Source organism: Amblyraja radiata, chromosome 31 (assembly GCF_010909765.2).
Source record: "Amblyraja radiata isolate CabotCenter1 chromosome 31, sAmbRad1.1.pri, whole genome shotgun sequence".
NCBI lineage: Eukaryota > Metazoa > Chordata > Chondrichthyes > Rajiformes > Rajidae > Amblyraja > Amblyraja radiata.
In genome coordinates, this window is record NC_045986.1 from 29587303 (window position 1) to 29731481 (window position 144179).

The following is a 144179-nucleotide window of genomic DNA, read 5'->3' on the forward strand; positions in this document are numbered from 1 at the left end:
CCTGTACTACGAAAGAAACAGTCCAAATCCAATTGCTTAGTTTGCAAATGTTACCTTTGCTTTTTTTTGTCAATCACATTAATTTTTTTCTCTCTGGTTGTCACCCTTTAACCATGGCAGCTTATCTTATTTACTCTAGATAAACTCTTAGCATTGAACACACACAAATCTTGTTAATCTCCAAAGAGAACCACCCTGGTTTCTCCAGTCTATGCATTCAACCATAAAACCTTGTCCAATATCGTAAATCTCTTCTGTAACCTTTTCAAAGTATTTGCAAGTTTCCTGGAGGATAATGCTCAGTATTCAATGCAATTAGATCGCAGCATTTTGTAAAATGTTGTGAAATGTAGCCCAATTATTTGGATTTTTGAACATTATAACCGATATTTATATTGCAGAGGTGTGGCATGTAATAGGGTCTGACTAAATAGGTAAAAAGTAACAGTTGCCAATGAAAGGTAGACAAAAGTGCTGGAGAAATTCAGCGGGTGAGGCAGCATCTATGGAGAGCGAAGGAAATAGGCAACGTTTCGGGCCAAAACCCTTCTTCAGACTCATGTGGGGGGGGGGGGGGGGGCAATGACAGACCACTTAGTCATCAGGACAGTGCAAGTGGGAAAATATTTGCATACTGGGTTATGATCCAGAATGAATTGCCTCAGAGGATGGTGGAAGCAGATTCAACTGCACTTTTGAAATGGAATTCCATAAAAACTTTATAAAATTATCTGTCATAGCAAGATTTTACTACCTCAGGATGTTCCAAAGCACCTGACAGCCAATGAAATATTGGATAAATGGGGGAATAAAAAGGAAAAAAAAAAAAAAATAGGAGTCGCTTTATGGTCCCACCAAAAATCCAGCACAGCATCCTGTGTAACTGTGCATCTATTCTAGGGGAGAACTCCTCGGATTTAAAGTCATAATAAATAAGTTAGCATCCTCTGATTGCTAACAAACTTCCAATCTATTATTCTGACAATGTCTTCAGTTTCTGTTTGCTCTCCTCTCTTCATGCCTGAGTACTAATTATCTACATTTAGTCTGGCAACCTGGAAATACTCAGATTGTCATTGCAGCAATGAAGCCATAGCCTGGAAATTTGTCTGTTCTTGTTTCTGCATTAATACAATGCTAGCAATCTCATTAACTTGTTTCAAAAACCTCAAACAAACGGTTTATTTGTTGGTGCCAGTTTAGTAAATATGATTCACAGGTTCTCTTGTATAATGCAACTTTATTTCAAAAAGAGAGGGCATCAGAGAATTTAATTTTCTATATTCGGTCTTTTCTTCGGGATATTACCAATGGAATGCCTGTGCGTAATACTTGTACTTTTGAAAGCCCTAATATATAACCACAACTTCATTCACTCATCCCTCCCGAAGTACTTTCCCCATGAACCGCAGGAGATGTACACCTCTCCTTATTCCTCCTCCCCTGACACCATCCAGGGATCCCAGCAGTCCTCCCAGTTGAGACAGAGGTTCACATGCACCTCCACTAACCTCATCTACTGCATCCGGTGTTCCCAATGTGGATTCCTGTACATTTGATAGACCAAGTGTAGATTCGGTGACCGTTTCGCTGAACGCTAAGGCCTACTGGATCACCCGGTTACTAACCATTTTAACTCCCCTTCCCATTTCCGTACTGACATCTCTGTCCTGGGGCTCCTCCATTGCCAGAGTGAGGCTACACACAAAGTGGAGGAACAGCACTTCATATCTCGCTTGGGTAGCTTACACCCTAACGGTATGAACATTGAACTCTCCAATTTTAGGTAAGTTGAAACCAGGCAGGTGGTAGAAGTGTGCATGTCGGTGGAGGGAAACACTTTGGTAAGTTTCAAGTTAGTAGCAGAAATTAATAGGTTGGTCTTCAAATTAAGATCGTAAATTGGGGTGGGGTGGGGTGGTGGAGGAAAAGGCTGATTGTAATAGCATAAGGGAGGACCTGGCAAAAACAGATTGACAGCAGATACTGGTGGGTAAAACAACATCTGACAAATGGAAGTCTTTTAAAAGAGAATTTGTAAGAGTACAGGGTCAGCAAGGGTGAAGATGGCAAGATTGGAGAACCTTAGATGACAAAAGATATTGAAGGAAACCCAAAGGAAGCACTTGACAGGTATAGGCAACTGGAATCAACAGCGTCTCCTGAGGAATAGAGGGGTCATAGAGTCAGAGTGATACAGCGTGGAAACAGGTCCTTTGGCAAAATATGCCCACATCAGCCAACATGTCCTAGCTACACTAATCCTACCTGCCCACGTTTGGTCCATATCCCTCCTAATATGTCCTATCCATGCACCATGTTTCTTAAATGTTGGATAGTCCCTACCTCCTCTGGCAGCTCGTTCCATACACCCAACACCCTTAGTGTGAAAAAGTTACCCCTCAGATTTCTACTAGATCTTTTCCCCTTCACCTTAAAGCCACGTCCTCTGGTCCTCTAGGCAAGAGACTGTGCATCTATCAGATCTATTCCTCTCATTATTTTATACAACTCTATAAGATCACCCCTCATCCTCCTACGCTCCAAGGAATAGAATTATTGGGGGAATCCAGAACCAGGGGCCACAGTTTAAGAATAAGGGGTAGGCCATTTAGAACTGAGATGAGGAAAAACATGTTCACACAGAAAGCTGTGAATTCTCTGCCTCAGAAGGCAGTGGAGGACGATTCACTGGATGCATTCTAAAGAGTTAGATAGAGCTCATAGGGCTAGCAGAATCAAGGGGTATAGGGAACGGGGTACTGATTGTGGATGATCAGCCATGATCACATTGAATGGCGGTGCTGGCTCGAAGGGCCGAATGGCCTACTCCTGCACCTATTGTCTCTGTATCTATGTCCCAGCCTAATGAATTTCTCCCTACAACTCAGACCCTCTAGTCTGGCAACATCCTTGTAAATCTTCTCTGTACCCTTTCCAACGAGGCAACTTCTTTCCAATAACTTGGTGCCCAGAACGAAACACAATACTCTCAAATGCGGTCTCACCAACGTCTTATACAACTGCGACATGACCTCCCGACTTCTATACTTAATACTCTGACTGATAATGGCTAATGTGCAAATGGAACCATGCACTTGCACTCCTAGATCCCTCCGCTCTACAACATTCCCCAGAACCCTACCATTCACTGTGTGGGTCCTGCCCAGGTTAGACTTCCCAAAATGCAACCCTCACATTTACCTGTATTAAATTTTAATCGATCAATATCCTGTTGCAAAATTTCACAACCATCTTCACTAATTGCAAAACCACCCACTTTTGTATCAGAGCAAACTTGCTGAACTTGATATGTATATTCTCATCCAAATCATTGAATAGACAAACATTAATGGGTCCAGCACTGAACCCTAGGTACACACTAGTCACAGGCCTCCTGTCCAAGAAGCAACCTTCCATTATCGCTGTCTGCTTCCTTCCGTGGTCAATTTTCTATCCATTTGGCCATCTTTCCTTGGATCCCTTGTGATCTAACCTTCCAGAGCAGCATACCATGCGGAACCTTGTCAAATGCTTTGCTGAAGTCCATATATACAACATCTACAACTCTGCCCTCATCTACCTTTTTGGTCACGTCTTCAAAAAACCTCAAACAGGTTTGAGAGACAAGATCTCCCACGTACAAAGCCACGCTGACCCTATCCCTAATCAGCCTTTGTCCATCGAATTGCATGTATATCCTATCCCTCAGAATACTCTCTAGTAAATTTCCAACTACAGATGTTAAGCTCACTGGCCTATAATTCCCAGCATTTTCTCTGCAGCCCTTCTTGAATAGAGGCACACTCGTAATTTTCAACCAGGGCTCCCGCAATTTCCTCTCTAGTTTCCCACAATGTACTCAGACATATCTGATCAGGCCCTGGAGATTTGTCTACCTGCATACACGCTAGTATCTTCAGCGCCTATTCGACCGTTCAGACTGCTCTCAAGACACTTCCATTGACTGCCCCAGGTTCCTCCTTGCTGTGTTTCTCCTCGGTAAATACAGAGGAGAAATACTCATTGTGGACCTTGCCCATCTTCTATGGCTCCACACAGAGATGATTGCTTTGATTAAGGAGAACCCCCAAAAATTCTACATGTGTATTTGGAGCAAGAGGGTAGCCAGTGAAAGAGTGGGACTCCCTAGGGACAAAATGGGCAGTCTGTGTGCAATCAGGTAATGTGGCAAAATCCTAAATGGATACTTCTCTGAGCAGATGGACAAGGAAGATCGTTACAAAATGCTGGAGTAAATCAGCGAGGCTGGCAGCTTCTCTGGAGAGAAGGAATGGGTGACGTTTCGGGTTGAGACCCTTCTTGGCAGGTAGTTAGTTCAGAGAGGGATATGCTATTGGACTGGAGCAGGTCAGTATTAAGAAGAAGAGATACAAGATGTCATGAAATGGATAGGATAGCTGGAGATCTTTGCATCTTCACTTGACATGCCACAAAAACAGAGGATAGCTAATTAAGAAAAGCAGCAGGAGAAAAACAGGTAACTACTGGTCAGAGAGCCTGATGTCAGTGATAGGAAAACTATTTGACAAAATTCTAATGTATAGGATTTATGTACATTTGGAAAGCTAGAGACTGGTCAGAGACAATCAGCATGGCTTTCTGCAGGAGAAACAAAGCCATGCTCATTAACTTGATTGAGTTATTTGAGGAAGTAACAACAACAAAAATAATGAAGGCAGGACTGTAGACGATGTCTCTATGCGCTTTAGGAAGCCATTTGACAAGGTCTCGCTTGAAAAGCGGGTTCAGATGGTTAAGGCACATGGGATCCAAGATAAACTGGCTAACGAGATACAAAAATGGCTTAGTAATAGAAGGCAGAAGTTGGTGCTGGAAGAGTCCTTTCCTGGTTGGAAATCTGTAACCATTTGTGCATCAGTGATTGCACCCTTGTTGTTTGTGATGTTTATATAAATGACGGATGGGAATTTAGACAGAATGATTAGCAGGGTTAAGGATGACACATAAATTGATGTGTTGTGGATAGCGTGGAAGGTTGTCTGGGGTACAGCCGGATATAGATCAGATAAAGAGTGGGATGGTATGTTGGCAGATGGAATCTCATCCTGATAAGAGGGAGATGATATATTTGGGGAAGTCAATTATGAATAGGACATATACTGTAAATGGGAGGGCACGAAGGAATTTAGATAGACAGAGGGATGTTGGGGGTCAAGTCCATGAAGGCCAACATACAATAAGTCTGAAGAGAAGTCCCAATCCGAAACGTCACCTATCTTTCTCCAGTGATGCTTTCTGATCCGCTGAGTTACTCCAGCATTTTGTGTCTATTCCATTAGCCTTCCTCACTTCAGCTGCACCCGTGCCTGTTTTCTGTATTTCATGCGTATGGGCTCACAAATCTATTTGTACTGGAGCTTACTGCAAGTTTTCTGCATTTAAATAATGTTCCATTCTCTTGTTCTTCCTTTTAAGATGCACAGCCTCATATTTTCCCACATTATTTTCCATTTGTCAACACTTAACCCATCAGTATTTCTGCAAACTATTTACAACCTCCTGGCAAATTGCCTTCCTGGTTATTTTTCACGTCAATGTCAAATTTGGCTACTATTCATTCACTTCCTTCAGGTCACAATATTTGCAACTATGCAAGTCACTACTGAGACAACATCTAGAGTACTTAAACATATAACGTTCCATATTGGAAGAAATATATCATTTCATTGGAGGATTCCAAGTACGGAGGGATTGTTCCCGCAGGACACGCTAGAATTCTACTCACTGAAGCTAAGAGGAATGAGAGGTGATCCTCATGAAACATACAAGTAAGTTTATTGGCCAAGTATTCACATACAAGGAAATTGCCTTGGTGCTCCACCCACAAGTAACAACATGACATACAGTGACAGTTACGAATGACTCCGAAAACACTAAACATTAATAATAATGACATTAATGATAAAACACCCTTGATCAAGCATGTGAACCAACAAAATACCTGATCAACGGGAGGCTACAGATTTTTGGCTGTTGAGTAGAGCAACTACTCGTGGATAAAAACTGTTTTTATGTCTGGCTGTGGCAGCTTTGACAATCCGGAGTCGCTTCCAGAGGGAAGTGATTCAAAGAGTTTGTGGCCAAGGTGAGAGGGGTCAGAGATGATCTTGCCCGCTCGCTTCCTGGCCCTTGCAGTGTAATGGAGGGAAGGTTGCGGCCAATAATCTTCCCTGCTGATCGGACGATTTGTGACTGTGGTGTTGTTGATGGTGAGTGGGGTGAGGGGAGGGGGACCTCTCCTAAAGTCTGCAATCAATTCCACTGTCTTAAGAGCATTGAGCTCTAGGTTGTTGCTACGGCACCAGGACGCCAGCTGTGACACTTCTTGTCTGTAGGCAGATTCCTCCCCATCCTGGATCAGTCCAATCAGGGTTGTGTCGTCCGCAAACTTGAGAAGCTTGACAGAGGTGTCTGTGGAGGTGGTCGTTGGTGTAGAGAGTACGCAGCCTTGCGGTGCTCCTGTGCTGAGCGTTTGCGGGTCCGAGATGTGCTTTCCCAGCCTCACATGCTGCTTCCTGTCTGTCAGGAAGTTGGTGATCCACTGACAGAGGGGTTCAGGCACAGTCAACTCGGAATTCATATTAAGATATACAGGGTAAATGCTGGGAGGATGGGAGAGTTCAGAATCAGAAGACATGGTCCCAAAGTAAAGGGGCTAATTTTTGCACATCTGTACTAATCCCATTTGCCCATAGTAGGCCTGTATCTTTCTGTGCCATGTCATGTTAATGCTTGTTTAAATGTCTCTTGAACATAGATTGAATCCAACTTCACCAGCTCCTTTGGCAGCAAATTCTAGATGTCAACCACTCTCTGTGTAGCAAACTTTTCTTTCAATTCCTCATTAAAACTCCTTTTCACCTTAAACTTATGCACTCCCATTTTAATATATTGGAAGTGCATATATTGGGAGTGCACTCCCATTAAAAAATATTCTGATTGTATTTCCCGTCTATGCCTCATAATTTTATATACCTCTATCAAGGCACTCCTCCGCTCCTGGGAGGGGTGGAAGATTGCAACCTTCACATGGTCCGCCCTGTTTTGACTAATGCATTCAACTCGACGTGCTCAAACGGAAGATCAAGTAGAACAATTTGTCCAACAACTTTAGGCTGTGCACGCCACACGAAAGAAGAAGAAGAAGCTCCAGGGAAAACAATCCCTGTCTTTCCAATCTCTCTGTATAACCGAAGTCCTCTATTCATCCTGATGAATCTTCTCAAAGAACTATGCACATTTGGAATCCTTATTTAAGGATGAGAGATTTTAAATCAGTACAAGAATCAAGGATTATGAAAAAAGAGCAGGAAAATTCAGTAACCGTACTGAATAACAGAATAGGCTAAGGGGGCTTACTCCTTATAAACATTTTCCACAAGTAACCTCTGCACAAGGAGACTGCTTCCTCAGCATGCTGTTCTTCAAAAGTCTATTCTCCACTTTATTCCTATTATTGTAGCACGTGCTCATTCTTTACCAAATCTTCTATTCGCTGGTAGAATGCTGGTTGCCGGAGGTGACTCCTCAAGGGGACACTTTGTAAAGTCAGACATGAAGGAAAGGTGGATTTGATTTTTGGTGCCTCTTCTTTTATCAGATGTTATTTTCCATTTTTTTCTAATAATTTTGACGATCCACGTGGAACATTTTTTTGCATAGTTGTTTCTGAAGGTCACATAATTCTAAGGAGGAATTTGCTGAAACCATCTTATGGAATGGTGGCTGGGATCTCAGTTTGGATCAATTTACTTGTAACTAGTGCAGCACTCTGCCCACCTCGCTCAGAGCCCCCCTCCGCCGCATGTGTGCCGAGGACTTTTCCCGTCGATGAAAAATGACAGAGATATTAATGTTTTTACAAAATTCCCCATTCTCTCTGCTGCCCCCGCTGGAGGGAGGGGGAGGAACTATAAAACCAGGAAGTGGTGTGCCTCAATTAATGTCTGCAAGCTGGAGGGCACTCTGAGCTCTGAATGACTGAACAAATGTCTCCACAACTGTGAGTAAGCAATGCCTGCAAATGGTTGTTTGGGGGGTTTGAGTTGAAGTAAAAAGGCACTCTCGCTCTCTCTCCCCTCCTCTCTCTCCCCTCCTCTCTCTCTCCCTATCCCTCTCTCTTTCTCCCCCCTGTCTATCTTCCTTCCTCTCTCTCTCCCCCTCCTCTCTCTCCCCATCCCCCCCGTCTCCTCTTCCCCCCTCCTCTCCCCCACCTCTCCTCTCCCCCCCCCCTCTCCTCTCCCCCACCCCTCTCCTCTCCCTCCCCCCTCCGCTCCCCCCCCTCTCTCTCTCTCTCCCCTCTTTTTCTCCCCCTCCTCCCCTCCCCCACCGTCCCTCCCCTAAACCCCCTCCCCTCCACACACCCCTACCCCGTTCACTCCACCCTCCCTCCCACTCCCTGCTCCCCAAAATGCCGCCCCCCCCCCCCCCCCCCCCACAACCGCACGTTGGGGGAACAGACCCAACGGGTCTGCACTTGGTCTAGTAAGAGCTATAATTCCATTTAGCTTTTAACCATTTTGTGCAAAACTAATTTTGGACATACACAATCCCGAAAAATAACCCATCTTTATTAACAACAGGTGTCATCTCATTGTTGCTGTCATTGCACCAATCATGCCTACAAAGAATGCACTACATGTGAAATGCAATATGTGTATCAATTTTCCCATTATAATACTAGCTTGTTAAAAAAAATTTCGAACGCTAATTGAAAACTCCACCTACAGTTATGTAATTATGTAACATTTGTAGATTTGCAAAATTATAAGAAAACCATTACAGTACACTGCATCTGTACCTTCTTACACCTAAAGGCTGCATTAATAATTTCTACTTTCTGAACCACAAGCATTCACCATTTCACGTATAGGTTTAAGTTAACTTCTGCAAAAAAAAAAGCACCAAATCCCTTGCTTGCATGTCCTTTCAGTCAGTTTGAAAATATTAAATAACTTCATAAGAATGGATGCTTTACAAAAAATATAATTATACGGGTGCTCCATCTAGATTTTGTGTAACATAGATAGCAATACACTTTATTTGAGCCATGTAGTCAAGAGGAAGCATTATGAATAGTAAACAAAGCAACATAATTTTTAACTGTGGGATATGAATATTTGAAAAATCCTGTTTCAATATTCACATAGGATGCCAAAAAAGGCTCCCACCCACTTCACAATACACGTGCCAAGCCTAGCTAATCCTTGAAATAGCTTCTTCCAATAACAGTTAAGAAATATCTGGACATTGCACTACAGCTCAAATTACTGGTATATTCATGGCTCACGATGCAGACTCCTTTACCTTAGAGATGATTAATTAAATGCAGATTGGACGACTACTTTGCAGAACACTGTAATTCATTTTGTAAATGGGTCCTCAAGCTTCTGGTTAACCGATGCTTTCATTCTCTGTCCAATTTCCAGAGACCAATAAGGATTAGCACCTCATCTTTTGAGCAAATATATTAGAGTATCTCATGTCAATTCTGAAGACAACAATAATTTTGCAATCGAAGGTAGACACAAAATATTGGAGTAACTCAGAGGGGCAGGCAGTATCTCTGGAGAGAAGGAATGGGTGACGTTTTGCCCGAAACAAGACCCTTTCCTTCTCTCCAGAGATGCTGCCTGTCCCGCTGAGTTACTCCAGCATTTTGTGTCTACCTTCGATTTAAACCAGCATCTGCAGTTATTTCCTACTAATAATTTTGCTATTCTCATTTTCATCTTCCACTGACACAACTTTTTACTCCTTTATTTGAACATGACTCTCCAAGTTTGCCATACATTAACAATCCTTTTGTCATTATCTCTTCTTCCAGTCTGTTCTCATCCCCGTTTTAAAGCTTATACATGCAACTACTTTTCCAGTTTTGATGAAGGTCACAGGCGTGAAATGTCAACTTTCTGTCTCTCCCCCTCTCGCTTTCCCCTTCCCCTTTTAACCCTCCCCTCCCCCAGCTGCTACTGACAGGTTATTTCACCATTTTCGGTTTTTCACTTCAATCGGGTTTAATTATGAGACCGGTAATGAGAGATCGAGGAGAAAAACGATCTGCTTGAAAGTGTCAGCGTGTTTGGAAATTACGGTTACAGCTGAAACGAGCTGAAATGGAAGGAACATAAACCTTTTCATACTGGACAGTGGTGTGGATACAGATAAAATATGATCACCATTTCGAAGAATGGAACAAATTACTGCAAGTGACCATTACTTTGAAACGGGGACACACTGCTGGTGTTACATACCCAAAGCTCCTTGTTCGATGGTGATGACGATCTCGTCCATCAAGATCATGCGAAACTCGACCTCCTCGTCGACGCATTTCTGTCGGAGGGCGCGTTCGATCTCCTGCTGGGGGTAATCCTGCAAGATCCTGCGATCTGTCAGGAACCAGACGCGGGCCGACATGATTCGCACCGTCGAAGAAAGGAGAGAGCCAGCGAGCGAGGAAATAACGACCAGAGAGAGAGGGAGGGAGCGGGGAGTGATTGATGAGGAGCGGAGCCCAGCCTGAGGCAGCCAGCCAGCCGTCTGGGATGGAGTGGAGTGGAGGAGAGGAGAGGGGAGGGCGCCACTTCTCCGCCCGCGGGCTCCGATCCTCCTCAGTCGCCCAGGGCGAGCAAAGCAGCCTGTGGAAATGAGAGAGATAAAACAAACACACGTTACCGTTAAACCGGGTGTAAGGTGACACTCCAGATGCGCGGCTCGATCGATAACTATCCGAGTAACGGAACGGGTGGGTTGGGATATGAGGGAGAAAGAAAACGGTTTCTACTCACTCTCTCCCCTCACGCAACTATCATTAAAGAGAAATAAAATCTCCAACCGCCTGAAGGGAAGGGTCGCCCCCTCCCTCCTCCGATCTTTTAATCGGACGGTTATTTCCTTTGTTCGACAGCGTTGAAGCGATTTTCTTTCTTTCTTCCTCCCTCTCCCTCCTTCTTTCTCACTCTCACTCCGCCGGCTCTGTGTGTGTGTGCGTGTGTGTGGACAGCACCAGGCTCCTGCCCCGCTCGCTGTGGTTTTGTTGTGAGTTATCGAGGCGGCCCGGAGTGGGAGGCGGGGCGCGACAGCGCGGGCTGGAGAGGGACGGGACCTTGGGGGGGGGGGGGGGCAGCCGCCGCCCCACTGCGCAGGCGCTCGTCGTCCCCCCGTGAGGGGGGGCTGTGTGTGTGTGTGTGTGGGGAGGGGGGGTGGTTCGCTCTCCCTGTCTGTCTGTCGCGCGCGGAATCACACCTTCCACGCGCGCGTGCCCGCCCCCGCCCCTTCGCTCGAGACCCAAACCCCGCGGGCGCGCGTCCTCCCCCCCCCCCCGTGTTGTCAGCTGGTGGCTGAAGCTCGAGACGCCCAACCCCCCCCCCCCTTTGCCTCCCTCCCGCGCGCGCCACAAACTCCGCTCGAGACCCTCCCCCCCTCCCTCCGTCCGCGTGCCCGAGTGTTGGTCCACCGGCGGCTGAAGCTCGAGACGCCCAACCCCCCCTCCCCTCCCCCTGCCTCCCGCGCGCGCGCCCCCGTCCCCTCCATCCATCCCTCGCTCGCTCAAGTGTTTGTCCGCTACGGTCGAGTGTGGGGGGAGGGGAGGGGGAGGGGGAGGGCGCGCGCGCCGCGGGCTGGTGTCCGGGAGCCTCGAGACGCCAGCCCTCCCGCGCGCGCCAAGTGTTGTCCGCCACTGCGCGAGAACCCTCGCTCCCCTCACACACACACACAGACATGCACGTCAACTAAATATCAGTCACACATGACAGCCAAAGACAGACTCAAAATGCGGGTCAGGCAGCATCTCTGGAGGGGGGGAAAAAATAAAGTAGTTGACGTTTTGGGTCACACGTCCACCCCTCTTGTGGATGTGCTTCGTGAACGTGCGCCCCTCCCTTCGTTCATCGGCATTCATCATGCACCACCACCCGAGGTACTTGCATGTCGACCACGTACCGGTTAATTTAATGCGCTGTGGTAAACTGGAATGTGTCGGTGCGTCTCTTTCTCTCTCCCCCCCATCTCTCTGCTTTAAAAACCATAGTAAAGTGGGTCTGCGACACGCTGCTGGCACCTGATCGACGCTGACACGTCTGGATGATAATTCAATCGGCGTGTTTGCAGCTTCTACTTGTGGGTATGTATTGCGTTGCTGTGTGGAAGAGAAAAGTAGTCCTTGCTCGGTGTCATATGTCGGACTGTCATATGTTGATAGAATGGATCGACTAGCTGATAGAATGGATTCACTGGAATTTAGAAGGATGAGAGGGTATATTATTGAAACAAATATGATTGTGCACGTTGTGTGCGTTGGCAGGGAATACGGCGTCTGGTCGTGGGGACCAGACAGAACGAGTTATAGCCGGTGTCAGGGAGAGGTGTGCATTCTGCAGAATATGACAGCAGAATGACATCCACAACAAACACGTACACTGTGTAAGAAGGAACTGCAGGTGCTGTTTCGAACCGTGGACACACAAAAGCTGGAGTAACTCAGCGGGACAGGCAGCATCTCTGGAAAATGTGGTGGACACGTCCTTTTAGTTGCATGCGAATCCTCCCGATTGAAAACTTTTGTTGACATTGCTTCTCTTTTGGTCGATGCGATTTATGCTCCTAGGTCATTAAAACCCGGCCACGTGAGGAAATGATTCGCTCTTCGCCCATGCGAAGCGACCAGTTACCATAAAACAATCATTTCGTTTATCTCAATCAAACTTCATAAAAGGCACGATTTCAACCCGCTTTCCATCCAAACAGTTGGTTGTCTCAGCAAAATCACGTTGCTGGGACGCAGCCAAAGGAGATGTTAGCACGGATGACAATAAAAGGTAGCATTTTAAAATGTAGAGTCCTGTGAAGGTCAATCGACCTGAAGCATTAACGTTAACCCCACCTTAGTCGTAATATTAGTTCCACTGTTTGCAGCTAGATATCCCTTCGTTATCTCCTCTTCCACAGCCAGCAATGGATCATTGTGGGCTCCACCTTTCCTTCCTCATCGGTGCTGGCTCTGATTTGTTTTGAACCTTTTTTATACCTCTAATTTACCTCTCCCCTGACTCTCAGTCAGAAGAAGGGTCTTGACCCAAAACGTCACCCATTCCTTTTCTCCAGAGATGAGGAGTTACTCCAGCATTTTGTGTCTATCATACTGTTTCTCCACAAGAGTTGCTTGACCTGCCAATTGTCTCTCATTTCACTTACGATTGGGAAGAAAGTATTGAGGTCCGAAAACAGTGACCGCCAAATTCAAGAATAGCTTCTTTCCAACAACCATCAAGCTCTTGAATGTTACATAACACTCACCCCAGCTATGAACAATGGGCAGCCTTTGTTCACTAAGGATTTGTTTTTTGGGAGGTTATTATTTTATTGAATTTGTTTTTATAATCTATATGTATTTTGTTTACAGGCCTGTTATGCTGCAAGTAAAAATGCTGTTCTTCCATTGTCTGTACATATGACAATTAAACACCTCTGACTCTTGAACAAATCATTGCAGATGCCGGAGAGGAGGTGTTGTGTAAAACAGTTCCAGAAAGCAGGGTGCCTGAAGAACATTAAAATAAAAACAGAAAATGCTGGAAGATTATTATCCAAATGTTGTCAAGTTGGGAAAAGGGGAAGTACAACGGGATCTGGGGGGTCCTTGTTCATCAGTCACTGAAAGTAAGCATAGCAGGTACAGCAGGCAGTGAAGTAAGCGAATGACGTTGGCATTCATAACAAGAGCAGTTGAGTATAGGAGCAAAGAAGTCCTTCTGCAGTTGTACAGGGCCCTAGTGAGACCACACCTGGAGTATTGTGTGCAGTTTTGGTCTCCAAATTTGAGAAAGGACATTCTTGCTATTGAGAGAGTTCAGCATGGTTTCACCAGGTTAATTCCTAGGATGGTGGGACTGTCATATGTTGATAGAATGGATCGACTAGTTGATAGAATGGATTCACTGGAATGTAGAAGGATGAGAGGGAATATTATTGAAACAAATATGATTATTAAGGGTTTGGGCAAGCTAGAGGCAAGAAACATGTTCCCGATGTTGGGGGAGTCCAGAACCAGGGGGCACAGTTTAAGAATAAGAGGTAAGCGATTTAGAACGGAGATGAGGAAAAATCTTTTCACACACAGAGTTGTGAGTCTGTGGAATTCCCTGCCTCAGAAGGCAGTGGAGGCCAATTCTCTGGATGATTTCAAGAGAGAATTAGATAGAGTTCTTACAGATAGTGGAGTCAGGGGATATGGGGAGAAGGCAGGAACGGGATGCTGATTGTGGATTATCAGCCATGATCACATTGAATGACGGTGCTGGCTTGAAGTGCCAAATGGCCTACTCCTGCACCTATTGTCTATTGTCTGTGCTCCTCCATGTTGAACAATACGTAAAAGAAGCACTGAGAGTAGGAAGGCCACAGAATGTACCCTTGGTGAAAGTCGTCAATAATCTTAGCATAGAGAAATTGCTTAACATATCAGCTTAACATATTCTTTTAAACTATCTATGGCAGATACATCTGGCTACTAAAGCATTGATAGGAATGAACATTGTCCCTGTGAGAATAGCTCAACTTTACACAAGGACTCTTCAATAATGTTGTGTGGTTTAATCCTTAAACACAGATCTGACCGTTCAAATGGAGGCACAAGGAACTGCAGATATGGAAATTGAGAGCAAACCACAAAATGCTGAAAGAACCTAGCAGGTTAGATAGCATCTGTGGAGCTTCTAGACAGGCGTCGTTTCTGTTCTGAAGAGTGGTTCCTCATCCAATACATGACCTGTCCATTACTTCCACAGATGTTGCCTGATCCGCTGAGTTTCTCCAGTACTTTGTGTACTGGTAATTCAAAGATGGGCAGCCATGAGAGATTGTAGATCATCAGCAACACATACTCAAACATAATCCGTAACCCTGTGGCAGGCAAACTGTTGCTCTGCCACTATTAACGAGCCAAAGATTAACCTGTGTTCCATAAGAAATGCAGGCATGCATAACAGTGAGGCGCCAAGCATGGTGAAGCTGCAACACAGGACATCATGCTTGCTATACAGCATTAACTGCTATTTCAGAGTCCAGCAATCCACAACTGACAGAACAGATCAAAGCTCTTGTTGCCATATCCAGTCACAGAAGGCGGCAGACAATTAAACAGCTAATAATCAGGAAAAGGCTCTAAGAAAATGCTGTCCTTGTGGCAAAACAAAAGCAGATAGCAGATCTGCACACTATATTCCAGATGCAATCTCACCAATGTCTCTCAAGCTGTAACATGACATCCGATGAAGCCCAACATGCCATATATCTACTTCAGCACTGTCTACCTACTTGTTTTACCCTTTCGCAGAATTATATTACTTGTACCCCTCGGTTACTGTTCTAAGGTAGTATCCAAGGCCTTGTCATTTACTGTGCAAATCCTGCCCTGATTTAACTTCCCAAAATGCAATACCTCAAGTCAAGTCAAGTGAGTTTATTGTCATGTGTCCATGTATAGGACAATGACATTCTTGCTTTGCTTAAGCACACAGAAAAAATAGTAAGGCATTTACTACAGTACAGATAAATGTGTCCATATACCATGATATAAATATATACACACATGAATAAATAAACTGCAAATAAAGTGCAAATAACAGAAAGTGGTTGTTAATAATCAGAGTTTTGTCCGAGCCAGGTTTAATAGCCTGATGGCTGAGGGGAAGTAGCTATTCCTGAACCTGGTTGTTGCAGTCTTCAGGCTCCTGTACCTTCTACCTGAAGGTAGCAGGGAGATGAGTGTGTGGCCAGGGTGGTGTGGGTCTTTGATGATACTGCCAGTCTTTTTGAGGCAGCGACTACGATAAATCCCCTCGATGGAAGGAAGGTCAGAGCCGATGATGGACTGGGCAGTGTTTACTACTTTTTGTAGTCTTTTCCTCTCCAGGGCGCTCAAATTGCCAAACCAAGCCACGATGCAACCGGTCAGCATGCTCTCGACTGTGCACCTGTAGAAGTTAGAGAGAGTCTTCCTTGACAATCCGACTCTCCGTAATCTTCTCAGGAAGTAGAGGCGCTGATGTGCTTTTTTGATGATTGCATTAGTGTTCTTGGACCAGGAAAGATCTTCAGAGATGTGCACGCCCAGGAATTTGAAGCTCTTGACCCTTTCAACCATCGACCCGTTGATATAAATGGGGCTGTGGGTCCCCCTCCTACTCCTTCCAAAGTCCACAATCAGTTCCTTGGTTTTGCTGGTGTTGAGGGCCAGGTTATTGCGCTGGCACCATATGGACAGTTGCTCGATCTCTCTTCTATATTCTGACTCATCCCCATCAGTGATACGCCCCACGATGGTGGTGTCATCAGCGAACTTGATGATGGAGTTCGCACTGTGGTTCGCTACGCAGTCATGGGTATAGAGTGAGTACAGCAGGGGGCTGAGCTTCATTGAGTCATGATTCAATGGTTGAGTTCATCAGCCATTTCTTGGTCCACTTTCCCAGTTCATCTAGCTTCTGTAGTAATCTCAGATAACCTTCTTCACTGTCCACTATACCACTAATTTTGATGTAATCTGCAAATTTACTCACCATGTCACCAATATACAATGCCCTCCATAATGTTTGGGACAAAGATCCATTATTTATTTATTTACCTCTGTACACAATTTGGGATATGTAATAGAAAAAATATCACATGTGGTTAAAATGCACATTGTCAGATTGTATTAAAGGCCATTTTAATACCTTTTGGTTTAATCATGTAGAAATTACAGCTGTCTTTATACATAGTCCGCCCATTTCAGGGCACCATAATGTTTTGGACACATGGCTTCACAGGCATTTGTAATTGCTCAGGTGTGTTTAATTGCCTCCTTAATGCAGGTATAAGAGAGCTCTCAGCACCTAGTCTTTCCTCCAGTCTTTCCATCACCTTTGGAAAACAATAATAAAACTGTTAGAGACATCAGCCAAACCTTAGGCTTACCAAAATCAACTGCTTGGAACACCATTAAGAAGAAAGAGAGCACTGGTGATCGCAAAGAGACTGGCAAGCCAAGGAAGACAGCTGATGACAGAAGAATTCTCTCTATAATAAAGAAAAATCACCAAACACCTGTCCGACAGATCAGAAACACTCTTCAGGAGTCAGGTGTGGATTTGTCAATGACCACTGTCCGCAGAAGACTTCATGAACAGAAATACAGAGGCGATACTGCAAGATGCAAACCACTGGTTAGCCGCAAAAATAGGGTGGCCAGGTTACAGTTTGGATTATTTTCATTTCTTACCTACCCTATTATCACTTTTTATCTACCATTTCACTTATCTGTTGTATATCTGTTGAACCCTCCAGTTTCTACTATCCCAACTAATTTTGTTTCATCAGCAAATCTGAAAATATGAGATTTTTCCTCAGCCAAGCAATAGAAAAATATTTTGAAATCTGGGGCCCAAGCTTGATCCCTGTCTATCGCATTTATCACAGCTTTGTGTTGTCATTGTGCCTATGTGTTAATCCATATACAATGTGTGTCAACTCATACACACAACTGGGGTTGTACTGACCAGTGGGTTCTGAGGTCACTAATCAAGACTTACATATTTTCCCAAATATGAGCAAAACTAATGTTGTCCAATACATTGGCCACATCAGTAATTGAAAACCAAGATGTGGATAGTTGCAGATTTGATTAGTAAGCTAAAAATAAACAATGAATACTGTAGCATCCGTATTCAAAAATTGCAGCACGAGTTCAATTACTCTGGGATGCAAATTGTTTGAGATTAAAGGCCGTCATAAGTCTAGTTTCCCTTTGTGGTTTTGAGAACTTGTTTGACTCTTGATAAAGCCACTTAATAGATGACCTTTTGCTTAACGTTTGTGCTTTTATAAGTAAAGTACTCTTGTTTGTTTAAATTACTAGCTTTCCTCCATTGAAGAGTTGTGGGACAAGCGATCTCAACATTATGACTCACTCAGTGTGTTCAGATGGACTCTATCAGTTCTCTGCATTTATTGGTAGAATAGTTAAGAAAAGACTATGCATGATTACAATCAAGCCGTCCATAGTATACAGATAAAGGGTAAAGGGTACAACATTTAGTGCAAGATAAAGTCTGATTAAGTATTGTTCAAAGGTCTCCAATGAGGTAGATGGGAGGTCAGGACCACATTAGTTGCAATGGAGGGAGTGGAATAAACGTTCATCAGATTGATCCCTGGGAAGGTGGGCTTGTCATGTGAGGAGAGGTTAAGAAGACTGCAACTACTGTATGCTCTTAAATTTAGAAGAATGAGTGGTGATCCCAATTGAAATAAGTGAAATTCTTACAGGATAGATACATTATAAAATGTTGGTTGCATGGTTGCATTCCCAAGAACAGAATTTACCAGTCAGTTATTAACTAAAGCATACAAACATCAAACAAGGACACAAGGACTCCATGGCATGATAATATTAACAGATTAGTTCCAACTGAACATTAAGTTACAAGGCTGAGTTTGTTTATATTAAACAGAAGAATGAAAAAGGATTTGTGAAAGGTATTTAGAATTTTAAAACATATCAATATGTTGAGTGTTTTAAAAAAGTTCACTCAGGCCAAGAATGAAAAGAAGGGACGGAAAACATGCAGATGAAAAAAAATTATTGAACAGATCTTGCATTCAAAGCATGGTGACCATTTGGAATGAATTTAAATAGGAGATAATCAAGGATAACCCATCGGACAGCTTATCAGGATGTTTGGTATGCATCTGACAAGAAAATGATCAGAAATATAAATACTAAACAACGTTTTTGCTTTTTGAACCCCCAGATCTTGCAAGATGGACAAAAAGTTTTTTCTCCTCAGGAATGCAATAAAATCTCCAATGCAATCATATAGCAATTATCTTACTGGAGTAATGTAAATTATATATAAAGAAAGGTCTTGACCCGAGATATTACCCATTCCTTCTCTCCAGAGAAATGCCTGTCCCGCTGAGTTATCCCAGCATTTTGTGTCTACACTAGAGTCAGATAATAACTCAAATATTAGATCCTTTGATCAAATCAACTTTGGACATTCAGTCTGGTTAGTCTGGGCATACGATTCATGGTGTAAGAATAATTACATGTGGAGTCTGAAGAAAAGGTCTCGACCCTGAAATGTCACCCATTCCTTCTCCAGAGATACTACCTGTCCAACTGAGTTACTCCAGCATTTTGTGTCTATATGTGGACAGTGGTCTTTTTTTTAAGCTAACATCATTCTGGCTAGACCAGTGGAGCTAATTTTAAGCAGGTAAGTAATTATCAAGCGAATATTTGAAAAACGTTTGATTAATAATAATCTAGAGTGGGGGATTACAACCTTTACGTGGTCTACCCTGTTTTGACTAATGCAATCAACCCGACGTGTACAAACAATTAGATCAAATAGAACATGTTGACCTACAACTTTAGGCTGTGTGCGCCATATGCAATAATAATAATCTTAAAACTTGCCTGTCCACTGGAATTCTGTTCTAAACAAAAAATGCAATACACCCTTTTCCCACTTCTAGCAGAATCCTTCAGGAAATAAATTTGAAGAAGTGGCCATCTGTTCTTCCTTGGCATCTTTGATGATATCTGCGACACTGGAAGCATCAGTTGACTGCCGATTAATTACATTGGCTCTGATCCTCCAATACTTCGTCATGGGTGCTTGATTTATGCTGCCATCTGGTGGAACTAAGTTGCAAGAAAGAATTTACAAGAAAGATATTTTGAATTGGTTGAACTGGCAATCATATGACAGATATGGAAAAGGATCAAAAGCATAATATAGCATAAAAATCCCTGCAATCTCTTACTAGAGCCAGCTGCCTTTTATTTTTTTTTGTATTCTTTCATACCACTTTTACCACATCATACTTCGGAAGATATGTTCTAAACTTCATAATATATTCATATGATCTGAATATACTCTGATGTAACACCAAGGAGGTACTGCATGGTTTGGGGTGAAATATTTCGGTGAAGGTAATATTCTAAAGCTCCTTTAACCCTTTCAAGTGTACGTGAAAGACGCAATTATACAATTCTAATGAAAAATCAAAGGAGTTCTTCCAGTGCGTAAGCCAATGTTTATCCATGTGAAAGCATCCCCTGCCTTGGATGTTGCTCTGATTCCTATCTCTGGCTGACTGGCCAGGAAACACCAATTACCATTGGCAATAGCTAGGTTCAATGAACTTATATTGTTTGGCCACCTGAACCACTTGTCAGTCTACTGCCTATAAAACCTCATGCATTTTCGCCAGAGGTGAGAAGGTAGATGAAGAGAAAAAAAGAGTAATGGAGGGGAAGTGGGGCACTTCCCTGCTAGCTGTGTTCCCTGTTGCAGGTTTGGAAAGACTGAGCCATTGGGACAAACCCAAGACCATTAGCTCCACCGTATGGCCAAGACTGGGCTGCCAGGAAGAAGGCATAGACAGCCAGTGCCTCCACTGAAGCTACGACTGAGTGGCCGGGGCAAGCCAGAGACTGCCAACGCCTCTTTTCGAGGTAAGTGTAAATTGTAGGGAGAAGCTTGAGATCGCCACGCCTCCTCCTACGAGACCAGGAGTGAACTGCTTGGACAAGCCCAAGATCGCCAGCATCACCACACATGCACCTTGATGGCAAGGGACAGCGCCCCTTTGTGGTCCTGGGCTTTCTTACCACTGTAAATAAAATATATCTTACGAGTTCACCCTACTCTACTGTGAGTGTCTGTGTGGTCACTCAATTCCAGGCATCGTCCCTGATGCCACACCCTCAATCAACTCCAAATAGATTATTTATCTCATTGCTGTTATGGGTCCCCAAGTATCCCAACATTATCCTCTTAAAACATAATGTGATATCTTGAGAACATATATAGAAACATACATTTAACACAGGAACAGGTGCTTCAGCCATTAGGTCTGTGCCGATCACAGCGTTAATTTAAACTGCACATCTGCCTGCTTACGGTGGATATCCCTCCATTCCTTGCCTATTCATGTGTCTGTCTAAATGGCTCTAAAACATTGCAGTTGTATCTGCTTCCACTATTTCCCCTGGCAGCGCATTTCAGTACATACATTTATCTATGTAAAAAAACATTCCCTGTACAGCATTAAACGTTCCCCCTCTCACCTTAAAGCTGTGTCTTCTAGTATTTGACATTTCCATTCCAAGAATGGGACTCTGACTATCTATGCCCCTTTTAATTTTATGTACTTCTATCAGGTTGACCCTCAGCCTCTGACACTCTTGAGAAAACAATCCAAATGTGTCCAATCTCTCTTCGTAGCGAATACTCTCCAATTCAAGCAACATCCTGGTGAACCTCTTCTGCACCCTCTCCAATGTTTCTACATTCTTCCCGTAGTGCTGCACCCAGGACTGCATACAGTGCTCCAAAGTTAGCCAAACCAAAGTTTTATACAGCTGCTACACTTTGCCTGACTTCCCCAACTGATGAAGTCAAGCATAGAAGTCACAGATGCCTTCTTTAACACTCTGGTTTTGCCACTATCAAGGACATATAGCTTTCCTCCTCAAGATTCCTCTGCACATCAGTGTTCTGCAATCTTACTTGACAAGGACAACTCATGGCCCCTTTAATCCCCCCCCCCCCCCCCCCCCCCCCCAATGTCCAATATCAGCTCCCTAAACCTATATGATTATTTTTTGAGGAAATTTGCACCATCATCATCTATGGTACCCAAACTTTGCCATCATTGTCTGTTATCCACACAGGAACATGTTGGTCCTGAATTCTGACCAACTGGCCTTTAGACAACTCTGACATGGATTTACCCCAAAACAGCTGCTCCCAATTTACTATCCCTAGGTCCTGCCCAATTTTGTTGTAAACCTGCATCTACAGTTCATTCCACCCAAGGTCTTTCTTATCCTTATCCATACCTATCTGAAAACCCATGGAGTTATGATTACTGTTCCCAAAATGCTCTTCCACTGTAACTCTGATCACCTGAACAGCCTCCTTTCTGAATACTCAGTTTAGTATGGACTCTTAGAAAGACATAGAATGCAGGAGTAACTCAGAGGGTCAGGAGAAAAGGATTATTGACGTTTCTTCAGACTGAGAGAGTCTATCTTAGTATGGCATCCTCCCTGGTTAGATTATTGACATAGTGTCAAGAGAGATTATGAAAAGCATTAAACTTTAATCCAATCTTTATCAACGGGGACAGTGTGGAGAGAGTGTCCAGCTTCAGGTTTCTGGGCACACACATTTTGGAGGACCTCACATGGTCCACCAACACCACTACACTGGTCAAGAAGGCACAGCAACAACTGTTCTTCCTGAGAACACTGAAAAAGACTGGTCTGCCCCAACAGCTGCTGCCAACCTTCTACCGCTGCACCACAGAGAGCATCCTAACATATGGCATCTCTGTGTGGTATCTCAGCTGCACGGAGGCTGAGAGGAGAGCTCTTCAGCGGGTCGACCACAGAGTGCAGCAGATAATTGGGACACAGCTACCAGCCTTGGAGGGCATCTACAATACACGGTGTCTCAGGAAGGCTATCAGCATTCATAAAGACTCCTCACACACTTGCAATAGTCTAGAAACATAGAAACATAGAAAGTAGGTGCGAGAGTAGACCACCAGGTCCGTCGAGCCCGCACCGCCATTCGCTCATGGCTGAACACTAAACAGACACACTTACCCACAAACAGTAGACACAAGACACAGAACACAAGACACTACCCTCCCCTTTATACCGCTATCACCCCTCTCCACCCCAAGAACCTCGTGATCTCCTGGGGGAGGCAAAAAAACGGATAAAAACCCAGGTCCAATTCGGGAAAAAAATCCGGGAAATTCCTCTCCGACCCCAATCCAGGCGATCGACACTTGTCCAGGAGATCACTCATGTCTTACTATACTAACCATACCTAGGTCCATATCCCTGCCCTCTCCCCGTAGCCCCTTATCCCCTTGGCAGCTAAAAAACCATCTATTTTAGACTTAAATATATTTAACGTTTCTGCTTCCACTGCTCCCTGGGTCAGTGAATTCCATAAATTAACCACCCTCTGGGTGAAGAAGTTCTTCCTCATCTCAGTTTTAAAAGAGCCCCCCCTTATTCTGCAACTATGTCCCCTAGTTCTAGTTTCCCCGATCATTGGGAACATCCTCGGTGCATCCACCCGATCAAGGCCCCTCACGATCTTATATGTTTCAATGAGATCGCCTCTCATTCTTCTAAACTCCAAAGAGTAGAGTTCCAGCCTACTTAACCTTTCCTCATATGTCAATCCCCTCATTGCAGGAATTAATCTTGTAAACCTTCGCTGCACTGCCTCCAGGGCTAGTACATCCTTTCTTAAGTATGGACCCCAGAACTGTACACAGTATTCCAAATGTGGTCTCACTAATACTGTGTACAGCTGCAGCAAGACCTCCGTGTTTTTATACTCAATCCCCCTAGCAATAAAGGCCAAAACTCCATTGGCCTTCCTGATTGCTTGCTGCACCTGCATACTAACTTTTAGTGATTCATGTACTAATACCCCTAGATCCCTTTGCGTTGCATTACAACGCAGCTCCTCCTCATTTAGAAAATAACTTGCCCTATCATTTTTTTTCCCAAAGTGAATGACTTCACATTTATTAGTATTAAATTTCATCTGCCAAGTTGTTGCCCACTCACCTGGCTTATCTATATCATTTTGCAGACTCTTCCTATCCTCCTCATCCCCTACTTTTCCTCCCATTTTTGTATCGTCCGCAAATTTTGATATATTACACTTGGTTCCCTCCTCCAAATCATTTATATAAATTGTGAACAACTGGGGTCCCAGCACTGACCCTTGCGGAACCCCGCTAGTTACCGGTTGCCATCCCGAGTATGAACCATTTATCCCCACTCTCTGCTTCCTATTTGTTAGCCAATCCTCTACCCATGCTAATATATTACCCCCAATCCCATAATTTTTTATTTTTAGCAATAGTCTCTTATGTGGCACCTTGTCAAAAGCCTTTTGGAAGTCCAAGTATACCACATCCACCGGTTCCCCTTTATCCACCCGGGTTGTTACTTCCTCAAAGAATTCGAGCAGATTCGTTAAACAGGACTTCCCCTTCACAAAACCATGCTGGTTCTGTCCGATGAAGTCATGTTTATCCAAGTGCCCTGTTAGTGTTTCTTTAATAATTGTCTCTAACATTTTACCCACCACCGATGTTAGACTAACCGGTCTATAGTTACCCGCCTTCTGTTTACTTCCTTTTTTAAATATAGGTGTTACATTGGCCATTTTCCAATCCACTGGGACCGTTCCTGCCTCCAGGGAGTTTTGGAAAATTATCACCAATGCATCCACAATCCCCACCGCTATCTCCCTCAAGACCCTTGGATGTAATCCATCAGGCCCAGGGGATTTATCCTCCTTCAGTCTCATTAATTTCCCTAATACCACCTCCTTGGTGATCTTAATAGTATTTAGCTCCTCCATTCCTACCGCCCCCTGTTTATCCAGCGTTGGAATATTTTTTGTGTCTTCTATGGTGAAGACTGATACAAAATACTCGTTTAATGCCTTTGCCATTTCCATGTTCCCCACCAACAACTCTCCAGTCTCACCCTCCAATGGACCAACGTTCACCTTAGCCACCCTTTTTCTTTTTATATAACTATAAAAACTCTTACTATTAGTTTTTATGTTGTTCGCTAAATTCCTTTCATAGTCTATTTTCCCCGTCTTAATTAATCTCTTAGTTATTTTTTGCTGACCTTTAAATGCTTCCCAATCCTCTACCCTCCCACTATCTCTGGCTACCTTATATGCCCTTGCCTTCAGCCGAATACTATCCTTTATAGTTTTACTGAGCCATGGCTGACTGTTCTTACCCTTACCCCTTTTTTTCTTCATAGGAATAAATTTTTCTTGAAGGTTATACAGTAGATCCTTAAACGTACACCACTGCTCATGTACCGTCTTATTCCTGAGTCTGCTATCCCAGTCAACTTTGATCAGCTCAGTCCTCATACCTTCATAATCCCCCTTATTTAGACTAAGCACCCTAGCCTGAGTTTCAACCTACTCCCCTTCTATTTGAATATGGAATTCGACCATATTGTGGTCACTTGTTCCCAACGAGTCCCTAACTATGACATTTTTAATTAATCCTGCTTCATTACACAGGACCAGATCCAAGATTGCCTCCCCCCTTGTCGGTTCTGTGACATACTGTTCTAGGAACCCGTCTCTAATACATTCTATAAACTCTTCCTCTAGTCTACCCTGCCCAGTTTGGTTTGCCCAATTAATATGAAAATTGAAGTCCCCCATGATTACAGCAGTTCCCTTTTTACATGCGTCAACTATTTGCAGATTTATGTTCTGACTAACAGCGTCACAGCGTCTGTTCGAACTTCTATCAACCGGCAGACGTTACAAGGCCTTCTACGCCCGCACCTCCAGACTTAGGAACAGCTTCATCCCCAGAGCTATAGCTGCTCTGAACCGATCCTGCTGAGTGCCCCCCCCCATGAACTGTCTCCCTCGGATGGTCACGTCGCACATCGACCCAGCACAGACCTATTTGCACTTTATACTGCTTTAACTTTTTTTTTTTTAATACTTATTTCTCTGGGTGTCTAAATTTTTAGCTAATTAGATTCAAGATGGAAGTTGCATTCCAAATCTCATTGTACCTCTGTGCAATGACAATAAAGATATTATTATTATTATTATTATTATTATTATTATAATGCAAGCTGAATTTAAAATAATAAAAACAATCCCAAAGTGCTTTCCATGTATTAATTGTGCTTTGTGTGAGGAAGAGCTTCCTAACATCAGTGTTAAATGTTCTACTTTGTGACCTCTGCCTCCTTCTGTCATTACCTTTGAGTGCTCAGGTGCTGCCATTTTATAGCCGTTCATTATCTTATTAAGTGCTGAAGCTTTCTCAATTGTTGATATATAATTTAATCTTCTGATACATGGATCTGCTTCTAAGACTTGAATAATCATTTGTAACTTAGTGACTAAAACTGGAAACATGATTTTAGTATGATACGCACTAACACTGACGTGTTTTCCACATGATTACATTTTAATGTTTGGAGAGATTAATGCTGGGGTTTTTTTGTCCCATTCAGTTTTAAAACCACGATTTAGTAATGCCATCTGGATATAAATAGACTGAGGAATAGGAAAGCAAAAAGTAATAAGAATAGGGTAGGTAATAAATGAAAGTAATCTGATGTGAGAAACAAAGTCCGATGGTAAGAGCTTCTTTAGATATGTAAAAGGAACAAGTTTGCCATTAATATGAGTCTCTTGCTGACTGAAACATGAGAAATTATATTGGGGATTATGGAAATGGGAGAAAAATGAAACAAGTATTTTGAGCGTATCATGTATGAAAACTGGAAACTGTAGCTCCAGTGTGAATTAGGAAATCAAATACGTTATCAATAGACAATAGGTGCAGGAGTAGGCCATTCAGCCCTTCGAGCCAGCACCGCCATTCACTGTGATCATGGCTGATCATCCACATTCAGTACCCCGTTCCTGGCTTCTCCTCATATCCCCTGACTCCACTATCTTTAAGAGCTCTATCTAACTCTCTTTTGAAAGCATCCAGAGAATTGGCCTCCTGAGGCAGAGAATTCCACAGATTCACAACTCTCTGGGTAAAAAAGTTTTTCCTCATCTCCGTTCTAAATGGCCAACCCAAGGGCCTGTCCCACAAGCATGCGACCTGCATGCGGCAAGCGTGACCAAACCGGAAGCAGGGGCCGCGCGGAGGTCGAGTGATCCCCGTACAGGGCTGGTCCCACCATCATGTGCCTGCATGAGGCAAGCGTGACCAAACCGGAAGCGGGGGCCACGCGGAGGTCGAGTGAGTGACGTGAAGTTCGAGCGAAGTCCGCAGGAAGTTTGCGCGTGACGTACGGTCAAGATGCTGCGTACGGCGTCGAGATGCTGCGCACGCCCGCCGAGGCGGTGCTTATGGCGTTGAGGCGGCTGCGGGCCGGCAGGCCGTTGCCCCGCAGAATTTTTGAACACGGTCAGCTTTTCGGAGCCCCGCGTGATGTCGGGACCATCTCCGCACAACTCCATACGGCTCCGGCGATCGAAGTGGGACTGGCCCCGCGAGGCCCAACGGCTCAAGCGACCACGTTAGATCGCGCTTGCCGCATGGAGTCACATGCTCGTGGGACAGGCCCTTTATTCTTAAGCTGTGACCCCTGGCTCCGGACTCCCCCAACTTCGGGAATATGTTTCCTACCTCCAGCATGTCCAATCCCTTAATATTCTTAAATGTTTCAATAAGATATCCTCTCATCCAGAGTATATAAGCCCAGCCGCTCCATTCTATCAACATATGACAGTCCCGCCATCCCGGGAATTAACCTGGTGAACCTCAATAGCATGAATACCTGGTTGTTCTCTTCCAATTATAGTCAGAGGTTGTGGGGAGAAGGCAGGAAAATGGGGTTAGGAGGAAGAGATAGATCAGCCATGATTGAATGGCGGAGTAAAGTTGATGGGCCGAGTGGCCTAATTCTGCTCCTATCACTTATGAACATATAGTCACTACCGTGGGGATCTTTAACCACATAAATGCATCCTAATTTCTCATGACCAAGTCTAAAATAGCCTATTTCCAGGTAGTTTCTATAACCTCAGTAGCAATTCCTGGCAAACTTCACAAATTCTTCTTCTACAGTACACTTGACAGTTTGGTTTATCCAATCAATATATAGATTAAAATCTAATAAAAACATTGCAATGGCCTTCAAATATGCTCAGGATACTCCCCCATTTAAGCTCTGCCTTTGTGCAAAGTTACATTTTGTTCCCACCCCACCAAGCTACATACCATTGTATCTGAGTAATATATCGCTGTTCCTTCACCGACACTGGGTTAAAATCATGGAAGTCCCCCCTCTGACTACACTTTGGGTATATGTACATCTCAAGGACTGCAGCAGTTCAAGAAGATAGCTCACCATTACCTTATAAAGAACAAGAAGGAATGGGCAATTAAATACCTCATCCTGAGATGCTCAGATCCCTTGAATGAATAAAATAAAAGTGAATATGAACTGATTCTTCCAAGCCTGCATTAATGGATTTTACAATGTCTTTTCAATGGGTAATTACAATTCAAATTGTAAGCAGGAAAGCTTTAGGTCAACTGTAGCATTTACACCTTGAAGTTTGTAGATTCAAATCCCAATCCATAGAAGACTAATCTAATGTTCAACAAAGGCATATATGGGTTAATTTATGATGGGCGTTTGACGGCAATGTACCTGTACTCGCTGGAGTTTAGAAGAATGAGGGGGGACCTCATTGAAACGTAGCAAATGGTGAAAGGCTTGGAAAGAGTGGCTGTGGAGAACATGTTTCAACTAATGGGAGACTCTAGGACTAGAGGACATAGCCTCAGAATTAAAGGACGTTCCTTTAGGAAGGAGATGAGAATGAATTTCTTCAGCCAGAGGGTGGTGATTCTGTGGAATTCTTTGCCACAAAAGGCTGCGGAGGCCAAGTCAATGGATATTTTTAAGGTAGAGATAGATAGATTCTTGATTAATACGGGTGCCAGGGGTTATAGGGAGAAGGCAGGAGACTGGGGTTTGGAAGGAGAGATACAGTAGATCAGCCATGAGTGAATGGCATAGCCGACTTGATGGGCTGAATGGCCTAATTCTGCCCCTATTACTTATGACCTTATGACCATATAGCAATTTGGGTTCAGATAAGGCATTTTACTCATGCCTGGTTTTCATCTCAAGTGCGTGGCATTATTTTGAAGTGGACAAGGAATTTTCCTTACATTCTCGGTCAATATTTATCCTTCATATTTAAAAAAAACTGATTTTGGTTATTTTAAAAATGTTGCTTTTGGGACCTTGACATGTGCAAACTAACTGGAACATATCTTGCATTTCAGCTGTCCTGAATTTGTGAACTATGTTCTATAAATGTGAGTATATTTTAAAGATTAATCCAGTGGATTACTACCGCAGGTTCGTCTTGTGGAAAGCATTGCCAGATTTGACTGCATGTGACTTTGATATGTCAGACAGCTACTCTCACAACTTATTTGTCATTCAGCTTTCGCATTCATCTCCAAATTAACACTGTGATGACATGTGGCAATGATTCAGACCGAGAGTTTGTGAACAGGCTAATGGCGAGTCACTATTGCATGTTGGCACCACTGATGGCTCCATCCATCACTTTGCTAATGCGGGATAAGACAATAACTAGTCAGGCTTTGGGTGACACAAGACCCTGCATTGTTGAGAATCAGTGATCTAGTTGTCATAAGGTCATACATTAACTGGATGTATTCAAGAGAGAGTTAGAAATAGCTCTTGGGGCTAACGGAATCAAGGGATATGGGGAAAAAGCAGAAACAGGGTACTGATTCTGGATGATCAGGCATGATCATATTGAATGGCGGTGCTGGCTCAAAGGGCCGAATACTCCTGCACCTACATTCTATGTTTTGGTTTATAGAAGTGATAGGAGCAGAATTAGACCATTCAGCCCATCGTCTACTCCCCCATTCAATCATGACTGATCTATCTCTCCCTCTTAACCCCATTCTCTTGCCCTCTCCTCATAACCCCTGACACCCGTACCAATCAAGAATCTATCTATCTCTGCCTTAAAAATATCCATTGACTCGGCTTCCACAGCCCTCTGTGACAAAGAATTCCACAGATTCACCACCCCCTGAGTAAAGAAATTTCTCCTCATCTCCTTCTTAAAGTACGTCCTTTAATTCTTAAACTATGACCTCTAGTCCAATATTCTCTCACTAGTGGAAACATCCCCTCCACATCCACTCTATCCAAGCCTTTCACTATTCGATTTTTCAATGAGGGTACCCCTCATCCTTCTAAACTCCAGCGAGTACAGGCCCAGTGCTCTCAAACGGTAGTTGTAACAGAATAGATTGATTAGTGGATGACTAGTTCTTGTACAGAGGCTCTGAACAGGATTTTCCCTGCACCAATGCATTTTCTGTGTTGAGTAAACGCTTTAAAAAAGCATTAACATGTGGTTCCTTAAGAATCTTATTCCTAATAACTGCTATTAACTGAACTACTGGGCATCTCCATCTCAGCAGTTCCATGATGGAACTGGAAGTATTGTGTATTATACTTATGGCATGGTAGAGGTGAGGATATTCATGAAATGTAATGTAAAAAAGAGGAACTGCAGATGCTGGTTATACCAAAGGTAGATACAAAATGCTGGAATAACTCAGGTGGGTCAGGCAGCATCTCTGGAGAACATGGATAGGTGATGTTTAACCCTACAGTCTGAATAAGTATCCCAACCCAAAATGTCACCTGTCCATTTTCTTCAGAGATGCTGCCTGACCCTCCAGCTGAGATACTCAAGCATTTCGTGTCCATCTTTGGGGATATCCATGAACCTTGCTCCTCCAGTTAGTTGCCTGGTTGTTCATCACCATTCTTGATGGAAAGTTTCCTTAAAGAACATCGACATATGAAACTAAAATAGAAATTTGTAAAAATAAGAATACAACGTATAAGGTTAAAATAGCAATTTCACGATATCTACAAGCTCGTGACCAAATTTTCCAATTCTCTAACTTCCCTTTTTGAACTTCCCTTTTGTTCCACATATGGAACACTTCTCTCGTTTGAGACAAACCTATAGTAATAAAATATGAGAACAAATGTTACAGAACAACCAAACGTCACCATTCCTTCTCTCCAGAGATGCTGCCTGTCCTGCTGAGTTACTCCAGCATTTTGTATCTAACTAATAATTTAAAACAATTTATAAATGTCACCCATCTAGTGATTAGATAGCAACTAAAGTGGCTATGGATTATCTTTGCAGTATAATCACAATCCTCATATGTTCATAGCAAAAATGTATAACTAGAACAAAGTGTTGGAGTAACGCAGTGTATCAGGCAACATCGCTGGAGGATCTCTGAAGGCGATGTTCCAGGTTGGGACCCTTCTTCAGACTGAAGGCTTAAGTTACAAGAATAACTGCATAACTTTGACGAATTCCCATGTAGGTATGGATGCCTGAGGCGTTATCCAATCATGATGTTTGGATAGGAAAGGTTTAGAGGGATAAGGGCCAAATGGGGGCAGATGGGACTAGTGTAGATGGGACACCTTGGTCGGTATGGGCAAGCTGGGCTGAAGGGCCTGAAGTGTTGTATGACTCTATGACACTATAACTCTATGTGGAGGAAAAGCAAGAAAATGGTCACGAACAGCAGGTCTAGCTCAGTGACAGAAAGGCTCCTCCTACCTTTAAGACCCTTGAACATTTATTTGAATTATACGATGAACTCTCATACCAAGAATATTACCATGATAAATTTACTCTAATACTCAGATGCTCAAGTGATTCTGTATGTTAAAGTCCCAATCACAATGCTGAAAAACCAGTGAGCATTGATTACCATGGCAACAGTCACATTGTTACAGAGAACCAATAAACCTTGACTTTAAAAACAGAAACAAGATGAATTCTTAAACCAACATAGGTTACCTTTATTGCCATTATTTTATATTTCAGCTACTGAGTACTGAACCAACATGATTATTAATTTGTTGCTGGAGCCAAAATAATTGTCATAGATGGTTCAAATATTAAAAAACACTAGTATTCACTGTTTCCAATGAAATACTGTATCCAATGCATTAAATTATCACATAGGTTGAATACTTGCATGGTAATATTTGTCAATGAGTGTGCCTGAAATTATCAGACAACAGTTTTGATCAATTGACCACAACTGGTCAGCGGGATACAATATTTTTTCAATCAATATATTTTTTTCCTTGCTGTAAGTTAAATTGCAGGAAGTTTATTGAAAAAAATGTGCTCAGTATCTTTCTCAAAGATACTGGAGGACAACTATATTGATGCAAACATTCAACTAACATCATTTAGCCTTTTCCCAAATTCTCCCTCTACAGCAGAATTGGTCCAAATGGTGGAAATGTCCTGATTGCTTGACAACATTTGAAAGAAAATGTAATATTTCAACAGTCCTTTATTCACAGGAATAAATATACTCTAGAATGCAGTCCACATCAAAATGTTAACCTGTAGTATTCCTACAGGCATCAACCACACGCTTGCTTTATTATTCCAGCATATTTTATACATTTTCATAATTTTCATACTCTCCATTCCTTTCAGTTTTTATCCCAGGGTAGGAGATGAATGGGAAATTGTCAGATTACTCAAGCTTTTTTTGTTGATAATAAAACAAACATTGAATTGATTCACAGGAATGGTTACATCACCAAATTCTATAGCAGGATTTAATTTAGTGTTGTAAAAATCATCTGGGGAATTTACAATGAGATTAGTAATCTGTGTCCCGAGCCTTCAATATCGTACAACCCCTAGTTGTGGGTCATAGTTCTAACTCCTATGTCATCAGCTCCTAAAGGTTACTTTCAAATCCTTGTGGCTATATGAAAAGATTGGAGAATTAATAACTGATGTGCAGTGACAAAATGTTTCTCAATCAATAATCTAAAATCATCACCACAAAAATATTTTTCCCTTAAATGTATTAAAAACAAATTCCATGTCTTTTGGAGATTTCATTAGCCAATAATAATCAGATCGCTGCCAAATTCCAACCATCTATTTAACACTAGACTAAGTGGGACTCGTTGGGTCCCATGTTCACACGGGAGGGCTGGTCCCCTGACGCAATATACCACCTCTCCACCAATTCCAATATTGGTGGCCAGTGGGGGGGGGGGGGGGCTTTATGGAGCGCTGGTATGGGTGTTGTTGGCTGCAGGGACTACTGGTCTCCAGAGGGCTAGTTTGGACATTGTGGGCCAAATAGATTCTTGGGGTGGCAGCTCAGTCCCTCAAGCCTGATGTGTTGGCAGCTCACTCACGGCTGGTGGGCTGGCAGTTGACTCACAGCTATTCCTTGAAATTCAATTTCAAGCAGGGTGCAAGGCCACCAAATTCAAATCCATTTTCCTACCATTTCAAGCAGGGTGCAAGGGCACCAAATTCAAGTGCAGTTTCTTACCTCTTCGAGCAGGGTGCAAGGCCACAAAATTCAAGTGCCGTTTCATACCACTTCAAGCAGGGTGCAAGGCCACCAAATTCAGGCTCAGTTTCCTACCACTTCAAGCAGGGTGCAAGGCCACCGAATTCAAGTGCAGTTTCCAACCACTTCAAGCAGGGTGCAAGGCCACCAAATTCAAGTGCAGTTTCATACCACTTCAAGCAGGGTGCAACGACACCACATTCAAATACAGTTTCATACCATTTCATGCAGGGTGCAACGACACCACATTCAAATATAGTTTCATACCATTTCGTGCAAGGCCACCACATTCAAATGCAGTTTCATACTATTTCAAGCAGGGTGAGACCACCATAAAAACCACCATAAAACCACACAAAACACCACACTCACAGTTCGGTAGACATTTAGTGTGTTCAGTTGATTCACAGCTCAGACAGTCGTGACCTCTCCCTCCCCCATCATGCAGAGACTGAGCCACACCCACACTTCTGGGTTTTATAATCCCTCCCACCGGAAAAGGTGTGGCCTTCATGGCGTGATTGACATGAGAGATTCCCAACATTTTTAAAACACTAATACCACTTTTGGTTTTCATTGATGGGAAGAATCCTCTGCACCTGATGAGCAGAGGGGGACTGAGTAAGATGGCCAAAAATCACAGCCGTAAGTGGTAGCATTTTATCTAAAATCAATATAGTGCAAACAGGAAGTTGTCAAGTTTAGACAAACAACCATTTGCATGCAGTGCCTTTTCACTTCAACCCAAACTCCCCCGAACAACCATTTGCATGCAGGGCCTTTTCACTTCAACCCAAACCCCCCAAACAACCATTTGCATGCAGTGCCTTTTTACTTCAATCCAAACCCCCCAAACAACCATTTGCACGCAGTGCCTGTTTACTGCAAACCAACCATATTCTCATTTTCAAACCACATTAAGGGCACTCACAGTTGAGTAGACATGTGTTCAGTGTTATTCAGAGCTCAGAGACACGTGACCATCTGGCTTCCTCCATCTTGCAGAGACTGAGTGAGGCACACCACTTCCGGGTTTTATAGTCCCTCCCCCCTCCCACCAGCAGGGGCAGCAGAGAGAATGGCACATTTTTAAAAAACATGAATATCTCTCTGATTATTCATCGATGGGAAGAATCCTCTGGTCCAGGAAGGCGGAGGGGGGCTCTGAGTGAGGTGGTCAAAAATGACGGCCGTAGGTGGCGGCGTTCTCTCGGAAATCACAGCACAGTGAGCCAAAAGCGGTTAAGATCAGACTTTTAGTAATATACTAGACCAAGTGCAGACCCGTTGGGTCTGTTCCCCCAACGTGCGGTTGTGGGGGGGGGGCGCATGTTGGGGGAACTCTCTCCCCTCCTCCCCTCCATCCCCTCCCCCACCATCCCTCCCCCACCATACCTCCCCCACCATACCTCCCCCTCCACACATCCCTACCCCCTTCCCTCCACCCTCCCTCCCCACCCTGCTCCCCACCTCTCCCCCACCCCCCTCTCAACACTCCCCCATCCCTCTCCTCCCCCATCCCTCTCCTCCCCCCCCATCCCTCTCCTCCCCCCCCCCTCGCCCCCGCCCTCACACTAATGGAGGGGAGGAGGGGAGAGAGAGAGAGAGAGAGGGGGAGGGGAAGGAGAGGGGGGGGGGGGTAGGAGAGGGGGGGGGAGGAGAGGGATGGGGGGGAGGAGAGGGCTGAGAGGGGGGTGGGGGAGAGGTGGGAAGCAGGGAGGGGGAGGGAGGGTGGAGGGAAGGGGGTAGGGGTGTGTGGAGGGGAGGGATGGTGGGGGAGGGATGGTGGGGGAGGGGATGGAGGGGAGGAGGGGGAGAAAAAGAGGGGGGGAGAGGAGAGGGGGGGAGAGGAGAGGGGGGGAGAGGAGAGGGGGGGAGAGGAGAGGGGGGGGAGAGGAGAGGGGGGGAGAGGAGAGGGGGGAGAGGAGAGGGGGGAGAGGAGAGGGGGGGAGAGGAGAGGGGGGAGAGGAGAGGGGGGGAGAGGGGGGGGGAGGAGTAGGGGGGGAGAGTAGGGGGGGAAGAGGAGAGGGGGGGAGGAGAGGGGGGGAGAGGAAGGGGAGGGGAGAGGAAGGGGAGGGGAGAGGAAGGGGAGGGGAGAGGAAGGGGGGGAGAGGAGAGGAGAGGAGGAGAGGGGGGGGGGGGGGGGAGAGGAGAGGAGAGGGGGGGGGGGGGGGGGGGGGGAGAGGAGAGGAGAGGGAGGGGGGGGGGAGAGAGAGTGCCTTTTTACTTCAACCCAAACCCAAACAACCATTTGCAGGCAGTGCTTTTTTACCTCTAACCATATATTCATTTTCAAACCAAATTAAGGGTACTCACAGTGCTGTAGACATTTGTCAGTGTCATTCAGAGCTCTGATTGAGGCACACCACTTGCAGAGACTGATTGAGGCACACCACTTCCTGGTTTTATAGTCCCTCCCCCTCCCTCCAGCAGGGGCAGTAGAGAGAATGGGGAATTTTGTAAAAACATTAATATCTCTGTCAATTTTCATCGAAGGGAAAAATCCTCGGCACACAAGCGGCGGAGGGGGGCTCTGAGCGAGGTGGCCAAAAATGACGGCCGTAGGTGGCGGTGTACTCTCGGAAATCGCAGCACAGAAAGCCAAAACCGGTCAAGAACAGACTTTTAGTAATATAGATAGAATAGATAGATATAGATTGAAATGCATGCCTGTTTGACAGAACCAATGCTGAAATGACAGGAAGCATAGATTTACTGGATATCAATTCATACAGTTAAGGTTCTTTGATGCCCGCTATTCCCATGATCAATTTGATAATAAGTACTCAAATTGTTTGATTATTCATTATTCATTGAGTTGTGTGATTGGCCTGTTGGGATATGAATAGTGAATGGATGCCAGCTGCTCCGAGGACTGACAGTTCACACTTCAGTTTCAATTCCTTCTTATGGGTTAGTAAATCAAAATCCCTTTAATATATGGCCTTAAAACTGCAGCTCAAGCTAGCCCTGTAGGATCAAATAATTGATATTTTGTCATTGTTCATGAGTGGAGGTTTTGAAAAGTTTGTTTTTAGAACTGTGACAGATAGAGCCAAATTATTGATCAAACACCATGTTTCCCAGGTACCAGGGGTCTAAGATTTGTAAATCAATGACACCTTGGATGTAAGCTTTGTGGTCCATGAATCTCTTTGGTACATATTCATGCAGTGCACAGGGATAAAAGAATAGAGGTGATATAATATAGATGTTACCTTTTTGTCCAGCCCATGTGTCTTCCAGCTGACCAGAATTCACAAATCACACAGATAGATTCTTGATTAATATGGGTGTCAGGGTTATGGGGAAAAGGTAGGAGAATGGGGTTAGGAGGGAGAGATAGATCAGCCATGATTGAAGGGTGAAGCAGACTTGATGGGCCGAATGGCCTAATTTGGCTCCTATTACTTATGACCTTATAAACTTAAATCTTCATGCAGAAAATCTGCATCTAATTAGATTAACTATTATTTTTATATAGTTACGTATGAGTACAAGAGAAGAAAACAAAATAAAACAGTCCAATTAACAAATAGGAGACAAAACCATCAACTATGGCAAAATGGAAAATAAAGTAATAACATTTTTAGTAGATGGACACAAAATGCTGGAGTAACTCAGCAGTACAGGCAGCATCTCTGGAGAGAAGGAATGGGTGACGTTTCAGGTTGAGACCCTTATTGGGGCTTCCAGAATCTGCAGTTCCTTCCAACGAATAACACTTCTTACTAATAACATGGAAGAATTGCTAGCTGCAATCTTATTTTCTCAATAAAATCAAATTTAATGCCAGTTTTGAACCTATACTGGGTTAAAAAAACGACAATTTTTTTAATGGGTAATATCATTCATGTAAATCTGCACATAAATGATAAATTTGTATTCTATACTGATTGGTATGCAGTGGCAATATTTGTTGATTCTGTACAGGAATCTTTCTTTAGATATCACGGTGTATGCTGATTTAAAGGGGCCAGTTGGGTAATAATTATCTTATGTCTGAAAACACATGTATGATTCTTTGCAAGCATCCTGTGTATTACGATACAACATTGTGGCAACATGAGGCTACATCTATACGGAATCACACATTCTGGAACTGCAGAGAGACGCAAAATTCTCGGATTGACAGCAAGAGTGGGTATTCATCTAACGTGCTTAGGAATGGATGCTTGTAACCTTCATCTCGCTTCCAGCAATGGAAAAGATTCTTAATAATGAGGGAACCAATAGAAAGGATTCTAACTAAAGGACTTCGTCAACCTGCAGCAGGTATGAACATCTTTGTTTATCGGAATATTTATTTTAGAAAATAAACGGTAATCTTCTCCTTGAGCACGTCTTTAGTAACTTCTTTCTGAATCCTTTCAATTGCACAAATATTTCTTTTGTACACCTGTTAAACTGTTCCCCATCCCTGTCATTCCCAACATTGTAAGGGTGTGGACGTCAAGATACGAAAGATCTACCATTTAATATATATTAAATTGCAGGGTATTTGTATATCTTAGATGTGTTTACTCCGTATTTTTCACACAAAGCCTCATGCATTTTACGGCAACGGAGCACCACTGAACCAGAGTCACGGTGAGCATGATGATCAATGCAAAATGAAATATTTAAACGATTAAAATATAATGTTATGTAAGTAATTTTGTGCATGGGGACTACAACGTTATTTTAAAATAACATTAGCCACTGTTAAAACAATAATAATCTGAGGGTTGTGTAGGAAGGAACTGCAGATGCTGGTTTAAACCGAAGATAGACACAAAATGCTGGAGTAACTCAGCGGGACAGGCAGCATCTCTGGGGAGAAGGAATGGGTGATGTTTCGGGTCCAACCCTAACCCTAACCTTCCCTTCAACTGCAGAAGCTGGTTTACACCGATGATAGACACAAAATGCTGGAATAAGTCAGCGGGTCACAAGGGTCTCGAGTCTCGATCCGAAACTCGAGACCCTAATTACTTTTCTCCAGAGATGCTGCCTGACCCACTGGGTTACCCCAGCACTGGGTGTCTAAAGTGGTGCCATGTATCGTCTTGCGAGGAAGACAGCCATGGTAAAACAAAATAAGGAAAGATCAATGGAAAAATCACAAACTGGGAAAGACAAATCTTTATTTATTCATAGACTAAACTGCCAGTGCAACAAATGTCTGACCTCCCTGAGGGGTATGGAGAGAAGGATACAGGATACTGAGTTGGATGATCAGCCATGATCATATTGAATGGCGGTGCAGGCTCGAAGGGCCGAATGGCCTATTCCTGCACCTATTTTCTATGTATCTATGTATCTAAATAAGGAAAGATCAATGGAAAAATCACAAACTGGGAAGACAAATCTTCATTTATTCATAGATTCAGATTCAGATTCAGATTCTACTTTAATTGTCATTGCCAGTGTACAGTACAGAGACAACGAAATGCAGTGGACTAAACTGCCAGTACAATACATGTCTGACCTCCCTAATCAGTTTTTGCAGTGAGCGGGACGTGAACCATGCACTGACTGGGCGAATGGGAGTGACAGCAGGGCTTCTTTGCGGGGTTCGGAGGTGTCCGCGCGGTGGTGTTGCGGCCGGGCGGAGCGTTACACTGGGCGGCGAGGCCCGGCGCTGCAAGTAGTTCCGGGTGTAGGCCGAGCCTGGAGCTGAGGGAGACGGAGACGGGAGCGGGACTGGGGGCGGCCGAGCGGGAGAGAGGGAGAGAGGGAGAGACTGACTGACTGTGACTGCCAGCGACCGGCCAACACCCCCAGCTCTGGCAGCGGCGGGGGACCTCTCTCAGGGCCAGCGAGTGGCACAGGGTGAGGAGTGTGAGGGGGGCTAGCGTGTGGCTCGGCGCCCACTCGAGCCTGTGAGGGGGGTGAGGGTGAGGGGGGGGAGTGAGGGGTGGAGGGAGAAGGGAATGGGGTGGTGAGCACAGCCCGGCCAAGCTCATCTCAACCCGGCCAAGCTCATCTCAACCCTCGGCCCCAACCAATTGTCGATACCGAAGCCGAAAATAGACACTGAGGCCCACGTAAGGGGAGCAGACTCCTCGCTGTGGCCTGGAATGGAGGCAGCATCCCGGGCCTGGTGGGGAAGCGGGTATCACAGGCCTGGGATAGACTGGGTAATGAGTGGCAACAAGGCATAGGCAGTCACAATTATTTGAATTACTGCTCATCTCAATGTACTACACAGGAGTAGGGGAAGATATTCGAGACATTTTGTTTACTCTGCATGATTTTAAGACTTGAAATGGTGGATTTTCGCATATGCATGATTGTATGCTTTTAAAACAGATTCTTTTGATTGTGAATAAGTCAATGCATACACCTGGAGAACGTTACTAAAATATCCACGCTGCACAGGTAAAAACACCAAGTAATACAATCCTATATTTTGCTCTGTGTCATTTAGGATGCCTGAAAACTGAGGTGTTGTGTTGTGAGGTGAAGTACAAGGCTTGTCATTTGTGGTGGTGTGAAAGATCAGATTGAGATGATCTACAGTGTTGCATAGTGTGATATTATTTGTATTAAATGGAATTGTCTTTTGAGCATCATCTTTCTGCAGTACATGTCAAACATGATTTTCCCACTGTCAATTCAATTAATGGTATCTCTTTGCTACTTCAGATGAGAGAGAGTGCCCTATGGACAATCTTTTCCCTTACTACTGTTGTTTTGGTAGTATGATATAGTATTAGATAAATCAGGTTGCGATTTTACATCAACAAGGAAGTGTGAATTCTGCAGAGATTTAATTGCAAACATTTTCGCTCCTGTTCTTAATTGTGATGTATCATGGCTTTGGGAGAATTGAATCCTTTCACTGGGTTGAATAATTCTTAATTTGCAAATTATAACATAATCCCAGGGTGTGATTTTTCATTTTGATTGGGGATAGGTTACTCTCCGATATTATTTTCCTATGCACAGAACTGTTGATTTTTGTTAAGACAGTAAACAGCTTGGCTCAGCTTGTTCAGTTTACAGGCTCATTGGCAGCTGTCTCAGTGTCATTGAGTCAGACCTGAGAACCAGTTGCTGGCAAACTTTTACATTAGAGTTAGTAAAATTCCAGGGGAGATTTTGTGGTACAACTTTAGGGTGGCTTAAATATTCTGTAAAATTCCCTGGATTGTTTTGTACAGAATATGGTTGATAATCAAAAACTTAAAGGACTGAGGAACAGAGAAAGATAATTATATTTGTATATACAATCATTCAGATTTTTCATTGGTAAAATAATTAACCTGATAATCCCTGATACATAAAACACAGATGGTCTTTTCTGGAAAATATAAAAGATCTTGTCTTAACTATTGTACCTGCACGGTGGCTTTAGAACCAAGGCCCTAGCTGTTTTATTTTCCTAACCCCTGGAAAGACTGTTTGGTTATCTGTACACTACCTACTTTGGTGCCTCTGCTGTTTGCCCTATGGTCAGAGGTGGTTTAAGATTGCCAGTGAAAGTATTCCATCAACATCACAATACCGCATCCTCTGCAGGCTGCATTTAAGAAATCCAAATTAAATCTAAGTATGAAAAGTGAAATAGTGTTTTTTATTTACCTCCTTCCTTGGTCTTAATTTGAGTTTCCAAGTGAACAGAAAAGTTTTTTCAACCAGTGTTGCTCTCATTTGTGATGAGTCTTGAGACATTATGTTGAAAATTTGAGTTGTTGATCAGTGTAATTTCAGCAATTACAATAATGTGAACAATATACCGTCTAAAATCATGAAGTGTTTGAGGTTACTTCATTAGGTGTGGAAATGGAAAATGAAGCAGGATTTGATTAACGGAGCAACGGAGATAGTTGCCTGCTGGGTTGTTATATTTTAAAACATTTGTGGAATTTTTCTTTGAAATAATTTTTCAATTTATAAAAGCTGGAGAATTACTGATTGGCATTTGTCCATGCATTGTTATTGCTTTCTACGCCCACTAATCAACATTGGTTTCCAACAATATAATAATTTAAAACATTGTAAGCTTGTTTTGAAAACCACCATCAATTCAGTTATCCATGTCTCTGTTATTTCCACCTTAACCCTGTTTTTTTTTTTCAATGGACCATCATTGGTGTTTAATCCTTTGGGTACTTCGGCACCGAGCCCTTAAGTTTCCAACCTAAACTTGCAGCTATTGTTTTCTCCTCCTCTATGGTATCCTTTAAAACTTTCCTTGTTGACCAAATTTCTGCTCACCAAACCCTGTCGGTAGACGCAAAGTGCTGGAATGACTCAGTGGGTCAGGCAGCATCTCTGGAGAAAAAGGGTGGGTGAAGTTTCGGATCGGGACCCTCCTTCAGACAACTAACCCAGTAATTTGGTATCAACTTTACCTTCTGTTGAAGTGCCCTCATATATTTTATTTTGTTAAAAGCAATTATTTAACTGTCAGTTGTACATAGATGCCCAATCATTATTGAAAATTGTATTTTTAAAATAATTTTGGTGTCCTAGGATTCTAGGACTGAGAGCAGAGATTTTTAATGTCAGAACTATACTTTATTGATAATATACAGTAAATGCTCTCAAGAAAAACCTTTCTCGGCATTTATTATGCTATCAGCTCAAAGCTATTCCTCTTTTCTCAACACACCCATGGAATGTTTGAAAGGTTGTTTAATGCAGCCCAGCCCCTCAATTACCAGTGGTGACAGGATCCTAGACCATCCTCACAGAGCCTGTATAGTGGTTGTACCGAGAAGAAGATTTTGAGGAAGCTTCATTTTATATATATTTTTTTAAATTCATAAAAATACATGCAGGAATTACAATATAATTAATGTATTGATTATGGCATCTAATCAGTAAGTTCTATTTACAATGCACCAAAGGCACTTGTGTCGCCTATTATCAAATGTTTGAGAGGCTGTTACACAGGACCCAGCATCAGTATCTAGTGGCAGCAGCACCTCAATTTACAAAACTTCCCCACAAAGCCTTTGAGTTTGCTGTATCGAGCTTCGTGTGTCGAGCTTAGTGTTCTGCAGCCTGGAATGTGCCAGTCAGCAACCTTCACCTGCGGACTCCTCATGACATTGAAAGATCAACAAGTTTTAAAGTAAAAACTTTGCAGGTTAAAGTGCATCTTTCGCTTGCAGCAACAGTCGATGTTTGCACTGATGCGCGTCCAGGAAACAGCCTGTCGATCAGGGCATCCTTTATTATGCAGCTGCTCGTGATGAACCTTTGCAAAGGTAGCTGGAATTATTCTTCAGACCACCTTGGCAAACATGCAGACCACAAAAAGGTTGACGATCATGTCATCCACATTACAGCTACCTAAAGGGCAGTGTACATGGGAAGTGAGACTGTGACCTTGTAGGGTAGATCTGATGAGGAGGGTTACATTCGCTGCCATCTAACAGAAGTATCTGTGCTTGTTGATGGCAAGGCATTCTGTCGAATGGATTTGACAATCTTCTTGGGGAACTATTCTACAGGATTTCTTGTGACCTTTTCGCACAGCCACTCCTTCATAGGACTGAAGGGAGTGTTTGGAGGCTGGAGAAGAACCAGACCAGGATTTGTCCAAAGAATACTCACTGATGTTTTGTGTAGCAAGTGTGGCTGAAATGTAATCTAGAGAGCAGGATGCTGATTTTCCCCCCCTCATTTTGCAATCTGGTCTGCCAAAATATGTTCGCTCAAAATGAGATTAGCTACCTCAATGTGAGTAAATCGAATCTTAGATCTTCTGGTTTGTGTGTTTGTCACCTTACTATCTCAGCTATATTATGAGAGAGCTCGGCAAATAGTTTTAATTAAATTACAGGTTCCAGATGCTCATTTTGTTAATGATGTGCATGAAATGGTGTCTTTGTTAATTTGTTCTCAAGGATGTTGCTTCAAGGAGCCCAACCCTCTTCCACCAAAACTTCTGGTTATTCCTCAGTGTGACAATAGACAATAGGTGCAGGAGCAGGCCATTTGGCCCTTCGAGCCAGCACCGCCATTCAATGTGATCATGGCTGATCATCCCCAATCAGTACCCCGTTCCTCCCTTCTCCCCATATCCAATGACTCCACTATTTTTAAGAGGCCTATCTAGCTCTCTCTTGAAAGTATCCAGAGAACCTGCCTCCATCGCCCTCTGAGGCAGAGACTTTAGGTATTTAAAAAAACATTTAAACCTTTTTTTGTAACATACTGAGAATAGCTTCATTTTGAAAATGAAGAGATTTGTTATCATCACAATTTGCTAACTACTAGCAGTTAAAATGTGGGCATTTAGCCAGCATCCAAATTGATGGGATTTGCTTGTACAAGCCAAGTCAAAAGGTTAAGGGGAGTTTTCTTTACTTTTAGTTGGATTATAATATGTTTTCTTATTTAAGCATGCATTATGCCATCCATGAGCTGGGGGAAAAAGACTACCTTTCACTTGTCTAATTTAGAATCTTAAGGCAGTAATAGCAAATTATCATGGAGGCGTAGATGGGAACATGCCCAAACGATTAATATTTTAAAAGTCAGTTGATCTCTGCCAGACTTGTACACAGGCCATTGATTAGAGGACAGTGAGGTTGTACTTCATCAAGACCAAGCCCAATATCCTCGCAGGCACACTGCAAATTAGTTTGGCAGGGGAATGGAACGATGAGCAAAAATTTAAAAAGAGATAAAACGGGTCTACCAATGGAAGGTAGAATATTAGTGGCAGTTTTGAAAATCTTCACAAGAGTCAGCTTGTACGATAGTATATATCAAAATGTAAGAAACGATGCACAAGGTAGGTGAGCTGAAGTCACTGATCAACGTGTAGAAGTATAATATTGTTTAAATAAGGATCAACGGGCAATCTCACTGGGAGAGTACAGTGGGATACATCTCTCAGTTTGCAGATGACACAATACTGGGTGGCAGTGTGAGCTGCAAGGAGGATGGTATGAGGCTACAGGGTGACGGATAGGTTGGGTGAGTGGGCAGAAGCATGAAGGATGCAGTATAATGTGGATAAATGTGAGGTTATCCACTTTGGCGGCAAGAACAGGAAGGTAGATTATTATCTGAATTGTGGCCGATTAGGAGAAGGGGAGGTGCAACAAGACCTGGGTGTGATGTAAATCAGTCACTGAAAGCAAGCATGTAGGTACAGCAGGCAGTGAAGAAAGCCAATGGCATGTTGACCTTCATTGCGAGAGGATTTGAGTTTAGGAGCAAGGAGGTCCTTCTGCAGTTGTACAGGGCCCTGGTGAGACCACACCTGGAGTTTTGTTTGCAGTTTTGGTCTCCTAATTTGAGGAAGGACGTTCTTGCTATTGAAGGAGTGCTGCATAGGTTCACGAGGTTAATTTCCGGGATGGCAGGAATGACATGATGAAAGAATGGGTCGACTGGGCTTGTATTCGCTGGAATTTAGAAGGATGAGAAGGAATCTTATAGAAACATATAACATTCTTAGAGGATTGGACAGGGTAGATGCAGGAAAAATGTTCCCGATGTTGGGGAAGTCTAGAACCAGGGGTCACCGTTTAAGAATAAGGGGTAGGCCATTTAGGACTGAGATGAGCAAAGACTTTTTCACCCAAAGAGTTGTGAATCTGGAATTCTCTGCCACAGAAGGCAGTTGAGGCCAATTCACTGGATGTTTTCAAGAGATAGATTTAACTCTTGGGGCTAAGGGATATGGGGGAAAAGCTGGAACGAGGTACTGATTTTGTATGATCCACCATTGAATGACGGTGCTGGCTCGAAAGGCCAAATGGCCTACTCCTGCACGTATTTTCTATGTTTCTATGACAAGATGTTGATAGAGATCATTCAGTTAGCTTTAGCATAGTTAAGAAAAAAAGACAGATAAAATATTAAAATTTTTGAAACCAAAACAATTTTTATTAGGCTGAGAAGTGATTTTAACGAAACTGGAATGGAGCCAGCTACATGGTGGCAAATTCATTTCGGAGCAATGGGAGGCATTGAAGAAAAAGATCCAAGAGGTTCAGAATACATTTTGGCAGGGCTGCCTAATCATGAGCCCCCTGGATGACTGACTAGGTCCACAGAGAGTAGGATAAGGCAAAAATGAAAGGCTTATATAAGATGCCAAGAAAATAATACTTCACAATCCAAGAAGAATGCAGAAAGCATAGGAGTAAAATTAAAAGGAATATTAGGAGTGCAAAGAGTACAAATAAATACTGTAAGAAAAATTAATGGATATTATAAATGAAGTGAAAGAGGTTAATGATAGAAAGTGAGACGTGTAGAGAGAATGTGAATACAGTTCTTCATGAATATGTTGCAGCTGTCCTTACAGAAAAATCATGCAATTACGAGTAAGTGAAAAGAAAAATTATTGAGGGGATTAAGGGGTCCACTTTTAAAAGTGGATAAACTGTCAAGCCTGAATGAAATCTATTCCAGACATGCAGAACGCAAGGAAGGAAATTGCACAGACTCTGACCATCATTTCTCGGACATCCCTGTTTAAAGGAATGGTGCCAGAGGATTAGTGGCCTGCAAATGTGGTTTGAAAAGGCAGGAAGCAATAAACTTCAGACTGAAGTCGGGTCTAAACCCGAAACATTACCTATTCCTTTTCTCCAGAGATGCTGACTGACCCGCTGAGTTACTCCAGATCTTTGTGTGTACCTATGGTTTAAACCAGCATCTGCAGTTCCTTCCCACACATACTTGCAGATCAACCCATTTAACGTCATTGATGAGCAAATTTTGCTTGATTCTAAAGGTTTGTATAAACCTTTGTTTAGCCAAAATTAATCCAGGTTACTTTGCCTGAAATAGTTAAGGGAATATCTGATTGATTTGAGTTTTATGAGGATGTGACAAGGCGGATCAATGTGGGCAATACATTGAGTGTCATCTAAATTAATTATGGCAAGGTATTTGACAAGGTCCCAAATGACAGGGTAGTCACTAAAGGAAAGATGCATGCTATCCAGTGGGGAGCAGTAAATTGGTTCCCAAATTAGCTTGGTGGCAAGATGCAGAGGGTAATCTTTGCCTGTTTGTTTTGTGCGTGGGTTTCTGTTACTGTCTAAATTCCACATTTCTTGCTGTTAATATATCTATATATATAATATATATAGCCTAAAGAAGGGTCTCGACCCGAAACGTCACTCATTCCTTCTCTCCAGTGATGCTGGCTGCCTGTTCCGCTGAGTTACTCCAGATTTTTGAGTCTATCTTTGGTTTAAACCAGCATCTGCAGTTCCTTCTTACACGATATACATTCATGATTTGGACATCCTACCAGGATGATTCTGAATCGGGCAACTAAATCATCCCGCCATAACCAGGGAGCAGTGCTGAACTACTATCTACCTCTTTGGTGACCCTTGGACTATCCTTGATTGTACTTTGCTGGCTTTACCTGGCACTGAACGTTATTCCCATATCATGTATCTATACACTGTAAATGGCATTTTTGTTGCATATGATCCAACAACACTCTAGATCGTGTAAACCATGGATTTGATGGATTGAGATCAAAGATTTTGTCGATTGGGCGGAGGAATGGAAAATAGAATTTCATGCAAAGATGTGAAAGAATATTTTTAATAAGATGTAACAAAGAGGATAACAGAAATAATGGGGGGGATATTAAGGTAGAAAATGATAAGATTTACAAGCTGGGAAGTGATTTAGTAATTTGGTATAAATTCATTTCAAAGTAGTGGGAGGCACAAAGGGACCTTGGATTATATGGAGACACGAGACTGCAGATGCTAGAATTTTGAGTGAAAAACAAAGTGCTGGAGAATTCTGAAGAAGGGTTTCGGCCCGAAACGTTACCTATTTCCTTCGTTCCATAGATGCTGCTGCACCCGCTGAGTTTCTCCAGCATTTTTGTGTACCTGCTGGAATAACTAAGTGTGTCAGGCAGTTTTCTTGAAGGGAAATGGATAGAAGCCGTTTTGGTTTGCGACCCAGAAGGATACCGACCCAAAACGTGTGCCCATTTCCTTCCACAGAAGCAGACTGACCCGCAGAGTTTCACCAGCCTTTTATTTTATTTTAAACCTTGGATTATATGTCCAGATTGCAGGGCATTTGTATAAAATGGTCAGAAAGGTAAACAGAACACTATCTTAGCTGAGCATGGAATGTAAGAATAGTTATCTGACTTCCTGAGTATTTCCAACATTTTCCGTTCCGCGAATTAATAGCACCGTTTCTTTTTGTTTTGTATGATTGTTAGAATGGAACACAGCACTTGCTTCAGTATTGTGGGCAATTTCAGTTATTGCATTACAGGAAAAATCTGATTGCAGAGGAGATTTAAGAGAACATTGGACTGGAAAAGTTGAACTGAGTGAAAGATTGGCTAGGATGGGGTAGTTTTCTTTGGGATAGAGGCTGAGGGAACATTTAGCACAAAACAGTGCTGCAGAAATTCAGCAGGTCACAAGCATTTCTAGAGAACATGGATAGGTGACCTTTCATGTGGGAACCCATCAGACCTGAAGAAGGGTCCTGACCTGAAATGTTATCGATCTATATTCTCCAGCGATGTGGCTGGGCCTTCAGTTACACCAGCACTTTGTGTTTTTTTGCTAAAGATTCCAGCACCTGCAGTTCCTTGTATCTACTGAGGGAAGATTTAATTGAGGCGTATATAATTTTCAGAGACTTGGATAGAGTTAACAGAAATAATCTGTTTTCCGTAGATGAGTGTAAAAATCGGGGAGCATTAGGAAAAATATTTTCACCTGGAGACCAATGGATCCCGGAGCTCATTGCTTCATGGGTGCTGGATGCGAGCCTTCACTACATTTAAAAATAAGTATTTAATTGTGTACTTAGCCAACGGTGGTCCAGATAGCATCCTTTTGATTTAGATTTTCTTTTGGCCATTTTATTAGCTGGATCACCCATGGTCCTGGATCTAGCATTGGCTTCATTGTTGAGGACTGGTATTCTCCCAGTTCATGGTCCATGTAGCCCTGTTTGCATTATGTTATTACCTTAGTACAAACATAAGTCTTAATAAGGGAGGGAGTCCCTTCCACATGAGATCAAGAGGACCAACGTGTAGATTTCTCAGCAGTTTAAGTATGATGATGGATTTTGGTATGTCAGCCAATAATCTAAGAATTGTGAACAGTTGACTTGTGAATGTAAGTTATTATGTCTATAATACTTTCAAAATAAAGGATCATGTCTACATTTGGCACTTTAGTAGTTTGGAGAACAGACATTTTACCCTGTATCATTTTACTGAAATTTTACATATGCAATTAAGATTTGGGACCAATCTTAGTAGTATTTTAGTGTAGCTATATATTGTAATATCCACTAAAATTATGTCCTAAATTTAATATAGATTATTTTTTTCAGTGCTGTGGTATGATTGAGTAATTTGATGCTATTTGCACGTATGATTTGTGTCACCAATAGTCAATGTTAATGGTTCCACTGATATCAATTGGAAAAGTTGGGTGCTAAAGGGCCTGTCCCACTTGGCCATCATTTACGCGACAGGCCGGTAGTGACAGACGCGCGACGGTCGTGCGCGTCATCATGCGTCCGCACAGCCGTCTGGAGCGCGTGAAGATAGACACAAAATGCAGGAGTAACTCAGCGGAACTGGCAGCATCTCTGGAGAGAAGGAATGGATGATGTTTCGGGTCGAGACTCTTCTTCAGTCTGAAAAAGGATCTTGACCCAAAATGTCACCCATTGTTTCTCTCCAGAGTTGCTGCCGATCCCGCTGAGTTATTCCAGCATTTTGTGTCTATCTCCAATCATCTTGCCCTGCTCTGAGAGTTGAAGTGGGGGCAGATCCAGATCCGCAACGTCCGTGAGCCCCGGGCCGAGCTCGGCGGTCGTTTGTCTGCTTCTGCTGCTGTTGGAGGTGGGACGTTGCGCGCGCCAGGGTCTTGGGCCTGTCCCACTTTGGCCGTCAGTTACGTGACAGGCCGGTGGCGCGCGAAGATTTAGTGCAGGACGAAGTCCACACTCCTCCACGCCACTCCCTGCGCCCGTCACGCGCTACCCACATGCTACCCGGTTGCATAAATGGCGTGCGAATGACGGCCAAGTGGAACAGGCCCTTAGCTGAGCAGGTATTGACAGTTTTAGATCCAACCAAGATGTAGCAAGAATCATAGAGAACCTTAGAGAGATTGTGTCAATATATTTCAACCGGGTTATCTATTTCCCAGCTGCAAGATATTGGTTTTCAATGCTCTGGAGTTATTTTGCATTATTAATATGAATTCTGCCCAAGAGTTAATGGATCCAAAATACGAGTTAGTCCAGGAAACAATGCAAACAAAAATACAATTGAAGGTTGCATCCCAAGTTAATGGAGATGCAAGAGGATGCAAACCTGTTCGAACATTTATTTTATACCCAGTCGCTTTAGCTCTTCCAACCAGGCAACAGCATAGTTTCAGCCTTTCAACTCAGAATTTCCCCTAAAATCTAATTAAATCTCCTCTTAAACGTCTATTGCACACCAAGGTGATTATATCCCATAGTTGCACTATCTTTTGGATCTAGTGAGAACTCTGTATATATTTGTGATTGTTCAATCTTAACGTAAAAAAACCATAGAAACTAGGTGCAGGAGGAGGCCATTTGGCCCCTCGAGCCTGCACCGCCATTCATTGTGATCATGGCTGATCATCCACAATCAGTAACCTGTGCCTGCCTTCTCCCCATATTCCTTGATTCCGCTAGCCCCTAGAGCTCAAACTAACTCTCTTTTAAATTCATCCAATGAATTGGCCTCCGCTGCCTTCTGTGGCAGAGAATTCCACAACTTCACAACTCTCTGGGTGAAAAAGGTTTTTCTCATCTCAGTTTTAAATAGCCTACCCCTTTATTCATGACTGTGGCCCCTGGTTCTGGACTCCCTCAACATTGGGAACATTTTTTCCTGCATCTAGCTTGTCCAGTCCTTTTATCATTTTATATGTTTCTATAAGATCCTCCCTCATCCTTCTAAATTTCAGTGAATACAAGCCCAGTCTTTCCAATCTTACCTCATATGACAGTCCCGCCATCCCAGGGATTAACCTCCTGAACTATGCTGCACTGCCTCCATAGCAAGGATGTCCTTCCTCAAATAAGAGACCAAAACTGCACACAATACTCCAGATGTGGTCTCACAGGGCCCTGTACAACTGCAGAAGGACCTCTTTACTCCTGTACTCAAATCCTCTTGTTATGACAACATGCCATTAGCTTCTTCACTGCCTGCCATACCTGCATGTTTACTTTCAGGTACCTGCATGTTTACTTGCTCAGCAGAGTAAAATCCAATGATATGGATCCACTTAGTATTTAACAGTCATAAGCATGCCTGTTATTTGAGCTTGGATTTAAAAAAAATATTCCTGGTTTCTTTTCTCCATGGACAATTTTGCACAGTATTTAGTCTAATCAGAAGCAGCTATGAATAACAGTTCAAGAATTTGTTTTGACACCTCCCATCGCACACCCTGACAGGGGAGGGTCTGAGAGACAGAATTGCTGGTCACTAAGGGAGGGACTTGGAATGATACACCTAACAGATCATTATAAAAAGGGAGATTAAGGATTAATTACTTGAAGCCACAGTTTGTAAATGGCCAGAACTATGATTCAGTTTCAAATAGCCTTGAACAGGGACAGGTTCAATTTTAAAGTTGAATATCCACGAAGGGTATCTGTTTAAGATGGTCACGCCACTTCCCTAGGAGCATGTATCTTTGTGTACTATTTGCCCATGGAATGACTTTAATTTCATTTGCCAACTGATCCTCGTTAGAACTCTGTTACAGTTAACACATTCAAATATTCCTTATATACCTGCAGATTGTTTCTGATAACTATAATAGTTTTAAAGCAATTTTAGTTGCATTTCGTAGCAGTGAAAATGCGCCCTCACATGTTAAACAATGTTTTGTTTATTTTAGTTTTACTTCCTGCCTATTCTTAAATAGAGTAAGGATTATTTCTTAAAAAATGAAGTTGTGGTATATTCAACTTCTCAAATTGAGATTATATTTTATCCCTTTTCTCCACAAAATATGCTTAGAGGCTATTATGATTAACTTCCTGAATATATACTTGAGTGCCTATTTGTTTCTAAAAGTTTTGCTGCAACTGGAAAGTAGGATATGTGTGTAATGTTATCTTTGTTATTGTTGCAATGGTTATTTATTGTCTTTCTTAATGTAATTTTACCTCCTCTACCTTATTCCAGTCTTGTTCCATTACTAAAGGTTATTGTACAGGGTTAGCAGTACTTGACAGTTGTTTCATATTGTAATGACACTGCACAGAAAGTTTATAATTTGCTTTGAGAATGTTGGCCTTTTGGTTTAATTATTTTGGAAAGTGAAACGATTTGACACGTACACTCTTTCAAAATTTGAGCCTGCTGAGTGCTTAAGCAGAGTTAAAGGAAGAAAGCTATTAGTATAGGGAGAAATTAAGCATTTAAATATCAGGCCCTATGTCTAATTGCATAGCCATGGTGTTTCTGTGAGGAGAGTTTGGATGAATGCTTATGATTTGCCTCCTTTGTTTATTCACCGGACTTCATTTCATGTCTAACACTTAGATTCCTTACTTGTTTGAAGAGAACTGGTATCGATGCTTGATGTCTATGTCAATTTAGAATTAATATGTTGGTAATCATAAAAAAACATCTGCCTAAATTAAAGGACGATGTACATGAACCTTTAATTTACAGCAAGGTGATTAGTGGAATCTTTCCTGACCTAATCATTCTCAAGCAGTTGTGGTGTATCTTTGAAGATAATGCAATGTACTAAAATATCTTATTCATGTTGAACCTCCTTATGGATTCTTGTCTGTGCCCCAATATCAGATTATTTTGATTACTGCTGCTTTTGATATTCATGGTAACTATTATTGAGATTATTTTACCCCTAACTCCTGAACGAGCTGATTCATGAGCCATGACAAATCTTTGACTGTTTGCAGGTGTCTCAGATGAGCCTTGAGTTTTGCCGATCAGGCATCGAGCACATCTGTTCCAGAGAATCTTTTTTCAACTCTTTATTTTGAGAACTCCATTCTCTAGGCCTATGAAACCATTTGTAAGCACTAGGAACTGCAGATGCTGGTTTTAATAAAAACCCATTGCTGGAGTAACTTAGCAGGTCAGGGCAGCATCTGTAGAGAACGTGAATAGGTGATGTTTTGGGTCGGGACTCTTCTTCAGACTGATGTCTTCTACCACTTCTCTGATTTGGGACAATTAATACAGATTCATAAAATCTGAGACCTGCCAGTGAGATGTTAATCAGGTATGCAACGAATAAATGGCTTGAACTTTTGTTAGCTCATTTTTATACATGTATAGAATACAACGTTACTGTTTATTTTTAAAATATCTACTATAGTAGTATAGTAGATTACTAAAACTCTCTTCTTGTTTGTTTGTTTGTTTGTATATATATGTATGTATATATATGTATGTATATATATGTATGTATATATATGTATGTATATATATGTATGTATATATATGTATGTATATATATGTATGTATATATATGTATGTATATATATGTATGTATATATATGTATGTATATATATGTATGTATATATATATATTTGTTCCAGAAACTCCGCCAAAACGGTACACGATAGGGCTGCAATATTTGGCCCACCTTACTCACCATTGGCATGTGGTGTGCAGTAGTAAGTCTCGTTCAGAATGATGCAATATTTTACAAGTTACTGACATTTTAAACTTTAATAAAAGTCGCAGCCGCGCTCCCACTTGCCGGCCCGCCTGCACAGTTGGGGAGGGTTGCCGTGCGCGTCACAACGGGGATCTCTGGCGTCACAACAGAAACCCGTTGGCTGCGCCTGCGCAGTTGGGGCCTTTGCCTATTTTCAGAAAGCCATTTTTTTTCACGTGTACTTGCCTGGCCTCAATGTGGCTCCACTGGTAAGTTTTGTTCTATTTTACAAACACCTCACTTTATTAACTTTAACTTAATTTCTGCCGTCAACGGCACAACTTTGAACGTGGCAGTCGCGCCTGCGCTGTGCGGGTCCGTTAGCCGCGCATGCACTGTTTGGTGGAATATTGCGTCGGGGGAACGGGACCCCATGGGTCTGCGCTTGGTCTGGTATATATTAAATATACATATTATATTTGATATTAGGAGTAATGCAGAATAATGGCCAACTGTTCTAAAGAAGATTCTTGCCCCGAAAAGTCACCCATACCGTGTCTCCAGAGATGCTGCCTGTCCCGCAGTTACTCCAGCTTTTTGTGTGTCATCAGTTTAAACCAGCATCTGCAGTTACTTCTTGGACATACTGGCCAACTTGTTTTAATTTAAATTGTGCACTGCTAAATATGTTGAGGGCAACTGCATAATGTGTCTGGTAGTATGGTTGTAACTTAGTTATGAATACATGTAGACTTTAAGGATTGTTACGAAAGTCTGGTATATGTTTATATTAACTTTTGGTTCTTGGGCTCCCTGATAGGTATGCAGCTGCTTAAACTCGTGATATAGTAGATCCTTGCCATTGATTTTCATATTCTATGTTCAAATCAATACAAACTAATGGGGGTTTTTTCAGACACTATTTGGGAAAGTCTTTTCAAAGTTGTTATTGCTATATTATTGCAAATTGTTTCTTGGAAGCGCTTCAGACTCTTCACGTTTTGCAGCATTTCCGGGCAAGCGATTTGCAGTTAATTCTCCAAAGTAGGGAGTTAGTACACCAACTAATTTGTACAGAGGACAGTGTGAGAAGGAAAAAAAAAACCTGATAATTGGGTTTTTTGTATAGGCGTTATTGATTGTCTAAGGAATAGTCTTGTTGAAAGGTTTTCATCTCCATCTGAGTGAGAATGGGTATTTGGATTAATTGTAAAACATAACGTTGACTCTCCAGACTGAAGAAGGGTCCAAATATGGATGTGACTTCTGTGAGTCCCTCCCCACTGCTTCCCCTCTGATTCCTACTACTCTCCTACTCGGGCTTTGTCTTGCTCTCACTTCATTTCCAGCCTTTGTGCCCCCACCCCCACTGCAATCAGTCTGTAGAAGAGTCCAGACCGAAGCATCACCTATCCATGTCCTCCAAAGATGCTGCCTGACCTGTTGAGTTACTCCTGCTTATGCAGTTCCTTGTGTCTCCATGTACAGAGCATATTGTTTATTTGCCTGGTGGAGTGCATTTGCAATGTAACGACGAAGACTTGATATACTGTGGAATGACGATGAGTGCCACTGACATACAGAGCCCTCCATAATGTTTCTTGTCCCTACTTGTCTATGGTAATAAAAGCCCTGACAGCCTCATCATTCCGGATTGTATTATATTTGTGCTGAGAATTTGAATATTATGTGAGGAATTGGTCATACTTCCTGGTTTGTCCTTCGTCCAATGTCATTACTGGCTTCCACTATAAGGTTATACACAAAAATTACCTGGGCATTGAGCTATTAGAGAGTGGCTGCTGCAGGTATATGAAAAATTATTTGGTGGAAAGAAAATGTGATCGTAATTTCAATAAACGTATGGTTAATATCATTTAAAGCTGTTGCACTCTTGTAATCTTAAGAAAGAATATACACTCGTCATATCTGCAGAACGTTGTGGTTAACAATGCTGCTCATTATTCCAGAGCACCAGAGCAATTTATTTTGGAGGAAAGGGGAATATGAATGAGAGAGCTGTTTGACACTATTTTATAGAGAATGTTTAAGAATCGCACATTTAATGCTGGCTTGTCTTTTTTTATTTGCTTTCCATTTGACTCTTTAGTCATATCTCATAATGCTGTTTCAATTTGTTATTTTGGCTTTAATTGCCAAGGGGATGCTATCCAAAACGTCACCTTTTCCTTTTCTCCAGACCCACTAAGTTACTCCAGGATTTTGTGTCCATTTAAAAGGATGAAGTGTGCTTTAGCTAATACAGGTCATACGTATTTCTCTAGAGCTTTTTATTTACTTTTGGACACTGCACCCGAGACTTTATTAATTTTGAACAGAAGGGGAAGAAGAAAGTGAGTTTGGTGCTGGAATGATGCTGTAATGTAAAACATTAAATTCTAAAAAGGTTGTAAACATAATCTAAGCTTAATCCCTTAAAGTTAGATTTTAAAGGGTGATCACAAGAGGTCTTTAAAATGGGCTAACATATTTACTCTGGTCCTTTGCTGGGGAGGAAAGGTGCTAAATCTTCAAATTAAACCTGCTTCATCCAGGTGTGGAATTAGCAAGTACCTTTTTTTGCACAAAGAAAAAAGTATATTTGAATTTAGTGACAAATATATGAATTGTTAAGTAAACATATGATATCAGTGTACAATTTGGTCGTGTTGGCACTTTTACATTTATGGTAATGATTCCCAGAAATTGCAGTTGCCAAGTTATATCGGCCTCCGAGATGTAGCTTCCCTAATTCAAATTAGTTTGTCTTTGACACAAGTGATTTGCAGTTAATGCCTCCAGACATGGCCTTCAAAAAAAATAAATCCTTTTGGCCCTTTCAATTTGATCTATGGACACACTACTGATACAAAAGATGTAGTGATAGAGTAACTCAGCGGATTAGGCAGCATCTCTGGAGAATGGATTGGCGCCATTTGGGTTGGGATACTTCAGGCTGGTTGTAAAAGTGAGAAGAGAAGCTGAGTTACTCACACTGTATGTCTTGTTTGGTAAACTAGCATCTGTAGTTTCTCGTCTACATTTTACAACACCACTGCTTACAATGTCACTGGAATAAAGCATAGCGATGATTGTATGAAAGTTATACCCATATAATTTTGGATGCCATGTATTTTTTTACTGGTTCCACTCTCTTCCTAGCTCATGATTTAAGATCAATTAAGGCATCCTTAATCATTATGTATAATTTATCTACTGATGTGTAAAACTGCTGATCCTTTCCAGGAGTAGTTTCCAGTTTCTTGTTTCTGTGACTTATTAATGTCCAGTAAGCCTAAAGGATAATGATATTGCCTCCTTTTAAGATCTATTTAATTATATCCACTTTGGTCCTCGAATCTCCAATCATATTCTCCTTGGTCTTATGTAATATGGATGATTTTTGTGTGGCTGACATGTATAATTCTGATGCTACATTTATGACTATCACTCCTATTTCTCTGTTTTGCAGTTTCCTGAAGTATCAGATATGCCTTGTGCTCTAGTACTGTATTGTCACCAAAATTAGTTTTACATTTGTATTATTGTCAAGCTGCATATTTTTTTTAAAATTTCATCTGAATTCTTCTTGATGTCGATTCGAGTTTTTTTATTTGCCCAGGGTGGTGAGGTGCAGGTAGAATGACTTCTAGCAGCATGAGTCGGCACGGTGAGGCAGCGGTCGAGTTGCTGCTTTACAGTGCTTGCAGCGCCAGAGACCCGGGTTCGATTCCGACTACGGGTGCAGTCTGTCCTTTGCTGTAAAGTTCGTGGTTTGTAAGAAATTGTCTGTTGGAGACTATATGGAGGATTATTTGCCTTCCATGAGCTCTCCATTGATGGTTGGCAAAACAATGGTATGTTCAGCTGATGTTACAGCATCTCTTCTCTAGATTTATTTATCCAGGTGCATTTTTATGAAACTGCACAGGATAGTGATTTTCACCTGAGGCCAGTAATAATTGTCAAGTGCAGCTGACTTAATCAGGTAGACACAAAATGCTGGAGTAACTCAGCGGGACAGGCAGCATCTATGGAGAGAAGGAATGGGTGATGTTTTGGGTCGAGACCCTTAATCAGATAATGGACCTGAATTTATTTAATACCTTTCATGACCTGAATGTTCAATACATTATCACAGGCAGTGAAGTATATTTTAAAATCTAATCACTGCTGCAATATAGAATATTTAGGTTTCATCAATACTTAAGCTTCAACATTGTAGCTAGCCACAGTCAAAGCACGATTCTAATCCCCTTTACATGAAAAGCTGGACAATATCAGCAGCTGTGGGTTTAACACCATAACTGCAGTGCGTTACCGCAATTTTTTTGGTTATGAAACACACTGTATGAATGTATTTTGTAGAGTTCAAGGACGTCGGGAAGTTGCACTCTAATGGAGTGAACACAGCTGAATCAAAACAAAATGTAGTTGTTGTGTTAGAAGGAACTGCAGATGCTGGTTTAAACCGAAGATGGATACAAAAAGCTATAGTAACTCAGCTGGACAGGTAGCATCTCTGGAGAGAAGGAATGGGTGACGTTTCGGGTCGAGACCCATTCAGACTGAAGAAGGGTCTCGACCCGAAACGTCACCCATTCCTTCTCTCCAGAGATGCTGCATGTCACGCTGAGTTACTCCAGCATTTTGTGTCTACCTAACTTTAGTTGTTTCCTGATTCAAATTGGTCTTAGCGGTACTATGGCATAGTTCAGCATGGTGGATGAGGAAAGTTGTGTTTGGACATTGATCGCATTCTTTGGGAGCAATCAGGGCATTAACTAGTTGAATGTTTCGTGACTGGCCTCTAACATAATGAACATAAGAAGAAAAAAATCACCCCAAAATAAATCCATAAAATTAGTTTTAAAATTAATTTAATTAGCTCTCTTGTTAATAATGTGAGATCTACATACCTTATTACACTAACTAAGGAAAGTTTCAAATATTTTGTCAGTTAGTTCTTTAGCATGAACTGCACAAAATGTATGTACGTGGCGTGAACCATGAGAGATACATTTTTAATCTGTATTAAATGTCTGTGAACCTGCACTTTTATTCCATATCCCTGCAATTAACGGAGATGTAGATGATTACTACCAATGAGCTCCCTTATAATGGGAACTGCTAAATCAGGTATGATCTAAATGTAATTCCAGTCCTTAGCCCATTAGATATGCTATCTATTGGCATGATTAAATTTTGTGTTATATTTTGTTCTTTTAGAAAAGGAGAGAAGCAAAATATTCTGGAATTTGCTAGAACTATTGTGTTTATGCAGGCATGTGTAACTATTATCGATTAGGTCATAAGTGATAGGGCCAGAATTAGACTATTGGGCCCATCAAATCTGCTCCGCCATTCAATTATGGCTGATCTATCTTTCTCCCCTAACCCCATTCTCTTGCCTTCTCCCAATAACCCCTGATACCCGTACCAATCAAGAATATATCTCTGCATTAAAAATATCCATTGGTTTGGCCTCCACAGCCTTCTGTGGCAAAGAATTCCATAGATTCACCGCCCTCTGGCTAAAGAAATTCCTCATCTCCTTCCTAAAGGAACATCCTTTAATTCTGAGGCTATGACCTCTAGTCCTAGACTCTCCCACTAGTGGAAGCATACTCTCCACATGCACTCTATCCAAGCCTTTCACAAATTGTGACTTATTTCTCATAGAACTAATTTAACATTAATCTCACTATATCGTTACAAAGCATAATCCGCAGACTACTTGAGGTGTACTAAGATTTTGTTTTGTGCTTTCGAGAGCATGATTAGACAAATTATTTTGCAAGTTTTCTCTTGTGATACATTGATTTGAATTTCATGTGAAGGAGAGTGAGATAACCCCCACATGATAACCTCCATGTAATCATTTCCATAAAGCCTAGTTGAAATGCAAAACAAATAAAAACCTGATTTTAAATATTTGAAAACATTTGTGGCTATAGTTTTTGTGTTGCTTCACAAATTAGTCACTATATTATGCCAAGCATAGTTTAGCAGTCCACATGCACTGACATGTATCAGTGATGGCCATTAGCCTGTTTTCCCATAAGAATATAAACACAGACAGTCTTGTGAATAATTGTTGGCACCGTTTGGATGATGTGTCCCAATATCTAAGGAATTTTCTTCAGGCCTCCCTCTTTTATTTCTAACCTTGCTAAATCCAAAAGTTTCAAGCTCCTAAAGAATCGTGGCATCTCCAACATGATACCACTGCTATACACAGCTTACCGTCCCCTCCTCTTGTAGCATTCCAATGAGGCCATTCTCCCAGCACTGGTCTGGTCCACTCCTCTGTCTTTTCCAATGCCCACGTTCTCATGCAACGGGATGTACCGCATGCCCCTTTATCACCTCCCTTCTAGAAGTTCAAGGTTCTAAATAGTCCTTCCAAGTGACCACAAGTAGAGAAAGAAAAACTGCAGTTTCTGGACCTTGATAGGAAAGGAATGTGAAGAGTGGAACTGGGAACAACAGGGAGGGGAGAGGTCAGCAGGGAAGAAGGAAGGGGATCCTGTGGGATCTCAGTTCTATTATAGGGTCTTGACCTGAAAGAAGGAATGAGTGACGTTTCGGGTCGAGATCTTTCTTTAGACCCAATCGTCACCCATTCCTTCTCTCCAGAGATGCTGTCTGTCCCGCTGAGTTACTCCAGTATTTTGTGTCTATTTTCAGTTTAAACCAGCATCTGCAGTTCCTTCCTACACGCCTTGACCTAAAATGTTGAGTGTCCATTTCCATCTACAGACGTTGTCTAACCTCTTCAATACCTCCTGCATCTCTCCCTTTCTTTGCTACAATTTCCAACATCTGCAATCTCTTGTACCACTACGTAATCTTGTTAGTTTCACACAACATTCCAAATTTACTAGTGGGATGAAGAATTAAGGAGGTGGGAGGAATAGGATAAACAGTACCAGGGATTTGGGAGAAAGGAGGACCAGGCTAGATAGGAGGAGAGAGAAATGGGGACAGAAGGGATGAAGAGAAAGTCTACCAAAATTGGACAATTCAAATTTCACAGTATTGGGTTGCAGACTACCTAGGCAGAATATGAGGTGCTGTTCCTCCAGTGTGTGTTTATGATTATATGGTATCTGCTTAACCGAATGCAAGAGATTTATTCAATAAAAATGTAAGCTGGAAAATACCATCAAAAAGAAAATCAGATAAGCATTCAACTCAATTTCTATTTGTGGAACTCTACTTTTGCATATTGGCTGTGGTTTTTGCTAAACTTGCGCCTCTGCACTTCAAAGGTTTTGAAATTTTTCGGAATACACAAAAATGGTATACAAGGCAGAGCTTGAAAAACATAATCTACAGATGCTTGAAGATGTCTTTTTATGGCAGATTTGTACAAAGGCGATTAATCCTTTTTTTTCCTTTTATTTCAATGTTTCCCACTACTCTGGTTTGTAATTTTTTCTGATTTGTAGCAGTTTTGTGCTGTGAGCAAATGTCTGCTTTGAGCCAGGGTGAACCAAATGATAAAGTGCTGGAATGGTAAACAGGAAGCAGCAGTGAAATGAGAAATGGGCAATGTTTCAGTGGTGGTACAGTAGTTTTCACACTAGTAATACAACTGCCTGGACTAACAGGTTCAAATTACACCACTGATACTTTAGACCGTCAACTCAGTTAATAATCTGGAATTTTGAAACAGCAATAAATTACCCGTAATGACAACAAAAATAGAGGATGGTTATGCAAAACAATGATCCCAAACATACTGCTAAAGCAACAAAGGAGTTTTTCAAAGCTAAAAAATGGTCAATTCTTGAGGGGCCAAGTCAATCACCCAGTCTGAACCCAACTGAGCATGCCTTTTATATGCTGAAGAGAAAACTGAAGGGGACTAGCCCCCAAAACAAGCATAAGCTAAAGATGGCTGCAATACAGGCCTGGCAGAGCATCACCAGAGAAGACACCCAACAACTGGTGATGTCCATGAATCGCAGACTTCAAGCAGTCATTGCATGCAAAGGATATGCAACAAAATACTAAACATGACTACTTTCAATTTACATGACATTGCTGTGTCCCAAACATTTTGGTGCCCTGAAATGGGGGGGGGGGGGAATCTTTATTAAAATCTGACAATGTGCACTTTAACCACATGTGGGTTTTTTTTTTCTTCTATTAGAAATCTCAAATTGTGGAGTACAGAGGCAAATAAATAAAAGATGGGTTTGTCCCAAACATTATGGCGGGCACTGTATTTCATTTCATTGCTTAGTCTGGCCTACAGAGAAATTCCTTCTTGTTTCATTTATTGCCCACCTCTAATTGTCCGCTACCTAGTGAAGCTTCTATCTTACTCCATTCTGATTGAGGGTCCCAGACCTAACATAGATGCTGCCTGAGATTTTGCAATGTTTTCTGTTTTTAGTTCATATTTCCAGCAACAGCAATTTGTTTTATTTTCCATTTACTGTCAAAGACACAAGTTAGCAGTGTGGTGGAATCCTGTCCACTTGCCTGGATGAATTCAATCACAATCAAGAAGCTCAACACTAATCAGGGCAGATGTACTTGATTTATGTCCCGTCCATCACCCTAAATATCCATTCTCCTGCTAATGGTGCACGGTTGTGGTAGTGTTCCTTTTGTTGCCCAGAATAATCTGACAACATTTCCTAAACCCACAACCTCTACTACTAAGAAGGACAAGGGATTTAGGTGATTGGTCGTGCCATGTTCCCCTCCAAGTCGCATAAACCTCCAAACCTTCCTAATGTTCCGTCATTTGTGCTGGGTCTAAATCCTAGAACGACATCTTTATCAGCAACCTGGGAGTACTTTCACAAAAGAGACTGCAACAGGTTAAGTATGTGGCTGAATATCACTTGCATTCATTAAAATAGAATGCAGCAGCTTTTATTTAATACTGTATTTGTAAGATTAACTCCCAAAATCCATTGTTATGCCTGAAAAGACTTGAAGTAGTAAATCTTTAGTATCCAAATATTATTCATGCCAAAACCAAGAAGATAAAGAGATTAATGTAGTTTCAAAACTACTTAATTATATGGAACAGTACAGCACAGGCCCTTCAGCCCAAAACATAAGTGCCAAACAGGATGCCAAGTTAAACCTGCCTCCTCTGCTTGCATGTGATCCATGTCCCTCCGTTCACTGCATATCTGTGCAATTGAATTCTGTTTTTTGTTTTTGCTTGTTCAAATTATTCTGTGATATCTCCACTACATCAAGCTGGTTCAGGGTACAATTGCTTCTGTGGCATGAGAAACTTCTTGGTGACTAACATTTGTATCTATAGTAAATCTAGTGTCTATACCAAGATCTAAAAGGAAAATATATTGTCATGCTGATATTATTAGCTGTAAGTAGGACTGACAATCACAGGTTTCCAACTTGGGATAATCGGAAGGCAAGTGGCACAATGACCTTTGTTATAATAGTGTTGGAAATTAGCAACACTTGTGAAAACAGTGGATTTGTTCCTCTTACTTAAGATAGGATGTGTTGGCAGTGCAAAGTAAATCACTCAGATAATGCCTGATATGAGTGGGTTGTTCTGCCACAAGCAATGAAAGAAATTAGATCTATATTTTGTGGTGTTTAGAAGAATGAGGAAACACAAATGATCCTTGGGGGACATAACACGGTAGGTAATTCCACAAGTGGGTGATTTTTGAATGACAGGACATAATTACAAGATTAAAGGTGGTCATTTAAAACTAATGTGTGGCAACTAATTCTTGCAGTGGGTGGGATTCCCTAACCCAGAGGATTGTAGCGGCTAGATCATTGGCGGTATTTAAAGAGGAAGTAGATATATTTTTGAGAGATCAGGGGATAGAAGGCTATGGAAAACTAGCATAGAAGAGATGAGGCTTGTGCAATCAGTCAGATCATGTTGAATGGCGATGATAGCTTTATGGGATGAGTGCCCAATCCTGTCCTTAAATTACTGAAGCACTCCATTTTCTGTTTCTGTTGTGTATATTGGTTAAATGTTGTACCTTCACAATTGAACTTTTATGGCCATATTTTTATCTAAATAAAATTGTACAGGTAATTTAGTACTTGTCAACTGTTAATCAGCAAGCTGTATTGAAAATTGTTCCTTTTACGTTGGCGAAAAAATGGTAGTCTCATCTCTTGAATGTTGGCCATCTGTTTCTATGATCAGATTCAACTACAGCATGAATTAATTGAAAAACATCTCCCTGTTCTATAATCCTTGAAACAATTGGCCAATTATCTGAATTGGATTCGTAGACCATATGGTTCTAAACTGCAAATTGACTCTTGATCTGGAAATTGGCAAATATATGAGATGCCAAATATAAAACAGGGCTTTCTGTCTCTCCCTTCGGGGGAATGCGACTTTTTTGTCGTATCCCCCTTCTCTTCCCCTAATGGCGGAGCTGGCGGCCTCCAACCTGCGACCGACCTCGAGGCTCCGGAGGTTGAGCCAGCCAGGACTTACCAACGCGAGGCTGGCCGTCTCCGAGCTGCGGCGGCGTTCAGGCAGCAGCACGACTCGGCGCTCTGGTGAGGGCGGACGGCGTGGGGCTGAGACACTCCTGTGAGGGCGACCCGGCTCCTGGCTAGAAGGCGCTCCCGTGAGGGCGGACCGACTTCCGGCTAGAAGGCGCTCCGGTGAGGGCGACCGGCTCCCGGCTAGAAGGCGCTCCGGTGAGGGCGGCCCGGTGCGAGGCTGAGACGCTCCCGTGGGGTGCGGCCCGGTGCGGGGCGGAGACGGTGCTCCGGTGGCCTAGGCGGCGTTCTGGCGGCGGCGACCTGAATCCGGGGCTCGGCCGTGGGCCAGTGGACGACATCGTCGGGAGCTCGCGGGTCTCAGGCTGGTGCCTGTTTTCCGGAGCTCCCGTGGCAGCAGCTGCGTCCGCTGGACTGGAGGGCGGCAGCTTCGACCACCCCCGGGCCGCGGAGCTTGAACCGCGGGACTGACTTACCATCGCCCGGTGGGGTATCGCCTCAGCGCAGAGGGAGAAGAGGAGGGAAGAGACAGTAACCCTAAGACTTTTCCCTCTATCACAGTGAGGAGGTGCTTGGTGAACTCACTGTGGTGGATGTTAATTTGTGTTTATTGTGTGTTGTTTATTATTACATGTATGGCTGCAGGCAACGACATTTCGTGCAGACCGAAAGGTCTGAATGACAAATAAAGGATTCAATTCAATTCAATCCAATTCTGTTCCCAAGACCGGCATGCCCTGTTTTGACAAAAACAAAATCTGCCTGCTCCTCTTCTCCAACACCAAATCTCAACCATAGAAACATAGAAAATAGGTGCAGGAGTAGGCCATTCGGCCCTTCGAGCCAGCACCACCATTCAATGTGATCATGGCTGATCATCCAGAATCAGTACCATTCCAGCTTTCTCCCCATATCCCTTGATTGGGTTAGCCCTAAGAGTTATATCTAACTCTCTCTTGAAAACATCCAGTGCATTGTCCACTGCCTTCTGTAGCAGAGAATTCCACAGATTCACAACTCTCTGGGTGAAAAGGTTTTTTCTCATCACAGTCCTAAATGGCCTACCACTTATACTTACACTGTGACCCCCGGTTCTGGATTCATTGAGATCATTTTGGTGTTGACTAACAATGCTGCACCAACCATTGAGCTGGAAGTAAGACAGGACAAATGGCTCTAAGCAAACAGTCTCTCTTATACTGCAAAGATGGTTTGCTCAAAAAAATGCAAGCTATTCAAGGAATGGAGGTAACACAAACTACAGCAATTTCTGCCAATGAAAGTAAGGTTATAGTAAAACACTGATCTGCCATACATGGGACTTTGGAGCTGGACTAGTAGATGTTCCTGGTTATTGGATGTCATTCCAATTGAGGCTCAACATACATATATTCCACTGTTTAAAAAATAAAATAATTAGTTCATTGTCTAGTTCAGAGAAAATGGTGACTAAAATGGAGTGGGAAACATACAAGCACTCCAGCCTCAGCTCTGGCAACAATCCCCCCTCCCTCCCCTCATATTCCTAACTCCTGGTGTTCCAGATGCTGACCCATTGTCCAGCTGTGTCCTGGCTGTACTCTGGATATCTATTTGTAGCCATTCGCACTCTGCGCCCTGGCCATCACACCAGACTAATGAGTGAGCCAGAGGTCAAACCATGAGGATTTCTGGAGAAAAAAAAATGGGTTGCTGATTATAGGAATTTTATTTAATCCCCCCCCCCCCCTCCCCCGATAGAATTGTAGTGAATAGTTGATGCCTGAGATCAATTACATGCAAAAAAAACTCTCACTTTAATATAGTTATGAAGTTTGATCAGTGGAGTAACCCAATCAATTCCCCACTACAGCACCTTGCCCCTACTTGAAGACTCATTTAAAAGTGAAGCTTTAAAAGTAAGTGGTTGTTGGAAAACTACATTGATGGATGACGTTTTTGGGTGTGGAATTACAAATCTTTGGAACAATGCACATTTTTTTAAAGGATTCACTTCAGATTTGGGTGTGTACAAGGTGCAGTATGATGAGCATATTGGTATTTTGATTTGCACTGTTCCATTTCGGTGACACTTTGCACGTGAAGACATAAAAGAGAGTGTCAGCAATGGTGGGATGGTAATGTGTTTTGTCTGGTTAAACCTAGCTTTCCGTCCTCAGAAACTGTTGGCTTATTGGGCGTGTAAAGGCATTAATATGAAGGAAAATAGCAATTGTGGCCAATCCTTACTCCACTGGTTGTAATTAATTGGGTGGGAAGATGAAACTAACTTATTTCAAATGTTGCATGGTTAGTGCAATCTTTGAGCTCAGTTGTGCGTCAATGAAACACAATGTTGTGCCCGTGGGTAAAAAATATAATTAATTTTATTCCTCGTCTATTTATTTCCACGTGAATACCTTTATCACCTTGAGAGTTCATTTCTTCTACTCCTTTCTGCCCTCTAGTTCCTGTACAGTAAGCATAAAACTATGTCTGCGTATTCTATCCATTCTTAAATCTAGTTACTTTTGTCTTCCACGTTCTTACCGATTTATGTTGGTTTCTTAGATGATTGTATTCAGAATTATTATCTTAATTTGAAAATTAATTTGTGACTTGGCTCTCTCTGACACTTAAATTTCTCAATGTCTGTGTACCATTGTGTGACCACTCTATCTTCTCACCTAATTCCCCAGGTAGAACATTCACATGTTTCCATCCTAGTTTCTGGAGCCAATACTTTGCCCCATATGCTGAACTATTTAATTCCTCACAGGGTATTCCCTGCCACAGAGGGCAGTGGAGGCCAAGTCACTGGATGGATTTAAGAAAGAGTTAGATAGCGCTCTAGGGGCTAGTGGAGTCGAGGGATATGGGGAGAAGGCAGGCACGGGTTATTGATAGGGGACGATCAGCCATGATCACAATGAATGGCGGTGCTGGCTTGAAGGGCCGAATGGTTTCCTCCTGCACCTGTTTTCTATGTTCTATGTTTCTAAGGTAGGTACCCCTTACCTTGCCTTGGTCACCTTTCAGAAAACATTGCTTGAATAACTTTTACATTGCTTTTTTTGTTTATACAACATTATAATATTACAGGTATGTCCAAACTGCATTGTTACTTGTCTCCCAATTACCATGTCTTTTGTATTACATCTTTGTTGTTTTGAACAGGGAGGGAGGAAGCACAAACAATTGGGATAGTTGCCTATCTTCATTCTTTTGTGCTTCCTCTCTGCTTTTCCTGTTCATCCTTGACCTAATGAATATATCCATGTGTAAAATTCATGCACTCCTTGGTCTGGAAAAAATCAGTGTAGTCATGAGCAGAACAGGGTTTTTTTTTTTTAATATAAGGGGGAAACTGGCTGAATTATTGAAATTGTGTAAAGCAAGACCAGGCAACTTGAGGTTTAATTGTTGGTTGGGGAGAGTTGATAGTGTTTGATGAAGAGGGCAAAGAATTGCACACTTCTACGTGAACAGTTACTCTGGAAACCATAATTCCAAGATTCTCTATTCAGTTGTCCACACATATTGCCACACTTGCAAAAAGGCCTTCAAGTACATATTTGCAGCTGAATTCCGGAACCAAATTGCAGAAAAGTGATCATTATTCTCTAAGCATTGTGCTAATTAAGGCACAGTCATTTCTGGGCATATTCCACCTTAAATGACATAAACACATTTTGTAACCTGTACAGAAGTGTTACCATTCAATATGATCATGGCTGATCATCCAACTCAGTATCCTGTACCTGCCTTCTCTCCATACCCCCTGATCCCTTTAGCCACAAGGGCTACATCTAACTCCCTTTGTCAACATTTGTCAAAGTATTCAAAGACATACCAAATCTCTTTTAAACTTCTATGAAAGTAGAAATGCTGACGAGCCTTATTTGAGATTGCATCTTTGTACTGGGGCCCAAGACAGGCCATCTGAGATATTAATGCTCAGGAATTTGAAGCCGCTAACATTCTCTACCATCAACCCACCGATAGAAACTGGTGTTTTTTTTGTTTTTTTTGCTAGTGTTTGATCTCCCAACTTCCCCTTTCTGAAGTCAATTTACTGTCACAGAATTGGTTACCAGTGAATAACTTAGTAAATTTAAGATTAAGATCAGATCAAATGCGGATTAAGTTTGACAACAGATAAAATTGTTTGTCTCTCCAGCCAAGATTTTTGTATATGGTGAGAAAGACTAATGACATGGTTCCCAGTTACAATGAATTTTAATGCAAAGCCAAAGTTGATTTTATTGAAATTAATTGCTTTCCAATACATTTCTTGAACTAAATTATAACCTTCTCTTTTATTCTTCTAGAATAAGACAACTTCCCTTCAGTCTGCAGAGGATTAAGAAAGAGTCTGGGGATTATCTGCAGTGTGGCTTCTGTGTTGGACGTGGAAGATCTATTGTGTGGGTTTCAAACTCATTTTGGGAGCTGGTGGAGAAGTGATACAACACAATGACGTCAGAGCTGGAGAGCAGCCTGACGTCCATGGATTGGCTGCCACAGCTGACAATGAGGGCAGCCATTCAGAAAGCTGATGCTGCTCAGAATGTGGCGGGTGGTGGCGTTACAAAGAAAAGTTCCCTTCTGGACCCAAACACTACCCTGGACCAGGATGCACAAAACAAAGACGGCAAACCGCCATACAGTTATGCCAGTCTCATTACCTTTGCTATCAACAGCTCCCCAAAAAAGAAGATGACACTCAGTGAGATCTATCAGTGGATCTGTGACAACTTTCCCTATTACAGAGAAGCTGGCAGTGGTTGGAAGGTAAGTTTCTGAAAGATTGTTCCATTTCCTGGGTGCTCTCTAAGGGGAAAACAAACACCTCTGACTTGGACCTTCAGCTCGGCTGAGATGGGATGCCACAATGGCTGTTATGATGGGTGGAGGCATCATCTGTTATAATTCTAAATGTTGTACTGAGCTGGAAGGAAAAAAGGAATGTTCATAGAGCTTGGCATGGTGTATGGTTGGAAAACGAATTATTGCAAGTTATGGGAAGGCTTTTGGCATTTTTGCTCTCCCTTATCACTCGGCTAGCCTGTCACTTGCTACCTTGTTCCCTGCGCTAATCTGTGAAATGTACAAAATACTGGAGAGTTTCAGTGTAACAATAGTCCTGTAAATTACCAACTTTTGGGATGTAAATCCTGTCCCCTACCAAAAAAGGTGTTAAATTGTGAGAATTACATTAAGAAAAAAAGAACAGCAGACCTATCATCTATCTCATTGGAGAACCTTAGACTATCTATAATTGGATTCGTTTTAATTGGACTTCATCTTGCACTAAACGTTATTCCCTTTATGCTGTATCTGTACGTTGTAGACAGCTTGATTATAATCACATGTAGTCTTTCCGTCAAATGGATAGCAGGCAACAAAAAAGCTTTTCACTGTACCTCGGTACACGTGACAATAAACTAAACTGATACTGGTTTACACAGAAGGGCACAAATTGTTGGAGTGAGTAAGGCAGCGTGTCAGGCAGCATCTCTGGGAAACACTGATATGTGACTTATCAGGTCGAGACCCTTTGACAATATTAAGTTCACGTTGCAGGTTTACACAAACAATTTTACAACTGTGGCAATGTTTTTCATTAAACCTTAGTACCAGATATCATTGAATTAACATCAGTTTGAATTCATATGGACTCTACTATGAAGTCTGTGTTCATCTTTTTCAGACAACAAGGATTTGTGTGTGTGTTTTGTGCCAATTTCATCTATAGAAGGCCAGCCCATGCAGAAAAAAAATGATTTTGATAATTTCTTGGATTGGATGTGCTGTAGGAGGAGAGATAAACGCCCTTCAAATAGCTTAACTTGGCATTATCCCTGGTTATTGACAAATGCCAACCATTGGCAAGAGATCTGCATCCAGCAGGGCTCTTGTAACAAAATAGTAAATGTTAATGACCAATTAGTTATTGGCTTTCGTCCTCTGTTTAACGAGTATCCAAATTAGGTTCTTCAGTTGTGCTCCATTTGATCTTTGATAATTTGCAAGAAGCAAGTAGAATGTTTAAATGTATTCACTTGTGAGAGGCCATGATACGTAACTGGTTTAGTTTCTTAGTGAATCCAATTAATATCATATAAACTGCCATTTTCTGGGTTTTTCTCCAAAATAACTTCCCCAAACAAAAAAATTAAGCAATTTGAATTCTAGCCTTTGGGATGTGCACCAATTGCAGGAATTGAATGGATGTCGGGATGCCAGACACAAACATGCCCTCAGAGAGAAATTCAGGATAGAGGAATCGGGAGATCTACTGTAAGTGGCCATCTTGGTTAGTCCCAGGGGCGCACTGCGTTGGGTGCTCAGAGTTAATAAAAGTGAGACTGAGATGTAAGCAAAACTTGACCAATCACTTCAACTACTGAAAGAAGCATGCAATTCCTCAAAGCCATGTAATTATAGAAGATGGGCAACCCCTGACTGCAGAGATTACATGCCGAGGAGTCTGTGAACTTGTTACACTGGATTACTTGGCACAACACACTTCACCCCAAGTCCTTAGGTAAAAAGTAGTGCGCTCCCTCAGAAGGTGTCCTCCAATGTTCGCTTGCACCCCTTCCATCATCTTGTCACCAGATACAGGGAGAAAAAGGCATTTGGGCATATCCAAAGACTCTGCCTTGTGATGTAAACCATTAATTCATTTATACTCTTGCCTAGGTTAATTGCAACAGTATTAACTTTAGTTTGGTACTGACAACAGGTATTATGCATTCCCCACGGGGTTCTTCCATGATCATTTATATTTATTTAGGGAGATTTGAAGATGTTTGGGAAATTTGGAATGAAGCAAATTCATCAAATTTATATCATTTAAGTAGTATGTATTCAACATCTTGGGTGTCGATTGCTTGAGATCTTAACCTAAAAATTAGGGCCTGACCTTTCAGGTGAGAAGGTACTAAATATTTCTGCAACAAAGACACAAATCGCTGGGGTAACTCCATGGATCAAGCAGCATCTCTGAAGAACATGGATAGGTGATGCTTTGCGTCGGGTGAAACATTACCTATCCATGTTCTCCAAAGATGCTGCATGACCTGCCAAGTTACTAAGTTTAGTTTATTGTCACGTATACCCAGGTACAGTGAAAAACTTTGTTGTGTGTTAACCAGTCAGCAGAAAGACAATACATGATTACATTCAATCCATTTACAGTGTATAGATACATGATAAATGAATAATGTTTAGTGCGAGGTTAAGTCAGCAAAGTCCGATCAAGGATAGTCCAGGGGTCATCAAAGAGGTAGATAGTAGTTCAGCACTGCCCACTGGTTGTCCACTCCAGCACATTGGGTTTTTTTTGTAAACCAATAACTGCAGTTCCTTGTGTTTATAAATATTTCTGCACACAGAATGATGTAAATTTGGAATTCTGTTCCACAAATGACAGTTGATGCAAGTTCATTGTAAATTGGAGTTACCACAGGCATACTGGTGTGGACAAATGGAAGGTACATGGAGCTGAATAGCAGAACAAAACTAAGATGCTTGAACGATCCTAAATTTCCAATACCTTTTCCCATGGGATCAATAGTATTTTTAATTTTTAATTCATAAAATGTTGTAGTTGTAACATTGTGGTATAAAAACAGGGATCAGAGTTGAAAATTGGTCAAGTGAAGTCCAGTGACAATTTAATAATATAGTTTTAATAAAAGTAATGATTGCACTGGTACATGGAAAATGTATTTTGTTCGAAGAATGCCAAAGTATATTTTGTTGTGTGATGATATGAAGAGTAGTGAAAAAGATCAGGCAGAGTTTGCTGGCTTTCCAGGCCCAATTACAGTTTGGTCTCTGAGTTGCAGGAAGGTATCTTTTGGAATTGCATGTGAGCAGCTACCTATAAGAGAAGCGGAAAGTGAAATGCTTAGAGAAAAAAAATAAAGCGTGACTGCCCCATAGGAACACAAAGCAACAATTACTTTATGGTATGATGGGTGTCACTAATATTGTTCATATCACAAAGGATATTAGGTTTCCTCGGTTGGCAATTCTTTGAAGCATGATTGTGATCAATTGCTATTTTGGAACGTGAGCGTACATTTTTAAATATCACGTCAACTATTATTGGAGGTAATGCTTTGAGTATGAATTTAAATGGTCACCATTTGCCTGTTCAACTCAATGTAAGATGGTCAGGCTTGTGTCTGAAGAGCAACGAGGAGTTTTGTTGGCCAATATTGCTCCCTCAATCAGGGCAACCAAAGCCATACAGTTGATCATTCATCTCATTTGCTCTGCATTTGATTATTGAGTTTATTACCATAATTATAATAACTACCGGTTCTGCGGTAATTTATCGATGGTGAAATGCTACGTGATCTGCTGAGTACGTAAATAAATGTAAATCATTTTATTGGGATAACCAATCATTTTAATAAGTGAGGAAAATTGAAATGGTTGAGGGAGAATCTATGCTATGTTTATCTGGTGAGTTGCAAAGGATGCACACAGTAACTTTTGTGGTTTGCAGACCCAAGACTGGAGCTGGTAGAATCTAATGCCATATGTATACTGCATGAAGTACTTAGTGGGTCAAGCAGCATCTGTGAAGACAAAGGGATGGTAATATTTTGGTTTGAGTTCCTGCATCAGGACTGAATGTAGAGGGAAGATAGCGAGTTTATAAGAGGTCTGTATTTCTTTAGGATGTGAGAGGAAACCCATGCAGTTAGTGAATTTGCAAACTCTGCATTGACGGCACCAAAGGTCAGGACTGAATCTGGGTTCAAGGAAATTTGAGCCAGCAGCATTAACTGTTATACCACCATTCTGCCATTTAACTCAATTGTCTCATTCCTCCATTCAACTCATTTGTATGGCGTCTGGTCCTTTGCATGATCAGAGTGACATGATTACCACAGTAGTGCAGGGAGCAGATGGACAGGCAGGTTGGAACCTTGATCTGAAACATCAGTCATTTCTTTACCTCCGCAGATGCTGCTAGACTCGCTGGGTTCTTCCAGTGGTTTGATTTTAACTCTTGTAGTATTATTTGTATTGAGTGATTGAAAGATATAACACGGAGACTTCGGCGCACCAAGCCCACGCAGATCATCAATCACCTAATTCGACTAGTTCTATATTATTCCACTTTTGCAATTACTCACTATGCACTAGGACCAATTTACAAGCTATTTCCTACAAACCCCACGTGTCTTTTGAATGTAGGAGGAAATTGGAACACCCGGAGGAGACCCATGAGGTCACACAGTGAATGTGCAAACTCCACACAGACAGTACGTGTGACCACGATCTAGCCAGGATCTCTGGTGCTGCGAGGCAGCAGCGGTACCACTGTGCTGCCCTAAGTGCTTCTGATATGTGGGTTGTTTTCAAAGCAGTAGTTCTTGTTGTTCAAAGTTGTTGCCCTCATTGTGTTTTCCTGATAAGTTTTTTTTTAAATCACACAAGTGAATTGTATGGCAAATATATCTATAACATGGGATGTAGCTCATGATGGCCAAAAGTAACCATGAAAAATTTGTTTGATGCCTATTGTTGCAATCGTGAATCGAACTGTGTAAAGGACACAAAAAATCCTGATGATTTATCATTTCAGCAAGATGAATCCCCTTTAATAACGTAATCTCTCCTTGGTTTATTTACGTGCCTCTAATGATATTGACTGCTGCAGTCGTGCGATTTGTGTGGTTGCCAGTTAACTGGAGCTAACCAAGCCAGATGGCCATTCCTTGTACATGCCCACCCAAAAGCTGTGAGACTGCTTGTGACATATCATAATTCTGACCATTTCCATGTGACTTTAGTCCAGCCTAATTTAGTAGCACTGAAATTGAATTCTTGCCCTGGTTATAGTCAGCAGAATCCTAGAATGTTGCTGATCTGTGGCATTATCAATCTGTGCATAAACTCACCAGGTAATTGAGGGAATACCTTACAACATATCTTGATTTCTTCTATAAATATGGTGCAATAGTGTAAAGCTTCTATTTGGCCCTTGGGCATATCAACTGAATCCCTGTCCTTTCTATACCAGTAATAGGATTACCTGTCTTAGGTCATATTCCTTTCCACGTACCAAATAGTTCTCTTATGACTCAACTGAAAGAGACTGACCTTTGCACTGAAATGTAGCAGATCTGTTTGCTTTGTGCGTCAGTATAACTTGCGTAACAACTTTATTACCATAACCTCTGTAATTGCCTTCATAATGCTTATGCTTGTATGTCTGTCTGTTCCATACATCACTATGGTGATCACATCACTTTGATCTTGTAAAGGAAAACACCAGGTATCAAGCAGGAATTAGGCATTTGAATGAAAGGAAGACATTGTGAGGCAGCCTGCAGGCTCACAGTTCCATCAACCCAGATTTAATAATGATTTTGGGTGCTGTCTGGGCAGAGTTTGCATGTTCACTAACTGCATGGGTTTCCTCCAGCAGCTCTGATTTCCTCCCACATCCTTAAGAAATGCTGGTAGGTTAATGGGCTGCTGTAAATTTCTCCATAGTGTAGGTTAAAAGCGAGTTGATAGGAATGTTTGAACGGGAATAAACATCAGAGATAGTGAGAAATAAAGGGGGAATGGGACTTGTGGGATTACTCCCTGGGAACGGATATGGATCCAGTGGGTTGAATTGCAGTCTTCAGTTTCATTACAATTATGAGAAAAGGTTGAACCTTGACACTCTTTCATCCAAGTTCTGTCTCGAATTGAGCCATTTTTGGTTCACAGTATAAAACTGTTTACGCCATTGAAAGAATTTCCTGAATATTGACTGATGCATTTTTCAATATTCTTCAAGTATTGTTGCAATATTTAATCCAGAGGTACAATCGCCATATTCACTCAGACGTTGAAACCACATTAGTTGGTCATCTAAATTGCTCTACGTTAGTAGCACACCTACCTTCAGTCAGCCTCTGGCTATCCTGCACAACCTTGGACCTTCATTGGTATTTTGAAATTAGAAAATTAAAATTGCTACATCTTGCAAGTTGTTTGGTAAAGGTAGAGATATAGAAAAAGGATGTAACCTGCGTAGCCCACTTTCTCCTCCGTTAGATTTGCGGCAGGTTTCTGAAGCCGGAGGGCGGCTGAATGAAGGGAAAAGAAGGGGGGGGGGGGGAGAGAGAGAGAGAAAACATAACGTGACTTCTGTTGTTCTGGCAAAATGGAAAATCCAGCAAAGCTCTGGAACCAAGGGTGCCTCAAAATCAGTGGTGTACCTGTACTTGCTTTTAAGGCTATATCCATAACTTTGCCATTTCCTGCTTCTTAGGCAGTGCTGTTACCAGACCAAACTGTGATGCATCCCAATAGGAAGCTTTTTGCTGAGCATCTGTAGAAATTGGTAAGAGTTGTTGGAGACTTGACGACCTTCCTTGGTCTTCAGAGGAAATAAAGGCATCGATGTTCTTTCTTGGCCATGGCATAAGTGTGGTTTGACCAGAACAACCGTTGGTAATATTGGTGAAGTTTGATCAAAAAAGAGAAAGTGAAAATTGGTGTTCAAGATGCTCTTGTTACAAACATAGGAAAAGCTATCTTTTTAACAATGAGCTGCCCACAGTCAGCATTTATATAGAGGAGTGTGATTTACTGATGGGCTGTTACATCTACTCTAAGGCATTGTGTATGGTTGCATCTTTCCAATAGTTACCTATCTGTAAACATTAGATTGCTATTGGTGACTTTGCTGATTAATGGAAGTCACGTTTGATCATCATATAGAAATTTAAAGCACAGGAGAAAGCTATTGGTTACACATTCAGGCCTGCCAATAAAGGCTCCAGCCTAATTCTAGTTTCGGGTGGTACAGTGGCGCAGTGGAGTTTGCACGTTCTCCGTGGACCACAGGGTGTCCTCCGGGTGCCCAGTGTACTCCCACATCCCAAAGATGTGCAGGGTTGTACGATAATTGTAAAATTGCCCTTGGGGTGTAGGGAGTGGATGTGAAAGTGAGATACCATAGAACTAGCTTGAATGGATGTTCGATGGTCAGAGCGGACTCGATGGGCCAGGGCCTGTTCCCATGCTGTGTCTCTAAACTAGACTGAAAGCCTCTCCAGTTGGAGCAAAACAATCAGCAGATTCTGGGAAACTGAAAACAACCAGAAAAAGAATAGAAATACTCAGTCGAGCAGCATCCATATGGAAAGCAGAAGATAGTCACAAAATGCTGGAGTAACTCAGCGGGACAGGCAGCATCTCTGGAGAGAAAGAATGGGTGACATTTCGGGTCGAGACCCATCTTCAGACTGATGTCAGGGGAGAGGGTGATAGATAGATAAGGAAATGTAAGGTGTGAAAACAAGATAAATGGGATGGAGATCAAGGAAAATGTAGAATAGATCATTATTAGCTGGGAGAAGGAAACAACAAAGCAAACAGAGATAAAATGAAGTCGGAGACAGTCTTACTGGTCAAAGAACTGGGAAGGGGGAGGGATGGAGAGAGAGGGTTACTCCAGCATTTTGTGTCTATCTTCGGTTTAAACCAGCATCTGCAGTTCCTTCCTACACATTCCGTACGGAGAGCAACAGAGTTATTGTTTCCAGTCATCGGAACTGGAATGGTTCTACATTGCCATGATGGAGAGTTGATAAAACAGTATCTATGATGTCACAGTTTTCAAGCTAACAATTAGTTACACCGGGCAAACGCAATGCTAGCATTTATTTCAAGAGGGCTAGAATATGAAAACGGGTGTAATGATGAGGCTCTAAGGCGCTGGTCAGGCCGCATTTAGAATATTGTGAGCAATTTTGGGCAACATATCTGAGGAAGTGTGTGCTGGCTCTGGAGGGGGTCTAGAGGAGGTTTACAAGAATGATCCCAGGAATGAGTGGGTTAACATATGACGAGCGTTTGACGGCATTGGGCCTGTACTCGCTGGAGTTTAGAAGGATGGGTGGAGGCCTCATTGAAACTTACTGAATAGTGAAAAACTTGGATAGAATGGATGTGGGGAGGATGTTTCCACTAGTGGGAGAGTCTGGGACCAGAGGTCATAGCCTCAGAATTAAATTGTTCCTTTAGGAAGGAGATGAGGAGGAATTTATTTAGTCAGAGAGTGGTGGATCTGTGGAATACTTTGCCACACACGGCTGTGGAGGCTGTCAATGGATATTTTTAAGGCAGAAATAAAGAGATTCTTGATTAGTACAGGTGTCAGGGGCTATGGGGAGAAGGTAGGAGAATGGGGTTAGGAGGGAGAGATAGATCAGCCATAATTGAATGGCAGAGTAGACTTGATGGGCTGAACAGCCTAAAGGGGCTGTCCCACTTGGGCGACCTAATCCACGAGTTATGGCGAGTTTGCCCTCGACTCATACTCGCAGCATGGTCGGCACGAGCTCGTAGGAGGTCTTTGTAACTCTCCCTCATGCTCGAGAGTAGTCCCCGTGTACTCGAGACCTCAGCTAGGTCGTGGTGTATTTTTCAACATGTTGAAATATGCACCGGAGTAAAAAAAGGTCGCCATGGAAAAAATCGAAACTTTTTACTCGTAGGTTTTGTCGTAGTAGGTCGGCATGTTAGCCGTAGGTAATCGAGGGTAGTCAAAGGTAGTCATAGATAGTCTTCATCATAGTCAGAGGGAGGTCGAAGGAAATCGAAGGAGGTCGTCTTCACTCTCCACTATTCGGTGTCCAATTTTCCCGAAGTTAGTCGTAGCTAGTAGAAGCTAGTCTTCAACATAGTCGAAGGAGGTCTTCAACATGACATTTTTTCAAACTCTCCTAAGCTGTTCTAAACTCGCCAATTAGGTCGCCAATGTGTGACAGCCCCTTAATTCTGCTCCTATCACTTGTGTCCTTATTGAGATAAAAGATACAAAGAGAAACAGATTGATGCAGAAAAATATAACCCATATCTGTGAAGAGGAAACAAATGGTTTCCCGAAATCGTTAAATTCAAATACTGAATTTGTATCCATCCTTTGTTTTCCCTTCTGCTTCAGTTTTACCTGCAACTGATTATATCGATGCTTTGAAAGATGCTATTTCCTCTAACTAGGTCTATTGCGTGTTAAATTTCATTCTGTCTACAATGTCTGTATTGGCCTCTTCTTTGAAGACAGATGCAAAGCATTCATTAAGCACTATTTATCTACAGGCTCCACACATTTACCTTTAGTGACTATAGACCCTTAATTTAGAATTTATTCTGATCTCTCGCTCGCTTCTCACTCTGACTCTCTCGCTCATGCTTGCTCCTTTTTTTCTATGAATGCTTTCCACTGCAAATTAATTTGCCTTAAAGTGCCTCTTTTCCAGTCCATTTTTGCTAAAGCACACTTCAATTTAGTAATAAGATTCTTTGCCCAACTAAGACATTTTTCTACTGAGCTTTTTTTTTTTTCTGTGTCTGTGCTCAAGCTGAATTTGTGATCTATGCCACAATTAATTTTGAACCTATTGACTAAGAGTTCTGACTAAATCCATTTCAAAAAAATTCTGTTATCTATATTACTTTTGCACTAAATCTGTTCTTATTAATGTTAGGATAGTTTAAATACCCTGGGGTAATTAAATGGGACAATAAGAGAGGGACCGGCGTAATGCCTCCAGCGCCTTCAAGATCAGCTGCAGGGGGTTGCACTCGGGACACAGAGACGGTCGGGTGAGGCGAGAGATGTCGGGGCGCGGACCAGCAGTAGGCTGGGTCTTACCTGCTCCAGTACTTCCAGCAGGTGGACTGAACTTTGGACTTTTTCTTTATAAATGGCGCCAAATTATGGTGTCTGGTTTGTGCAAAAGAATTTCACTGCGGTGTACATTTGTGACAATCTATTCTGTCCTGTTTGCACAATTTGTAAGTTTTCATTTATATTTGGTCTTCTGTCTCCTAGCGATGTTATTGTTCCTTTTTCGGTCAATTCAACCCATCTGGTCACAGCTTAGAATCCATTTTAGGGATGCAGTTATTTGAACGATATTGTGGCACATTTTTTTTAACCCGCCCTTCAAACTTTGCCAAAAATCCTGTGACCAGAAATGTTCCACTTTTTATGTCTTATTTCAGTAATATCTTTGATGTTGTCTGCCTTGGTTGATCTAGCCTGCAACCAGACGAGTACTAATTTAATTATTGCCAGAGATGCTATGCATCTGGGGAAAGTTTAGATAATGGCAAAGCATAGCCCGAAGGGACAGAAGCATTGCTGGAAATGAAAGACTGATTTAGTGATTTTAGAAGGTGGAGAGAACAAAGGTTCAGAATTGATAGTTCAGAAATTTGACAAACAATAGGTGCAGGAGCAGGCCATTCGGCCCTTCGAGCCAGCACCGCCATTCACTGTGATCATGGCTGATCTTAATGGTATACATTTGAATTTGAAATTGAAATAATCCGAAAGCGTGTGTGCAGTGTAAAGGGGGTAGGTGAGGGAAAATTGGAGAAGATTAGGAAAGATTCAAAAGAAATTGTGCACAGGTCTAAATCTATCACCACGTTCATTTTCTCCAGGCTTGCTGTCCTTGTATTTCTATAGTCAGTAGCACATGGCAGATTAATAAGACTTTGATGTATGCTTATTAATTATTTTTCTTGGCTTCCCATCGCCCACCTGGAGAGCCTCACTCTTTGTCAATGACACTAATACGGATCCAATCTTCTAAATGTTCACTGTTGTCCATTGCATGAGGAATTGACTGGCTGTAAAAATACCAATTCCTTGAGCTATTGACTTCCTATTATTTTAACTTTCCTGATTTCCATCCGCATTCTCCTCTTCCATTCTCTCCCCGTGGTACACCCTTGCACTGTGCATGTTTTAAAAGCTAAACTGAGATTTAGTACAAACCTTTGGGGTTGGATGGAATATGAATGATTGTCTTGTGGTTCTGTGGATTAGCAAATTATGAGATATTTTAATATATCGAGTGGGGAGAAAGCAAATCAATATGATACTGCCAATAAATTCTGTCTCTTTCGTTTGTGTTTTGCTGGTCAAAATATTGAATGTATTGTTGCATTATTTGTGTTTTTGATGATCTCAATTGACTTTAATCCTTTTAATAATCTCTTTTTAATACTCTCTTGCAGAATTCCATTAGGCACAATTTATCGCTAAATAAATGTTTCCTGAAAGTGCCTCGGTCCAAGGATGACCCAGGCAAGGTAAGCTTGTGGCTTTTTCCTCTAACCGGTGACCTTGTCCTCACAATCCAGTGTTTAAAGAAAGTTAAACAAGTATAGTTTTAAAATTTTTTAAATTGTGATGCAAATATTCCTCCTTCAGACTATTTTTGGTTTTCTCACTATGTTATTTGTGATAAAGTGAGCAGAACAGATCTGGGATGTTCCTTATTTGAGTGGTATGACTCTACATCAGGTGTGTGGATTGCTGGATACTTGTGATTCTTTTGCACTCCTTTAACAAGCACGTTTATCAGAATATTTTCTTCAGCTGAAGATACGTCAGGTTTGATAGTATTGAATAACTTGGTTATTTTCTAGTTAAATTCAAGATTGTCGCAAAAAGGACTGGTTTTGGAGATGTTTAAGAAAGAACTGCAGATGCTGGAAAAATCGAAGGTAGACAAAAATGCTGGAGAAACTCAGCGGGTGAGGCGGCATCTATGGAGAGAAGGAATAGGAGACGTTTCGGGTCGACCCGAAACGTCGCCTATTCCTTCTCTCCACAGATGCTGCCTCACCTGCTGAGTTTCTCCAGCATTTTTGTCTACCTTCGTGGTTTTGGAAATGCTCAGTATGTAAAAATATGTTTTTATTTTTGTCATTATGCAGTTATGCAAACTGTTTTAAGAATTATCTTAATTAGCAAGTTACATTTTTTGTTTTCATCTCCCAAATAGCACAGAAATAGATATGTGAACTTGAAATTCCCCACAACATGTTGCAGTTAGTTAATTTTTAACATGCCTTGCTATCTTGTGGCACCTTTTTCTAACAAAATTGTATCCAAAAATACATACGGTGATAGAATAAGCAATGGTTTCGCCGAATAGGTACATGGATCAGATAGCAGCTTCAGGGAAAAGCGAAAGATGGCAGGAAATTTGGGAGGAAATTTTAAACTAATGGTTTGTGCAGAAGAAAGAACAGCTGCCATGTGGGGACTGAATGAAATTGGAGAAGGATAAGAGGTCAGATATGGAGAGTCAATTCTGAGAAGTTTAAATCAGTTGGGACTTGTAGAGAAAGGATACAGGGGGAGGGGCATTGCAAAGAATGGGTGACAGAGGATGTGGAGGAACTTGCATCAGCTCCTATCAAGTGATAGGATCCAATGTAGTTGGAGGGGCAGAGATTTGGATGTGAACCGCTTTGCATATTTGGCTTAAAAATGAATTATTAACCAAATAGCATTTTGTATTCATTTTCAAATTCATGCTAAAGCAGAACACGAGTAGGCAAATAAATTCCAGAATTATGAGCTTGGGCCTGTCCCACTTGGGCGACTTTTTAGGCGACTACAGGGGACAGCTGAAAAATTTAACATGTTTTCGACATGGGCTGTCATAGGTTGTCGCTGGTGCTGACATCGGTGAATTCCATTGCCCTAGTCACTGGCATTCGCCTAAAAAATTGCCTAAGTGGGACAGGCCCATAAGTCGCATTTTCTTCAAGGTAAGAGATGTTAGTTCCAGGAAATAGAATTTCTATTTGAAGTACACAGTTTGACTGCAGACTCTTGGAAACAAGTAACCTTTCGAAATATGTCACTCAGCCCCTAACTTTAAGCAAGCATTCTCATTTGCTGATTTCATTAATAAAATTTGAATGCTATTTGTTGCTGAATTTTGAGCATCTTTTGTTGCTGTGCTCATATACCCACATGAAACAGTTTTTCCTTCTGACATTGTCTGGATTGATCTTAAATCCAGGTGTCGGGGTAATTGGCTACTAATATTTAGTTCATTGGAAGCATGTTGAACTCAATAAAGTAGTTTTGTGCTTTGTGTTAACAGAAATAGTGCAAAATTATTGTATAATGTGGAATCTGCAGGTACTCTGCAAACGATTAGTTTATTACATGTTGAATATCACAACAACGAGGCAATATGCAGTTCTCTTGTCTGACTTAGTTGTAACACAGAAGACCTTTGATTAAACTTTGATTCATGATCGCAAAGTTTAGGCTGACACTTTAGTGCAGTATTGTGAGAACTCTACACTTTGAAGAATGCTGTCTTTCGGTTGTGAATTTCGACCAAGAGTTCTTGTCTTCATTCTCAGGTAGATGGAGAAAGTAAGAAATGCAGATGTTGGTTTACAAAAAAGACACCAGGGTGCTGGAGTTACTCAGTGGATAACATGGATGGGTGACATTTCGGATCGAGACCCTTCTTCAGAATGAATAGACTGAAAAAGAGTTCCAATCCGAAATGTCATCTATGCATATTCTCCAGATATGCTGCCTGACCTGCTGAATTATTCCAGCACTTTTTGTCTTTTTTTCATTCTCGGGTAGCTGTATGAACATTTTACTGGTGTCCTAGTCAATAGGATCTCTCTACCAGTAGCACTGAAAACAATCTGATCATTTATTTCAACATTTTAATAGTTGTATATAGTTGTGAAATAAACATAGAGCCGGAAACAGGCCGCATCTGTGGAAAGTGAAAATGCTGGAAGCATTCAGCAGGCCAGGCCGCATCTGTGGAAAGAGGAATGGGTTAATGTTTAAGGATAATTATTTCTCTTGAGTGATGTTGCCTGTCCAGTTGAGTGTTTCCAATGTTTTCTACCTTTACTTTATGTCATTTATCTCTCGGGTGCTTTTACAATCTTTTTCTGTCCATTGTGCAGCAATATTACATCAGAGATGAAATCGGGTTAATTATCAAATAAAATGTAACTGGCTAGATATTCATGGCTGTAAATATTTTTCTTAAAACAAATGTTCTTCTATTTGAAAGGTTTGTAATTGAATAGGGTCCTGCTCTATGCAGCATTTGGCAATGTGCTTGCTCACAACTTGAGTAATCACTCAAACCAGACGAGATTAATTAAATGTGCATCTAACCATCAGTGTGTCTCGGTGTTGGGACATTGAGGCCAATTGTCACTGCTAATCATTTCCGTGGGTGCCAGCACCAAGAGATTGCTGTCCCCATTGATTAAGTGGTGTTTTTTAGTAAAAGGATTTAATACTTAATGTTCGGTTGTATATAAAACTCAAATACGATGGAAATTATCGTTCCAAAATTAAGGCAAAACTTTGACTCGATGAGACATGATTAAAACTACCTATACCTGCTAATTCCCTCCATAGCCTCCACATTGTCTCATGTTTGGTTCTTTGGTGCATTCAGTTATTTTAGATAGACCATGCGTGCTGAAGATAGTAAATAGTGGAGTCGAACATGTGTATCCTCAATTGGCTTACTATTCACAAAAGTGTCATCATGTAACCTAATAGTTAACAGTCACAAGTGAAAGATAAATAAGACTCACATTTTGGAACTATTAAGACTCATTAAGTGGTTCTGTACAGAAATAATTTAAGGTCTAAATTTGAATAACAGTCAGAGATTTGTTTTTCTGGATAACAGACTCTCATACCTATAATTTGGAAAATTGGTCTGGATAGTTGACAGCAATTGTCGGTTTGCCAGAGGCCCTCTCACCCAGTTATGGCAAAAGCAGGCTATAGCCGCTCGGACTCAATGCATAAGAGTAGTTAGAGATTAATTTTCCAAGCAAGATGATCTGTTAATAGGAAATATTCGTTGTTTTATGCAAGAATCTAGACCAATGGTTAAAGATGCATGTGCATAGCACAGAAGACGTGTATTCATGAGAATTGTAATTTATTTCGATGTTGTGCTTGTCCTTTTTTAGGGTTCATACTGGGCTATAGACACTAATCCAAAGGAGGACACACTGCCTACACGGCCAAAGAAGAGGCCACGGTCGGGGGAAAGGGTAGGTCGAGATACTAGATTTAACTTGTGAGGTTCTGTTTTAATATATTGTCTTCAGAATTAACTAATCTCAGCCCTCTTCTCCAAAGTGCTGAAATAGACTGTATTTGAGAGATTTTAGCTAAACTTTAAAAGATTCAGTAATAATTAATATTTATCATTTAATAGAGGTCCATGCATTGTGTGAACACTCTGTTTGATAATTAACCGATACAGCCCCATCAAGTTAATATTTTACTGCTACTACTACTGTGCCGTCGCTCGTCAGCGCACCCGAGTTCCACTCCAACTGCAACTGCCAATCCTTCCAATTCCTACCGCCTAACAGCCCGCCCCCTTGACCACGTGATTGGTCAGCCAGATCACGCCCGGTCAACGTGAGAGTTCGAGCCCGACCATCGAAGATTCGGGAGACAAATTTCTTGACCACAAGATGGCGCCACATGACCCCCCCCCCCTCCCCAGAACCGGAGGAATGGAGGCGAGTAGGTTTACGAGTGAGGCGGCCTGATCTCGTGTTCACGTCTCCTGTGCTCGGGGTCACAACCAACAGATTTGAGGGCGCAGAGTTACTGCAGAGGGGCTGCAACATTTTGTGTCTATCATTGTAGTTTAACATGATGGGCGGCAAATGTAATTCTGTGTACCTGGCCAGCTAACCTCTATAACCCATTCCTTTGCTGCCTTCATTACAGGCATCAACACCCTACAGTCTGGACTCGGAGCCTTTAGGAATGGATTGCATCATCTCTGGAAGTGCCTCTCCAACCCTGGCAATCAACACTGTGACTAACAAAGTACTGTTTGTTTGATTCTGCTGCCTTCTTATTGTTAGATGCTTTTAGTTAAATATTTTAGTGACAATAGAAATTTCTACTGAACTTGTGAAATGGGTGATAAACGTGCAACTCTTTACCATTGAACCATTGTGGAGACCACGTCACTGAATATATTTGGAAGGAGATATCTTATGTGTCCGGAAACTATCAAAGGGTATGGCGGAGAGCAGGAAAAGATTTTGTGATAAGGATCAGCCATAGTAGAAGGGCAAAATAGCCTAGTCCTATCTGTTTGTAATGGAGATGACATGTAGATCCATTAGGTAAAATATTGTCACTTAATTTGCCATCCTAATTGGGAAAAAATTGCAAATTTAACACACATGTAGCAAACTGATTAAATTTGTGTGAAAGTTAATTTATCTATACTCATTTTTCTGTAAAATGATATGGCAGATCTAACCAGTAATTTAGAAATTGAGATTTCTGACCAACGGCAAAGCAGATTGGTTAGTAAAAGTTCTTAGAATGCAAAAGGGAGAATCAAGCTGGATATAATTTGACGTTATTGAGTACGTGTGTCAGAAGCACACAAAAAACAAGGCAAGTGAAGAGCCTCGTCTCACAAAATACCCACCCACAAAATCAAGCACATATCCCATTTGTGGCAGAATGATTGGATCCCATATTGGTCTTATTAGCTACCTTGGAACCCACAGAAATAAAGTGGATAGAAATCATCCTTAACTCTATGCTCTACCGAAGAAGTGATTATTTAAACATGTTTACTGGAATGCTAGAGTTATCGTGAGCATGGCAAATGTTAAAATGTGAAATTACAGCAACATAAAAATCACAGAACCTCAAAAGGCGTAGAAAGGCATGAAAGAGCGTGGCTATAAAACAAGGATTTTAAGCCAGATGGAAAGCAAGGAGGAGGCAGGAACAGAGTAATCGAAGGCAGATGACAGGTAAACTAGATCAGATGGCTGCTGGACTGGTGTCAAGCATTGAGATTTGGAGCAAGAAAATAAAGTACAAAAATGAAAAATTAAAGAGAGTGTACAGAGTGATGTGGAGGTACAGAGGCAACCTCAAGATTTGAAGATGTGGCCAGTATTTGGCTGGCTTTACTTTCTTTAGGCTAGAAGCCTGAGGGAAAGCTTGATTGGCTGTATGTAAAATTATGATCGTATGGATCTGGTGGACTGATTTGGGGGAGTCCAGAACCAGGTGCCACAGTCTAAGAATAAAAGGGAGGCCATTTAAAACTGCGATGAGAAAAAACTTTTTCACCCAGAGTTGTGAATTTGTGGAATTCTCTGCCACAGAAGGCAGTGGAGGCCAATTCACTGGATGGATTTAAGAGAGAGTTAGATAGAGCTCTAGAGGTTAGCAGAATCAAGGGGTATGGGGAGAAGGTAGGCATGGGTTACTGATTGTGGATGATCAGCCATGATCACAATGAATGGCAGTGCTGGCTCGAAGGGCCAAACAACCTCCTCCTGCACCTATTTTCTATGTAGACACAAAATGCTGGAGTAACTCAGCATCTTTGGAGAGATGTATCATAGAAACAGAAACATAGAAATTAGGTGCAGGAGTAGGCCATTCGGCCCTTCGAGCCTGCACCGCCATTCAATATGATCATGGCTGATCATCCAACTCAGTATCCCGTACCTGCCTTCTCTCCATACCCTCTGATCCCCTTAGCCACAAGGGCCACATCTAACTTCCTCTTAAATATAGCCAATGAACTGGCCTCGACTACCCTCTGTGGCAGAGAGTTCCAGAGATTCACCACTCTCTGTGTGAAAAAAGTTCTTCTCATCTCGGTTTTAAAGGATTTCTCCCTTATCCTTAAGCTGTGACCCCTTGTCCTGGACTTCCCCAACATCGGGAGCAATCTTCCTGCATCTAGCCTGTCCAACCCCTTAAGAATTTTGTAAGTTTCTATAAGATCCCCTCTCAATCTCCTAAATTCTAGAGAGTATAAACCAAGTCTATCCAGTCTTTCTTCATAAGACAGTCCTGACATCCCAGGAATCAGTCTGGTGAACCTTCTCTGCACTCCCTCTATGGCAATAATGTCCTTCCTCAGATTTGGTATGCCTGCCAGCCAAATGTCCTTCCTCAGTATCTGGAGAGAGTAGTATCCCATTACTGGCCATATCTTCCCATCTCCACCCCTTTCTGCTTTCCGCAGGGATCGTTCCCTCCGCAACTCCCTGGGCAACGTCCCTTCCCACCCAAACCACCCCCTCCATGGGTACTTTCCCCTGCAACCGCAGGAGATGCAACACCTGTCCCATTACCTCCCCCCTTGACTCCATCCGAGGACTCCGACAGTCTTTTTAGGTGAGGCAGAGGTTCTCTTGCACCTCTTCCAACCTCATCTACTGTATCCGCTGTTCCAGCTGTCATGTTCTGTACATCGGCGAGACTAAGCGCAGGCTCGGCGATCGTTTCGCTGAACACCTCTGCTCAGGCCGCCTCAACCCACCTGATCTCCCGGTTGCTCAGCACTTTAACTCCACCTCCCATTCCCAATCTGACCTTTCTGTCCTGGGCCTCCTCCATTGTCAGAGAGGGGCTCAGTGCAAATTGGAGGAACAGGACCTCATATTTTGCTTGGGCAGCTTACACCCCAGCAGTATGAACATTGACTTCTCTAACTTCAAATAGCTTTACTTTCCCTCTCTCTCCATCCCCTCCCCCTTCCCAATTCTCCCACCAGTCTTAATGTCTCTGACTACATTCTATCTCAGCCCCGCCCTCTCCCCTAACATCAGTCTGAAGAAGGGTCTGGACCCGAAACATCGCTCATTCCTTCTCTCCAGAAATGTTGCCTGTCCCGCAGAGTTACTCCAGCATTATGTGAAGATGGGATCGGTAATGGTGCATTTCATTGTTTAATATGTGTGCACTCATCTTACCTAAATATGTTTGGAGATCGGCTTCCTGAATGGATGAACTGTACACGAGTAGCTATTGATACTTTCAGGAGCAGGTTAAAACAAACATAACTGGAGTATTGTCACAAAATATTCACACACTGACTTTATTAATGAATCCTCAAATTGCACATTGTGGACCACATTCTATGTTGTTATGCAGATTAACTCTGACTCTTAATTTGACTGGCAAAACTGCTCTTACTCTTCGAAACATTATGTTGTGATGCCAAAAATTCCAATTACATTTACATCGCAGTGACTCAGCATATCAAATTGTAATTTTAAATTTAAGGAAACATAAACAAAATGCCCATTGATAATCTAATTTTGGTGATTGTAACCCTTGAGTATCTTATCCAAATCGCCATTCTTAATGTGTGAGCTCAGGCAGTGAATTTCTGCAGCCCACTTCAAAATAGAAAGGAAACCTGTCTAAAGGGCATCAACAAGTATGGAGTTGGAGTTAAAAAGTTGGTGGATTTGTTGGTTTTACTTATGTAGTGAGTAGGGGAAAACTGAGTCCAAAGTTAATAACCCTGTGAAAATCAGCTTCTTAACTAAAAATGTGTGGTTTGGCACTACTGTGTCTTTTGCAAATTAGCTTGTTGGAAAGAAGAAGAATTTGTCTAGTATTAGTACCAAACGCAAGGCTTGTAATTGTGTGAAAGACTGAGAGAAGATTGCAAAGACGTTGCAAAGACGTTGAATGTGAACAACCCCTACTTAGTTGTTAAACAATCCTGCCACTCCTTTCACAGGGAACGTGCTAATGCGTTCAATTAATTGAAGTCATTCCTAATCTAGGAAACCCCCCAATAAAATAATTTATAGACCGTGAGATTACTGGTATATTCCTAGAATGGCACCTCGGCTCTTGGAATAAATGTGTGTGTGAGACAGAAAGAGAGAGAGAGAACACTTTGAATAGATTGAGTGGGTGACAACTGCTGATTAGAGACACAGGTTTATTCTTGAATGTGCACATTTATCAAGAGAATTAACACTTAGACAGAAATGTGCAATGTTGTGACCTTGCTCTTGGGTATTACTCTAGTGCAGTAACTAGATGTTATTGATATTCATTCACATGTATAGATTTCCTAGCAAGCAACTGGTGGTTTGTTTTGATGACACCACCAAAGCTGTTTAGGTTTTGAATCTTGACACTTAATATTTTTTTAATCTTGTGGGTTTAAACACACCACTTCCAGATTTGCATAAGAGTCTCTTATTATTTGGATTATTTCCTGCCATGTATATTTAAGCTTGGTTTATTAGTAACCTTTGGAGATCTTGTAGAGAAAAGTGTTTGCATTAAGGTAGAACATTATATTCAGTTTCTGAAGGATGCAGTTGTGTCACAAATAAGTCATGAAAAATATAGCCATTAAGATAAGCGTAGTGAACAAATTGACTGAGGTAAATTGGTAATGTAAATTGTCCCATTAAATAAACAATGGCGCATTTAAAGTAATGTTTCATAATTCTCAAATGTGCTTTCCATTGGGAAATGATAAACAAATCTAATAGGGGAAAATGATTATTTCCGAAGGGTCTCAACCCGAAACGTCGCCTATTTCTTCTCTCCATAGATGCTGCCTGAGTTTCTCCAGCATTTTTGTCGACCATATCTCAATTGAGAGGTTATTTTAGGTTAATCAAGGAAACTTAGTTTTGCCAATGGGTATAAATCTAGAATGTAAGAGTTTAAGGAATGGGCAAGAAGATAACATATGATAAACTAACACATTTAAAAAATGTATGGTACTTTATTTGTCACGTACTGAGAAATTACACATTTTATGTCAGAGAAATGTAAGAGCTTCACCGATGCAAAAGGGAAGATAGTAAAAATAAAAGCAGAAGAAATGATAAGTAATAGAGTTCATGCCTAAAGACTTTGTCTTCAGTATAGAATTTACAAGTACTGGGGAAATTAAGGGGACTGCAGGTCTTTAATTAGTCCTTAGATTCTCTTGTAGCCTGAGCATGTACAATACTGTAATTAAAGAAGGAAAAGGGAAAGGAAACGATGAAGCAAAAATTTATTGGCCTGACAACATTTTTGGGGAATTGTTGGAATCACTTTTATGGATCTGGCAAGGTAGCACTTATTTAATTAGCAACTTCTCCAAAGAAGGGTCTCTACCCGAAACGCTCCATAGATGTTACCTCACCCGCGGAGTTTCTCCAGCATTTTTGTCTACCAATAAAAGCTGGGTAATTTTTCCAGAAAAATTGTGAATGGGGATTTGAGCTAACGGAATAATATAGCCATTAACTGTGGTCACGGTGCCTGTTTGTGGAAAAAATGAAAGGCAGTGCGAGGATCTCATTGTCCTGGACGGTGTCAAACTTACTATCACAAAGTTAGTTTCCTGACTCTTGCCGCACTTCCAATCATTTTCAGTTTAGCTGGCTATAAATTTGCATTATGTGGCCATTTTAAAAATACATTTAATAAGGTGCCCGGGCTGTTTGATTGGGAACAACTGCACGGATAGATAAATGGTTTATGAATTTACATAAACAGGAATTTTTAGATCTCCTCTTATTGGTGGGGGTGCAATAAAAATTAACGCAGGGCCTTGAGCTTTGGCAACCGGTTCATGATTTAGCATAAAAAGATAGTGTAATGCATACAAAACTGGGTGGGAACACCAGATAAGAAGGGCACATGTCTGCCCAAGACATAGCGACAGAATAAGTTTACTCTTATATCTGTTTATCTGAAAAAGGAAATTATGTATTAGTATAATTGCAGAAGAAACGTCTATTGACAGTTTTCAAAAATGTTTATTCATCAATGGCCGTACCGTTTCTTCAACAGTGGGAATGCAGACTGAAATATCTCTTGTATTTGTACTGCAATTAGTTGCTAGCTAAATTGGACCAACACCTTTCTGCTACATATATTAGTCATTTTCTTGGATCTGGAGAAGGTTTGTTTGTTTAGTAATTTTGTAGATTGGCTACTACTGGAGAGATATTTGGCCCATGAGACATTATTTCATTCCAAGCTACTTCCAACAGAACATGTTGGTTTGTGCAATTTGATGCTCAAAATTTGCCCGAACATGCAAGTTGATGTTTATTCATTTACTGTTTGCATGTCCTTTTCATATAGTGTCCTGAAGTGGGGGGACTATGTATAAACACTGCTGTAATTTCTACATGGTGTAACCAAAATGTTTAAAAATGGCCTTTATTAAAATCTGACTATGTGCACTTTAACCACGTGATTTTTTTCTATTACAAATCTCAAATTGTGGCGTACAGAGGCAAGTAAATAAATGATGGGTCTTTGTCCCAAACATTCTGGAGGGCACAGTATCTGCAAAGATGCATTGTGGTCATTTTGTAGTTTTTCCAAAACCCTGGATAAAGAAAAGCTGCTTTCATGTGAAACTGCTGATTATATGAGTGTTATGGCGGCTTTCTGGTGTTGTATTTTCTCATGCTATTCTCCAAGTGGAGGGCAGAATTACAACTAACAAATCTTGCTGCAGTTTGAGATTTGTAGAGGTGGGCCAGCAGGTTTTAATTGTAACTGTGTGATTTTGCTACAGCTGACAAAGCAGCAGAAGCTCTGGTTGGCGTCTCAAAATGATGAGCTGTTTGGTTTATGTAGGTAACACTATATAATACGGATCAAGAAGGAAGTGATAGCCCTCGCAGCAGCCTTAACAACAGCCTGTCTGACACAAGTTTAGCGTCCGTCAACCTGAATAATGTCGGCTCTGTCCACAATTATGCGCAGGCAAGATTTTTTTTCCTTGAATAAACTTATGTTTAAAATACCTGTTACCATTTATTTTGCATTATAGTTATGAACTAGAGTACTCTGAACCTGTCAAAAATAAATTAGAATAATATAACTTTTTTTATTCCAATCATGAAATAAATAAATGCAATCTGACACCTCGAACACTACTGTATGTATGAAACTTGCTACCACATGCAGTGCTTGAAGCAAATAGATTTGATGTATTTTAGGAAAAGTTGGCTCAGTAAAATGAAGGAAAGAAATAGTGTGATGATACAATAAGGCGAAGTATGGTATGATTGGATGGGACATTAATACCAACACAGGTTAGTTGGACAGAATGTCATTTTTTCGTCCTAAAAATGTCATAGAATTTAAAGTTTTTTCAGCCCCATGAAATTCAATTTCAAATGTGAAATCCAACTTCAAATGAAAGTACTATTTTCATTTATGAAAGGAACTAAATAAATTAGACGTTTATTTAAAAACTTATTTTTTTTTAATGTGGTGTAAATGAACTCATCATGCTAGAAATTCTGAAGTAATGTAGACCAGGCTACTGACCTGGATGAGAACAATAGATTAACATCATTGATGAGACCCGTATCAAGTTCATTAAAAAAAAAAAAAAGCTTCACAAACACTAACGCTAATACTGACATAACCAGTTGCGTGGTTTTATTTGACATGATTTGCAGCATGGTTAAATACTCCTGGAGTATATCCTGCTGTTTAAAGTCGTGTGATTGCAAGATCTTTTTTTTTTTATAGACCAACCATTTCACTCCTATTTGTAGTTGTGCATAATGAGAGTTTTTGATTGGTATATTACTTTGTGGTTTCGGCATTCAAGAGCTGCTTTTATCCATTTGTACAGGTGACAAATCGAGCAGATTCAGTCTCACAGAATCTAACGTCACAACAGCAGCAGCAGCAGCAACAACAGCAGCAGCAGCAGCAGCAGCAACAACAACAGCAGCAGCAGCAGCAGCAGCAACAATACAGCATGCCCGAGAGAGATTCTAAACCACCCTTCTCAGAATACAACTTTGAAGATCTGAGTGCCTCCTTCCGTAGCCTTTACAAATCGGTCTTTGAGCAGTCTCTCAGCCAGCAGGGTGAGTATGGATTCTGTCTCACATGGTTCACGTCTTCTCTATTAAACCTTAAAATATTCTTGTTACTTTGAAGGTTTTGTCTGTTAAGTTGTGGTACCATTAACAGTTGAAAATCTTTTTAAACAGGTATTAAAATGTTATCTGTTATACATTTGCTATTATTTGGAAAAGAGAGGTGAATGATATGCAATGTGGTTAGGCTTTGGAAGGGCACATTTTGTGTTTGTTCAAATCTATATCATGGTTTAGAGCCACATTCTTTCCAGGGCAATATTATCTGTGGAAGCTGATTTATCTTTGTCTCAATTTTACCTAATCTTGAAAAACTACCCGTGTATATTTTTGGGTCTTCCTTCATCTGTGAAAACCTGATTCACTTCTTCCTTTTACTCTCCCACAAAGTGAGAAGAAGAATGGCATGGAGAAACAGTCAGCTGTTAATGTGACATATACAAGACAGGATACTATTAAATTAAGTATACAGCGAATAAGGCGAAAACTGGTCCTTTAGTACTGTTTTTCCTTCTGGGGAAGAGTACTTGCTCTTGGCAACCAGCCATGGTGATGTGATTGGTATCAGGAGTTTGTTGTGTGGCAAATTGCAGCTGTTTACAATTCATTCTAACTAGTATGAAGTTTCCTGTAAAGAGCTTGGACTTCGTGTAAATTACTATTCTGCCACATTGCTATTCGTTGACACTATATTTCCATTTGAGGTCAAAGTTTTACTTTAAACAAAATGTACCATCACTTTAGCTTAATCATACAACTATCTTTTTTTTTCCTATTGAAATCAGTTGATTGCAAGAATACCACATTCATGCAAATTGTCCTTTCTTCACGTACATCATTGTATATGTTTCCCATATCTGACTCATTGACTCCCAGAACCTTAGTCCTGTGAACATTGTGAATGCATTGCCTTCCATCTAACGGAGGCACATTTAAAATACAAACCTAGAATTCAGCAAACATTTTTCATATTGAAATGTCATATGTGATGGACAGTGGTAGAATTTTTCAGATTTGTGATTAATTGTTCTTGCCTATGAATATTACCAAACAGGGAAGATTATTTTAGTTAATACATAAGGATTATTATTTCACTAATATAATATCGAACCTCTTTTAGGGATGATCAACCTGCCTTCTGAGGCTTCACAGCCAACCCACACTGCTTGTTCCTACCAGCATTCTCCCAACAGTACTGTCAGCACCCATCCGCACAGTGGACAGAACAGCCTGTCCAACAGCCATGCAAGTAGCCTTGGAGGCGGTGGGGGAGGGCCACAGGTGCAACTGCCGCAACATCAGATCCACCCGCAGCACGCACATCACCAACACCATCAACATCCACAGCATCAGCCGAATCAGCAACACCATCAGCAGCACCACCACCACCACCAACAGCAACAACACATGGCCTGTAATATCGGTGAGTCCATTTTCCTTAACTTTGCACTGCAATTTCAGGATAATCTTAATTATAGGGCAGCACGGAGGCGCAGCGGTAGATTTGTTGCCTAGTAAACAGCGCAAGGGAACCAGGTTTGATCCTGACGACAGGTGTTTGTACGGCGTTTGTACGTTCTCCCTGTGACCTGGTTTCCTCCCACATTCCAGAGGCATACAGGTTTGTAGATTGGCTTGATATAATTGTAAATTGTCCCTAGTGTGTGAGTGTGTGGGATAGTGTAAGTGTGCAGGGATAGCTGGTTGGTGCGGACAAGATGGTCCTATAGGCCTGTTTCCGCCCTGTATCTCTAAACTAAACAAAACCATTGTCTTTTGGAAGATAGAGTAAAGAATGGGACCACATTTGGAGTCTATCCAGCCTTTTGCCTCCTCCTAGGGGGAAGAAAATGCATTAAAATGCAGTTTCTCAGGAAGACTATCTAGAGAAGAATGAATTATGCCTGATTATCCTCATGCCAAACAATCACATGCAACCTCTGTGAGATCCGAAGTAAAGTTGTTCCTCTCCATTTTCCCTTAATCTTTTGTCCCTTCCTTTACCCACCAACCCACAACCAAAATCTAGCTAGAATGTATCTGATTTGGCAGCTGTGATGCCATCATAAAACTGTTTAGACCCACTTTCTAGAGACTTTGGGGAAAATAGGCTGGTGCTCCAGTTCTGTACAGTTTGTCATGCCATATTTCAGAAAATGTAATCTCGGGCTCTATCTGCCCCCTCAAATGGATGTTAACAAAATATTGCAATGTCTCACTATGAAAACTTGTGTTAGAATCCCTGTTGTTCTGATTAATTAATATTTTTCCAGCGTTGCTTACATAAAGCTTACCTGATTATTGGCGTTGAAGAAAGTTTTCTGCATGCTAATTAGCTGCTGTGTTTCCAACAACAGCGATGAGACTTCCTAATTACTACTTTGATTGTAAACTGTTTTGGGACATCCTGAAAGGGCATGAAAGATTATTTCTAAAATTTGTCATCGTACTTGCTCACACCTTTGACCACAAGGTCAGTCAATATTTTATTGAATTTGTGCACAAACAAGGATTTGGTCCCATTGTTAATCAAACCATTACATTTAATGATGTACCATTGACTGGATTGTGATTAGTAGGAGGACAATTGGCATTCGTAACAGTTGTGCTTCTGTAACTGGAACTGATGATAAATTGGCTGTTCAAACAACTTGAAAAAAATAACTCTCTAAATTATATTATAAGACACTTAATTTCAGGTTCTGTGATCCTGGGCCTATTGATTTAATTCTGCTCACTGTCAATCACTGATAGTGGTGGGGACAATTTAGTGCATATTGTTTTACATCTTGCTGCAAACAGATACACCACACTGAAGATGTTGGTTAAGCACCCCTAAAATATCAAGGATTTAAATTCTATTGTACAGATGTTTTGTTGGAAGCATTAAGCAAACAAGTCATTGTGTTTGATAATATTTGAAATGAGAACAGAAGTAGGTCAATAAGCATATTGTATTCATTAAAATCATTACTGGTGCTCTGCCTTAAGATCGCTTTCCATTCCAAGTGTCACATTCCTGATTCCCTTGTTAAAAATCTGTAGCCTTGAATAAATGCAGCTGTTGAATATTTACAGCACTCTAAGATGTGAATTCCTGACATTTACAATCCTTGTAAAACAATCAAATTATGTTTGTGCTCAAATCTACACGAACGGTGAACTAATTAAGTTGATAAAATGTTGACAGAGAGAATGGCTTTGATTTTCAGAGCAATGTTACTAATCATATTTAACTTGAACCCTTGTTGTTCTAATGCTCTGATGGGTTTATGACTGTTGTAGGCATCCCTTCTGATTGGTGCATGAATCTGGATACTCTGAAGGAGAGTTTCCGTATTGCTAGCAGTTTCAATTGGTCTGACGTGGATCTCTCCCAGTTCCAAGGTAAGTCATTGGTAATGTGGACCATGGGCCAAATGGAGCTGTCCAAGGTGCAGCTGCTTCCTGTAAGCAGATAGTTCGAAATGAAGACCTGCCAATTTATAAAATATAACAAAACCCAGAAGTTCTGTAGAACTCCTTAGACCTACACAGTGTTATAGTTGGGCACATTGTACATTAGGGCACATTCTTTTAGCTGTGGGTGGTTAAGGCATAGTTGTTTTGGCTATAATGTTATACAATTTGAGTATTGCAATAAGTTGTGGGGAAGAAATATTTTATGGTAAAGTCTCACTCGTGAATGTAATATCTTGCAAGTACACATTTAGTTCTGGTCTCTGGGGTATGCTGGAGTAACTCAGTGGGACAGGCAGCATCTCTGGAGAGAAGGAATGGGTGACCTTTTTAGGTCGAGACCTTTCTTCAGCCTGATGGATTTATGACTGTTGTAGCCTTTCCTTCTGATTAGTGCATGAATGTGGACACAATGAAGGAGAGTTTCCGTATTGCTAGCAGTTTCTCCCTCAGTTCCAAGGTAAGTCATTCAGTCTGAAGAATGGTCTCGACCCGAAACGTCCTTCTCTCCAGAGATGCCTCCTGCCCCGCTGAGTTACTCCAGCATTTTGTGTCTACCTTCAATTTAAACCAGCATTTGCAGTTCTTTCCTACACACTAGTTCTGGTCTCTCAGGCTCTGGAATTATTGGGTTAATCTGTTTGTCAAAATGACCACACATTCAAAAACCAACCTGTTCCTGTGCACACAAATTTGGCTGATAGCCTTCTTCCTCAATGTGTGTAACTGAATTAGGGATGAGCATTTTAATTTTAATTTTGTTTTGTTAAACCATTTGTTTATGTTGCTATAATTTTATTTAGATACCTGCTTTGCCTCTCAGGCTGTGGACCCATTGGTTCTTTAGCCTCGTGTTTCCCTGGTTTTCTCCTTAACGCTCTGTCGTGCCTTTTATCCGCAGGTCTGATGGAGAGTATGAAACAGGCGGACCTCAATAACTGGTCACTCGATCCCGTTCAGTTTGCGGACTTGTGTTCTTCCCTAAACCAGTTCTTCACACAAACTGGTCTGATCCAGTCACAAGGGAACATGCAGCCCTCTGCTTGTCACAACACAATGCATACGCAGAAACCAAACCAGCACATCAGTACAGGTATAGACTCCAAACAAGTAGAGCTAGTTACAACTTTTTAGTTTAGCGATAAGGTATTCACACGGTGAAGCTTTAAAAGATGGTTAACCTTTTGTTTGTTAGGCCATGGCAATTCAGTAAATTGTTGTACAGAGTTTGCCCACAGCAGAAAAATTGCGAAGCAGGCCACCTTTGCTTTAAATTTCTGTTCACTTTTTATACGTTTTGATTATTTTGGAAGGACAGGGAAAGCAGCCATCATTGTTGTGCAAAGGATACGAGTTTGGTTTTATCAGCCTCTGAATATCACTCATTGCAAACCTGATTGCAAACTTTACTTCATCCTTGAAACCAAGTTAGCAGGACTATCAATATGCCCTAGGTTAACTTTAACACGGTGCTTCTGTTTGGTTCTCGATATGAATGAAAAGAGGGTGTGGTGAAAATGAACTCAACTTGCAAAAAAAACCAACCAGATTTTCAACCTGGTTTCTAATGATTTTAGGTCAACAGTTTTAGTGAAGCAACAATATAGAAATCTGAAAAGTGCCACACATTACATTACTTGTTAACAACATGCTTGCAATTCAGCTGAACCTGCTGACGCTCTTCCTTACTCTCTAACTTCTAACCTACCATTTATGTTTACAGCTTTCTGCTATCCAAGTTTAGCACCTACTGATTGTAACTGTCTTTTGAAATTAACTGCTTTTATTTTAATTGTTAACAGCTTCTCTGCTCTGTTTCCATTGACCAACATTCTTTTAATTCTTGCAGGTTCCTCCAAGCTTAACGTCCCACAGTTTTGCTTCCTATTTTTGGCCGTTTTGTGTGTCCCTTTCACCGCTCATCTGCCCTTCAGTAGCTCACACTATGTGTTTGCAGCTGTTTAGTGGCTTTTTCATTCCACTGCCCATTGCTTTCTAATTACTTCTGACAGCTTTTCTGCTTTCAGTTTACTTCTGACGGCTTTCGTTTATGGGCTTTGCTTTGTAGGCAACTGCTTTCTCCTTTCCCAATTAACTATTTGCCGACAGGTTTCATGGCTATTATTTCCTATGTTGTTCTAAACTTTCAAAATTAATGATGTAGTACAACACGGCATGGATAATCTGTCCACTAAGAGGCCAAAAAGATCATCTACAAAAAAAGGAGTTTAATCTCAGTATTTTAAGTTGGTACATTTTGATGCCTCACTTTAAGTACCCGTGTCATGTACACCCCCTTCAATTCCCTGTATGGTCTTAGCCGAAGAGAGAAGGCTATAATTGGCTTCAATATACTACAGGTCTAGAAATAAAATTAATATAAGAATTCTAAAAGAAACTCCACTTGTCTACTGACCACAATATCACTGAGTTATTGAGCTTGTAGGGCGTGAGAGAGAGAGGGTGGGATTGGGTGTGGATGTGGTGCAGTTGAATTGCTGACTGCTCCTCACACACATGAGCAATGAATGAGCACGCTGGTGCATTACTATTGGGCTAATTGCTTTGTCCGCACGCAAGTGGTATTTGGCTTGACTTGTGATTCAATCATCCACAAGATGTGAGTATGGATTTGTGTCCTGAATTGTTATCCCTCCCTGTAGGTAATTGTCCCACAACGTCCCTGCAACCTATTCTCTCATATATGGCCATTAACATCCCCGCAGATTCTCCTGTCACCATCTCTGTGCTATGCCTATTTGGTTGCTATAAGTTACCCCAACAGTCAGCAAATTATTGGGATACGGTGATGGAGAACAGCAAAATGTAACACTGCACTGACGACACTGCGGTACCCCTGAAACAAAACGTGTATGTTATTTCAGAATCCAAAAGTGCACTCGCTCTGTGGTTGACGGTTTCGTAATTGGGTTCCGTGAAAGAAGATTGCCATGAGCCTAGTGGAAGTGACTCGAGTATTTTTTTAAAAATATATATAGAAATACAGTAGTTTAAGTAGAAATGTTGAAGGACATTTATTTCTTTGATCTTTTCTAAAGAAACCTTTTGCTTTAAATTGAGAAGTAAGTTTGGTGTTGGGATATGGAATGCTTGTCTTGTTTCGGTTTTACTCTTGGGTATACCAACAAACCAAGAGCAGAGTAGAGCTATATCCTGAGGAGCTTGAATTCATCATCTCTGTTGCATTCTCCCACGGGTCATGTGTGTAACCTTTGCAATTTGAGAGGCACACGTCAAAGTGTTTGAGTATAATTTTGACATTTGGAGCGGAATTGAATCAGACTAAACTCATTTCACAAGGACCTCTTAAATCTCGGAGGAGACTCTGACCTGCTGGTAAGATCGCATTGACGCGCAGGCACGAAGATGAAAGTACAGCACATTTCTTGTGTATTTTTGGTTTGAATCTTATTCCAAATTTAAAACCAACTCGTATGTGATAGAAATAAGCAAAAAGTATTGGGATTAATCTGGTTCTTCAGCGGAACCGTAAAGTAATATTTTTAATCATCAAATTTTGTGTTACATCGGAAAAAACGAATGAATTACTATTTTAGAGTTACATTAATTAGTCTTCCCAAACAAAGCGACCAGAAAGAAAACCTTTAGTTGCTCTCCAGCTTGTCTTCCAGAAATAAATGTAATTGTTATAGGTGATTAGAAATAACACGCACGTCTTCAGTTCTTTATTTCCTTAAACTGCTCTTCTTTTAAGGATCAGGTCTTGTATATATTCATTTGGATCTGACCATGATGCTGGCTCTGGTTGTTTCAGACTGTTGGTGTGTTTATTTGCACTGAAGTGGTGATTTCTCACTGCTGCACCACTTTCTCACACAGGAAGCTTGTACATTGACTCCAGACAAAACCTTCCTGCTTCAATGATGGGGCCCCCTGGGTACCCCCATCTCCCACCTCTCAGTACCCCAGGACCAGCCATGACAGGTAATTGCCCCGTATTAACCGCTTATGCCTGGGCCAACTACCCTATTCTTTTCCTCCCTTCTTACCCTTTGACCTGCATGTTGTATGCATGTCTGGGATCCTGGGTACATTTTACCTGCATGTGTCTATTGAAGACAAATGGTTAGAAACGGGAATGGATTTGCAGTCGATTTGATATTACACCCTTAAACATGGGAGGCACTTCTGACAATATAAGTTCATTTTGCTCATTGATTAATTTGTTAATGCCATGTTGATGCGACTCTTTTGTAGCCTCTGCTTCAAGGATGGAGGATTGTTATTCACATCCCACTGTACTTCCCAATTTATTGTTTTCTATACCATCATGAAGAACCACCTAGAAGACAAATGTACCATTTCCCCCCTCCACAGTAAAATCACTTATGAATCGTTAATAAAAGATCTCAAGCTTCCCCACTTTGACATCTCTCATCTCCTCAGTTTACAGTTGGATCATAGAATCTCAGAAAATATACAACGCAGGATGAGACATGTTGCTTTAGGTCGAAAGAAAGCTAATGCTGCTTAGCAGCTCCGGATCTGTAATCCAAGCAGGTTGCAGTTCTCAAGTGCACATTCAAGGACTTATTAAATATTAAGGATTGAATCCTCCTGTAACTTTTCAGAACCTGAGGCTGGGTGAAAATATTTTTGTTTCCATGAACAAATGATGTTGAGTTTTGATCACTCATTAAGGGAAATGTCCTCCCTGTTTATTTCATCTAGGCGTCTTTTATTGTACACATCTCATTTAAATCATAGAATCTCCCCTCAGCCTCTTCAGTTCCATGTAAAACATCCTTAACTTATCCAATCTTTTATCTCCAATTTAAAATGTTCCAGTCCTGGCAACATCCTCTTCTGCACACTCACATCTTTCCTGTAAAATGGTGAATGACTAGAAGTGCACACCTTACATGAGCTGTGGCTTAACTAAACACATTTAGCATAACTTCCTTGTCCCTGTAATCTGCTAAGAAAGGAAAATGTCCCATATGTTCTTAAAACAACTTTCGATCAGTCTTTTTTAAGGATCCATAAAATACACTCCCATCGCTACACATCTGTCAATATCTTCTCATCTATTTGAGTTTCCTTGCCATGTGAATCGTCCAAAACTAAGTACCGGTACTTTACATTGTCTGGAAGAAATTATCTTTGTCACTTTTCATCCCTCCTGACCAGACCATCTATCATCCTGCAGTCTAAAGCTTTCTCGTTCTCGTGAACTACTTGTGAAATGATTCTGTTTTTCTATCATTTGCAAATTCTTTACAATGCTCCCATTTACATCCAAATCATTAATATCTACTTATAAATATAATGGACCCAGAACTGAGCTCTGGACTACCCGGATTAAAACAGCCCTGCGGATGCAAAACCTCTCGACCATTAATTAGCCCTTTCTTTTCAACCTCTGACGTAACGTTTAATCCAATTTGCACCCTCTTAGTAATTCCATAAATTTTTACTGACCAGCCTGTTGTGTGGAACTTGTCCACACTTTGCAAAACGCATTGTAGACCATGTCAAATGAAAATTAAAATAAAAACTACAGGTGTAAATCTGGAACAAAAAGAGAAAATGCTGGAAGCACTCAGCAGATTAGGCAGCATCTGTGGAAAGAGACACCGTTAACCTTTCAGAGGGTCGGTCTGAAATGTTAACTCTGTTTCTCTTTCCACAGCTGCTGCTTGACCTGCTAGATCACATCAAATAGGCCTTTTTACCTCCTCAAAAAAATTGTGTTCAGGTTAGTCCCTTGACAAATTCATGCCGATTATCCTTAATTAATCTGTGTCTTCCTAAAGAAAGTTTTAAAATATCCCTTCAAATTGATTTAATTAATCTTTTCACCAAATGAATTCACATTTGATATCACCCTCAACAATAATATTTTCCTGGAGATTTAATTGATCAATTTATTTACATATTAACCAGTTTCTTTCCCAACCTTTCCTTTGTCTCATTTGAGCAAAACGTTCTCAACTGAGCTAAGAATCGGCTAGGCGCTTGGCTTTATACATGCAAATCCATTTTACCATAATAATCTTTTTTAATTGTGGATTTTCATCCAAGAACTTAATGCATTTGCTGCCAATGTGTTAATAAACAAAGAAGATATTCCTTCTATGATTGGATAGCTGGAGTAAAATGCTTTACCTCGTGCAATTTGCATGTTTTGCAGCCTGAAGGAATGTAGAGCAACAGTTCTGTTGTTTGCGATGCTTAGGATGTACCATCCTGTCTGGGATCGATATTTCAGGAGCAAAGAGTGTAAATCAGTTTTGTTATGAATAAATGCATTCCCGTTATATTTCCTGGTTTAAACCTTAGCAAATCAAATGAGCAAGATCAAAAAGCCATCCATGGAACTCAAGCTGCTTCAACTACATGGGGTTAGTTTCTTCAGAACAGTATTTTTTAGGAAACTCCCAGGGCCAGGCAGTATCTGGAGGGAATGGACAGGCAACGTTTCGGGTCATAACTCTTCTTCAGGTGGAGTGGGTTGTGTGTTCGGTGGGTGGTTATCTCGCAATTCAAGTGAATGCAGGTTGAAGGAAAATAGATCACTGGAAGATAGGCATTAAAAGCAGACAAGTTGTGCAGACGAACACCAGGAGAAAGTTCAAGAGAGCATAGTTCTTAGAGGTTCTGGAATTGTTTTGTGGTTGCAGACATTGTCTTCCTCCTGCCAGTTTCAAGGACATCACTGAGAGACTGCAGAAAATTTGGGAGAGGAACAAAAGATGTCGGTGCCAAAAGTAAAACATTTAATGAAATCTTGCAAGCAGAATTTAAGGAGTTGGGAAAGAGATTAAGAAGCAGACCAAGAGTTGTAATTTAGACACATAATTTAGACACAAAATGCTGAAGTAACTCAGCGGGACAGGCAGCATCTTTGCAGAGAAGGAATTGGTGATGTCATCCATTTCTTCTCTCCAGACATGCTGCCTGTCCCGCTGAGTTACTCCACCATTTTGTGTCTATTTTCAATTTAAACCAGCATCTGCAGTTCTTTCCTAAAAGAAGAGTTGTAATTTGGTCTTTTGGAGGGTAGTGGAGGGTAGTGCCGATGACAGTGAGGCCAGGGTGAATGAGCAAGAGGAAGGGTTTTTGATGTTTAGGACTTTGTGGCAAATTCTGGGGAATGTGGAAACCAGGTAGATCAAAGTGGTTGCACCTCAGCACGACACGTCTGCGAGTGCTGTTCAGGCAGATTTTATGCATTTGACATGGTTCAGAAGATAGAAGAATGGATCTGAAAATATAAGTAAGGAATTAGATGAGTGAGTTTGGAAGGCAGAGCAAATAAAGCATGTAAAATCAACAAGGGAGAGTCTGGCTCTTTGCAGTATCTGTAAAAGTGAGGAGTTTGGTGCGAGCAGAATAGTTGAGTGCACTGATTGAAATGTGAAAATATAACATTGCAAGTGCGATGGAAACTTGATTTAAAGAAGGGCGGAAATAACAAGCTACTCTGGTTAGGGAGTTTTCAAATGCAAAGGAAGGGAAATTCAAATTCAAATGCAAAGGAAGGGAAAAGCATTCTATCTAAGGGAAAGGCAACATGTGTTCAAGAAACTATCACAGCCCAGAGAAGGGATAGTATGTTAGAAAGATCATCAAATGAGACTTTATGAATCAAACTTTTTAAAAAAACAGCAAATGGGCAGTCGCACTGTTTGGATTGTATTTTAGATCTCCAAATGATTAAGGGAAATTGGTCGGCAATATTGCAGGCAAATGTATAAAGTCTGAAGAAGAGTCCCGACCCATATCTCACCTGTGCACATCTTCCAGAGATGCTGCCTGACCCGCTGTGTTACCCCAGCACTCTGTCTGTTTTTGCATACGTGTAGAAGTGTGCAATGAGCATACAATGCTAATAATTGAGACGGAGGAGCGAGGTGTGGAATTTAATTGCACAAGCAGTAATTACGATACAGTAATTATAAAAAGCGCATCAGGCAAAGAATTTCAATCAAGACATTCTTTCTTTGCCTTTATCTATAAAGCCCAGAAGATGAAGTGGTAAAATTCTGCTTTGAGACGTATGGAATGAGGTTGGACAGATGGGAGAGCATTTCAGTGTTACTGATAATAATTCAGTTTGATTTAGCATAGTTATTTGAAAGGACAAAGATAAAATAGGTGCACAGATTTTAAATTGGAGCATTGCCAATTTTGCTAGGCTGATTTAATAAAAGTGGAGTAAAGCTAGTTACTTGTTTCTAAAGAATCCTGGAGCAAAATGTTTGTGGTAAAGGAGAAGGCCAGTACCACTGAATCAAAGGTTCCTTGGAATACAAGATCATTGGGGTAGTGGGGTTGGATAAGGAACAAAGGGGAAGGTCGTGTCACCAGCTTAGAGAACTTGCTGCTACAGAAAGCTTGTACAGAGGGATCTTGGGGTACATCCAGCGATACACCGCTGTAGTGGACTTGATAAAATACTTTCTACAGCGCATCTGTAGATGTTGGTGAGTTGTTGGGGACATACAGGACTTCCTATGCCTTCTAAGGACATGGAGGCATTGGTGTGCTCTCTTGGCCATTGCTTTGATATGGCTAGCCCACGGGACAAGTTGCAGGTAATATTTACTCCTAGGAACTTGAAGCTTTCAACCATCTTCACTTCAGCGCCAAAGTATATCAGGATATGTGTAACATTTTGTTTCCTGAAGCCCGCTGTGGTGCTGATCTGGAGTCCATTGACCTTGGAAGGGGGTAACAGTGCAGGATATGACATCAATGAAAATGATCCACACTAACTTTTAATGACATTCTAAATTTGTTGCCTTTGAAGTAAAAAATCTGCCATTCTGCTCACCCACGCTGTGAAACTTTAAGATCAAGGTCTTATTTTTCCCTGCTTCTGCCAGTGCTGTTCAGTTAGCAGAATAGGGAGTATACTTACCTCGAGCTGTTTAACATCTGTTTGATGTTTCTTCCAATTGGCAGCTTACTTACGAAATCGTGTAACTCCATCTAACTCATACGGACTAAAAGGTCACAAGTGAATTGATGATCTGACTCTTTTGATTGCCCAAATCCTTTCATGATCTTTCATCAAGGCAAAAGAAAAGAATGTGATGGAATCATTGCTATCTGCCTGGATATGTGTAGCTCCATCACTTAAAGCTCGACTCAATCCAAGAACTCCCGTTCCCCCATCTAAAGTTCCTAAGTTCGTCGCCAACCTGACTTTAAAATGTATTGCTGTTCCTACATTGCTGCTGGGCCCAAATCTGAACCTCCCTACCTGACTACTGAGGGGATTTATTACAAATTCAAAGGAGTGACTCACCGCCAGTTTCTCAAGTACAGCTGGGGGACAAGAAGTATTCTGTCGTATCTAGGGATTCCCGCATTCGGTGAACAAATACAATAAATACCCTAGATTTCTGCAGGATTATTATGATTTGATCTTTGCAGCTGCGATGCAGGATGAAAACTTTAAAAAAATTCCATTGCATGCTTTAACATTTTCTCTTTCTAGCCTTACAGGAGCCTCTTGTGTAATGTGATATGTTCCTTTGACTTGCAGTGGAGAATACGTTCCATGCAAGTTCAGGGTGATATTTAAGAGACTGTCTTGATATCTGTAGTAATGAAACTTTAGCTTTTAGCAGGGTATTTTTCAGAAGTTTGAAAGGTGCGTGAAAATTAGGAATGTAGCTGCTTTGATTGCCAGAGCTCTCAAATTAATTGTGAAAGCAGAATCTGTAGTCGCTTTATAAATGGATGCATTTTGGGGGTGATGGGGTGAGATCTTGGCATGGGAACAAAGCAGATAACACAGAGCTATCATGCACAGAATGGGTCACATGACGTTCTCCACTATAAAATTCTGAGTAAAGATTTGTCCAATTTTTCCCTTTATATACTTTGGTGAAGTATTGAAAGAGCAAGGGGTATACATTTTAAATTTTATTGAGTTAAGATTAAGAGAAGTTGTGCATGATTTTCATACTTTAGTAGCTGTGGACAACATTTTACAGAAATGTATAACAGTGATAGAAGAAAAGGATTCAAAAGACAATTTGCATTTAATTCAAGAGATCGGCAGATATGAGGGGACAAATAGAATTGATTCTTTAGGTACAATGATATTTTCCAGTGCCTCAATTTACTTCCATAATCACACTTTATGATCACTACACCAGTTGCTCCTCAGGTTATCAGGTAGAGCATATCCAGTGACAATGAATTTTCCAAGTCGCATAGTCATTCTGTATGCAATCTCAAAAACAGATGCAGTACTATTTCCATATAGTTTCTGGCCTAGAATACAAAGTCAGAATCCCACTGTGTTGCTAGTTCCAATGAGTTGTGCTGGAGCCCGGTGTGTCATTTGATAGTTAGTTTGAACGTAAGCCAGTGCACGAGTTACTGAATAGCGATCAAGGCCGAGATTCCTGGAGGAGAAGGATTCCATATTAAGTTACCATTCTGTAGAGTCATAAAGTGTGGAAACGGGTCCTTCGGCCCAACTTGCCCACACCGACTAACAAGTCTCATCTGCACTAGTCCCACTGGCCTGCTTTTGGTCCATATCCCTCTAAACCTGTCTTTTCCATGTACCTGTGTAACTGCTTCTTAAACGTTGCGATAATCCCTGTTTCAACTACCTCCTCCGGCAGCTTGTTCCATACACCCACCACCCTTTGTGTGAAAAAGTTGCTCCTTAGGTTCCTGTTAAATGTTTTCCCCTTCACCTTAAATCTATATTCTCTGCATCTCGATTCCCCTACTCTGAGCAATAGACTTTGTGCATCTACCAGATCTATTCCTCTCATAATTGTATGCACCTGTATAAGATCACCCCTCATCCTCCTGCACTCCAAGGAAGAAGAGTCCCAGCCTGCTCAACCTCTCCCTAGAGCTCACACCCTCGAGTCCTGGTAACATCCTTGTAAATCTTCCCTGCACCCTTTCCAACTTGACAGCATCCTTCCTATAAATTGAGATGAATATTCTAAGGTGGGATAAATGGGACCCTGGACATGGAAGATTAAAAAAAAACGAGAGCTGCTGTTCCAACTTGGTCAACTGCTGCAATGATGCTAGAATCTCCTCGTAGTAAGTCATTGTAGTAAGATAGCTTGTCAATACATTGATCATGTCAGCATTGATTTGGACAGCCTTCTCTTACAGAATGCATCTCGGGGGGGGGGGGGGGGGGGTGAGAAGAAATTAATAAGAGAGAGAAATAAAAACAAAATGCTGGAACTACTCTGCAGGCCATACAGCCTCTCTAGAAAGTGAAACAGAATTTAACTTTCAGATCTATGCAAGGTCATTAACCTGAAGCATTAACTGTTTTTACGTCTACAAATGCTACCTGGTCTGCTGATTTTTTTTCCAGCATTTTGTTTTTATTTCCGACTTCCTGTATCTGCACTTCTTTTGCCGCAATTAGAATATAGACCGAAGAAAAGCCCAGCACAGGAGCAGGTCTGGTCCACCATGCCTGCACTGACCATGATGTCAGTATAACTAATCTCAACTATCTGCACATGGTCCGTATCCCTCCAATTCCCTGCCTGTTCATGTGCCAATCTAAATGTCTCTTACCCACAGCTATTGTATCTGTCTGCCACCTCCACTAGCAGTTCCAGGCACATACCACTGACCTGCCTAGCACATTTCCTTTAAACTTTCCCCTCTCACTTTAAACCTATTTACTTTAGTATTTGCCATTTCCAGTCTGAGGACAAAGATTCTGACTATCTACCCTATCTATGTCTGTCATTTTATATACTTCTGACAACCCTTAGCCACTGACGCATCAGAGAAAATACTCCATGCTTGTACTAACTCTCCGTATAACTAATACACTCCAATCCAGGCAACATCTTGGTGAATATCTTCTCCACCCTTTCCAAAGACCCCACATCCTGCCTATAGTGTGAAAAGCAGAAGTGCACAAAATACTCAGTGGCCGACCAAAAGTTTTCTATAGCTGCCTGCCACCTTTCATACTCAATGTCTTGTCCGATGAAGGCAAGCATGCCATATGCCTTCTTTACCAGCCTGTGTACTTGCATTCCACTCTCCGGGAACATCTCTCCACATCAATGCATGAGAGGATCCTGCCATTTACTGTGTACTTTCCTCCTGCATTTGACTCCTGTTTTTGCACTTATATTACCTGCTCATTACCTAGTATTACTGATTATTATTAATTTACTGTATTATTGATTATTGTATGTATTTGTGTGTGTTTTGCATTAATGGGCCTGGAAAGCTGCAGCAAGGAAGAATTTAATTTTACTGTTGCCGATACATATGACAATAAACGCTCTTGACTTGCGCCAAAATGCATAACCTCACACCTGCCATTTATCTGCCGATATTTCCAACTTATCTGGCCTGTTGTATCCTTTGACAACCTTCCCTATGATCCACCAATCTTCCAATTTTTGTGTGCTCTGTAAATTTACAAAATTGACTACTTATGTTTTGACCGAAGATAGACACAAAATACTGCAGTAATACTGTGGGACAGGCAACATCTCTGGAGATAAGGAATGGGTGACGTTCTGGGTTGTGACCCTTCTTCAGACAGGTCTTCCTTGACCTGTAACGTCACCTATTCCCTCTCACGAGCGATGCGGCCTGTCCCGCTGAGTTACTCCCAGCATTTTGTCTCTATCTTCGGAGTAAACCAGCATCTGCAGTTTATTCCTACACATACTTATGTTTTGATCCAACTTATTTATTATAAACAACAGGTCCCAATTCTGATCTTTGCAAACACCACTAGTCAGAGACTTCCAGTCAGAAAAAACACCCTTCCATCACTACCTTCTATCGTTTATGCCTAAGCTAGTTTTATTTGTCTTGTCATCCATATCCTTATGAAAGCCGATGTGATGCACCCATTAAGAGCCTCGCCCACTGCCATGGCTCCACGCAGACAATCCCTCCTTTTCCCTTGAGTGGACCTATCCCTTTTCCTGCCTGCCCTCTTGCTCCTCACATGCAGGTCTTGGCCAGATAACAACGGAGTTCTAGCCCTGAGATACATTTGTAACTAGAACAGTCCACGAGTCTGAATTGCAGCCTGTGGCAGCGTATTTGAGTCAACACATAGGACAACCATCGGCAACATGTCGTTACACCAGGGTGTTTAACTCAACCATTCAAATATTGCCGCTAACTGAGTTCCCACACGACAGGAGATGCCTGCAGCCCCACAGCAGCCAGCAAATCCATCCCACCAGTCCCCCAAATAATGATTCATTTGTACATTCTGTGCACATCAGGCGCTCATTACCTGGGGAGGACAGGTACGTGTAAAGTGGCTTGGGATTCTCATTAATCCTACTCGACAAGGTCATTTTGTAGCCCATTATAACCTTCCGCCTTCCTTGTTTAAACTCTTTCCTGCTTCATTTATATTCTGTGGGGGCCTTGTTCAATTTTTGCATTTGGAAAAAGGATTCTGTTTTTCTATATAAAAAAGGAAACAAATCTTGGAGTAAGTCACCTGCTCTGACTTTCTTTTAATGGGCTGCGTATAATCACAGTGTAGCGACCTCGACTACCGTGAACTGCTAATAATAGTCTGCTATGAACAAGCATGTAAGAACTTGCCTGACACATCCTTCCCATAAACTGGAGCTGCAAGGTCAAATACAACTTGGTGAAAACACAATGTAGTTAAAGCTGACTTGGATGCCATGCCTGGTGCCATGGCTGATATACCCACGATTCTCAGGAACTGAGTCTTGTTATTCATTTTCAACCAGAGACACGAGAATCTGGAGCAAATGGCAAACTGCTGGAGAAGCACGGTGGGTTGAGCAGCAAATGTGGAGTCAACAGTATGGTTGACGTTTCAGGTTGAGGCCCTACATCAGGACTGAGAGTATAGATGGGAGATAACCAACTTAAGAGGTCTAAGAGATCCAGATGCATGGTCTACACCCAAAGTGTCTATAGTTGCTGCTTGACGTACTGAATACCAACAGCTGTTCATCATTTTTGGCTAGGTTGACCTTGCTGTGGTCAACCATAGATATCCAAGTTGGTTTATGTAAAATATCTCACGGAAAAATGGCTTCACGACTTATGATGGTTAATTGATTAAATTAGTGTTTGCTGTGAGCAGTCTGCTTGAAGTGTTTCTTAACCTGCTGCAAGCAGTTGTTTGTCATCGCTCCAACTGTGTAAAAAACATTTAACTTTACTGTTTCCTCAGTAAAATTAAATATGATAAATAGCTTGGTTACACAAACACAAAATTTGGCCAGACACAGAGTGCTGGAGCAACTCAGTGGGTCAGGCAGCATCTCTGAAGAACATGGATAGGTGATATCTCGCCTTTCTTTTCGTTGTAAACTAATAATACTATGGATACAATAAACTAAACTAAACAGGGGCAGCACGGTGGCGCAGCGGTAGAGTTGCTGCCTCACAGCGCCAGAGTCCCGGGTTCGATCCTGACTATGGGTGCTGTCTGTAAGTAGTTTGTACGTTTTCCCTATGACCCGTGTGGGTTTTCTTCTGGTGCTCCGGTTTCCTCCCACTCTCCAAAGACGTACAGGTTTGTAGGTTAATTGGATTGAGCAAAATTGTTAATTGACCTTGGTGCGTAGTAAAGTGCTAGTGTACGGAGTGATCACTGGTCGGCACGGACTCGGTGGATCGAAGGGCCTGCTTCCTGACTATACTCAAGTCTAAAATTCTTGACCCGAATCGTCACCTATCCATCTTCTCTAGAGATACTGCCTGACATTCTGCGTTGCTCCAGCACTGTGTGTCCCTTTGTGTAAACCAGCATCTGCAGTTCCTAGTTTCTACAAAGCTCAACCATTCCTGTGTTTTTGCCCAGCAGGCCACCATCCAGCAATGAACCAGCAACATATGATGTCGCCTTCCAGCTTTCCAATGCACAGATCGATGTCCCAACACCACAATCCTGCAGACGATATCCAGGATGACTTCGACTGGGATTCCATTGTCTAATTTGTCTTCATACGGACAAGCCTGTCAATGTGACTCGGATGTTCTTTTAGCTTCTTGCTTATTTGTGTCGGCCATTGCTGGCCACAATCGCTGGACTGCTGTCTGGACACGCCCCCACCACCACTCTGCAAGAGAGCTGAACTTTTTTTTGAGAGGGGGTGGGGGGTGGGTGGGAAAGATGCCCTCTGCTTGCAGTCACTATCGAAACGTGGAGATAGCTGCTGGCCCTCCTCAGTGGTGCAGCAGCGACATCAAGCAATGAAGCTTTTTCTAACTCTGAACAGTTTTTTTTTTTAAATCAAAGGGATGTGTTAAAGGTTAATGTCTGAGCATTGTTCATCTGAATGATGTGGCTCGGATGTGATCTAAGGTTGTGTAAGGATGGTACATTCAGTGCAGTTTCTCTCCTTTGTGGGGTTTTTATTGGGGGGAAACACTCCAATAGGAGGAAACACACATGGATAGGGGATCAGAAAGCTGGCTTCTAGATGGTCTCTTCGAGGGGAAGTCAGGGTTATTGTCAGTAGCTGGGAGGGGAATATTTTACAAAATGAGTTTCTTTTCAGAGAATTTTGTCTAAATACGGTGCTGCAGAGAAACCTCTCGATTTTTGTTGAAAATCCAGTTGCTGTAAACCAGGATTAGTATTGACGACAATACTAGGGTGACTGGGGAAAGTGTTCTAACGCTTCAAAGATTGCATTGCTTTGGCATGCATTATCTTTGAGTCCCCAGCTTTTGTGCACACAACACCAGCTTCCAAGTCTGAACTATTGGGATTCTCCCCACAGATCCCACCCGGCCGCTCGTCACCACATCTCAAAAGGGTAGCACTAAATTTGTGTTTGCAGGTGCCACGTACCGAGTGTCGATGTGGTTTAAATCAGTATCCCAGTGATTAAATGTAGTAGTGTGATGGCAAAGGAGTCTGTCTCTCTCTTTGGTGGTGACTTTATCCAGCAGAGTATCCTGAGATGAATGTTTAGCCTCTTCTGGTGAGTTCGTAATCTTCAAGTCACAGTCATACAAACATGTGAAAGAGTGAAGCATAGACTATAGAGTGCATGCATGGCGAGAACTTGTGAACTGCTAACCATCCCTTTTCCTTTACCAAAACGTTACATGGTCATAGTAGGAGCGAAACTGGTTGCTGCCTTCCTCCTTCCCCTGCTGGCCAAGGGGGAAAGGGCTAAAGTCCACCGTATCCCTTGGAGAGGTGATGCAGGGGAAGTATGTTAACCAATATTGCATTTGTCAGTTTTGCATGTTTAGTGGTGGATAGATGAGAATTTCAATATTGGAATCCCATTCTGCTTTTAATACTTGCGTTACACTTTGTTTTCAATGAATTGGAGCTTTTTATATATGCACTTTCTGGAACTGTGCCTACTTGATTATTTCCACCTCCCTTTTATAAAGAAGAATCATCATACCAAGTAGTGCGTTCAGACTGCAATACTGATATGTGGATGCACAATCTTTCTTGGTTTACTTTTAAAATTGAGATTCAAGTCAAATCCATGCGAGTATCAACATTGGGGCAGTAGGAACTTTGTTGTAATTTAGTGAATGGGTGCTCCCCAGCACACTTGTTTTTGCTAGTGCATGGTTTTCTTTTGCCCTCCAGCTTCTCTTTCTTTCCCATAGTCTCATTTGCAGTTGAGGGATACTGTTCTCATTATTAAGGCAGTGATGAAGTGTGTTTTTATCATGTTATATTTTGTCAGCTTGTTGATCCAAGAATAAACAATGTCAAAATAGACAGGGCTCACTGTTGCTCCAAACATGTCACCAGACACTGCTGGGAAATTATGACTATCTAATGGCAGAAGTTTACCTACAGCTAAAGCTTGATTTAATAAATCTTTGTGGATGTATTAGATGCAAGATGGAGACTATATAGTTTGTGAATACCTACAAGGTGCCTTCACTGACTAGAACATTGAACTATATTAGGAACAACGTGAATCTTGATGTCTACCACAGAGCAGGGAATTAACTTGGTTCATTCATTCTACCTTCCATATTCTTTTTTTTTCCTCTTTAGAAGTGTTGTGATTTCTTGGAAGTCATATTGCAAAAAAAACTGGTTTAAAGCATTTTGCGTTTAAAATAATTCTGAATTTTGAATGAGGACATTTTTGCAGCCATAATGTAAGATGGAAGATTGTGATTGATGAAAGCCGGTTTTTAAGATGAATTTTCCCCACAGTAAGTTAGTACTTCTGATTTGTGCTTAGTTGAAATATCTGCAATCCTTAATTTAAAATCATTTGGATTTTCTGTCTTGCTATTGGTTTACATGAAAAAGTTGTTGGTAGTGCAAGACAATTCCGTTAACAAGTCTTCTGGCTCTTGCTTGAATTTCAACTTCACCATTGCTTGCCTGCTGATTTTTAATCTCCACTCTTTTAATCCTCTCCCAGTCACAAAGTGGTAGGAGTTGGGGTTAACAATGTTATAGACTGTTCAGGTCAAGATTGGTGTCAGTACTATATAATCAGGATTCAGCAGTTTTTTTTTGTTTTTGTTTTTTTGCTAAAATGTTTTACCTTTTCTCACATGACTACTGAATAAGCTGAAGAAAAAGGGGAAATTAAAAAGCTAGGAATATGCAGCATTTCTGTCAGCCTCTGAATGGTAACGTAGGTTAATGTTCCATTTGCCATCCCTCACTAATTTCTTGTTCAATGGCAGATCCCACTTAAGCACTCTTTTAGTTTCACATGGGCCTTCACATTTTCTGTTTTTTTTTAAATTGGTACTTAATGAGGTAAACCCAAGCAGTTTGAATATTAACTGGAGATGTGAAATAAAATGTGAAGAAAATAAGGAACATTTCCTTAAGCTCTCAACCAACTGTGCTTGCTTGTTTCTCTTGTGTTGTGTGTCTGACCACTTCAGCTCAAATTGTTATTTATGAAAGCACAGTTTCACTGCCACAAGAAACTCTAAGCATTTCTAATTGGACTCTGCAGTCAAGATACTGATAATCGCACAATAATAGTTCTTCCCTCAACAACGCTAACACTAGACCTAAAGCACCATACTTTAAACAAATAATGGATACACTACAGGATAGTGATCAGAAGCATAAATCCTTTTCCCCCCCCAATTCTGACCCCCTTCTTTCTCCCCTCCCCACCCCAACTGCTGCCCTCACAGACACTGGAGGTGGCGTGGTTTGGAAGCATGGTAGTAGTAGAAATATGCAGTATTAAAACTGGCAATTTATTAAGCACAACTGCAACAAAATAGGCATTAAAATGTGTATTTCAGACCCAGATAGCATTTAGCACTTTAGCTTCAGGGTAAAGTTACTGAGTTTCCAGTAAATGATTAAAACAAAAATTGTCGGGATAACTAAATTGTATAAAGCTTGCTGTGATGTGGCAAGATGTACTGAAGTGGAGAAATCAGCTGGTGCACTTTTTATATTTAAAGTTAATGAAGGTTTTGGGAGGAGGGGAAAAGATTGATATGAATGTTTGCTTTGCAAAGGTCCATTAAACAAATCTCCCATTTTTGCGAATAAATAAGCTAAATTTATATGATATAAAATATAAAATATATTACATGTATTACATGAATCCTGCATCCAACCCTTTCTCTGCTTGGTTTTGGTGCCTGTATTGTCAAGTTTTAGCTACTTTCTTAATTTTCTCTTAAAGATAATATTATTACAGCACAGAGTTTAGCAGAAGCGTTATCGGTGTACTTCGACAGATAAATTGAGTCGGACTAGAGCTTGATTCGTATCTTCGAGGGCGTAGAGTTTTTATAACAGCTGTCAAACTAAATCTTTTTGCCAAAGATTCTGAGCTATGTCCTGATTTGTAAATAAACCAGATTGGAGCATTTGTGTAACGTTCCGCCGACTTTATTAATTGCTGTTATGTTTGACAAGCCAAAATTTGATAAGACGGTTTTTTTAAATAATAGTGCTATCAATCAGCCCAAAATACAATGCATGATAAAAGCAATGACACCACCTGGCAACAAGATGTACGTCGCAGCCCATGTTGCAGGAAAATAGGACATCAAATTCAGCCCTTGGAGAGGACGTGTTAGTTTGTTATTGAATAACTGAGGCACTTTTAATTATCCAGATCATAATCCTTACACAAGATATCTGACTTTTATATGTAATGTAAATCAGAAAATTGACTCTTTATACGATTTTGCATTTGATTTTGGTTGATAATGTTTGCATGATGTGGCAGGCACGAGCCAGAATTTTAACTTATTTTATTTTGTGTTCAGCTTTTTAAGACATTTCAACCCATTAAATAAGGCCCAAGTTTACAATGTATGTGCTTAAAGTTAGTTGTTCATTCAGAGTATATAGTTTTTGAAAAACATTGCTAATGCTTATGTCTGTGATTTTTGAAGGCATTTTAGAAAATAATGTAGTCCACATTCATCTTGCCTGCACGTGTGAATTAAGGTTCTGGTTTGTGGTAGGTCGATTGCGGGTCTTGGCTGACACTGCTGATTTATATTTGATGGGGTAGTGTTGGAACATAGAACAGTACAACACAGGATCAGGCCTTCAGCCTACGATGTCTGTGCAAGATACTTTTTAACAACTATTTCTCTCATGGCTGAAGCCAAGGTCAGCGAAATTTCCAGGACAGGTTAAAGTCCATTTGGAGTAAAAAAAAAAAAAAAATGTCTCAGTGATACGCCTGTGCTATTTTGAGGGAATCTGTCTGGAACTAAAATTAATTAATGATTTATTTCCCAGCAGATTTTAAACAATTGGTTCCTCCTTACTGTTACTGTTATTGCATTTTACAAATTTAAATCTCAACTCTCTAAAATGTTCTCTTCTCTTGTGTACGACTTGAAACAATATGTAGCTTATTCCCATTTCACCAGGCAGCTTCATCTCTGCACTGCCTTCTACACTCTTGCTCAACTCATCTCTTCTCTTGCCCCGCTGGTACCATTAATAATTCACCAGTTTTGTAGTTTCTGGAAAAAGTCGCTTTCATGAAAGAAATTGCAACACTCTTAAGTAAAATCCTGGAACAGTGGAGTTAATATAGACTTCATAACTCCACTAAAGTACACATTTAACATGGAAAATATATACAACTGCGCCGGGCACCTCAGTTCCTTGAATTCAGCAAAATGGAACTGTTTTTAAAAAAATGCCTTTTTATGCCATCTGGGCAAGTTGTTATCTCAACTAATCCTGTTTGGATTTTAGATGAAATTAGCGAATCAGCCTGCAACAGCCCATCAGAGAGGAATTGATGTGTTCAATGGCTTTTGTATGTTCTTCCCCAGTCTCCATTTACCTCCACATCTCACTCAGGACCAGCAGAGTAAAGCCACCGGGTACCTTGACCCACTAGTGGATATGCTTTGCCCGACACGGGAGGCAAGAGAAAATACCCAAGAGACCTTGGGTGGTGCCTGATTTCTAACTGAAAGAGTCACATCATTGGCTGGATCCCATTGTTTACAAATGTTGGCATACTTTAAAACCCCAGTTAGTTTATCTTTTTTAAAGGAAATTACATTAAAATGACCAATGTTGTGAATGTTTTTTTAAATATATATATATTTTTTGAAATTTAGCTTTTATGAGAAAGATGCCAGTTTAACCTGAATACTGCTGGATTGTTTAGTACATCCACTATTTTTAAAAAAAACATTTGAAAGTTGTAGAAGTATTCAAGATCTAGTAGTTTAAAAGTCTGTGCAAGAAAGAATTGATCAGCCCTCGATCAGTGTGCTTGAGTTGCGAAGTTAAGGGCTAAGTAACCCCTCTCCACATACAGTATAGATCTCCTTGGAAAATAATCAATTTATTTTGATGTCTGCACTGTTAAGAATTTTATTTCATGCATGTAGTGTTGCATTCTTGATGTTTTTAAAGAGAAAATTGCAAATAATTTCAGACAAAAATATATTTACGGAATCTTCTAAGTAGCAGGAGGCAGCAGCTCGTCAGAGAAACATTAATGCTGCACTATTCGACAGGCCTGCGATGTAATACAGTATGTAGGATTATAAATATTACTGACTACCTTTAAAAGGTGCATTCTATTTTTAATAAAACATTAATCACTGAAATTGAAACAAATATATAATATGTAAGTTAGCCTATACCCTTTTAAAGAAGTTTAATTGACTCTCGACAAAGATTGCCTTCCCTTGATAAAAGAATGGGTGGAAAATGCTCCACTTTGGTTCAGAGGACAGCAATGGTGTCAAAGGCAGGAATGTGGGCGTGATCATCTAGAACCAAGGTTCTGGGTCCTGACGCTCAGACTCGCTTGTCGTGGTGGCCTGAGTGCAGCCATTCCTCGGGCAACAGGTAGTGAGGTCAGAAGGGAGTGAGGGGAAAATCTAAATCATTTTGGGTTTGATGTTGGGACGCAGGTGGCGTGGCCAACGGGACCTTCAGGAAAACAAAAGGAGATAATAAAATGATAAACTTAAATGCAGTAACTTTTCTGAGACTGAGTGTTGCTCAAGATCTGTGACTCGGGAGAGCCGATCTGTACGAAAGCCATTAAAAAGCAAAGTCTTGAACGTAGGAATAGCGAGAGACTCCACGTGTTCACTTTCACAGAAGAATGAAGTAAATTTTAAAGGAAAGTGTTTGTTGCAGTTTGCATTAACAGCTGGCAGAATCACTACATTAGTGGATTTCTGCAGTCAAGGGGCACAGCTTTGATGTGTAGTAAGTGGGTGGGAGCACTATTGTGCAAGGAAGGTGATAGCTGCTGGTAAAGGAATGTTTCCTGTGTGAATTCAAAAATAGATTATTCATTTACAGTACTATGGATAAAAGCAGGGATCCTACTTTTCAGATAGGGCAAATCTTATTCTTCTCCCCTAGTTTGCACTTGAGTTGAAACGTTCAGAAGGTGTTAGTTAGTAAGGTTGGATTTCTCTGTTCCAAAAATCCTGATGAATGCATTTTTTTTTTAATGACCTGTTGTATATTTAAATGGGTAAAAAAAATTGTCCTCTGGCACCTCTACAGTTGAGACGCATCATTCAGAGTTTGGAATGAACTTTGTTCACAGTGTGTGGAACCCAGCAGTGATTGCTGTTGTGACGACAGAGGGGGTGTAATCCCTCTGAGGATTTTCTTTTTCATTTTTGACTGTTGTAAATGTATTTTTAAACTTTGTAGCTGTCTCGGGCAGCATGGCCAGATTTCTTGCAGTAACCAAATGATTTTTTTCCCCCCCCTCCAAAAAAATCAATTACAATTTGAATTTCCTAATAATTGCACATTAAAGACTTGGACAGAAACCGTTTTCTTCATGAGGTTTTCTTGGAACAGGAGTCTGAACCTCTTTGGAGTTGGCTTATCTCCCCTTGAATGCACTGCCATTGTCTTACATGAAAGCTCCCTCTGTGTTTGCAGTAAAGAGGACACGTTGGCAGTTTTGGAATATGGCTACAATACAAGCAGGAGGAATATCGACCTCCAACGTAACAAAAGCAATGTTGGCTTTTGTGGCACATTAAAACAAAATGGAAAAAAAAAGTGTTGTGGTGTTGACGTGCTTAATTGTAAATATATTTGTCTTTGAAATTGTCCTTTTATTTTTTTGGGGTGGGAAGGGGGACAAGATAGAGACCAGGGTTTTATTCTATGAAAGGAATACAGAGTATTTTGATATTGTGCATTCCAAGGGTGATGTGTACATATCTATGATGTATATAATGATAACATCACTATCAATTTGTGCAGCACTAGTTCCTCTCTGTACTGCTGTTCCACAGTCAGTGTTTCAGTGTTTGTATTTTTTGTTACTGCACGTTTTATTAATCCTAGCTGAAAGAAAAATGCACAACTATCCTTTGTATCAGTTTACTGCTGTAAAATACTACCAAATGTCATTAGTTGTTGCTGCCAGTCGTGATATGCATGGATGGCACTTATAATAAATGCTGTAGCTTCAGTTGTGTGTTAAGGGCTTCTCTTTTAATGAGACGTTGTAATCAAACTTGCAATAGCAGAGACTGTGTGTGTGCGCAGAGCTAACTGTGTGTGTGTGTGTGTATTTAATACTTTGTGTGTAGCCTTGATTGTTTTTTTTTTTAAACAAGAATTCCAGATTGACAATTGTACAGACCAACTTGTAGTTAAGAAAATGACTGGAGGGAATAACTCAGCAGGTCAGGCAGCATTTCTGGAGAATATGGTTGTGACGTTTTGGGTTGGGATCCATCAGAAGGAGGGTGAGAGGAAGGGGCACAGCCCAAAACATCGCCTATCCATTTTCTCCAGAGATGCTGCCTGATCTGCTGAGTAACTCCAGCAATTTGTGTATTTTGCAAACCAACATCTGCAGTTCCTTGGGTCTAGTTTGTATTTAAATGTGGCTTTCACAATAAAAGAATATCTAGGGACCCTACTTGTAGGGTCAATGTTGTACAGAAAACTTAATGCAAGGGAAATATTTTCTGGAAGGTTTTGAAGAATTGTAGAGGGATGAAGTGTTATTAAGAGGGTAGGAAAGCTACAAGGTTGTGAACCACTGGTCTATTAATGGCAGGAGAATGCAGAGGGCGAAGTTGAACAAAGTACACACAAGAGTACGTAGCTGGTGATTTCCAATAGAAAGGGCAAGTATAAGAAAGTACATCAAAAACAACGATGATGACATCGAAGAAAAGACCTATAGCCCAGCCAAAGGAAGCATTGGTGAGTCGGACCATAGTGAGTTTGTACCTTTTCATCACTCTAGTTTCCTTCTCTCCTGACTCCCCTTTTCTTCAGAGATGCTGCCTGACCTGCTGAGTTACTGCAGCATTTCGTGTCTATCTCCGGAAGCATTAGTGAGATGGATGAAGTTGGGGTCTGCAGGGATTCCTTGTATGAAAATATAACTTAAATTTTGCTATGGTTTTAAGTAGGATAGTGCCGTGTTGTCTGTAATAGACTAGTCCCAATGAATGTATGTGGGGCTTCATAACTATCCAGCTAGAATAAGTTGCCATTAGAGCCATGTGTGTGTATGAATGACGTACTGCTGCAAAGGCTGTGTGTGCATGTGTGCAGGAGTCACTAACACCAAGGTTTGTGCACATTGGCTACACAAACTCCAGACAACCCACTAATGCATGTTCCTGTTATGTGCATTTGCATGTGGGTTCTCACGACTGAAGTTACATTGAACAGAGTGGCGGATGATCAAAGCTCGGGCTGCGGACAAAATGAAGTCATAAAGACAATAACAAAGACAAAGTCAAGGATTGAAAAGGGGATATGGATCGGAATAAGTGCCTCCTCTGGTTTCTGGACATTTTACATGAAAAACTCCAAGGGACAATATTGAATTGTGGTCCCTTGCATTTCACAACTGTCTAGTGTCTCATCCAAATAGCCTTCCATAAGACATTTGCAGAGGATGTTAACAGATTATCTGCGGGAAGCATGACCCAAATCCCAATCTATATTCCTAGAAGTTCTTCGCCACACAGAGTTGTTGGTTAATAGGCACAATAGCTCTGGCATATTTTTTTCCCATAGGAAGGGACAACTTGGACCCTTGAGTCCAAACGTTACGTCAGCTCAGAGTAAGATATTATCATTTGAGTATGGAAAGGAAAATATGCAATTCATTTTTGATTGCCAGTTCCAGAAGTGTGTAGAAGTTACCGTCTCTCCTGTGTTTGCAGTTCCATTCAGCTCTGAGCCTTGTCATCTCTGAGAGATGTGCAAATTTGATTTTGGATTGTGCAACATGACATGTATTTCTGTTCATCTGCTTTAGTTGTACATCTGTGGGCCAGGTAGTGGATGTGTGACAAAATCAGGTGGACAAACATGCAGACTGTTAAATAAACTAAACTACAGCAGATGGACAAATAACAGAATGGTGAGTGCCTGAAATGTTCTACTGGGGCTGGTGCAGGCGGATACGAAAGTAGTGTTTGAGGCTCTTAGATGGGCGCGTGGTTATAGAGGGATACTGATCATGTCCAGGCAGAAGAGATTAGTTTAACCAAATTATCTTCCATGTACGCAAAGGTCAGGATCGCCAAACCTGAGCACTGGTACCAGTCCAATGCCGCAGTGTTCATGGATTGAAGAAGCTGAGCAAAATGACCGCATCTGACCAATCTGTTCTAACACTTTGATCTCCTTATATCGTGTGGGCCAAACAACATCCGAGCTCAGCAAACCAAATTTGATGTTTACGCATGCGAGGATGCACCACGTCAGTCCTCCCACATCTGGCCATGAATGATGACCAGTCCAATAGCTAATGGAGGAGATGTCTCCAAGAGTATTGGATTGATGAGGCTGAAGCATTTACAATTACTCTCAGCTGAAAGTGCAGCATTGATCCATTTCTGGTTTCCTATGGAACTCCTAGCATCCATCCAGCCAACGGAGACAAAAGCACACTGGATAGCCACCAAGTGGTCACAGGAGTGGCAGGCAACCTCATCTCCATTACACAGCTACATCTCTTCAGATAAAAGCTGTCCAGGGTCTGAGCTCCCCAGAGGAGCATGGGTGAAGCTCAACAGACTTGGTCTTGGAGTTGGGTGTTTCAATGCCAGCGTGTGGAGATGGGGGCTCCGCCAGAGCCCAGCCTGTGAATACGGAGTAGAACAACAGACAGCCAACCATGCCATCTCTGGGTGCCCGCTCTACCACCCACCAAATGGAGCTCAGGGCCTGGCAGACAGACATTGACGCCAACACGGACAACAACCTGGCTGCTCAACTCCCGGCTTGAGATCTAATTATTCCTTTGGTTTATGTTTCATTCGCAAGAAGAAGAAGAAGAAGATGGAGGTCTCCGCCATCACAGAAGCCTACCCTCGTCAATGTGATTCATTCCAAATGGTTAAATTGATGAGAACATTGGATAAGGCAAGAGGTGTGGTACCAGGCAACATTCTAATTGTGGTAGAAACGGAACAGCACACTGCAGAACTGGCTGGGCATGGAGCCAAGCTGCTCCTGCACCATTATAACACTGACATATGCACAGCAATTATGGGAAATTGCCCAGGTCGGACCTATTCACAAACAGCAGGACAAATCTAATCTGACAAATTACGTTTTTATTCCTTTATCTGTACACTGGGCGGCGTGAATGTAATCATGTATAGTTGCTTCTGACTGGATAGCACGCAACGAATAGCTTTTCACTAAACCCCCATACTCGTGACAACAATAAACTACTCAATGAGTCTATCTTCAATTATCAGTGAAGTGATGAAAGCGATCAGCGATGGATGGCTGTCTGTTCTGCTCCGACAACTCATTCACTAGTGGGTTTTGCCAGGAACATTTGACTCAAGCCCAAGTGAGAGAGTCTAGGACCAGAGGGCACAGCCTCAGAGTAAAGGACATACCTTTAGAAAGGGGATGAGGAGGAATTTCTATATTCAGAGCGCGGTGAATCTGTGGATTTCATTGCCACAGAAGGCTGTGGAGGCCAAGTCAGTGGACATTTTTGCGGTGGAGAATGACAGGTTCTTGATTAGTACGGGTGTCAAGGGTTGTGGTGAGAAGGCAGGAGAATGGGGTTGAGAGGGAGAGATAGATCAGCCATGATTGAATGGCGGAGTAGACTTGATGGGCCGAAAGGCCTAATTCTGCTCCCACAACTTTATGAAGACCTGAACATGGCATCAATGAGCTCAATCAAGTCAATGGTCTTCCAACTGAAAACGTTTGCGGTTGGATTCATGCCTCGCACTAAGCAAAACAGTTACGATGCGAAAGAACTTTATTTATCCCAGGAGGGTAACTGATCTGCCAACAGTCATAAAAGAAACGCAAAATAAATGAAACATGAAATTAAAGTCAGAGGTCGATTGCGCCGGCTCCAGGATTCAAGAGCTGGAGTTCTTCACGGTCCAACTCCAGCCATCTGCAGATGCTTCATCAATCATCCTCCTTCCTTCACAAGATCTCAAGCAAACATCTCAGTCTGTGCTCGAAGTCAGGATACCCCAAGTAAGACGGGACTTTCTCAACAATTCCCTGTTCGGTGGCAAAACCGTTTTGTGTGCATTGACGTTGGTCAAATGCAGTTACTTTCACGTTTAGATTTTCAAGAAATCGCACCAACTTCTCAAATATCCTCCATCCATGTGCAACGTAAGTATCTGAAGTTTTCTTTCCCCCATTATTTGCGAAGTTGCTCACTGTCGGTTTCTGTTTCGTTTTATTTATGTTTAGTTTAGTTTAGAGATACAGCGCGGAAACAGGCCCTTCGGCCCATCTAGTCCCCGTCGACCAGCGCTCCCCGCACACGAGGGACAATTTAATGGTTTTAATACAAACCTGCACGTCTTTGGAGTGAGGGAGGAATCCGAAGAATTCCTCGTAGGACAAGGGAGAGCTTGCAAACTCCGTACAGACAGCGCCCGTAAGTCAGGATCGAACCCGAGTCTCTGATTTTGTGAGGCAGCAACTCCACCGCCCATCACAGTTTTATTTACTGTACAATTACTGTTCATTTTCGAACTGCAGTTGTAGAAAGCTACTTCATTTTATTTTCATTCTATTGAAAATTTCCCATTATTTTCACATGGAAATGTAACGCCTAATTTTCCAAGCAAATTGACTTAAAAAAATCCGGGGAAACTCGGGGATAAAAACCGGAATGAAGATCTGCCTTTGGCGGTAAGATATTTTGAGAGTGAAGGAAGGAACTGCAGATGCCGGTTTAAACTGAAGATAGGCACAAAATGCTGGAGTAACTCAGCGGGACAGGCAGCGTCTCTGGAGAGAAGGAATGGGCGACGTTTCGGGTCGAGACCCTTCTTCAGACTGGTTAGGGATGAGGGAAAGGAGAGATATAGACGATGATGTAGACAGATAAAGAACAATGAATGAAAGATATGCAAAAAATAATGATGATAAATGAAACAGGCCATTGTTAGCTGTTTGTTGGTTTGTTGAGAAGCTGGTGCGACTTGGGTGGGGGAGGGATGGAGAGAGAGGGAATGCCGAGGTTACCCGAAGTGAGATAAATCAATAATACCACTGTGCTGTAAGCTGCCCAAGCGAAATATGAGATGCTGTTCCTCATATTTAGTGTGGCTATTCTTTGCCACCTTGTGGTGCAGGTGATATTGCAATCAAGGGGTCACCTGCCCTCGTACATCTGAACAGGGCTGGCACTATTACAATGAGCATCTGCAGGCAATTCTAATGAGTGTCGATCTTCACAGCTCGATGTAGGCAGTGCAGATCACACCATGTAGTTGGGCCATTATTTCCACTCTGTTATGTTGTATTAAATAACAAGGGAACAAGGGAATGTTAAAGGAATGCAAAACTATGGGTCTTCTGCCGTGATGGGAGATAAATAAGGTAACATGGAGAGATGTAGAGTATGCATATGTATCTTGTGGACAGAGGTGATCAGGTGGTAATGTTGGGCAAGGTAAATAACAAGTATTCAGAGTGGGGGCAGACTAACTGTGGCAAAGAGAAGAAGCAACAGCCAGGAGATTGACAGTAGACCCATAAGATCATGTGATAGGAGCAGAATTAGGCCATTCAGCCCATCAATTCTACTCCGCAATTCAATCATCTTGCGTGTCTTCTTTAAAGGACCTTTCCCAGCAAATTTCTGCACGGGGCATCAATCAATACTATATTATTTTCTGAACTATTTAGACTATTTTCTAAATGGGGAGAGAATCCAGAAATTGCAGGTGGAATGGAACTTGGGAGTACTGGTGCAGGATTCCCAAGAAGTTAATCTGCAAGTTGAACTGGTAGTAAAGAAGTCAAACTCAATGCTAGCATTTATTTCAAGAGGGGTTGTATACAAAACAGGGATGTAATGCTAATACTCTATAAGTCACTGATCAGGCTGCATTTGGAGTATTGTGAGCAATTTTGGGGAACATACCAGAGGAAGGATGTGCTGGCTCTGGAGAAGGGCTCAGGGGAGGTTGATGTCAGGAATGAGTGAGTTAATGTATGATGTGCATTTGATGCCACTGGGCCACTGGGCCTATACTCGCTAGAGTTTAGAAGAATGAGGGGGGGGACCTTATTGAAACATACCGAATAGTGAAAGGCTTGGATGTGGAGAGGATGTTTCCACTAGTGGGAGAGTCTAGGACTAGAGGTCATAGCCTCAGAATTAAAGTATGTTCCTTTAGGAAGGAGATAAGGAATTTCTTTAGTCCGAGGGTGGTGAATCTGTGGAATTATTTGCCACAGAAGGCTATGGAGGTCAAGTCAATGGATATTTTTAAATCAGATAGATTCTTGATTAGTGCGGGTGTGAGGGGTTAGGAGGGAGAGATAGATCAGCCATAATTGAATGATGGAGTAGATTTGATGGGCCAAATGGCCTACTTCTTTCTGCTCCTATTGCTTATAATGTAGTTCATTGGGGGCCAAGGGTAGGCAGAGTGATGTTGGCATGTTTACTTGTTGTCGGGCAATGCCAGTGGAATACTGATCAGAAGTTCGATCTTTCAGATGCAATATTAAACAGTTCTTCTGTCAGCATGGTAGATCCTAAATATTTCATAGCACTTTGAAGATGTTATGGGAAGTGTCTTGCCGTTCAAGTCAATATCCATCGCCCATATTTTATTCTCATTGCTAACTGTGGAGTATTGCATGTATAAAAATACACTTGTTATTCCAATGTAATTGATTTTTTTAATTAAATGCTTTGGAACATAGCCAAGACAGAATAAAATCACAGTAGGATTGATGGAAATGGGTGCTTGTTGATAGTGCAGATCTGAAGGGACTGTTTTTGCACTGAATTAATCTGTGACTCCAGAGGAACAGAAATCTGCTCTTTGTCAGTTTGGGTAGGAAAATTACTTTTCATGTAATACCTTGTTAAGATTTACCATTTTCGGTCCCAGGATCTAAGGTGAAGGTGGATAAAGATGAATGATTTTTCTCAGTGTGTTTTCATCGAGCAGTTGCAGTGAGCAATGTTATAATGCAATTGCTTGTGGAGACGGTAGGGAATCGGCACGTTTATAATCCAACAGAAAAATATAAAGTCATTAATTCCTTATTTATGTCCCCCGCTTTAAAATAAAGGCGTGTAATGAGAAACAGATGCCCTGATCACCTCACCACTGCTTATCTACAATGCACTTGTTCCCATCACTGCTCACTGATGCAAGATGAAATGTGGGAAGTACAAGGGTAGTTTTGGTTTCTAAAACCCCTGTTGAACCCCAAATTACTTTGTCTGAAACCTTGACTTTGCAGTTGTTGTCATTTCATTTATTTGATGTGTGTATTTGAGCTTCAGTAAAACATTACAAGGCGGATAGGCGTGGCAAATATTTGTTAGTTCGCAGCTCCACCATTGAACTCAAAGGGAGTTGTACAGATATGCAATTTATCTTTGATTCAGATTCAACTTTAATTGTCAATGTCCGTGTACAGTAGAGACAACAAAATGCATTTAGCATCTCCCTGGAAGAGCGACATAGCATATGATTTGAATAAATATTTACATTAGCATATATACAGACATAGTGTTTTTCCTGTGGGAGGAGTGTCCCGGGGGGGGGGGGGGGGGGTGATTGGCAGTCACCGAGGTACGGCGTTGAGTAGAGTGACAGCCGCCGGGAAGAAGCTGTTCCTGGACCTGCTGGTCCGGCAACGGAGAGACCTGTAGCGCCTGCCGGATGGTAAACAGTCCATGGTTGGGGTGAGAGCAGTCCTTGGCGATGCTAAGCGCCCTCCGCAGACAACGCTTGCTTTGGACAGACTCAATGGAGGGGAGCGAGGAACCGGTGATGCGTTGGGCAATTTTCACCACCCTCTGCAATGCCTTCCGGTCGGAGACAGAGCAGTTGCCATACCATACTGTGATACAGTTGGTAAGGATGCTCTCGATGGTGCAGCGGTAGAAGTTCACCAGGATCTGAGGAGACAGATGGACCTTCTTCAGTCTCCTCAGGAAGAAGAGACGCTGGTGAGCCTTCTTGATCAGAGTTGAGGTATTGTGGGTCCAAGAGAGGTCATCGGTGATGTTAACACCCAGGAACCTGAAGCTAGAAACACGTTCCACCTCCGTCCCGTTAATGTGGATGGGGGTGTGCGTGCCGCCCCTGGACTTCCTGAAGTCTACAATGAGCTCCTTGGTCTTCTTGGAGTTAAGGGCCAGGTTGTTGTCAGCGCACCATGCTGCTAAGTGCTGGACCTCCTCCCTGTAGGCCGACTCATCGTTGTTGCTGATGAGGCCAATCACCGTTGTATCATCTGCATACTTGATGATGGTGTTAGTACCATGTACAGGTGTGCAGTCATAGGTGAAGAGGGAGTAGAGGAGGGGGCTCAGCACACAGCCCTGTGGAACGCCGGTGTTCAGGGTGAGGGTTGAAGAGGTGTGCTTGTCTAACCCGAGCGTGGAGAGAAAGATTGGTCCTAACATATAACCGTGCAATGTCACCTTTTGCATGAAGCTGTCCAACTACCCTGTCAACCTCCCGATATTTCTCTTCAGTTGACAAAGGAAAGTAAAGTAGAAATCATATTAGTTTCCTCCCCCCCAGGTCCTCACTGGAGAACAGCGTCCATTTAGCTTTCCGACTACAAATTCATGTATTTGTTCAACATTGATGATTCAGCGAGTCATACCCACTGAGTTACTCCAGCAGTTTCTTTTAGAAAGATTAATGGTTGTGCCTGCATGTGTGGCAGGTACTAAGGAAACGTATTTGGCTATGAGCCAGAATGCTGTGATAGATAACTAGCAACATCAAAGTTGTCGATTTTGCGAGCACGCACACACGGTGTGAACCTGCTCACTGTTCTCCCTCCAGGCAGTAGCAAATTTGACACCAATTAGTCAATGCAAATGTACACTCGTTTTTAACATACACCCCCTTTGCCATCATTTCATTTCTTTGATGCATGTATTTTTGTAAGCTCTCATCTCCACCAAGGAACTAAAAGGGAGTTGCATGGATATGCAGATTTTTTTTAATGGCCGTGGAGAGAAAGGTTGGTCCTGGCGTAAGGCACATTGTGGATGAGGCTGTCCCAGCTGCCCCAACAACCTCCCTGTATTCCCCTTGAGTTGACAATGGAAGGTAAAGTGGCAATCGTGTTATTTTTCTCTCCCACCTCCTTCCCTCAGCTCCTCACTGGAGAACAGCTTCCAGAAGGTTGTGACAGATAACAGGAATGTCAATGTACACTAATTTTCAACACACTCCCCCCTCTGCCATAAATGGCACCATATTACTGTTATTTCACAACCTGTATCTCAAAAGCAGTGGCAAATAAAATGGTAAAATACATAAAAATTTAAGATGCATTTATTAGAACATATGGATAATTAAATTTATTTGTAAGAAAATCAAAAATAGTTTTTTTCCACACAACTTATATCCTCGATTTTTAGACAGCAACATTACAGTTATAGAAAATAGGTAATTTTTCATTATACATAATGTACCAAACATGCAAATTCATTGATGCCAGAATAATTTAGTGAGCAAGTTCTATCCTTTTACTGAGTGCATCCCCATCTCCCATAGAACAGGTATAATGTTGCTCATTCCAGACGTAATTCCTGTTTATCTCTGGGAGAACCAGTTCTAAGGTAGAACACAGGCACAATGACATTAATGGGTTCTTGAAGAACACAGATACAGCAGAGTCAGACACGACACACAGACACACACATCCCACTCCCCATCATGTTCCAGGGACAACAAATTGTACAAAGCCAAACAAATATTCTCGATGCAAAGCTACAGTCCCTCACCTGTGTCTTCAGCTTGAAACTAAAGCAGAATAATGTCCTGAAGGGGACACACAGCTAATTCAGTGCTTTTGAAAGTAGAACAGACATCACTGGCACAAACATCTGGCACAAGTGTTTGACACAACAGTTTTAAACACAACAGTCAGACAAGAACAAGACACATTCAGCCCAAGATTACCCATGCAATGGAATGTCGACTGTTGAAATAAAAGACCGCTGGGTGTAAATAAACCAAAGCTAATTGTTTAAGTCCCTATTGAGATGGGAGTTAGAAGCATTAGTTCATGCTGTTGCACCAACAGTCCTAATCAGCCAGAGGTCATTACACCAACCACCTCTTCCACCACATGGAGGGACCAATGTCAAGCTCACACTGGGGGCAGCAAGGGTTATTGACCATTGTTGAGGAGCAAGAACGGGCTGAGATTCTGCTTTCAGTCAGTTGTACTGTAAGCAAGACAGCATCAAGCCAGTTGTGGACCAGGGAATGAGCAGACTTCCCTGGCCAGACCAGAAAGAGGTAGAACCAGTTGGCCAGGGAGCACTTTTATCTCAAAAAGGTTTTTGGTGGCAACCTTGTTCTGGCAAAGGGCTATTACCAATCACTTTATTGCAGAAGCTCTCAAATCTATTACAGAGATCCAGAAGTTTTGCATCAGATTGCCAGCATCTGTAAGACGTCACCATTTGTCTCCCTGCTGTGTCTGACAGCTTCCTAAACCTGTTCACTAGACGCCTCAACCCCACCTCTCTACCCCTTTACAGCACAAAAACTATTTCACAAGGTGCACCCAGAGCAAATAGACGCGTGTAAAGAAAGAGACAAAGTGCTGGAATAACTCTTCAGTCTGAAGAAGGGCCCTGACTCGACCTGCTGAGTTATTCCAGCACTTTGTGTCTTTTTTTGTAAGCCACCACCTACAGTTCCTCATGTCTATGGCAAGGTTGGCAAAGAGTTGTTTCAAGGATATTCCATTCACAGAGTGATCCACTTCTAACCTCCACACTGGAGGTAGCCGAGGATGTTGAACATTTAAGTATTTTTCCCTCAGTCTCAATCATTTGAATATTTCTTGCCTTGATTTTTAAGACAATTGACTTTCTTTATGACCTCTGATCCAACAAAATAAACATATATTTTAATCTTAAAAGGCACTTCTCTTGGGTTTTCTTAAAACATTTGCAGGGTTTTTAAACAAACAGATTGGAACATCTTGGTGACTCAACACTAACTGGGTTGTTCTGTACGGGAACTGGTTCTGGGGTCAACAGGTCTTGTGTCCCTTTCTGATTCCACAAACAACAGTTCTACCTGCCCCACCCGATGTGTGACAGAGCCCTTGCCCACAGGATGAAGGAAGGGGGTTGGGAAGCCAACACTGTTCCCTCCTCCTGCTCCCACTCCAGGAGAGGCATCACATACAAAAGACAACAGGTAGACACTTTGTACAGGCAGGTCACGATGGAAGAGAAGCCACAAAGGTCGGTATTTTCTAAAGACGTTTCCCATGCTGCTGGGATGAGGATTTGGAAGAGCTGAGATGGCGTCCCTGTTGCCAGAGCTTGGAGGAAGACCTGATATAGATTACACACAGTGCTGACTAATGGTGTTTCTGTATGGCACACCCCATTGGAACACAAACCTCAGAGCCACTAGACATAACACAGAGCAGAGTGGCAACTTCTTCCACTGCCTCCCAAGGCCATGCTAGTAATCCCTGCCCAGCTGCTCAAAACATTCATACACTATAGATGGAAGATGCATAGTTAATATTCACTGATGCCCACTCCAGGAACTTGTATCTGCAGGGTGTAAATACAGTCAGACACTGGGTTTGATTGGTAGCTTCTCTCCCACAGCAGGGAGTATGAAGGAAGCAGACGCTGATTAGTAGACTTGGACCATCCAAAGTGGCAATGAAAGCATCTTGTGCAGGTCAGCACCTTCATAATGAAGCACCCACATTATGACAAATTACACAAGCTCCCAACACCGCTGTGTTACATTGATCATTTAACAGGTAATATGCTACTGATTTCTGATGATTAGATGCCAGAGGTAAAAGCAGATTTTGGTATGAATAATTTAAAGCACTAAAGCTATTTGATCTGACTTAAGTTTCCACAAATTATTGATGTTTTACCAACCCATTTATTTTGCACATGGGGTCAAATCAAATTTATCCGTAAAATCATATCCATGACTGCAGTGAGCAGCCACGTGTTAATGGGGGAAACTGAGAAGAGGTGAAGTCAGACTGAGGTAATTCTTTGACGAGGCAGGGAGAGAGACAGCAGGAACCTCCCTCCCCCAAAGCTTCAGCTTCAGGTGGTCTCTGGGGGCCAGTCTTGGTTCAGATTTGTCACAAGGAAGAGAGGCTTTGTTGGGCAAATTAACACAGTCCGTTAAGGCCAAAGTCCCTTTCAAAATGTCACCAAGGCCCTGGGAGCTTTACCCGCAGCCTCAGTTCCCGTATTAGACGGAGAACAGGACTTCACTTTCAGAATCACATACCAGGAATAAAGCAACAGGTCAAGATCAGCAAATAATAACATTGGAGACAATGCATTTGGTTAGGCTTGGCTTGAAGAACATCGATCATTGCTTCTCATTCCAGCCCTGCTCACATCCCCAAGCCCTCACAAGTGGCTGGTGGTCGAATGACAGGCTGAGGATCTGCTGGGAAGTGAAAGAGGCAGCTCTGTCCATCCACACTGGACATTGTGGTCAGTGGTGTCTCTGGTACATCCCATCCTCATCTCCCACACTTCCCCTTACCCAACCTACTCTTGAAAACAAACGGCAGTCTGTCACCTGGGCTTTTGCCAAGGTTGGAAGCCAGATCGTCAGACCTCCTGCATCCTGCAAGGGGCTCAGGCAGAGAAGGCTGCCCCTACTTGAAGGCCGACTGCAGATCCTTGAAGGCAGCTCTCTTCTGTTTCTTTTCCTCCGCCTGCTTCTTCTTTTCCTCCTGCTCCTCCTTGATTTCCTGCTCGAATCGGTTGGAGTCATTGATTGCCTGAAGCTGCAGACGTAACACATTGTTATCGAGCTCAAAGCTCTGACGTCAACTCATAATGAACAAAGACCACTGTTTGCACAATCGGACGAGTCTCAAAATAATTGGAGAGAAATAAACTGCACATTTACAGAATTTAAATGTTCAAAGATACAGCAAGGAAACAGGCCTTTCGGCACAGCGACCATCGGAGACCCGTTCACACAAGTTCTATGTTATCCCACTTTCTCATCCACTCCCTACGCACTAGTGTCAATTTACAGTGTGCCAATTAATCTACAAACCTGAAGACAGGCACAAAACATTGGAGTAACTCAGCGGGACAGGCAGCAGCATCTCGGCATTGAAGGAATGGGTGACGTTTTGAGTCGAGACGCTTCTTGAAACTGAGAGTCAGGGGAGAGGGTAAGGTGTGAAAACTAGAGATCAAAGGGGACAAAGCTCAGTTCCTTCATACACATTTAATCTACAAACCTGGATGCAGAAGGGAAAGCAGACCCACGCGGTGACAGGGAGAACTTGCAAACTCCAAACAGACAGCACCCGAGGTCAGGATCAAATCCGGGTCTCTGGCACTGTGAGGCAGCAGCTCTACCAGCTGCGCTACCCTTAAATTTAATTTACACAGATAGCAATGAAACGGGCTGTTTGCTTCACACACAACTCCTCATGAACCTCAGTGCCTGGGATTACAAATTTACATCTAAAGAAGATTTCTTTATTCCAGCCTCCACAAAAATTGCAACATGTTCTGTGAGAAAGGTTAGATTCTAGGCTAACTCAGGCGCTAGACTGGTAGAAAAGTGCTACTGAGGCCTGGACAGATGTAAACAGCCTGGATAGAATGGATCCGATCAGCACAATGGCCTTTCGTTATTCCAGACTTTCAGGCACTGCGATTTATGCAGACTAGAACAGCACAAAGAAGCCATGTTTTCTCCTGCTGCTCTAGTTTCCTGCCACACGTCCAAAGGCGTGCGGGTTTGTAGGTTAATTGGCATCGATAAAGATTGTAAATTGTCCCTTGTGTGTTGGATAGTGCTAGTGTACGGGGTAATCGCTGATCTGCGCGGACTCGGTGGGCCGAAGGGCCTTTTTCCACGCTGTATCTCTCTATAGGGAATTCAGGAGAAGCCTGCTAACTGTACAGAGTGGTTAAAATGTGGAACATGTTGTCATGTAAACCCTTTGAGACACTAAGTATTGATATTTTAAAGAGGTCGGTGAAACAGGAAGGATTAGAAGGGGATATTGATGGGATGAAAAGCCAAGCATCAGCAGAACGGCGTGAGAACAATGACCTGGCTGTAGTTATTGTGTGATTCAATACAAGCCCCGACACTTACACATGACAGTCAATAATCAAAACAGTAACTCAAGGTTTAAGTGACACTTACCTTGGCTTCGAAGAAGGTTTTGGCACCTTTCACTCCCTCCGTTGAGACATCGATTTCAGACAACTGGGCAAGAACGTGCAACCCACTGTCCTCAGCCAACTCTCCTGCGGCTGCCTTACGGAAAATGAGCAGGAACTGAAGGGCAAGAGAGGAGAAATGGTGTGAAGGAGAAGTCTCCTGGTCGATAGGAATGGACACAAAGCAAGGTGGTGGTAAGACCAGGAGAGAGGGGCCAATGGTTTAACATATACTTCTGGAGATCTCAGAGGCAGACAGGGGAAAGCAGCAGCTAACTGGCCATCACTATCAGCTTCACTCACTCCTTTAGCAAAATCTGCAAGCTAGGACCATGATGAGAACATCTCCTGAACCAATACCAGATGAGTCGCTGCCCTCAATTCAGTGGTTCAATGTCAAACTTATTAAGTGATGTTAAAGTAACTTAACATCAATGTTATTAAATTTATATATACATATATACCCACACACGCACACATTATGTATTTAAATTCATGAATCACATTTTAAATGTGCTATAGAAATAAAAGTGACTTGACTTGATAAATTAATTTATGATTTTATTGTGTTTAATTCAAAATTGATCAATTTTCAAAAAAATGATGATAACCATGTTAAATTTCAGAATAAAAGGACACAAAGTGCTGGAGTAACTCAGCAGGTCAGGCAGCATCTCTGGAGATCATGGATAGGCAACGATTTGGGTTGGGATCCGTCTTCAGAGCGAACATGCCAACAAACCACTCATGGGATTACTCAGTAAGTCTGGAATCACTAGGATGCAGCACTCGGAGCGACCAGCAGAGGGGGATAGCAGCACAGTCTTCATCGGACACTAAGCTATTTCCACCATTATTTCCCCACCCACCTGCTCCGGTCCTCATTAGGTTCATGTGCTAGTAGTTCAGCCCCTTCTTGCCTCATTCCTCAGACACAGGGCTGGAATGTGCATTTGTTTTCCCTTATCTGCGGAATCGGAAGACACAGACCTCACCTAGGAGCCGAGGAGGGGCAAGTCCCAGACAGGTTCAGTAAAGCCAGTTCGCCACGAGTTAATCGGGGATAATATGGCAATAATCTCTAGTCTATATGCAAAAACTGTATTTCACTGCACCTTGGTACGCTTGACAATAAAAGAACCATTGAACCGATTAGTCTGTGGGATACCACAAGTCTCCTGGGTGTAACCCAGTAATTTGCCTTTGTCAGCCCTCCAGACCCCAGCCAGCAGAGCACGGTACCTCTCGGAAGCTGAGCTTCCCGTCAAAGTCCTCATCGACCTCCTTGATCATGTTCTTCAGCCCCAGGTGGGTCTGAGGAGCCTCCAGCTTCTCCATCATCAGCTTCAACTCCATCAGGTCGATGAAACCGTCCTTCCCAGCATCGTATCTGTGGTGGTCAGAGACAAACCAGGTCACACACAGTCGGCAGTTCGTCATAGGGTGGGGGGCTGGGGGCGTCAGCACAGGTTCACGAGGGTGGGGCCATGGGACCAGAGGGCGAAGAGCAGTAAGCACCATGTGGGGGAATTGGTGAACAGAGGAGAGGGAGGGAATGGTCTTGCAACAACAGCAGGCATAAGTAAATTTCCTAGGTTTCACAGATTAAGAAGATGGAACACTGCCAGCCCCAGAGGCAATCCAGACAGACTCCCTCCATAAACCCTGAGCACACAAAACCGACAGCCCTCCAATTTTGTTTTGAAACATTTGGCACCACATTTTGCAGAGAATCTTCTGGTAAAAATGTGCGCACACACCGAGCCCTTGGATATAGTATCAGGCATTATGATTTATAACCAATAATTCCTGGAGGTGTAAAGAACAAAGCAATACTCATACTCTCGCACGTTGAACCTTTCCCCATTGCTCCTCTGGGACTCACACCCCACCTAGTCTGACCACACCTCTTCCGTCAGACACACGCTTCACTCCACATTCCTCCGTGACTCTCTACACATCACAGCTAATTCCCCAAATAAGTAACCATTGCACAAGACGCAGCTCTTAAAGAGTTGTGATTGTGAATTGTGATTGTACATGGTGCAGTTCTGAGCAAACTGTGTTCGCAACAGGCCGCCATAGGGTATGGAGTTTGGTGAGGAAGAGAAAGGGAGAGGCATTCAGAGCACATTCTGGCAGTTTAGACTTTTACAGAAACCAGGGGAGCAAAAAGAGAAGCTGCAAGACCCAGACCCCCCGTCTCGGGAAGGCGGGGTGAGCGGGACCTCTGTCTATGAAGAGGTCCCTCTCGTCTCATCCCTCAGTGGGGAAAAGATCAGTCAGAGTCTACCCTATCTAAGCCTCATAATTGTACATACTCCCATCAGGTCTCCCCTCAGCCACCACACAAACTAACCATAACATTGCCAGATCGATCTACGTTGCACGGCAGAGGAACAGTTGAACACGTGAGTTACGCCAAGTTCCCCTTTTCTTTTTGTGTCAACTTCCTCCAACTTTTCCAACATCAAAATTAAATATAATTAACTCAGACTGAAGAAGGTTCCTGACCCAAAATGGCACCTGTCAATCACCCTGCACGGATCCTGCATGGCCCACTGAGTTGCTCCATTCCACTAGAATATTAACTCTTCCCTGCCTCTCCCAGTGGGCCCTGCGCCCAGTGTCTCCATGGCAACAGCCACCATTCCTGGGAACCTTGACCCAGGTCCAATAGGAGTGGGTCACAACTGCCCCCTCTCCACCTTGTGTGGGCAAGGGATCAGTCTTCCAGGCCATGAGCTGTTCACTCAAAGCTTCAAAAATCCTCTCTCTTGTTGGTGATAGGATGGTTCAATTGCCTGATAACAGCTGGGAATAAACTGTCCCTTAATCAGGTGGTGTGCGTTTTCATACTTCTGTACCTCTTGCCTGATGGGAGAGGGGAGAACCATACTCCGAAGAATGGTGGTGTAGTGTTTTCAAGAAAATCTGAAGGGAATTGTTAATTCACTTCTAGCTGAAGGCTGACAAAATATTTCTACGTCCTGTTTAGACATGCCAAGGTTTATTGAGCAGAGAATTCTCACATGCCAGAAATTCTAAATCTCACACCATGTTGCAGGGGCTTAAAGGAATCTGCACTAAGGTACAGAATGTTCATGAGTTCTAGGAGCAGAGTCAGGCCATTCGGCCCATCAAGTCTACTCCACCATTCAAGCATGGTTGATCTATCTTTCTCTCGCAACCCCATTCTCCTGCCCTCGCCCCATGTTAGCCGAAAGAGGACGAGACTTGAGATGGCCACACTTTGCCAGCAAAAACTGCTCATTGCCCTGGTGAATCTGGGCTCAGTTCGGTGCCTGAAGCCGAGCTCGTGCCTTTTGTCTGCCATGGGTTTAGAGGGATAGGAGCCAAATGCAGGCAAGTGTAGAAACAAGGAACTGCAGATGCTGGTTTACAAACGAATAAACAAGGAGCTGGAGTAACTCAGCAGGTGAGACCCGTGGCCAGGAACCAGTGCAGCCCTTTTGTTTACCGAGGCAGGTTTAGGAGAACTGTGCTTGGTCAAAGTCCTCCACTGAGTGCCTCATTCACTGATTAAAGGGGAAAGTTGTTTGGTTTATGACGTTGATTGTAATGAAGTTGTTACATAAGTGCCCGGGTGCAGGAAAGCAGCCTACACACTTCGTTTTGCTCTCAGCCTTCCAAACTTAAATCTACACAAATAAAAATGTGAATGAGTAGATCTGCGACTCGGTGTTCCTACGTCATTGGTGTTGAAGACTTCAATAAGTATTAAGGTTGTTACTAACTGATTCATTCAGGAATTTAATCTGAAAACAGATATTTATCTTTTCAACATGTTTAAGAAGGAACTGCAGATGCTGGAAAAATCGAAGGTAGACAGAAATGCTGCAGAAACTCAGCGGGTGAGGCAGCATCCATGGGTCTCGACCCAAAATGTCACCTATTCCTTCACTCCATGGATGCGGCCTCACCCGCTATATCAGTATATAGTACGAGCCGTACACCTCTCATCACCATCTCTACTATTTCAATGATTTCAAGTCTGTCAAACACGGTTTAGTGTCTGTAACCCAGATTTTTACTAATTCCCATGAATCCTGCCCTGGATAGTTGTCCCAGTTTCCCATCAGCATCAACATCAGGTGATAGGGCTGTGGTGCTGGAGATGTACACCTTCCTTGTAAACCAACCTACTGAATGTGCGCTGCCCCAGCCTCACACTGCTAACAACGGAAGACTGGAAAAACACAGCTACAATTTCCTTATCTTCCTTGTGATCCATTGGGACCCATTGACTTTTCTACTTTGAAGACTGATTGAAAGCTACAGCGCGTTAACAGGCCCTTCAGCCCTCCCATCAATCACCCATTCACACTAGTTCCATTCTATCCCACTACCTGTCCACTATCTACACCGTGGGGACAGTTTAGAGGCCAATTTACCTACAAACTGGCACATCTTTGGGATGTGGGAAGAAACCGAAGCACAATGAAACTTACGCGGTCACAGGGAGAATGTGCAAACTCCACACAGACAGCACCTGAGGTTAGGATCCAACCTGGAGCACTGGTGTTGTGAGGCAGCACCTCTACCGCTGCAGCACTGTATCAGCCTGTAAGAGTTGCAAATGTTTCCAAATATATAATGAGAAGATGTTCTCTTCAAAAAGATGCTTCATCACCAGTGCATTGTACTGCATTCTTTATTACATTTCATCCGAATGTCTACTTGTGATAATTGGCTTTTTTACCCCAACCAGCCACACCCTTCCTTCAATTTGCATTGCATAATTTAATTGCTTACCAAAGGCATTTCAGTTCCTTTTTATGTAAATCACCAATCTACTCTTTGACCTGATTCCCTTTTTCTAAGGATCTCTGTACTTCCTCCCTTCAACTTTGTTCCCATCCTTACATTTGTCAAAAGTCTCATTTGTTCAATCAGATTTTAAACTCTACAACTTTGATCATTTAGAGAGTTGTGGTTTTAAATGCTCTTCCGACTCCCTCTGAAAGTGTAAAAGATTGCATCTTTTTGTAATGTGTCTGCAAATGTACATCTCTAACTTCTTTACAACATATGCAGTAGTCCACAGTAAACCACAACTAATTATATCATCTCTCTTAACAAGTCTTAAAGTCCAATAGATACTGAATTGATAAATGATACAGAGACTGGTAAAACTGAGTTCAAATCCCACAAAATGCCCAGAATTAACAACGATACTTAAATTCATGTAACAATGATAAAACAACTCTTGAAATGTCACGAAAATCCATCCACCCAACACTGGCCCGCACAACACAAAGTGTCACATAAACTCAGCGGGACAGGCAGCAGTCATGGAGGGAATGGACAGGCGATGCTTCGAGTCAGGATCCATTTTCAGGGTCTAAAGAAGGGCCCCGACCCAAAACAACACCTGTCCACTCCCTCTGTGGATGCTGCCCATCCTGTTGCGTTCCTCCAGCACTTTGTGTTTTACTTGAGATTCCATCATCTGCAGTTCTTTATCTCTCCGAGATACATCAACATCATTCAATCAAACATTCACGAATATTTTTAAAATACCTGTTTGCTGTTCTCTACTAAAGAACATCATTTGTCAGAATGCATCTCAACTTGAACCCTCTCTTATGATGTGGGGAGGGGCAGTATTAATACTCCACCCAGTGCTGCACAGTGTATACTGAAGGTGCGATATCTTCTGCAGTAGAATATTTCATTCTATGGTGTTAGAGAGTGGGGAACTGCAGAATCACCAGGGGACACAGCAACACTCTGCTGTCAAAGAAACTGGCGCACAACAAGAATTTAAAGCAGTGCACTGTCCGTGGAAAGTTGATTCCCTGCAAACCCTTAAAAATAGACAAATTACAAGCGATTTGAGCTTGAAGTCTGCACAGAACAGTCACTAATGAGACACGCAGTACCAGGCTCGAGATTCTGCATCACGCGTGTGTTGCCCAATCCAAGTCCAGTCACCTTGGCCAAAAGCGACCAGTGGCAGGCAGATTAAAATTGTCTAAAGTTTTGCTGTTGCAGTGATTTTACATGGTGTAGGGGGTTTCTGTTTGCAGTAGCTGCAAATCACCGTGCAGATGGAGCCAATCACTGTGTTAGTGTAGGAGCTAAGCTAGAGATGTTAAACATTCCCAATCGTGCCAGTCTTCAGGCACAAACGTTGAGCTGCTCAGAACAACTCTGGTTCAGGTAATGTCTTATCCCGAGCTTTGGATGGTCGAGAACCGGCAGCACAGCAGTAGAGTTGCTGCCTCGCAGTGCCAGAGCCTCTGGTTCGATCCTGACCACGGGGGCCGCCTGTACGGAGTTTGTACGTTTGTGCGAGTTTTCTCCGGTAGCTCTGGTCTCCTCCTACACTCCAAAGATGTACAGGTTTGTATGTTAATTGGCTTTGGTAAAATTGTACATTCCCCCTAGTGTGTAGGATAGTACTACTGTACAGGGTTATCACTGGTTGGTGGAAATTGGTGGGCCGAATGGCCAATTTCCATGCTGTATCTCTAAAATAAAGTCTTAAAGAGAAGTCTGCTCACTCTGTCAGGCTTTCCCAGTCTTTGAAATTGTTAGGTGCTTATAGAAAACAGAAGATTCAGAGGTGCTCAAATAGAGATAGTTGGAACCATGAACCAGTCTGTGAGAGTGAATGTGGACGTGACTTCAATCACGGGTGTGGTCAGAACAAGGAACGGTCACCAAAAACTTCAACAGGAAGTTGAGGAGGAACTTCAGCAATGTGTTTGCAGAATGTGGAACTCACGATTAGTAGAGTAGTTTACACATGGTGCAAAGAGTAAGAACACCAAGAGGAAATTAAATAAATACGAGAGAGAATCAAACGGAAGGAGACCAAGAGAACGAGATGAGAGTGGCATATGTGGAGCTAAACAGAGGCACACATTCACTGAGCTAATGGTCGGGTGTTAAGATGTAAATCTCTACTTAGAGAACTGAATTAGGGAATTCAAATACTTCTGACTGTGCAGAATCCCACTGAGGTAAACTGATCCAAAGTGATGGTGCTCCTCCTTAACCAAGGGCTAACGGAAAAACATGTAGAGAAGTTTACCGCGGAAGAATGTAACTAGAGTCAGTTATTAAAGATGGGATAGCAGCACATTTGGAAAGTGGTGAAATCATTGGACAAAGTCAGCATGGATTTACAAAAGGTAAATCATGTCTGACGAATCTTATAGAATTTTTCGAGGATGTAACTAGTAGCGTGGATAGGGGAGAACCAGTGGATGTGGTGTATCTGGACTTCCAGAAGGCTTTCGACAAGGTCCCACATAAGAGATTAGTTTACAAACTTAAAGCACACGGCATTGGGGGTTCAGTATTGATGTGGATAGAGAACTGGCTGGCAAACAGGAAGCAAAGAGTAGGAGTAAACGGGTCCTTTTCACAATGGCAGGCAGTGACTAGTGGGGTACCGCAAGGCTCAGTGCTGGGACCCCAGCTATTTACAATATATATTAATGATCTGGATGAGGGAATTGAAGGCAATATCTCCAAGTTTGCGGATGACACTAAGCTGGGGGGCAGTGTTAGCTGTGAGGAGGATGCTAGGAGACTGCAAGGTGACTTGGATAGGCTGGGTGAGTGGGCAAATGTTTGGCAGATGCAGTATAATGTGGATAAATGTGAGGTTATCCATTTTGGTGGCAAAAACATGAAAGCAGACTATTATCTAAATGGTGGCCGACTAGGAAAAGGGGAAATGCAGCGAGACCTGGGTGTCATGGTACACCAGTCATTGAAAGTGGGCATGCAGGTGCAGCAGGCAGTGAAGAAAGTGAATGGTATGTTAGCTTTCATAGCAAAAGGATTTGAGTATAGGAGCAGGGAGGTTCTACTGCAGTTGTACAGGGTCTTGGTGAGACCACACCTGGAGTATTGCGTACAGTTTTGGTCTCCAAATCTGAGGAAGGACATTATTGCCATAGAGGGAGTGCAGAGAAGGTTCACCAGACTGATTCCTGGGATGTCAGGACTGTCTTATGAAGAAAGACTGGATAGACTTGGTTTATACTCTCTAGAATTTAGGAGATTGAGAGGGGATTTTATAGAAACTTACAAAATTCTTAAGGGGTTGGACAGGCTAGATGCAGGAAGATTGCTCCCGATGTTGGGGAAGTCCAGGACAAGGGGTCACAGCTTAAGGATAAGGGGGAAATCCTTTAAAACCGAGATGAGAAGAACTTTTTTCACACAGAGAGTGGTGAATCTCTGGAACTCCCTGCCACAGAGGGTAGTCGAGGCCAGTTCATTGGCTATATTTAAGAGGGAGTTAGATGTGGCCCTTGTGGCTAAGGGGATCAGAGGGTATGGAGAGAAGGCAGGTACGGGATACTGAGTTGGATGATCAGCCATGATCATATTGAATGGCGGTGCAGGCTCGAAGGGCCGAATGGCCTACTCCTGCACCTAATTTCTATGTTTCTATGATGGTCCACACTCAGACTGGGCCGAAAGGCCTGTTTCTGCACTGCATGATTCAGAGATAGTCAAATTTTTACAATTACTGGGAGGGCATCAACCTGAGACAGTCACAATCCCTCTCCCTACCGACACTGTCTGACCTGCCCAGTCTTTCTTGGAGTCAAGAGTGTTTTGTCATACAGACAGGACAATGAAATTCTTACTTGCTACAGCACAACAGAATATGTGAATATGTAAACATTGTATATAACAGGGAAAAAAAGAAAATGTTCAATAAATAAAAAATATAGTGCAAATAACAAAAATAATAGTCTTTTGCAAGCATTTGAAGCTTCATCAGATAAACTGTTGGTGGGCAGGCTGCCACATGTATACCAACATGTACACAGGCCGCCACATGTACACCAACGATTGCTTTCACTCACGCTGTTTAATAATTAGTTTTTTACAACCACAGGCTAGCTTGGAGCTTCTAGAGCCACAGAACTATTTACACATCACAATCACCACTTCAAATAATTTGCCACAGTTGATCGGCAGCTTCTTTCTGAGTTTAATTGTAAGCCATGAACTGTGCCCTGACAATCCTTCTGTGTACATTAAATCCAGAGACATCAGGTCACCCACACCCTCATCAATGCATTTATGTACTATGTTTACATATTCTGCTGTGTTGCAGCAAGTAAGAATTTGATTGTCCTGTCTGGGACATATGACTCTTAAAGCATAGGTTTACAGCGAGGATGGGGGGAAATTTGATAGGAACCTTTCAGGCAACCACAAAGGATGGTGGATATATGGAATGAGCTGCTTAAGCAGGTAGTTAAGGCACTATCACAATGTTTCAAAAGCTTTATGACAAATACATAGATGGGAAAGGTTTAGAGGAATATTGGCCAAATGCAGGCAGGTGGGTCTAGTGTAGAAGGAACATGTTTCAGTCTCAAGTCTGAAGAAGGGCTCGACCCGAAACGTCACCCATTTCTTCTCTCCAGAGATACTCCCTGTCCGGTTGAGTTACTCCAGCATTTTGTGTCTACCTTTGACATAGTGAAGACATTTGTTGTAGAAAATCGCTGATTGTGTCAACTTATAATTTGGCTAAATTCTGGTCCATAGTTTTGGGACCATGCTCATATTTTCCAGGGCTGGAAATTACTTTTAAATATCCAACTATTATTTACATTTTATTATGAACAGCACTGTCAAAATCCACAGTAGTAAAGAGCCGAACTATTACACACGAGGTATTTTCTCTAGCACAAGGCATCTGTCAAAAGGAATTGTTCTTTGAAGTAATTAAACTAGGAGGACCTGTTGAGTAGCAGATCCCGGCTAAATCACCCGAAATAACGGCAGCTTGTTATCGCACACGATCCCAAAACCTGGTGGATCGACTCATTGAACTGATCTGGAGATTTTGGGTACTTAATGTAATTTACTAACGCGCGGTGGAACTCAAATAGACTTTCAGTCCTAACGTAGTTTATGGCAGGAATGAATGTGGTGAGATTCAGCGATCCTGAAGAGTACCGGCCCCAGCAGAACGCCAACGTTACCCGGCGCTGACAGGTGAACGAACACACGGAGCTCCAGTCAGCCGGCATCCAGGGGCACTCGGACCGAGAGTGGGGGGCAAGGGTTGAGGAGGCGTTAGGGGGTGCGGGGGGGAGAGGGTGGGGGTGGAGAGGGGAGATAGTGTGGGTGGGGGGGGAAGAGTAGGGGTGGGGGGGAGAGAGTGGGGGGGTGGGGGTGCGGGGGGGAGAGGGTGCGGGGGAGAGAGTGTGGGGGTGAAGAGAGTGTGGGGGGGGGGAGAGAGTGAGGGGGTGAGTGAGAGTGGGGAGGTGGTTGAGTAGGGGTGGGGGGGGGGAGAGTGGGGGTGGGGGGGGGAGAGGGGGGTGGGGGTGGGGGGGGGGAGAGAGTGGGGGTGGGGGGGAAGAGGTGGGTGGGGGGGACAGAGTGGGGGTGGGGGGGGGAGAGTGGGGGGGGGAAGAGTGGGGGTGGGGGTGGAGAGTGGAGGTGGGGGGGGAGAGTGGGGGTGGGGGGGGAGAGTGGGGGTGGGGGGGAAAGAGTGGGGGTGGGGGGGGGGAGAGAGTGGGGGTGGGGGGGGAGAGAGAGTGGGGGTGGGGGGGAAAGAGTGGGGGTGGGGGGGAGAGAGAGAGAGTGGGGGTGGGGGGGGATGAAGGATGAGTGAGGGGAAGATGAGGAAGACCCTCGTCCGCCCGCCCGCCCTCTCACTCACTCACCGATGGAACATGGTCTCCATGTCTCGGATCTGTTTGCGGGAGAACTCCTTGAACTCGGTGTTAGGGTTGAAGACGCGGAGGCTCCGCTGCTGCGGTTCGGCCGAGCCGTCGTTCAGCTCCCCGCGCCGGGACAGCTTTGCCGACAGCTCCGTGTCCGCGGCGGCAGTGGGGGGCTTCTCCTCCAGTTCGGGCTCCGGCGCAGACCCCGCCTCACCCTCGCCGTCTTCGTGCCCGGCCGGCCCGTCGCCGATGTCCAGGCGTCGCTGCAGCTTGGAAGCCAGTTCGTCGGTGGCCATGTTGACGGCGGCTCCGCTCCCTCTCGGTCCGACCGCGCGCCTCGCTCGCCCGCGCCGGACTGCAGCCGCTCCCGCCCGCCCCCCACCCAATCAGCAGCGGCCCGGGGCTCCACCAATCAGCAGCGACCCCGCGCTCCGCCAATCAGCGCCGTCTCTTCACCGCGCCCTCCACCCAATCAGCAGCGGCCCGGGGCTCCACCAATCAGCAGCGGCCCGGGGCTCCACCAATCAGCAGCAGCCCCGAGCCTCGCCAATCAGCGCCGCCTCTCACCGCGCCCTCCACCCAATCAGTAGCGACCCCACGCTCCACCAATCAGTAGCAACACCGCGGTCCGCCAATCAGCGCCGTCTCTCACCGCGCCCTCCACCCAATCAGCAGCGATCCCGCGCTCCACCAATCAGCACCGTCTCTCACCGCGCCCTCCACCCAATCAGCAGCGATCCTCCCCGCCCCCGCCAATCAGCTCCCACCCTTCCACAGCGCCCCGCCCCCTCCACGCCCTGGCCAATCGGCAGCGACCTCGCGCTCCGCCAATCAGCATGAGTATTGTCTGCAGAGTTGAACCATAGGATACATGGCTGAGCCTTTAACATATTGGGCTGCAGGTGCAGGTTAGACATTAATGCACAGGTTAGACATATTGCACAATGTTTTGCTCGCCTTGCTACAAGGAAGGATGCCATAAAAATGGAAAAGGTGTAAAAATGAATTACAAGCATTACAAGGGTTTGACATATAATGAGATATTGGATAGATCAGTGATTTTCCCCCCAGAGCATCGAAGGCTGAGTAGTGATCTTATACTGTCGAGGTATATAAGATCATGTGTACCTCTACTTCTATATTTTAGATAAGGTGAACAGTCTTT

At 42.2% G+C, this 144179-nt stretch overlaps 3 protein-coding genes across 12 annotated transcripts in view; 1 reads left to right on the forward strand and 2 right to left on the reverse strand.

Annotated features, from left to right (window-relative positions):
• Window positions 1-12141, reverse strand: part of rimkla (ribosomal modification protein rimK like family member A) — a 42980-nt gene extending 30839 nt beyond the window's left edge. Inside the window, exons 1-2 of one of the 2 annotated variants that reach the window (XM_033048405.1) lie at window positions 11986-12141; window positions 10299-10682 (exon numbers count right to left, since the gene is read on the reverse strand). In XM_033048405.1, the coding sequence (XP_032904296.1) occupies window positions 10299-10461 (163 nt within the window). In that variant the 5' untranslated portion in view covers window positions 10462-10682; window positions 11986-12141. Of the gene's footprint in view, window positions 1-10298; window positions 10683-10832; window positions 11228-11985 lie in introns of those variants that run through there. The other variant, XM_033048404.1, reaches the window with a different exon arrangement.
• Window positions 12142-38734: 26593 nt separating this feature from the next.
• On the forward strand, window positions 38735-118106 carry foxj3 (forkhead box J3). Of its 9 annotated transcripts, XM_033048408.1 has the most exons (13): window positions 38736-38922; window positions 67524-67986; window positions 79264-79338; window positions 83029-83112; window positions 83807-83908; window positions 90479-90607; window positions 91491-91532; window positions 91566-91731; window positions 92864-93166; window positions 95029-95130; window positions 96104-96295; window positions 99064-99168; window positions 110036-118106. In XM_033048408.1, exons 2-13 carry the CDS (start codon window positions 67669-67671, stop codon window positions 110167-110169), a joined length of 1752 nt encoding a protein of 583 aa, XP_032904299.1. In that variant the 5' UTR covers window positions 38736-38922; window positions 67524-67668; the 3' UTR covers window positions 110170-118106. The 9 variants fall into 9 exon arrangements, with proteins under 9 accessions (XP_032904303.1, XP_032904305.1, XP_032904299.1 ...); XM_033048406.1 differs by having other exon boundaries at window positions 91491-91731; XM_033048407.1 differs by having other exon boundaries at window positions 91491-91731; window positions 110039-118106.
• Window positions 118107-127430: 9324 nt separating this feature from the next.
• efhd2 (EF-hand domain family member D2) lies at window positions 127431-143370 on the reverse strand. Its single transcript, XM_033048416.1, has 4 exons — window positions 143015-143370; window positions 133575-133722; window positions 132316-132450; window positions 127431-130924 (listed from the first exon to the last, which is right to left on the reverse strand). The coding sequence occupies exons 1-4, from the start codon at window positions 143308-143310 to the stop codon at window positions 130793-130795; spliced, it is 711 nt and encodes a 236-aa protein (XP_032904307.1). The 5' UTR covers window positions 143311-143370; the 3' UTR covers window positions 127431-130792.
• Between the last annotated feature and the right edge of the window lie 809 nt (window positions 143371-144179).

Coding starts and splice junctions, on each gene's coding strand:
- foxj3 (XM_033048406.1), top strand. CDS start 67,669: ATGACGTCAGAGCTGGAGAGCAGCCTGACGTCCATGGATTGGCTGCCA. Junction 83,113..83,806: donor GGCCACGGTCGGGGGAAAGG/GTAGGTCGAGAT, acceptor CCTTCATTACAG/GCATCAACACCCTACAGTCT. Junction 95,131..96,103: donor GGATCTCTCCCAGTTCCAAG/GTAAGTCATTGG, acceptor TTTTATCCGCAG/GTCTGATGGAGAGTATGAAA.
- efhd2 (XM_033048416.1), bottom strand. CDS start 143,310: ATGGCCACCGACGAACTGGCTTCCAAGCTGCAGCGACGCCTGGACATC. Junction 133,723..143,014: donor ATGGAGACCATGTTCCATCG/GTGAGTGAGTGA, acceptor TGACCACCACAG/ATACGATGCTGGGAAGGACG. Junction 132,451..133,574: donor GGAAGCTCAGCTTCCGAGAG/GTACCGTGCTCT, acceptor CTTGCCCTTCAG/TTCCTGCTCATTTTCCGTAA.